We start from the raw sequence: 124,504 nt of genomic DNA, 5'->3' as shown, positions 1-124,504 counted from the left end.
CGTCACGCCATCTCTTAACGACCGGATAGGAGCTGCTCACATTAAAAACAACTTTATTTAAAAAGTAATTTTACACCTGATACAAACATTTAAAAGTCAAACAATACACAAGTTTAAAAGAAAAAAAAATATTTTTAAGAGTTTTTTAAGCATAGGGATGGTTAATATGTTTAGTGAAGTTGAAGTGTGACTACTTGAAAAGACCCCATTCCCTCTCCTACAGCCTGAGTGTCATCACGATCTTTCTTGTCTATTGGAGTATTGGGCATGACAATTGTTTTTTTGGTTTTTCGTATTAAACTGAATTCCAGGTTTTTCAAGATGTTAAATTGAATAACCTTGACATTATTGGTATTTTGGATATTAGTGATAAGTCTGGCACCAGGGCAATCTTCTGCTGTGCTGTGCAAGTTGACTGTTGTTTCCTGTGAAATATCAACTGGCATTTCCGTGTTGCGGTCAACTGTGTTAGAGGTCTGTGCAAGTTCAGGAGCTGTCTCTGTCTCCATTGAGGCCACTGTTGTTGTGCTAGTGACAGCAGTGTCCTGGCAAAACCTCATTTCTGCACCTGCCGACAGTAAGCATAGGGCAATGACATTATCTACAAAATTACACAGCCTTTGTACATGCTATGGAGTTTTACGTGTTTTGGAATTTTTACGTGTTTTGGGGTTTGTACGTGCTTTGTCTCTTGCAGGCACCATAAATATACTTTTATTTATTCACTCCACATAAAATACAATAAATAAATCATATAATACAAAAACCAACTATTTACATTTCAACTTTTAACTATTTAAATTTTCAGTTTTTTCCTTTTAACCCTTAGATGCACACATGGGGTCAAAAATGACCCCACGGGTTGTTATTCTTCAAAATCTTTAAAATGAAAAGTTGTAATATATTCATATTCCAGGTATTCCTCATAAAATATGTTTGTAACACGAAGCCATTTCTATTTTTATTTATTTTTTCATTAATTTAAAAAAATGCAGTTTTTGTATCACTACCTCACTCTTCCACAAGTGGGGTCAAAAATGACCCCAAGCAGTTCCTATGCAATCTGCTCCTCCCTCTTTTTAAACGAGGCAATAGGAGCTGCTCACATTAAAAACAACTTTATTTAAAAAGTAATTTTACACCTGATACAAACATTTTAAAAGTCAAACAATACACAAGTTTAAAAGAAAAAAAATATTTTTAAGAGTTTTTTAAGCATAGGGATGGTTAATATATTTAGAAAATTAATATATAATATTTGTCAAATAATTGTCACCCAAATCAACATCATAATAAAAATATAATTAAATGCCCACATAGACATTTTTCAGGGTCTTCTACGTGTGTTTCCCATGTTTGACCCAGCCAGGACCTACTATACGTTTCCACTTGGTTTTGCCCATATGGCTTTAATGTGAGAAACCCAAGTGGGTCCCATATATACTAAACATTCTTGAGCCCACGTAAAATATATGCCCATATTAACTTAACATAACTCATTTGGGGCCCACATAGACATGTTTTCAGGGTCTGACTTGCATTTGCCCATGTGCGACCCATATAGTTTGACCAGGTAGGCCCCATCTCAAAGCTGCTAAATCTGCCTACTTATCAGGTCTTATTTCGACCAATTGTCACAAGCCCCACGCTCTTTTTAAGATTTTTAACTCCGTGATTAATCCTCGTGCTCCAGCACACAAGGAAGTTGTGTGCTGGCTCTTTGTGAAAGTTTTTTAAGGTATTTTATTGAAAAAATCACTATTTTAAGAGCCCCGTTTTTATCGGTAGTTCCACATCAAGTTTCAGTTTCTAAATGCTCTGCTGTCTTTCAGCAGTTTGAGCCTGTGACTCTTTCTGATGTAAAGGAAATAATTGACCACTTAACAATCTCCAATTCCCCACATGATATTCTCCCTGCCTGTATTTTTAAGGAAGCCTTGAATACTATTGGGTCTTGTATTTTATTAATTTTGAATGCATCATTGTCTCCGGGCTGCGTACCGTCTGCCTTCAAGCATGCTGTTGTTCCACCCGTTATTAAGAAGACTAATCTCGACCCCAGTGTTCTTTCAAATTATAGACCAATTTCTAAGCTTCCCTTTATGTCAAAGATCCTGGAAAAAGTGGTCTGTAAACAACTTCAGACCTTCCTAGATTCCAATGGTATTTCTGAAAAATTCCAGTCGGGCTTCAAGCCTCGACATAGTACTGAGACAGCTTTGCTAAGAGTTTTTAATGATCTCCTTTTAACCACCGACTCAGGTTGCTCTGTGGTTCTAGTCTTACTGGATCTGACTTATGCGTTTGACACAGTAGATCATAACATTTTATTATCAAAGTTAGAGCAAGTAGTTGGCCTTAAGGGCACAGCTTTATCATGGTTTAAATCTTATCTTTCAGAGAGGTCACTCTCTATCACTATGGGGCAATATTCCTCCTCCTCGGCTCCTTTTCTCTGTGGTGTGCCCCAGGGGTCTGTTTTGGGCCCTATGCTATTATCTCTGTACATGTTGCCCTTGGGATCTATTTTCCAAAGATATAATATTTCTTTCCATTGTTATGCCAATGACATTCAAATTTATTTCCCTTTGAGTTTGAATGTCACAGATCCATTGCATACATTGTTTAATTGTCTTCATGATGTGAGAACCTGGCTATCTCAAAACTCTCTAATATTGAATGACAGTAAAACTGAAGTTATTGTCTTTGACAGCCATATTCCATTGAACCAACTAACTGTTACCCTTGGCCCACTTGCTAGCTACCTCTCCAACGTTGTAAGAGACCTTGGGGTACTCCTGGATAGCTCTTTCAAATTAGAGAAACAACACTGCCCCTAGCTATTTAACAGATCTTCTTCATTTGTATAATCCTATAAAAGCACTAAGATCTTCATACCAGATGCTCTTAATGCAACCTAAGTCTAGGTTGAAAACCAGAGGCGACCGTGCCTTTGCTATTGTAGCTCCTAGACTGTGGAACAACCTCCCTGTTGCCATTCGCTGTTCTGAGACTGTTCAGTCTTTTAAATCTCGTTTAAAGACCCATCTTTTTACTCTGGCTTTGATGTAAGATAGTTTGATTATCATTTGGTTGGTTTCTATGTTTGTCTCGTCTTGCGTTGTATTTGTCTTATTTTATTTTTATTTTATTTTATTTTATTATTTTTTTAATTTGTGAAGCACTTTGATCAAAACTGTTTTTTTTAAATGTGCTATATAAATAAATTTTGATCGATTGATCTGCGTCATCAGTACTAAAAAATATATACTGATTACCTAACTTTGCCCCACCTGGGGCCCACATAGACATGTTTTCAGGGTCTGACTTGCATTTGCCCATGTGCGACCCATATAGTTTGACCAGGTGGGCCCCACCTGTGTCATCAGTGCTAAAAAAATATATTGATTACCTCACTTTGCCCCATATGGGGCCCACATAGACATGTTTTCAGGGTCTGACTTGTATTTGCCCATGTGTGACCATTATAGTTTGACCAGGTGGGCCCCACCTGTGTCATCGATACTAAAACATATATTGATTACCTCACTTTGCCCCACCTGGGGCACACAACAACAGCCTATCCTTAAATGACTGTGTTTGCCCATGTCTATCCCAGGTGGAAAACCTAAGTGGGTCCTACATGTGTTTCTCATTTTGGACCAAGTTAAGTGTTTCCCATGTTTGACCCAGCTAGGACCTACTAAAAGTGCCCACTTGGGATTGCCCATATAGGTTTAATGTAAAAAACCCAAGTAGGCCCCATACAAAAAGCCCAGTTTGAGCCCATGCCCACATGGTACCCATCCAGCCCAAGCAAAAACCAGGTGGGGCCCATATATACATGTTGGCTGGGAAGACTATAGTGAGGGTCAAAAAGATGATAATGTTATTTAGAGCTATGTTCCTTACTGCCATTGGCAACATTTAGGAGATTATATACCAATATATGTGGATTCTAATATCACATATCCTGTCATCCTGTATCTCTGTGAGGTCAGAGGTCAAATTTACACATAAATCCCTCTTATCTGTGACCTACTCCTACGTAAAGTTTGTGTAATCAGAGTAAAACATCTGCCATATTTTAATACAATGGTTGCTACTAAAATGTTTGATTTTGAATAGAAGACAAACACACGTATTCAGTCTAGGCTGAAAATGTACACATTTGTGTGACAATGAAAACATGCAATATTCACAATATAATCTTTTTAGGACTTTATTAATGAATAAAAAAAATCAATTTGGAATGCCCAATAAGATCACAGGGCTCGCAAAATCGCCCATCGGGCTATATGATAACCCGACAGGCTGAGATAGATTCTGGTCGCCCGACCGGAGATATCGCTAGCTCCGGGACGATTTTGCGAGCCCTGAGTTGTGTATTAGTTGACAAAAATAAAAAATAAAACCCCAATAATCTGACAATTCCCTCTGAGCAAGCACTCGGCGACAGTGGGGAGGAAAAACTTTCTTTTAAAAGCAAGAAACCTCCAGCAGAACCAGGCTCAGTGAGGGACGGCCATCTGCCTCGACCGGTCGTGGGATTTTTAAAGTGACTCATTGGATGTGAAATAAATTAGCTTGTTTGAATCGTTTGTTGTTAGCCAATTTAAAGAGTCACTTTGATGTCAACTAATACACTTAAACTGTCCAAATAATTTTAAAGAAATATTTAGAGTCAATCCATCAGGATTGACTCTAAATATTAATTTTGTTTTGTGCGTGTGCGAATCCTACAGCTCGACCCACAGAGGAAAAGAAGTTTCCGATGAAAGGTTCACTTTCTAATATGGTTACAGCATGCTCTTTGAAGACCCTAATAATGAGCTCGTAAACATATCTGTGGTCTAATGCCATGAATGTCAGTATTACATCTGGGTCTTTCCACTTCTCTATGAGAGAATTGTACACCATATTACTGAGGAATATCACATGTACAGCGGGGATTGGAATCCTTTTGATTCGAGGCCAGACTTTACTGAACAGCTGTTTGGCGATGGTATCAGCTTTTTCAGAAGAGCAGGGTGAGTCTGCATTTTCGACAACTTGCTTCACCAAGTCCTCAATACACATTTCCGCAGAATACTTGTATTTTTGAACCTCTCCAGCTGCCCTAAGGGCTGGATTCTGCAACGATTCAATCAAGTGATTTTTAATTGTATGAACCGTCACCCTGCGCATTAAGGGGTTCCTGTCATTTAGTAACTTTAACAAAGGTTTTTCTTTGCAAAGTGTTTGGAGCTCTTGGTAAATGGCCTTATCGAGACCTTTTAATTTTTTTTCATCTACATACAGGTCTTTGATGTTGACATCAGACACCACGTTGTCAAAGAGCAGCTTGTGTAGTTTAGCTGAAGGTTTGTAGCGGGACGTTTCTTCAGCATGTGAGAGTACACCATGAATAAGTGCGCTCACATGCTCATTTTTGTCAGCATCGCAAGATCTGCCAGTAACTCCAGATGATGATTTTTCTCCCGGTATTGGAAACATAATATCTTTAAATTCGTTCAAAAGTGTCTGGGAGATATTGTCAGTTTCTGGTAGCTGGTCTTCATCGTCCTCTGTTTTTCCACACCATGCGAAAAACCTTGTAAGTAGGTTTCGCTTCTTTCGGAACAGGTGGTCTTTGAATATCGAAATCACCACTTGTTGGTACGGCGAAGCTACAGCCAACGCAATGATAACAAGGTTAGGTGTAATACCCAGTACCTTTGTAATGTCTTTGAAAATTGCCTTTTCAAGACTTTTGATCCTCTTTTTTTTTATATTTAGAGTTCCTTTTTTAAGTTGCGCCCACAGAGCTATGAAGAGACCCTGCTGAATCTCATCGGATGGCGACACATTTGCCTCTCTTGAGGCATGTGTGATTACTGCCTTTATGAGCTCTTTAACAAGCAACTGTTCCTCTGACAGTGGAGCTTCCACTGTCACATCATCACAAGGTGCAGAGGGCTGAGCCTCGCACACGTCACACTCCTTTGTGGAGTCCTTGGTGGGCTCAGGCACTGGTGCATCTTTTGGCCCCTCATGATTCAGTTGCTGGGTGCATGAATTGGGGCAACATGCACAGTGCTCCGATTTCTCCCCCAAGTTGACACCCTGCCCTTGGCCGAAACCACCCTCACAGTCCTTGATCATTGCCATGAGTTCCGTTAAGCCGATGTGAATCACGGATGATGTAATGCTGCCAAGTGACCGCATGGTGTTTTCATCTGGGCACCCTGTTTTCAGTGCACCCCACTGTTCGTCTGTCATAGTAATAAAGAAGTCCCTAATTTTGTCTTTTATAGTTTCCCTAATTTGACTGGAAGAATTCATGTTTATATTTTCAGGCGTTTTCTGTAAACTGTTGCGTTTGGCTGTGAAACACTAATGCTTCTTACTAAACTGAACTGGTAACTAACCCTGTATTTAGGGGGTTTGAGACGTCAAAGGATCAAAGGATCAAAGGCATTCTAGCGCTAAGCCCCGCCTACATCCTTGATGACGGCAACGTGCCGTTACCTAGCAACCGCTATACGCTGACGATCAACGACGATCCACAGTAGTGATGGTAAATTTGAGTCTTTTTACTGGATCGAGTTTTAATGAGTAACTCACCAAAGTGAATCGGTTTTGAGTCATTCGATTCACTGAGTCAGTTGACCAGGGAGTGAAAAAATGTACATTTTCACTCCAACTTAATTTGTTTGATTGAAAATGTAAATCCTACTGCTTAGATAATAATAATAATAATAATAATAATAAACTTTATTTATAAAGCACACTTAAAAACCAAGGGTATGCCAAGGTGCTTAACAAGTAAGATAGAGAATAGGAGGAGGATAATAGAAATAGGACCAAAGCAAGTACTAAGTATGCAAGCAGGTAGCTGTCACTGATACATAGGAAAGCAACAGGTACAGAGCAAACAAGAATTTAAATGAGCATAAAAGTGCATGATATAAAATCATAAAAGAAATATTAACTAGAGGGAAAGGCAAGATTGAATAAGTGGGTTTTTAGTCGTGAGAGATGAATGATTCTAAAAAAAAAACCCCAACTATTTTATAGAGCAAAAAGAGCAAAACATTTCTAAAATGAAGCAATTTCCTATCAAAATTGCTTAATAAACATTTATTTTGTTTATTTTTATTTTATTAGTATTTTCCTTAAATGTGTTAAATATATATTTTCTCATCTAAATGTCCACTGAAATGTGAGCCAGGGGGCGGTAATGCCCCTTAACATTGGTGGCCAACCAAGAAGAAGAAGCTGTGAGCCAGGAGGTAGGGGGTGAGTGATTCCTGAGTGATTCGCTTACGCTTACGATTCAGCACAGGAAGGGAGGGGGTGAGTAGCTCAAATGTGCTGTTAGCATGTTAGCACAGCGATGCTACTGTGAACCGAGGAGCTATTGTCTTGATGTGAGCTTCTACTCAGGGTTTTTTCTTCCAGTTCAGAGCAGAAATTTTTTTGTTAAGATACTGGATGTTGTGTTTTTCTCCACAATTTTAATTATAAGCTAGATATATTGCTGCTAACAGCAACAGGGATGAGTCAGTGAGTCAGTTGAGCTTATGAATCATGATTCATGAGTCAGTACAGTGATTCTCGAGTATTGAACGATTCGTTCATGATTCGTGCATCACTAATCCACAGTTGTTGTGATTCAGTGACAGTTGTGTGGTGGATGTCAAACATGTAGCCTACTAGTGCACTGCTTTAACCTACACCAAACACTTTTAAAATCCTCGGTTTAAAGTTAGAATGTCAAGCGACCCCCCCCACTGTGTTCTTATCGGGTTTTCGATGATGGCTGGAAAGCTATGCTAATGTAAATGTTTATGTAGCTTCACTGATTCACCTGTAGATACAGAATGGTCACATGTCTGTCTTTACATTACAGGTGATCACGCACGGTGAGTTTCAGCCAGCAAAGAGTCCATTAAATTTTTGTTGATAATTTAATTGAATCTTGTTTTTTTTATTAAAAAACATTCTCATTCCAAGTCTTTATAGCCTATAACAAACTTACACAACAGAAGCTGACCCAAACTCCTTTAAAGACAGCACATTTACTTTTCAGGTCTCTAAAAATCCACAGTATCAATACACAAGAAAACTGTGTTAACTAGTATATTACTGTGAGTTGTTAAAATTACAACATTGTTGTGTTGGTGTTCATGAAAATGTGTTCCGAACTTGGCAAATGTACGATGATTCAGCTCATAAATAATAACACACTGCTCTCCCCTACATAAGCTCCCTTTATAGGTTAAAAGTATCGGTATCTGCAATACTGCTCTTAATTTACTCGATAACAAAATTTGCAGGATGCACAGCACTGCTGCTGATGAGTAGCAAAATAACTGAATATGTCAGGAAATAGTTCACTAGATATATAAATAAGTAATTGAAATATACATTGACTTAGTTTAAAATGCTCTGTCTTTTTAAATAATTAATTACACATTTTTAATTAATTCTAGTTTTATTCCAGACCCCAATATACTGAGGGTGGGCTTGCACTCTGGGGTCCCCCAGTTGCTGCCCTATGTATTTGCATATTGATCTTAACTGCTTTCATAGAGAAACACCTTATAAAAAGCCTTATAATTTAACTTATAACTTTCTTACAAGTGTGGTGTGTATTGTCAACATAGGAATGTACCGCATTAGGATTTAATGCCGCATTTGACCTCCGACCTTTTGTTCTGACTTATCATACAGACTATAGTGAGGGTCAAAAAGATGATAATGTTATTTAGAGCTATGTTCCTTACTGCTATTGGCAACATTTAGGAGATTATATACCAATATATGTGGATTCTAATATCACATATCCTGTCATCCTGTATCTCTGTGAGGTCAGAGGTCAAATTTACAAATAAATACCTCTTATCTATAAACTACTCCTACATAAAGTTTGTGTAATCAGAGTAAAACATCTGCCATGTTTTAATACAATGGTTGCTACCAGGGCTGGACTGGGACAAAAAATCGGCCCGGCATTGACTAGAGACCGGCCCACCAAAAATGAGACGTCATTCAGGGGTAAAACCGCAAAGGATTCTGGGAACTTGTGGGAAGCGGTACTAGCGCATGCAGGCTTTCAATTGAACTCAGTAACACAGCGATAAAACGAAACACAAAAAATGGCAAGAAATTGTTGTATTATTAACTGCAATAGTTAATAATTGCAGTTAATAATACTGGCAGACAATCACTTTTTGTGCCAAAAAGTGATTGTCTGCCAAAAACTGATTTCCGGTATTTGCCAAAAAGTGATTGCTCGTATTTAAATTGCTATAAGTAACTTGTTGGGCTATAATATGTGAAACATATGTCAAATGCATCCTTCATGGATGACATGAAGTCATATTGAGCTACAAACAACATTAGTGTAACAAGGTAGAAGCCGCAATCAGTCTTTGGCAGTGACTTTTATATAACCTTTATTTATGCCGTTAAAAAAAAGTCTAATTAACATTAAAAATGTATTTTGTAAGAAGTAGTTGGACAGCAGAAATGGCTCAAATATTACAATAGTTCTGTAAAAATATTTAAAGTGGGGATAAAGGACCGGATTGGTTATAATATAAGTACAATAACACAGAGTTGTAAAGATACTTGAAAAAACAGATAATTTTTTAATTCCATATATAGCCCCTTTGTAAACGCTGTTCACCGAAGTCTATTTACCAACATAGATATTACACATAAAAAATACACGCAAACATTGGAAATCAGTTTTTGGCAGGCAATCACTTTTTGGCACAACACCTGTTGCATGACAGCCAGGGGAGGCCGACGGGTAAAGAGATCGGTTGTTATCGGATTACGTCGTGGAAATTGTTTAAGCCATGTTTCCGAAGTAACAAAGCCGATGGATGGCCTATAAAATTGCTAAACAAGGGGGAGGGTGCATCCGACCTCCTCGGCTGTAATTGGTCCAGCCCAGAGTTGCTCATGACCAATTGGCCAATCCAACACCTTTCATTCATAAAGTTTCCAAAAAAAAAAAAAAAAAGATCGGCCCATAAAAACAAAAAATCGCCAGCGGCCCACCGGGCAGATGCCCGGTATGCCCGATGGCCAGTCTAGCTGTGGTTGCTACTAAAATGTTTGATTTTGAATAGAAGACAAACACACGTGTTCAGTAGGTTGAAAATGTACACATTTGTGTGACAATGAAAACATGCAATATTCAAAATATAATCTTTTTAGGACTTTATTAATGAATAAAAAAAAATCTATTTGGAATGCCCAATAAGATCACAGGGCTCGCAAAATCGCCCGTCGGCTATATGATAACCCGACGGGCGGGGCTGAGATAGATTTTGGTCGCCCGACCGGAGATATCGCTAGATCCGGGACGATTTTGCGAGCCCTGAGTTGTGTATTAGTTGACAAAAAATAAATAAAACCCCAATAATATGACAATTCCCTCTGAGCAAGCACTCGGCGACAGTGGGGAGGAAAAACTTTCTTTTAAAAGCAAGAAACCTCCGGCAGAACCAGGCTCAGTGAGGGACGGCCATCTGCCTCGACCGGTCGTGGGATTTTTAAAGTTACTCATTGAATGTGAAATAAATTAGCTTGTTTGAATCGTTTGTTGTTAGCCAATTTAAAGAGTCACTTTGATGTCAACTAATACACTTAAACTGTCCAAATAAATTTAAAGAAATATTTAGAGTCAATCCATCAGGATTGACTCTAAATATTAATTTTGTTTTGTGCGTGTGCGAATCCTACAGCTCGACCCACAGAGGAAAAGAAGTTTCCGATGAAAGGTTCACTTTCTAATATGGTTACAGCATGCTCTTTGAAGACCCTAATAATGAGCTCGTAAACATATCTGTGGTCTAATGCCATGAATGTCAGTATTACATCTGGGTCTTTCCACTTCTCTATGAGAGAATTGTACACCATATTACTGAGGAATATCACATGTACAGCGGGGATTGGAATCCTTTTGATTCGAGGCCAGACTTTACTGAACAGCTGTTTGGCGATGGTATCAGCTTTTTCAGAAGAGCAGGGTGAGTCTGCATTTTCGACAACTTGCTTCACCAAGTCCTCAATACACATTTCTGCAGAATACTTGTATTTTTGAACCTCTCCAGCTGCCCTAAGGGCTGGATTCTGCAACGATTCGATCAAGTGATTTTTAATTGTATGAACCGTCACCCTGCGCATTAAGGGGTTCCTGTCATTCAGTAACTTTAACAAAGGTTTTTCTTTGCAAAGTGTTTGGAGCTCTTGGTAAATGGCCTTATCGAGACCTTTTAATTTTTTTTCATCTACATACAGGTCTTTGATGTTGACATCAGACACCACGTTATCAAAGAGCAGCTTGTGTAGTTTAGCTGAAGGTTTGTAGCGGGACGTTTTTTCAGCGTGTGAGAGTACACCATGAATAAGTGCGCTCACATACTCATTTTTGTCAGCATCGCAAGATCTGCCAGTAACTCCAGATGATGATTTTTCTCCCGGTATTGGAAACATAATATCTTTAAATTCGTTCAAAAGTGTCTGGGAGATATTGTCAGTTTCTGGTAGCTGTTCTTCATCGTCCTCTGTTTTTCCACACCATGCGAAAAACCTTGTAAGTAGGTTTCGCTTCTTTCGGAACAGGTGGTCTTTGAATATCGAAATCACCACTTGTTGGTACGGCGAAGCTACAGCCAACGCAATGATAACAAGGTTAGGTGTAATACCCAGTACCTTTGTAATGTCTTTGAAAATTGCCTTTTCAAGACTTTTGATCCTCTTTTTTTTAATATTTAGAGTTTTTTCTTTAAGTTTCGCCCACAGAGCTATGAAGAGACCCTGCTGAATCTCATCGGATGGCGACACATTTGCCTCTCTTGAGGCATGTGTGATTACTGCCTTTATGAGCTCTTTAACAAGCAACTGTTCCTCTGACAGTGGAGCTTCCACTGTCACATCATCACAAGGTGCAGAGGGCTGAGCCTCGCACAAGTCACACTCCTTTGTGGAGTCCTTGGTGGGCTCAGGCACTGGTGCATCTTTTGGCCCCTCATGATTCAGTTGCTGGGTGCATGAATTGGGGCAACATGCACAGTGCTCCGATTTCTCCCCCAAGTTGACACCCTTCCCTTGGCCGAAACCACCCTCACAGTCCTTGATCATTGCCATGAGTTCCGTTAAGCCGATGTGAATCACGGATGATGTAATGCTGCCAAGTGACCGCATGGTGTTTTCATCTGGGCACCCTGTTTTCAGTGCACCCCACTGTTCGTCTGTCATAGTAATAAAGAAGTCCCTAATTTTGTCTTTTATAGTTTCCCTAATTTGACTGGAAGAATTCATGTTTATATTTTCAGGCGTTTTCTGTAAACTGTTGCGTTTGGCTGTGAAACACTAATGCTTCTTACTAAACTGAACTGGTAACTAACCCTGTATTTAGGGGGTTTGAGACGTCAAAGGATCAAAGGATCAAAGGCATTCTAGCGCTAAGCCCCGCCTACATCCTTGATGACGGCAACGTGCCGTTACCTAGCAACCGCTATACGCTGACGATCAACGACGATCCACAGTAGTGATGGTAAATTTGAGTCTTTTTACTGAATCGAGTTTTAATGAGTAACTCACCAAAGTGAATCGGTTTTGAGTCATTCGATTCACTGAGTCAGTTGACCAGGGAGTGAAAAAATGTACATTTTCACTCAAACTTAATTTGTTTGATTGAAAATGTAAATCCTACTGCTTAGATAATAATAATAATAATAATAATAATAATAATAATAATAATAATAAACTTTATTTATAAAGCACACTTAAAAACCAAGGGTATGCCAAGGTGCTTAACAAGTAAGATAGAGAATAGGAGGAGGATAATAGAAATAGGACCAAAGCAAGTACTAAGTATGCAAGCAGGTAGCTGTCACTGATACATAGGAAAGCAACAGGTACAGAGCAAACAAGAATTTAAATGAGCATAAAAGTGCATGATATAAAATCATAAAAGAAATATTAACTAGAGGGAAAGGCAAGATTGAATAAGTGGGTTTTTAGTCGTGAGAGATGAATGATTCTAAAAAAAAAACCCCAACTATTTTATAGAGCAAAAAGAGCAAAACATTTCTAAAATGAAGCAATTTCCTATCAAAATTGCTTAATAAACATTTATTTTGTTTATTTTTATTTTATTAGTATTTTCCTTAAATGTGTTAAATATATATTTTCTCATCTAAATGTCCACTGAAATGTGAGCCAGGGGGCGGTAATGCCCCTTAACATTGGTGGCCAACCAAGAAGAAGAAGCTGTGAGCCAGGAGGTAGGGGGTGAGTGATTCCTGAGTGATTCGCTTACGCTTACGATTCAGCACAGGAAGGGAGGGGGTGAGTAGCTCAAATGTGCTGTTAGCATGTTAGCACAGCGATGCTACTGTGAACCGAGGAGCTATTGTCTTGATGTGAGCTTCTACTCAGGGTTTTTTCTTCCAGTTCAGAGCAGAAATTTTTTTGTTAAGATACTGGATGTTGTGTTTTTCTCCACAATTTTAATTATAAGCTAGATATATTGCTGCTAACAGCAACAGGGATGAGTCAGTGAGTCAGTTGAGCTTATGAATCATGATTCATGAGTCAGTACAGTGATTCTCGAGTATTGAACGATTCGTTCATGATTCGTGCATCACTAATCCACAGTTGTTGTGATTCAGTGACAGTTGTGTGGTGGATGTCAAACATGTAGCCTACTAGTGCACTGCTTTAACCTACACCAAACACTTTTAAAATCCTCGGTTTAAAGTTAGAATGTCAAGCGACCCCCCCCACTGTGTTCTTATCGGGTTTTCGATGATGGCTGGAAAGCTATGCTAATGTAAATGTTTATGTAGCTTCACTGATTCACCTGTAGATACAGAATGGTCACATGTCTGTCTTTACATTACAGGTGATCACGCACGGTGAGTTTCAGCCAGCAAAGAGTCCATTAAATTTTTGTTGATAATTTAATTGAATCTTGTTTTTTTTATTAAAAAACATTCTCATTCCAAGTCTTTATAGCCTATAACAAACTTACACAACAGAAGCTGACCCAAACTCCTTTAAAGACAGCACATTTACTTTTCAGGTCTCTAAAAATCCACAGTATCAATACACAAGAAAACTGTGTTAACTAGTATATTACTGTGAGTTGTTAAAATTACAACATTGTTGTGTTGGTGTTCATGAAAATGTGTTCCGAACTTGGCAAATGTACGATGATTCAGCTCATAAATAATAACACACTGCTCTCCCCTACATAAGCTCCCTTTATAGGTTAAAAGTATCGGTATCTGCAATACTGCTCTTAATTTACTCGATAACAAAATTTGCAGGATGCACAGCACTGCTGCTGATGAGTAGCAAAATAACTGAATATGTCAGGAAATAGTTCACTAGATATATAAATAAGTAATTGAAATATACATTGACTTAGTTTAAAATGCTCTGTCTTTTTAAATAATTAATTACACATTTTTAATTAATTCTAGTTTTATTCCAGACCCCAATATACTGAGGGTGGGCTTGCACTCTGGGGTCCCCCAGTTGCTGCCCTATGTATTTGCATATTGATCTTAACTGCTTTCATAGAGAAACACCTTATAAAAAGCCTTATAATTTAACTTATAACTTTCTTACAAGTGTGGTGTGTATTGTCAACATAGGAATGTACCGCATTAGGATTTAATGCCGCATTTGACCTCCGACCTTTTGTTCTGACTTATCATACAGACTATAGTGAGGGTCAAAAAGATGATAATGTTATTTAGAGCTATGTTCCTTACTGCTATTGGCAACATTTAGGAGATTATATACCAATATATGTGGATTCTAATATCACATATCCTGTCATCCTGTATCTCTGTGAGGTCAGAGGTCAAATTTACAAATAAATACCTCTTATCTATAAACTACTCCTACATAAAGTTTGTGTAATCAGAGTAAAACATCTGCCATGTTTTAATACAATGGTTGCTACCAGGGCTGGACTGGGACAAAAAATCGGCCCGGCATTGACTAGAGACCGGCCCACCAAAAATGAGACGTCATTCAGGGGTAAAACCGCAAAGGATTCTGGGAACTTGTGGGAAGCGGTACTAGCGCATGCAGGCTTTCAATTGAACTCAGTAACACAGCGATAAAACGAAACACAAAAAATGGCAAGAAATTGTTGTATTATTAACTGCAATAGTTAATAATTGCAGTTAATAATACTGGCAGACAATCACTTTTTGTGCCAAAAAGTGATTGTCTGCCAAAAACTGATTTCCGGTATTTGCCAAAAAGTGATTGCTCGTATTTAAATTGCTATAAGTAACTTGTTGGGCTATAATATGTGAAACATATGTCAAATGCATCCTTCATGGATGACATGAAGTCATATTGAGCTACAAACAACATTAGTGTAACAAGGTAGAAGCCGCAATCAGTCTTTGGCAGTGACTTTTATATAACCTTTATTTATGCCGTTAAAAAAAAGTCTAATTAACATTAAAAATGTATTTTGTAAGAAGTAGTTGGACAGCAGAAATGGCTCAAATATTACAATAGTTCTGTAAAAATATTTAAAGTGGGGATAAAGGACCGGATTGGTTATAATATAAGTACAATAACACAGAGTTGTAAAGATACTTGAAAAAACAGATAATTTTTTAATTCCATATATAGCCCCTTTGTAAACGCTGTTCACCGAAGTCTATTTACCAACATAGATATTACACATAAAAAATACACGCAAACATTGGAAATCAGTTTTTGGCAGGCAATCACTTTTTGGCACAACACCTGTTGCATGACAGCCAGGGGAGGCCGACGGGTAAAGAGATCGGTTGTTATCGGATTACGTCGTGGAAATTGTTTAAGCCATGTTTCCGAAGTAACAAAGCCGATGGATGGCCTATAAAATTGCTAAACAAGGGGGAGGGTGCATCCGACCTCCTCGGCTGTAATTGGTCCAGCCCAGAGTTGCTCATGACCAATTGGCCAATCCAACACCTTTCATTCATAAAGTTTCCAAAAAAAAAAAAAAAAAGATCGGCCCATAAAAACAAAAAATCGCCAGCGGCCCACCGGGCAGATGCCCGGTATGCCCGATGGCCAGTCTAGCTGTGGTTGCTACTAAAATGTTTGATTTTGAATAGAAGACAAACACACGTGTTCAGTAGGTTGAAAATGTACACATTTGTGTGACAATGAAAACATGCAATATTCAAAATATAATCTTTTTAGGACTTTATTAATGAATAAAAAAAAATCTATTTGGAATGCCCAATAAGATCACAGGGCTCGCAAAATCGCCCGTCGGCTATATGATAACCCGACGGGCGGGGCTGAGATAGATTTTGGTCGCCCGACCGGAGATATCGCTAGATCCGGGACGATTTTGCGAGCCCTGAGTTGTGTATTAGTTGACAAAAAATAAATAAAACCCCAATAATATGACAATTCCCTCTGAGCAAGCACTCGGCGACAGTGGGGAGGAAAAACTTTCTTTTAAAAGCAAGAAACCTCCGGCAGAACCAGGCTCAGTGAGGGACGGCCATCTGCCTCGACCGGTCGTGGGATTTTTAAAGTTACTCATTGAATGTGAAATAAATTAGCTTGTTTGAATCGTTTGTTGTTAGCCAATTTAAAGAGTCACTTTGATGTCAACTAATACACTTAAACTGTCCAAATAAATTTAAAGAAATATTTAGAGTCAATCCATCAGGATTGACTCTAAATATTAATTTTGTTTTGTGCGTGTGCGAATCCTACAGCTCGACCCACAGAGGAAAAGAAGTTTCCGATGAAAGGTTCACTTTCTAATATGGTTACAGCATGCTCTTTGAAGACCCTAATAATGAGCTCGTAAACATATCTGTGGTCTAATGCCATGAATGTCAGTATTACATCTGGGTCTTTCCACTTCTCTATGAGAGAATTGTACACCATATTACTGAGGAATATCACATGTACAGCGGGGATTGGAATCCTTTTGATTCGAGGCCAGACTTTACTGAACAGCTGTTTGGCGATGGTATCAGCTTTTTCAGAAGAGCAGGGTGAGTCTGCATTTTCGACAACTTGCTTCACCAAGTCCTCAATACACATTTCTGCAGAATACTTGTATTTTTGAACCTCTCCAGCTGCCCTAAGGGCTGGATTCTGCAACGATTCGATCAAGTGATTTTTAATTGTATGAACCGTCACCCTGCGCATTAAGGGGTTCCTGTCATTCAGTAACTTTAACAAAGGTTTTTCTTTGCAAAGTGTTTGGAGCTCTTGGTAAATGGCCTTATCGAGACCTTTTAATTTTTTTTCATCTACATACAGGTCTTTGATGTTGACATCAGACACCACGTTATCAAAGAGCAGCTTGTGTAGTTTAGCTGAAGGTTTGTAGCGGGACGTTTTTTCAGCGTGTGAGAGTACACCATGAATAAGTGCGCTCACATACTCATTTTTGTCAGCATCGCAAGATCTGCCAGTAACTCCAGATGATGATTTTTCTCCCGGTATTGGAAACATAATATCTTTAAATTCGTTCAAAAGTGTCTGGGAGATATTGTCAGTTTCTGGTAGCTGTTCTTCATCGTCCTCTGTTTTTCCACACCATGCGAAAAACCTTGTAAGTAGGTTTCGCTTCTTTCGGAACAGGTGGTCTTTGAATATCGAAATCACCACTTGTTGGTACGGCGAAGCTACAGCCAACGCAATGATAACAAGGTTAGGTGTAATACCCAGTACCTTTGTAATGTCTTTGAAAATTGCCTTTTCAAGACTTTTGATCCTCTTTTTTTTAATATTTAGAGTTTTTTCTTTAAGTTTCGCCCACAGAGCTATGAAGAGACCCTGCTGAATCTCATCGGATGGCGACACATTTGCCTCTCTTGAGGCATGTGTGATTACTGCCTTTATGAGCTCTTTAACAAGCAACTGTTCCTCTGACAGTGGAGCTTCCACTGTCACATCATCACAAGGTGCAGAGGGCTGAGCCTCGCACAAGTCACACTCCTTTGTGGAGTCCTTGGTGGGCTCAGGCACTGGTGCATCTTTTGGCCCCTCATGATTCAGTTGCTGGGTGCATGAATTGGGGCAACATGCACAGTGCTCCGATTTCTCCCCCAAGTTGACACCCTTCCCTTGGCCGAAACCACCCTCACAGTCCTTGATCATTGCCATGAGTTCCGTTAAGCCGATGTGAATCACGGATGATGTAATGCTGCCAAGTGACCGCATGGTGTTTTCATCTGGGCACCCTGTTTTCAGTGCACCCCACTGTTCGTCTGTCATAGTAATAAAGAAGTCCCTAATTTTGTCTTTTATAGTTTCCCTAATTTGACTGGAAGAATTCATGTTTATATTTTCAGGCGTTTTCTGTAAACTGTTGCGTTTGGCTGTGAAACACTAATGCTTCTTACTAAACTGAACTGGTAACTAACCCTGTATTTAGGGGGTTTGAGACGTCAAAGGATCAAAGGATCAAAGGCATTCTAGCGCTAAGCCCCGCCTACATCCTTGATGACGGCAACGTGCCGTTACCTAGCAACCGCTATACGCTGACGATCAACGACGATCCACAGTAGTGATGGTAAATTTGAGTCTTTTTACTGAATCGAGTTTTAATGAGTAACTCACCAAAGTGAATCGGTTTTGAGTCATTCGATTCACTGAGTCAGTTGACCAGGGAGTGAAAAAATGTACATTTTCACTCAAACTTAATTTGTTTGATTGAAAATGTAAATCCTACTGCTTAGATAATAATAATAATAATAATAATAATAATAATAATAATAATAATAAACTTTATTTATAAAGCACACTTAAAAACCAAGGGTATGCCAAGGTGCTTAACAAGTAAGATAGAGAATAGGAGGAGGATAATAGAAATAGGACCAAAGCAAGTACTAAGTATGCAAGCAGGTAGCTGTCACTGATACATAGGAAAGCAACAGGTACAGAGCAAACAAGAATTTAAATGAGCATAAAAGTGCATGATATAAAATCATAAAAGAAATATTAACTAGAGGGAAAGGCAAGATTGAATAAGTGGGTTTTTAGTCGTGAGAGATGAATGATTCTAAAAAAAAAACCCCAACTATTTTATAGAGCAAAAAGAGCAAAACATTTCTAAAATGAAGCAATTTCCTATCAAAATTGCTTAATAAACATTTATTTTGTTTATTTTTATTTTATTAGTATTTTCCTTAAATGTGTTAAATATATATTTTCTCATCTAAATGTCCACTGAAATGTGAGCCAGGGGGCGGTAATGCCCCTTAACATTGGTGGCCAACCAAGAAGAAGAAGCTGTGAGCCAGGAGGTAGGGGGTGAGTGATTCCTGAGTGATTCGCTTACGCTTACGATTCAGCACAGGAAGGGAGGGGGTGAGTAGCTCAAATGTGCTGTTAGCATGTTAGCACAGCGATGCTACTGTGAACCGAGGAGCTATTGTCTTGATGTGAGCTTCTACTCAGGGTTTTTTCTTCCAGTTCAGAGCAGAAATTTTTTTGTTAAGATACTGGATGTTGTGTTTTTCTCCACAATTTTAATTATAAGCTAGATATATTGCTGCTAACAGCAACAGGGATGAGTCAGTGAGTCAGTTGAGCTTATGAATCATGATTCATGAGTCAGTACAGTGATTCTCGAGTATTGAACGATTCGTTCATGATTCGTGCATCACTAATCCACAGTTGTTGTGATTCAGTGACAGTTGTGTGGTGGATGTCAAACATGTAGCCTACTAGTGCACTGCTTTAACCTACACCAAACACTTTTAAAATCCTCGGTTTAAAGTTAGAATGTCAAGCGACCCCCCCCACTGTGTTCTTATCGGGTTTTCGATGATGGCTGGAAAGCTATGCTAATGTAAATGTTTATGTAGCTTCACTGATTCACCTGTAGATACAGAATGGTCACATGTCTGTCTTTACATTACAGGTGATCACGCACGGTGAGTTTCAGCCAGCAAAGAGTCCATTAAATTTTTGTTGATAATTTAATTGAATCTTGTTTTTTTTATTAAAAAACATTCTCATTCCAAGTCTTTATAGCCTATAACAAACTTGCACAACAGAAGCTGACCCAAACTCCTTTAAAGACAGCACATTTACTTTTCAGGTCTCTAAAAATCCACAGTATCAATACACAAGAAAACTGTGTTAACTAGTATATTACTGTGAGTTGTTAAAATTACAACATTGTTGTGTTGGTGTTCATGAAAATGTGTTCCGAACTTGGCAAATGTACGATGATTCAGCTCATAAATAATAACACACTGCTCTCCCCTACATAAGCTCCCTTTATAGGTTAAAAGTATCGGTATCTGCAATACTGCTCTTAATTTACTCGATAACAAAATTTGCAGGATGCACAGCACTGCTGCTGATGAGTAGCAAAATAACTGAATATGTCAGGAAATAGTTCACTAGATATATAAATAAGTAATTAAAATATACATTGACTTAGTTTAAAATGCTCTGTCTTTTTAAATAATTAATTACACATTTTTAATTAATTCTAGTTTTATTCCAGACCCCAATATACTGAGGGTGGGCTTGCACTCTGGGGTCCCCCAGTTGCTGCCCTATGTATTTGCATATTGATCTTAACTGCTTTCATAGAGAAACACCTTATAAAAAGCCTTATAATTTAACTTATAACTTTCTTACAAGTGTGGTGTGTATTGTCAACATAGGAATGTACCGCATTAGGATTTAATGCCGCATTTGACCTCCGACCTTTTGTTCTGACTTATCATACAGACTATAGTGAGGGTCAAAAAGATGATAATGTTATTTAGAGCTATGTTCCTTACTGCTATTGGCAACATTTAGGAGATTATATACCAATATATGTGGATTCTAATATCACATATCCTGTCATCCTGTATCTCTGTGAGGTCAGAGGTCAAATTTACAAATAAATACCTCTTATCTATAAACTACTCCTACATAAAGTTTGTGTAATCAGAGTAAAACATCTGCCATGTTTTAATACAATGGTTGCTACCAGGGCTGGACTGGGACAAAAAATCGGCCCGGCATTGACTAGAGACCGGCCCACCAAAAATAAGACGTCATTCAGGGGTAAAACCGCAAAGGATTCTGGGAACTTGTGGGAAGCGGTACTAGCGCATGCAGGCTTTCAATTGAACTCAGTAACACAGCGATAAAACGAAACACAAAAAATGGCAAGAAATTGTTGTATTATTAACTGCAATAGTTAATAATTGCAGTTAATAATACTGGCAGACAATCACTTTTTGTGCCAAAAAGTGATTGTCTGCCAAAAACTGATTTCCGGTATTTGCCAAAAAGTGATTGCTCGTATTTAAATTGCTATAAGTAACTTGTTGGGCTATAATATGTGAAACATATGTCAAATGCATCCTTCATGGATGACATGAAGTCATATTGAGCTACAAACAACATTAGTGTAACAAGGTAGAAGCCGCAATCAGTCTTTGGCAGTGACTTTTATATAACCTTTATTTATGCCGTTAAAAAAAGTCTAATTAACATTAAAAATGTATTTTGTAAGAAGTAGTTGGACAGCAGAAATGGCTCAAATATTACAATAGTTCTGTAAAAATATTTAAAGTGGGGATAAAGGACCGGATTGGTTATAATATAAGTACAATAACACAGAGTTGTAAAGATACTTGAAAAAACAGATAATTTTTTAATTCCATATATAGCCCCTTTGTAAACGCTGTTCACCGAAGTCTATTTACCAACATAGATATTACACATAAAAAATACACGCAAACATTGGAAATCAGTTTTTGGCAGGCAATCACTTTTTGGCACAACACCTGTTGCATGACAGCCAGGGGAGGCCGACGGGTAAAGAGATCGGTTGTTATCGGATTACGTCGTGGAAATTGTTTAAGCCATGTTTCCGAAGTAACAAAGCCGATGGATGGCCTATAAAATTGCTAAACAAGGGGGAGGGTGCATCCGACCTCCTCGGCTGTAATTGGTCCAGCCCAGAGTTGCTCATGACCAATTGGCCAATCCAACACCTTTCATTCATAAAGTTTCCAAAACAAACAAAAAAAAAGATCGGCCAATAAAAACAAAAAATCACCAGCGGCCCACCGGGCAGATGCCCGGTATGCCCGATGGCCAGTCTAGCTGTGGTTGCTACTAAAATGTTTGATTTTGAATAGAAGACAAACACACGTGTTCAGTAGGTTGAAAATGTACACATTTGTGTGACAATGAAAACATGCAATATTCAAAATATAATCTTTTTAGGACTTTATTAATGAATAAAAAAAATCAATTTGGAATGCCCAATAAGATCACAGGGCTCGCAAAATCGCCCGTCGGCTATATGATAACCCGACGGGCGGGGCTGAGATAGATTTTGGTCGCCCGACCGGAGATATCGCTAGATCCGGGACGATTTTGCGAGCCCTGAGTTGTGTATTAGTTAACAAAAAATAAATAAAACCCCAATAATATGACAATTCCCTCTGAGCAAGCACTCGGCGACAGTGGGGAGGAAAAACTTTCTTTTAAAAGCAAGAAACCTCCGGCAGAACCAGGCTCAGTGAGGGACGGCCATCTGCCTCGACCGGTCGTGGGATTTTTAAAGTGACTCATTGGATGTGAAATAAATTAGCTTGTTTGAATCGTTTGTTGTTAGCCAATTTAAAGAGTCACTTTGATGTCAACTAATACACTTAAACTGTCCAAATAAATTTAAAGAAATATTTAGAGTCAATCCATCAGGATTGACTCTAAATATTAATTTTGTTTTGTGCGTGTGCGAATCCTACAGCTCGACCCACAGAGGAAAAGAAGTTTCCGATGAAAGGTTCACTTTCTAATATGGTTACAGCATGCTCTTTGAAGACCCTAATAATGAGCTCGTAAACATATCTGTGGTCTAATGCCATGAATGTCAGTATTACATCTGGGTCTTTCCACTTCTCTATGAGAGAATTGTACACCATATTACTGAGGAATATCACATGTACAGCGGGGATTGGAATCCTTTTGATTCGAGGCCAGACTTTACTGAACAGCTGTTTGGCGATGGTATCAGCTTTTTCAGAAGAGCAGGGTGAGTCTGCATTTTCGACAACTTGCTTCACCAAGTCCTCAATACACATTTCTGCAGAATACTTGTATTTTTGAACCTCTCCAGCTGCCCTAAGGGCTGGATTCTGCAACGATTCGATCAAGTGATTTTTAATTGTATGAACCGTCACCCTGCGCATTAAGGGGTTCCTGTCATTCAGTAACTTTAACAAAGGTTTTTCTTTGCAAAGTGTTTGGAGCTCTTGGTAAATGGCCTTATCGAGACCTTTTAATTTTTTTTCATCTACATACAGGTCTTTGATGTTGACATCAGACACCACGTTATCAAAGAGCAGCTTGTGTAGTTTAGCTGAAGGTTTGTAGCGGGACGTTTTTTCAGCGTGTGAGAGTACACCATGAATAAGTGCGCTCACATACTCATTTTTGTCAGCATCGCAAGATCTGCCAGTAACTCCAGATGATGATTTTTCTCCCGGTATTGGAAACATAATATCTTTAAATTCGTTCAAAAGTGTCTGGGAGATATTGTCAGTTTCTGGTAGCTGTTCTTCATCGTCCTCTGTTTTTCCACACCATGCGAAAAACCTTGTAAGTAGGTTTCGCTTCTTTCGGAACAGGTGGTCTTTGAATATCGAAATCACCACTTGTTGGTACGGCGAAGCTACAGCCAACGCAATGATAACAAGGTTAGGTGTAATACCCAGTACCTTTGTAATGTCTTTGAAAATTGCCTTTTCAAGACTTTTGATCCTCTTTTTTTTAATATTTAGAGTTTTTTCTTTAAGTTTCGCCCACAGAGCTATGAAGAGACCCTGCTGAATCTCATCGGATGGCGACACATTTGCCTCTCTTGAGGCATGTGTGATTACTGCCTTTATGAGCTCTTTAACAAGCAACTGTTCCTCTGACAGTGGAGCTTCCACTGTCACATCATCACAAGGTGCAGAGGGCTGAGCCTCGCACAAGTCACACTCCTTTGTGGAGTCCTTGGTGGGCTCAGGCACTGGTGCATCTTTTGGCCCCTCATGATTCAGTTGCTGGGTGCATGAATTGGGGCAACATGCACAGTGCTCCGATTTCTCCCCCAAGTTGACACCCTGCCCTTGGCCGAAACCACCCTCACAGTCCTTGATCATTGCCATGAGTTCCGTTAAGCCGATGTGAATCACGGATGATGTAATGCTGCCAAGTGACCGCATGGTGTTTTCATCTGGGCACCCTGTTTTCAGTGCACCCCACTGTTCGTCTGTCATAGTAATAAAGAAGTCCCTAATTTTGTCTTTTATAGTTTCCCTAATTTGACTGGAAGAATTCATGTTTATATTTTCAGGCGTTTTCTGTAAACTGTTGCGTTTGGCTGTGAAACACTAATGCTTCTTACTAAACTGAACTGGTAACTAACCCTGTATTTAGGGGGTTTGAGACGTCAAAGGATCAAAGGATCAAAGGCATTCTAGCGCTAAGCCCCGCCTACATCCTTGATGACGGCAACGTGCCGTTACCTAGCAACCGCTATACGCTGACGATCAACGACGATCCACAGTAGTGATGGTAAATTTGAGTCTTTTTACTGAATCGAGTTTTAATGAGTAACTCACCAAAGTGAATCGCTTTTGAGTCATTCGATTCACTGAGTCAGTTGACCAGGGAGTGAAAAAATGTACATTTTCACTCCAACTTAATTTGTTTGATTGAAAATGTAAATCCTACTGCTTAGATAATAATAATAATAATAATAATAATAAACTTTATTTATAAAGCACACTTAAAAACCAAGGGTATGCCAAGGTGCTTAACAAGTAAGATAGAGAATAGGAGGAGGATAATAGAAATAGGACCAAAGCAAGTACTAAGTATGCAAGCAGGTAGCTGTCACTGATACATAGGAAAGCAACAGGTACAGAGCAAACAAGAATTTAAATGAGCATAAAAGTGCATGATATAAAATCATAAAAGAAATATTAACTAGAGGGAAAGGCAAGATTGAATAAGTGGGTTTTTAGTCGTGAGAGATGAATGATTCTAAAAAAAAAAACCCCAACTATTTTATAGAGCAAAAAGAGCAAAACATTTCTAAAATGAAGCAATTTCCTATCAAAATTGCTTAATAAACATTTATTTTGTTTATTTTTATTTTATTAGTATTTTCCTTAAATGTGTTAAATATATATTTTCTCATCTAAATGTCCACTGAAATGTGAGCCAGGGGGCGGTAATGCCCCTTAACATTGGTGGCCAACCAAGAAGAAGAAGCTGTGAGCCAGGAGGTAGGGGGTGAGTGATTCCTGAGTGATTCGCTTACGCTTACGATTCAGCACAGGAAGGGAGGGGGTGAGTAGCTCAAATGTGCTGTTAGCATGTTAGCACAGCGATGCTACTGTGAACCGAGGAGCTATTGTCTTGATGTGAGCTTCTACTCAGGGTTTTTTCTTCCAGTTCAGAGCAGAAATTTTTTTGTTAAGATACTGGATGTTGTGTTTTTCTCCACAATTTTAATTATAAGCTAGATATATTGCTGCTAACAGCAACAGGGATGAGTCAGTGAGTCAGTTGAGCTTATGAATCATGATTCATGAGTCAGTACAGTGATTCTCGAGTATTGAACGATTCGTTCATGATTCGTGCATCACTAATCCACAGTTGTTGTGATTCAGTGACAGTTGTGTGGTGGATGTCAAACATGTAGCCTACTAGTGCACTGCTTTAACCTACACCAAACACTTTTAAAATCCTCGGTTTAAAGTTAGAATGTCAAGCGACCCCCCCCACTGTGTTCTTATCGGGTTTTCGATGATGGCTGGAAAGCTATGCTAATGTAAATGTTTATGTAGCTTCACTGATTCACCTGCAGATACAGAATGGTCACATGTCTGTCTTTACATTACAGGTGATCACGCACGGTGAGTTTCAGCCAGCAAAGAGTCCATTAAATTTTTGTTGATAATTTAATTGAATCTTGTTTTTTTTATTAAAAAACATTCTCATTCCAAGTCTTTATAGCCTATAACAAACTTACACAACAGAAGCTGACCCAAACTCCTTTAAAGACAGCACATTTACTTTTCAGGTCTCTAAAAATCCACAGTATCAATACACAAGAAAACTGTGTTAACTAGTATATTACTGTGAGTTGTTAAAATTACAACATTGTTGTGTTGGTGTTCATGAAAATGTGTTCCGAACTTGGCAAATGTACGATGATTCAGCTCATAAATAATAACACACTGCTCTCCCCTACATAAGCTCCCTTTATAGGTTAAAAGTATCGGTATCTGCAATACTGCTCTTAATTTACTCGATAACAAAATTTGCAGGATGCACAGCACTGCTGCTGATGAGTAGCAAAATAACTGAATATGTCAGGAAATAGTTCACTAGATATATAAATAAGTAATTGAAATATACATTGACTTAGTTTAAAATGCTCTGTCTTTTTAAATAATTAATTACACATTTTTAATTAATTCTAGTTTTATTCCAGACCCCAATATACTGAGGGTGGGCTTGCACTCTGGGGTCCCCCAGTTGCTGCCCTATGTATTTGCATATTGATCTTAACTGCTTTCATAGAGAAACACCTTATAAAAAGCCTTATAATTTAACTTATAACTTTCTTACAAGTGTGGTGTGTATTGTCAACATAGGAATGTACCGCATTAGGATTTAATGCCGCATTTGACCTCCGACCTTTTGTTCTGACTTATCATACAGACTATAGTGAGGGTCAAAAAGATGATAATGTTATTTAGAGCTATGTTCCTTACTGCTATTGGCAACATTTAGGAGATTATATACCAATATATGTGGATTCTAATATCACATATCCTGTCATCCTGTATCTCTGTGAGGTCAGAGGTCAAATTTACAAATAAATACCTCTTATCTATAAACTACTCCTACATAAAGTTTGTGTAATCAGAGTAAAACATCTGCCATGTTTTAATACAATGGTTGCTACCAGGGCTGGACTGGGACAAAAAATCGGCCCGGCATTGACTAGAGACCGGCCCACCAAAAATGAGACGTCATTCAGGGGTAAAACCGCAAAGGATTCTGGGAACTTGTGGGAAGCGGTACTAGCGCATGCAGGCTTTCAATTGAACTCAGTAACACAGCGATAAAACGAAACACAAAAAATGGCAAGAAATTGTTGTATTATTAACTGCAATAGTTAATAATTGCAGTTAATAATACTGGCAGACAATCACTTTTTGTGCCAAAAAGTGATTGTCTGCCAAAAACTGATTTCCGGTATTTGCCAAAAAGTGATTGCTCGTATTTAAATTGCTATAAGTAACTTGTTGGGCTATAATATGTGAAACATATGTCAAATGCATCCTTCATGGATGACATGAAGTCATATTGAGCTACAAACAACATTAGTGTAACAAGGTAGAAGCCGCAATCAGTCTTTGGCAGTGACTTTTATATAACCTTTATTTATGCCGTTAAAAAAAAGTCTAATTAACATTAAAAATGTATTTTGTAAGAAGTAGTTGGACAGCAGAAATGGCTCAAATATTACAATAGTTCTGTAAAAATATTTAAAGTGGGGATAAAGGACCGGATTGGTTATAATGTAAGTACAATAACACAGAGTTGTAAAGATACTTGAAAAAACAGATAATTTTTTAATTCCATATATAGCCCCTTTGTAAACGCTGTTCACCGAAGTCTATTTACCAACATAGATATTACACATAAAAAATACACGCAAACATTGGAAATCAGTTTTTGGCAGGCAATCACTTTTTGGCACAACACCTGTTGCATGACAGCCAGGGGAGGCCGATGGGTAAAGAGATCGGTTGTTATCGGATTACGTCGTGGAAATTGTTTAAGCCATGTTTCCGAAGTAACAAAGCCGATGGATGGCCTATAAAATTGCTAAACAAGGGGGAGGGTGCATCCGACCTCCTCGGCTGTAATTGGTCCAGCCCAGAGTTGCTCATGACCAATTGGCCAATCCAACACCTTTCATTCATAAAGTTTCCAAAAAAAAAAAAAAAAAAGATCGGCCCATAAAAACAAAAAATCGCCAGCGGCCCACCGGGCAGATGCCCGGTATGCCCGATGGCCAGTCTAGCTGTGGTTGCTACTAAAATGTTTGATTTTGAATAGAAGACAAACACACGTGTTCAGTAGGTTGAAAATGTACACATTTGTGTGACAATGAAAACATGCAATATTCAAAATATAATCTTTTTAGGACTTTATTAATGAATAAAAAAAAATCAATTTGGAATGCCCAATAAGATCACAGGGCTCGCAAAATCGCCCGTCGGCTATATGATAACCCGACGGGCGGGGCTGAGATAGATTTTGGTCGCCCGACCGGAGATATCGCTAGATCCGGGACGATTTTGCGAGCCCTGAGTTGTGTATTAGTTGACAAAAAATAAATAAAACCCCAATAATATGACAATTCCCTCTGAGCAAGCACTCGGCGACAGTGGGGAGGAAAAACTTTCTTTTAAAAGCAAGAAACCTCCGGCAGAACCAGGCTCAGTGAGGGACGGCCATCTGCCTCGACCGGTCGTGGGATTTTTAAAGTTACTCATTGAATGTGAAATAAATTAGCTTGTTTGAATCGTTTGTTGTTAGCCAATTTAAAGAGTCACTTTGATGTCAACTAATACACTTAAACTGTCCAAATAAATTTAAAGAAATATTTAGAGTCAATCCATCAGGATTGACTCTAAATATTAATTTTGTTTTGTGCGTGTGCGAATCCTACAGCTCGACCCACAGAGGAAAAGAACCTTCCGATGAAAGGTTCACTTTCTAATATGGTTACAGCATGCTCTTTGAAGACCCTAATAATGAGCTCGTAAACATATCTGTGGTCTAATGCCATGAATGTCAGTATTACATCTGGGTCTTTCCACTTCTCTATGAGAGAATTGTACACCATATTACTGAGGAATATCACATGTACAGCGGGGATTGGAATCCTTTTGATTCGAGGCCAGACTTTACTGAACAGCTGTTTGGCGATGGTATCAGCTTTTTCAGAAGAGCAGGGTGAGTCTGCATTTTCGACAACTTGCTTCACCAAGTCCTCAATACACATTTCTGCAGAATACTTGTATTTTTGAACCTCTCCAGCTGCCCTAAGGGCTGGATTCTGCAACGATTCGATCAAGTGATTTTTAATTGTATGAACCGTCACCCTGCGCATTAAGGGGTTCCTGTCATTCAGTAACTTTAACAAAGGTTTTTCTTTGCAAAGTGTTTGGAGCTCTTGGTAAATGGCCTTATCGAGACCTTTTAATTTTTTTTCATCTACATACAGGTCTTTGATGTTGACATCAGACACCACGTTATCAAAGAGCAGCTTGTGTAGTTTAGCTGAAGGTTTGTAGCGGGACGTTTTTTCAGCGTGTGAGAGTACACCATGAATAAGTGCGCTCACATACTCATTTTTGTCAGCATCGCAAGATCTGCCAGTAACTCCAGATGATGATTTTTCTCCCGGTATTGGAAACATAATATCTTTAAATTCGTTCAAAAGTGTCTGGGAGATATTGTCAGTTTCTGGTAGCTGTTCTTCATCGTCCTCTGTTTTTCCACACCATGCGAAAAACCTTGTAAGTAGGTTTCGCTTCTTTCGGAACAGGTGGTCTTTGAATATCGAAATCACCACTTGTTGGTACGGCGAAGCTACAGCCAACGCAATGATAACAAGGTTAGGTGTAATACCCAGTACCTTTGTAATGTCTTTGAAAATTGCCTTTTCAAGACTTTTGATCCTCTTTTTTTTAATATTTAGAGTTTTTTCTTTAAGTTTCGCCCACAGAGCTATGAAGAGACCCTGCTGAATCTCATCGGATGGCGACACATTTGCCTCTCTTGAGGCATGTGTGATTACTGCCTTTATGAGCTCTTTAACAAGCAACTGTTCCTCTGACAGTGGAGCTTCCACTGTCACATCATCACAAGGTGCAGAGGGCTGAGCCTCGCACAAGTCACACTCCTTTGTGGAGTCCTTGGTGGGCTCAGGCACTGGTGCATCTTTTGGCCCCTCATGATTCAGTTGCTGGGTGCATGAATTGGGGCAACATGCACAGTGCTCCGATTTCTCCCCCAAGTTGACACCCTGCCCTTGGCCGAAACCACCCTCACAGTCCTTGATCATTGCCATGAGTTCCGTTAAGCCGATGTGAATCACGGATGATGTAATGCTGCCAAGTGACCGCATGGTGTTTTCATCTGGGCACCCTGTTTTCAGTGCACCCCACTGTTCGTCTGTCATAGTAATAAAGAAGTCCCTAATTTTGTCTTTTATAGTTTCCCTAATTTGACTGGAAGAATTCATGTTTATATTTTCAGGCGTTTTCTGTAAACTGTTGCGTTTGGCTGTGAAACACTAATGCTTCTTACTAAACTGAACTGGTAACTAACCCTGTATTTAGGGGGTTTGAGACGTCAAAGGATCAAAGGATCAAAGGCATTCTAGCGCTAAGCCCCGCCTACATCCTTGATGACGGCAACGTGCCGTTACCTAGCAACCGCTATACGCTGACGATCAACGACGATCCACAGTAGTGATGGTAAATTTGAGTCTTTTTACTGAATCGAGTTTTAATGAGTAACTCACCAAAGTGAATCGCTTTTGAGTCATTCGATTCACTGAGTCAGTTGACCAGGGAGTGAAAAAATGTACATTTTCACTCAAACTTAATTTGTTTGATTGAAAATGTAAATCCTACTGCTTAGATAATAATAATAATAATAATAATAATAATAATAATAATAATAAACTTTATTTATAAAGCACACTTAAAAACCAAGGGTATGCCAAGGTGCTTAACAAGTAAGATAGAGAATAGGAGGAGGATAATAGAAATAGGACCAAAGCAAGTACTAAGTATGCAAGCAGGTAGCTGTCACTGATACATAGGAAAGCAACAGGTACAGAGCAAACAAGAATTTAAATGAGCATAAAAGTGCATGATATAAAATCATAAAAGAAATATTAACTAGAGGGAAAGGCAAGATTGAATAAGTGGGTTTTTAGTCGTGAGAGATGAATGATTCTAAAAAAAAAAACCCAACTATTTTATAGAGCAAAAAGAGCAAAACATTTCTAAAATGAAGCAATTTCCTATCAAAATTGCTTAATAAACATTTATTTTGTTTATTTTTATTTTATTAGTATTTTCCTTAAATGTGTTAAATATATATTTTCTCATCTAAATGTCCACTGAAATGTGAGCCAGGGGGCGGTAATGCCCCTTAACATTGGTGGCCAACCAAGAAGAAGAAGCTGTGAGCCAGGAGGTAGGGGGTGAGTGATTCCTGAGTGATTCGCTTACGCTTACGATTCAGCACAGGAAGGGAGGGGGTGAGTAGCTCAAATGTGCTGTTAGCATGTTAGCACAGCGATGCTACTGTGAACCGAGGAGCTATTGTCTTGATGTGAGCTTCTACTCAGGGTTTTTTCTTCCAGTTCAGAGCAGAAATTTTTTTGTTAAGATACTGGATGTTGTGTTTTTCTCCACAATTTTAATTATAAGCTAGATATATTGCTGCTAACAGCAACAGGGATGAGTCAGTGAGTCAGTTGAGCTTATGAATCATGATTCATGAGTCAGTACAGTGATTCTCGAGTATTGAACGATTCGTTCATGATTCGTGCATCACTAATCCACAGTTGTTGTGATTCAGTGACAGTTGTGTGGTGGATGTCAAACATGTAGCCTACTAGTGCACTGCTTTAACCTACACCAAACACTTTTAAAATCCTCGGTTTAAAGTTAGAATGTCAAGCGACCCCCCCACTGTGTTCTTATCGGGTTTTCGATGATGGCTGGAAAGCTATGCTAATGTAAATGTTTATGTAGCTTCACTGATTCACCTGCAGATACAGAATGGTCACATGTCTGTCTTTACATTACAGGTGATCACGCACGGTGAGTTTCAGCCAGCAAAGAGTCCATTAAATTTTTGTTGATAATTTAATTGAATCTTGTTTTTTTTATTAAAAAACATTCTCATTCCAAGTCTTTATAGCCTATAACAAACTTACACAACAGAAGCTGACCCAAACTCCTTTAAAGACAGCACATTTACTTTTCAGGTCTCTAAAAATCCACAGTATCAATACACAAGAAAACTGTGTTAACTAGTTTATTACCGTGAGTTGTTAAAATTACAACATTGTTGTGTTGGTGTTCATGAAAATGTGTTCCGAACTTGGCAAATGTACGATGATTCAGCTCATAAATAATAACACACTGCTCTCCCCTACATAAGCTCCCTTTATAGGTTAAAAGTATCGGTATCTGCAATACTGCTCTTAATTTACTCGATAACAAAATTTGCAGGATGCACAGCACTGCTGCTGATGAGTAGCAAAATAACTGAATATGTCAGGAAATAGTTCACTAGATATATAAATAAGTAATTAAAATATACATTGACTTAGTTTAAAATGCTCTGTCTTTTTAAATAATTAATTACACATTTTTAATTAATTCTAGTTTTATTCCAGACCCCAATATACTGAGGGTGGGCTTGCACTCTGGGGTCCCCCAGTTGCTGCCCTATGTATTTGCATATTGATCTTAACTGCTTTCATAGAGAAACACCTTATAAAAAGCCTTATAATTTAACTTATAACTTTCTTACAAGTGTGGTGTGTATTGTCAACATAGGAATGTACCGCATTAGGATTTAATGCCGCATTTGACCTCCGACCTTTTGCTCTGACTTATCATACAGAATATAGTGAGGGTCAAAAAGATGATAATGTTATTTAGAGCTATGTTCCTTACTGCTATTGGCAACATTTAGGAGATTATATACCAATATATGTGGATTCTAATATCACATATCCTGTCATCCTGTATCTCTGTGAGGTCAGAGGTCAAATTTACAAATAAATACCTCTTATCTATGAACTACTCCTACATAAAGTTTGTGTAATCAGAGTAAAACATCTGCCATGTTTTAATACAATGGTTGCTACTAAAATGTTTGATTTTGAATAGAAGACAAACACACGTGTTCAGTCTAGGCTGAAAATGTACACATTTGTGTGACAATGAAAACATGCAATATTCACAATATAATCTTTTTAGGACTTTATTAATGAATTTAAAAAAATCAATTTGGAATGCCCAATAAGATCACAGGGCTCACAAAATCGCCCGTCGGCTATATGATAACCCGACGGGCGGGGCTGAGATAGATTTTGGTCGCTCGACCGGAGATATCGCTAGCTCCGGGGCGATTTTGCGAGCCCTGAGTTGTGTATTAGTTGACAAAAAATAAATAAAACCCCAATAATATGACAATTCCCTCTGAGCAAGCACTTGGCGACAGTGAGGAGGAAAAACGTTCTTTTAAAAGCAAGAAACCTCCAGCAGAACCAGGCTCAGTGAGGGACGGCCATCTGCCTCGACCGGTCGTGGGATTTTTAAAGTGACTCATTGGATGTGAAATAAATTAGCTTGTTTGAATCGTTTGTTGTTAGCCAATTTAAAGAGTCACTTTGATGTCAACTAATACACTTAAACTGTCCAAATAAATTTAAAGAAACATTTAGAGTCAATCCTGATGGATTGACTCTAAATATTAATTTTGTTTTGTGCGTGTGCGAATCCTACAGCTCGACCCACAGAGGAAAAGAACCTTCCGATGAAAGGTTCACTTTCCAATATGGTTACAGCATGCTCTTTGAAGACCCTAATAATGAGCTCGTAAACATATCTGTGGTCTAATGCCATGAATGTCAGTATTACATCTGGGTCTTTCCACTTCTCTATGAGAGAATTGTACACCATATTACTGAGGAATATCACATGTACAGCGGGGATTGGAATCCTTTTGATTCGAGGCCAGACTTTACTGAACAGCTGTTTGGCGATGGTATCAGCTTTTTCAGAAGAGCAGGGTGAGTCTGCATTTTCGACAACTTGCTTCACCAAGTCCTCAATACACATTTCCGCAGAATACTTGTATTTTTGAACCTCTCCAGCTGCCCTAAGGGCTGGATTCTGCAACGATTCAATCAAGTGATTTTTAATTGTATGAACCATCACCCTGCGCATTAAGGGGTTCCTGTCATTCAGTAACTTTAACAAAGGTTTTTCTTTGCAAAGTGTTTGGAGCTCTTGGTAAATGGCCTTATCGAGACCTTTTAATTTTTTTTCATCTACATACAGGTCTTTGATGTTGACATCAGACACCACGTTATCAAAGAGCAGCTTGTGTAGTTTAGCTGAAGGTTTGTAGCGGGACGTTTTTTCAGCGTGTGAGAGTACACATATGAATAAGTGCGCTCACATACTCATTTTTGTCAGCATCGCAACATCTGCCAGTAACTCCAGATGATGATTTTTCTCCCGGTATTGGAAACATAATATCTAGCTGGTCTTCATCGTCCTCTGTTTTTCCACACCATGCAAAAAACCTTGTAAGAAGGTTTCGCTTTTTTCGGAACAGGTGGTCTTTGAATATCGAAATCACCACTTGTTGGTACGGCGAAGCTACAGCCAACGCAATGATAACAAGGTTAGGTGTAATACCCAGTACCTTTGTAATGTCTTTGAAAATTGCCTTTTCAAGACTTTTGATCCTCTTTTTTTTAATATTTAGAGTTTTTTCTTTAAGTTGCGCCCACAGAGCTATGAAGAGACCCTGCTGAATCTCATTGGATGGCGACACATTTGCCTCTCTTGAGGCATGTGTGATTACTGCCTTTATGAGCTCTTTAACAAGCAACTGTTCCTCTGACAGTGGAGCTTCCACTGTCACATCATCACAAGGTGCAGAGGGCTGAGCCTCGCCCACGTCACACTCCTTTGTGGAGTCCTTGGTGGGCTCAGGCACTGGTGCATCTTTTGGCCCCTCATGATTCAGTTGCTGGGTGCATGAATTGGGGCAACATGCACAGTGCTCCGATTTCTCCCCCAAGTTGACACCCTGCCCTTGGCCGAAACCACCCTCACAGTCCTTGATCATTGCCATGAGTTCCGTTAAGCCGATGTGAATCACGGATGATGTAATGCTGCCAAGTGACCGCATGGTGTTTTCATCTGGGCACCCTGTTTTCAGTGCACTCCACTGTTCGTCTGTCATAGTAATAAAGAAGTCCCTAATTTTGTCTTTTATAGTTTCCCTAATTTGACTGGAAGAATTCATGTTTATATTTTCAGGCGTTTTCTGTAAACTGTTGCGTTTGGCTGTGAAACACTAATGCTTCTTACTAAACTGAACGGGTAAATAACCCTGTATTTAAGGTTGTATTTAGGGGGTTTGAGACGTCAAAGGATCAAAGGCATTCTAGCGCTAAGCTCCGCCTACATCCTTGATGACGGCAACGTGCCGTTACCTAGCAACCGCAATAGGGCTTTGGAGTTGACGTCACGCCGCAATGCATTATGGGATCGCAGCGCCATTTTCGGGGTCTATGAATCAAAACAAACACACTGTTGTTACGACGACTACAAGAAAGATGCTTAAAAGCAGCTCAAAAGAGAATGGACTGTATAGAGACCGATTGCGTCCAGAGGTGAAGCGGCGGTACTTGCAGAAAATAGCGTGCATTGGAAATTTGGACCCATATGAAATACGGCCGTGGAGTAGAAACCCTGAAGACCAACCGCTATTGACGTAGCCTGACATATTTTCGTACCCTGTCTGTGGAGTCAGCTCGTACAAGTCGTCATTCAAACAAAGGTAAGTCAGCTCGAGTACTGCGTGTGAAATGCGTTTGAATTTCCCCCGAACATTCACATTAGTGCAGCATAAATTTGTTCATGAGGGGGAAATTACAGTGAGAACATGTGGAGGCTGTTAGAGGGATAACATAGTGAGTTCAGTGCATTGATGTGACATTGTCCTGAAGGATTTAGTTATTCTTTATGGTTAAAGAAATTGCACTAATTTATTCATATTTATTATAATACATTTTATTTTAATTTTATACATTGATTATTGACCTGCAGAATCTCCTTATCATATTAAGGGATTCATAATTGTCACTTTATGCTTTCTCCCTCTCTAAAGTGATTACATCCTTGCATTACATACTTTAGGTTCATTTTCTGCAGGCAGGTTTCTGACAGAGAACAGGCAGATTTACACTATAACATGCAGCGTTCTATAGATGGACACATAAAGAAATGAAAAATTACATGTATGTATGTCTGTGTGTGTTTCAGGTACTGCACTCTCAAAGACTGAATGAACCAGCATTGCAGTCATGGGTCACTGTGAGCATCACGGGGAAGGTTGAAGCCGCCCACTGCACCTGTAAGGCCGGAGTTGCGGAGACCTGCACCCATGTCCCTGCTCTTCTGTTTAATGTAGAAGCAACAGTGTTGATCTGTGGCACAAGGACTGTTACAGATGAACCTGCATACTGGGTTTTGCCATAAGATGGACTTCTCTTCAGCTGCCCAAAAAAAGGCTCTTGATCAAAACATAAACAGACCATCCGTAGTGACAGGTAAAAGGAGCCATCCTCAAAAAAGAAAAATCCCACCTGCTACTTTGGAGGAGTTGTCACTGCTTTTGGATACTTAGCAGGAACACAGTAAAGCTGTGGGTTGTCGGAATGACCCATAATGTTTTATCTAGGGGTCTAGATTTAAGCCTGTTTTGCACTGCCATGTAAATAATTTGCATTTACTGAATATGTACTGACTGAGTACCACTGTTCAAAAGTTGAATAAAGAAACAAACTAATTTGCCTCTTTTTTTTAAAATTTTTTTTTATTAAAACCACTTTATAGAACATCACATCTGTTACAGTGTAGAATCCATGTCATTTATAGTTTACAAATGACAAAATGTTTACACAAAATCATGACAATGTTTACATGATATCACCCACTACTAACATTACTTTATTTACTGTATCTTTTGAAAAAATACAGCAATTTTAAAAGCACAAGACTTTAGAATATTTAACAGGAGCAGGTTTCATTTTTCCCTGGTTTTATTATCACACTGTTCACCAAACGCAGCAAACCTTCACCATCTTATCCAGAAGGGTCACCTCTTCACCCTCACATGGAAGAAGTAATCTGATTGGCATGGTGGTATGTTTGAAGCAGGTCCCTTGTTTTGATCAAGAGCCTTTTTTTGGGCAGCTGAAGAGGAGAAGTCTATCTTATAGCCAACCACTGACTGTATCTTGGTCACATTTCCCAGCAAAACCCAGTATGCAGGTTCATCTGTAACAGTCCTTGTGCCACAGATCAACACTGTTGCTTCTACATTAAACAGAAGAGCAGGGACATGGGTGCAGGTCTCCACGACTCCGGCCTTACAGGTGCAGTGGGCGGCTTCAACCTTCCCCGTGATGCTCACAGTGACCCATGACTGCAATGCTGGTTCATTCAGTCTTTGAGAGTGCAGTACCTGAAACACACACAGACATACATACATGTAATTTTTCATTTCTTTATGTGTCCATCTATAGAACGCTGCATGTTATAGTGTAAATCTGCCTGTTCTCTGTCAGAAACCTGCCTGCAGAAAATGAACCTAAAGTATGTAATGCAAGGATGTAATCACTTTAGAGATGGAGAAAGCATAAAGTGACAATTATGAATCACTTAATATGATAAGGAGATTCTGCAGGTCATTAATGTATAAAATTAAAATAAAATGTATTTTTAGTGACACAAGATACAAATATGGAAGCAAGATGTATAATTAGAATTATTTATAAAAAATATGAATTAATTAGTGCAATTTCTTTAACCATAAAGAATAACTAAATCCTTCAGGACAATGTCACATCAATGTACTGAACTCACTATGTTATCCCTCTTAACAGCCTCCACATGTTCTCACTGTAATTTCCTCTCATGAATGAATTTATGCTGCACTAATGTGAATGTTTGTAAGGAAATCAGAGAAATATTTTACTGCTATTGTTCATGGTCATCATCATTATCATTGCATTAATAACATAATCTACAGCATTGATATTGTATTCAGATGTTTAAACATATTGGCACCCAATTAGCCTTTATTACAGGTGCAGTTATAACCACTTTAAACTGTTGAGTTAAATCTATAATCTTAAATGCTTTGGAATGGTTTTCATAATCTTAAATGTTTATATGTAGATTACATTGCATTATAAAAGAAAGGCCTAACTCTGAGTACGCTCTGTGCCAAAGTAGACAGGAAGCGCAGGCTTTTGCAGAGCGTGCTTGTGAAAGTGAAACTAAAGCAGAGTCTAAGTGTAAGTTACTTTGAGGAGCTGTTGGGAGGATGCTGTTTGAATAACCAGGTTATTCATTATTGTCTTTTATTAATTTATATCTTTTGATTAAGCTTTTAGTAGAGGTTCTTGATTAAAACATTTATTCAACATATTACAGATATAGTTTCAGTTTGGTTATTACACATAAGGATGAGCCTCTGGTCTGGTGGAAAGGTTACGAGGTTCAGCTGTTGAGGTGAGAGGTGAAACTGAGTGCATTTCAGGTTGACACATACACACCCACACACACAGTAGATAGACTCATTTATAGGTGAGAGGTTAATCATATTTTTCTTGTGCCTGCAAAAGAACAGTTTGTTGCAGAATGTGTGCCTGATGTTCCAGACGATAAGCGAGCGTCCGGCAGCGACAGGAAGACACCTGGCATGGAGACGAGGCGATGTTGCTTTTTCAAACTGTGTTAAAAGTCATTGTGGTTTTGAAACTTATGCATGTGATGACCCATGAGGGGGCGTCATAAACATTCCCTGATGGTATAAAAACAACTGATTGTGTATTGTTCGAGCAAGATCGATGCTGTCTGCGTACAGTGTTCATCTCCCACACGTGTGTTCATTAAAATCATTGTTTGACTCCACCCGGCCGGACCAGTGTTGTTATTTTGGAATTCCTCCTGTATCCCTCCTCAATATTTGAACCCTTAACATGGGCTCAGGCACTGGTGCATCTTTTGGCCCCTCATGATTCAGTTGCTGGGTGCATGAATTGGGGCAACATACACAGTGCTCCGATTTCTCCTCTAAGTTGACACCCTGCCCTTGGCCGAAACCACCCTCTCAGTCCTTGATCATTGCCATGAGTTCCGTCAAGCCGATGTGAATCACCGATGATGTAATGCTGCCAAGTGACCGCATGGTGTTTTCATGGGAGTTAGATTTATTACTAGTATTTTACACAGCATTCAGCTATAGTAACATGTTCTGCATTTTCCTACTTCACCATCTGATCTGAACAGCTGCACTCTCTTAATAAATTAATAACCAAACATTTCTCAGTAACCAATAACTAGATGGAACAGCACAGTATCTAAGAGAGAGATCAGACAGTGTTTGAGCTAAAGAAGCTGTGTGTTTCATTTGGGGGCTTTTTGCACACTGATCCACCACCGTTTTCCTATAGTACAACGCATATCTGGTAACATTACCGTAAACGTGACCAGTAGGTTCAGATCAGAAAACCGTTTCAGCTGCAGGCATCTACTGCTGTAATTTAAACAATCACCTCATACGCCTCATGTTTTACACCCCTATAAGGTGAACTTGCTACACTGCACATGAATATTACGTGACATGGCATGACTAGCTCATGTTCAAACATTTAAGATACTGTTCAGCCATTTTGTTTACTGGGTAGTGCATAATGGCCAAGTTACCTGAGTGGGAATCCAATAAAGCCAAAAAAAGAATAATATTTTTTTAAGATAAGATACATTTATTAGTCCCACAAGGGGAAATTTCATGTTAATCAATTACAAATACCTTATAGGAAAACCTAAGAAAAGGTTGCAGAAGTACAGAAAAAACTGCCGTGTACGTTATAGTATGTAAATTCAAAAACTGTAGAGAGAATGGCGCAATGAAAACAGAATAAGAAAAGATGAACTTTATTGAGTAGAATATAGGCAGTAAGAGTTTTGTAATTAACTTTTAATTATGTTTGCCAAAGACAATGACAGTAAATTAACCCAGTTCTACCTGCTAGCTAAAGATGTTATGCTTCTCCCCCTTAGGGACTAGTAAAAGCGCTATACAAATACAGGCCATTTACTATTTATACCGTTTATGATAACTATAGAAAGTTACTAAAATAATCATTGATGAAAACCTATCAAACGTTCAGTATTTAGCTTTGTCATAGTTTTCGATTCTTTGGTATCCTTTTGTCCTCCACGTTCTCAAACACCAGGGAGCGAAAAGGCCACAACTGACGAAAGACCGCGAAGACTAGACGCTAGGCAGTGTAATGTGCTCCTCCCTCTTTTTAAACGAGGCAATCCGGTTGTTAAGTCTGACGTCACTAGCCGTGTCTGGGCCTAAACTCCGCTTCAGGTCGATATATCAAACGATCACTATGGCATTACTGAGAGTTGAAAGACTGTCTAAAGTCTTTCATCTTTAATAAAATGATCAGTGTTCTGCGCTACCAGGTGTAACAATTGAGTTTAACATCCAGGCATCCATGAAAACGGAATTTATGAAATTTAACGGAGTTAGAAGTTAGCAGAAAGTTAGCTCGCTAGCTTCTATCTAAATACAATATAGCATGTCCTGACTGCGGGGTTTTGGAAACAAATTAAAACGTACAGCTCTGTTATCACTTCCAACATAAATGAAGACAGAAAACTAAACAGCAGTGACGTTTGTAGGGTTACTGAAGTTTGGCTAGCTGGTATATAATGATGTGCTACGTGACCGCTAGCGACACAGCTATGTTAGCATAATATAAACAAGCTAACTTTTTTTCCACTCGATAAAAGTTAACGTGAGTGTTCTTGGTGGTCAGGAACAAATGTATGGCAGGATGCTGTAAAAGGACCAAACTTCAGCCAGGAGAACAACTGAGATAATCCATCCACAATACGAGGTTAGTCATACTGCTGCATGGGCTGGGCTGTAGTTACTTCCTAAGGTTTTAAAAACTGAGCTTAAATAAATGATTAGCGGTAATAAAAGCCGAGGGAGGTCAACAGTGATCACTGACTGTTTTAGGAGCTTTTTGAGATTAAATAGAAGAAAATACATAACATTAAATATGTTAACAACACAAAAGCCATATTAAACGCAGACTACTTTAGGCCCGGAAGTAGGATTCGTCACGCCATCTCTTAACGACCGGATAGGAGCTGCTCACATTAAAAACAACTTTATTTAAAAAGTAATTTTACACCTGATACAAACATTTTAAAAGTCAAACAATACACAAGTTTAAAAGAAAAAAAAATATTTTTAAGAGTTTTTTAAGCATAGGGATGGTTAATATGTTTAGTGAAGTTGAAGTGTGACTACTTGAAAAGACCCCATTCCCTCTCCTACAGCCTGAGTGTCATCACGATCTTTCTTGTCTATTGGAGTATTGGGCATGACAATTGTTTTTTTGGTTTTTCGTATTAAACTGAATTCCAGGTTTTTCAAGATGTTAAATTGAATAACCTTGACATTATTGGTATTTTGGATATTAGTGATAAGTCTGGCACCAGGGCAATCTTCTGCTGTGCTGTGCAAGTTGACTGTTGTTTCCTGTGAAATATCAACTGGCATTTCCGTGTTGCGGTCAACTGTGTTAGAGGTCTGTGCAAGTTCAGGAGCTGTCTCTGTCTCCATTGAGGCCACTGTTGTTGTGCTAGTGACAGCAGTGTCCTGGCAAAACCTCATTTCTGCACCTGCCGACAGTAAGCATAGGGCAATGACATTATCTACAAAATTACACAGCCTTTGTACATGCTATGGAGTTTTTACGTGTTTTGGAATTTTTACGTGTTTTGGGGTTTGTACGTGCTTTGTCTCTTGCAGGCACCATAAATATACTTTTATTTATTCACTCCACATAAAATACAATAAATAAATCATATAATACAAAAACCAACTATTTACATTTCAACTTTTAACTATTTAAATTTTCAGTTTTTTCCTTTTAACCCTTAGATGCACACATGGGGTCAAAAATGACCCCACGGGTTGTTATTCTTCAAAATCTTTAAAATGAAAAGTTGTAATATATTCATATTCCAGGTATTCCTCATAAAATATGTTTGTAACACGAAGCCATTTCTATTTTTATTTATTTTTTCATTAATTTAAAAAAATGCAGTTTTTGTATCACTACCTCACTCTTCCACAAGTGGGGTCAAAAATGACCCCAAGCAGTTCCTATGCAATCTGCTCCTCCCTCTTTTTAAACGAGGCAATAGGAGCTGCTCACATTAAAAACAACTTTATTTAAAAAGTAATTTTACACCTGATACAAACATTTTAAAAGTCAAACAATACACAAGTTTAAAAGAAAAAAAATATTTTTAAGAGTTTTTTAAGCATAGGGATGGTTAATATATTTAGAAAATTAATATATAATATTTGTCAAATAATTGTCACCCAAATCAACATCATAATAAAAATATAATTAAATGCCCACATAGACATTTTTCAGGGTCTTCTACGTGTGTTTCCCATATTTGACCCAGCCAGAACCTACTATATATTTCCACTTGGTTTTGCCCATATGGCTTTCATGTAAACCCAAGTGGGTCCTAAACCCAAGTGGGTCCCATATATACTAAGCAATCTTGAGCCCACGTAAAATACATGCCCATATTAACTTAACATGCCCCACCTGGGGCCCACATAGACATGTTTTCAGGGTCTGACTTGCATTTGCCCATGTGCGACCCATATAGTTTGACCAGGTAGGCCCCATCTCAAAGCTGCTAAATCTGCCTACTTATCAGGTCTTATTTCGACCAATTGTCACAAGCCCCACGCTCTTTTTAAGATTTTTAACTCCGTGATTAATCCTCGTGCTCCAGCACACAAGGAAGTTGTGTGCTGGCTCTTTGTGAAAGTTTTTTAAGGTATTTTATTGAAAAAATCACTATTTTAAGAGCCCCGTTTTTATCGGTAGTTCCACATCAAGTTTCAGTTTCTAAATGCTCTGCTGTCTTTCAGCAGTTTGAGCCTGTGACTCTTTCTGATGTAAAGGAAATAATTGACCACTTAACAATCTCCAATTCCCCACATGATATTCTCCCTGCCTGTATTTTTAAGGAAGCCTTGAATACTATTGGGTCTTGTATTTTATTAATTTTGAATGCATCATTGTCTCCGGGCTGCGTACCGTCTGCCTTCAAGCATGCTGTTGTTCCACCCGTTATTAAGAAGACTAATCTCGACCCCAGTGTTCTTTCAAATTATAGACCAATTTCTAAGCTTCCCTTTATGTCAAAGATCCTGGAAAAAGTGGTCTGTAAACAACTTCAGACCTTCCTAGATTCCAATGGTATTTCTGAAAAATTCCAGTCGGGCTTCAAGCCTCGACATAGTACTGAGACAGCTTTGCTAAGAGTTTTTAATGATCTCCTTTTAACCACCGACTCAGGTTGCTCTGTGGTTCTAGTCTTACTGGATCTGACTTATGCGTTTGACACAGTAGATCATAACATTTTATTATCAAAGTTAGAGCAAGTAGTTGGCCTTAAGGGCACAGCTTTATCATGGTTTAAATCTTATCTTTCAGAGAGGTCACTCTCTATCACTATGGGGCAATATTCCTCCTCCTCGGCTCCTTTTCTCTGTGGTGTGCCCCAGGGGTCTGTTTTGGGCCCTATGCTATTATCTCTGTACATGTTGCCCTTGGGATCTATTTTCCAAAGATATAATATTTCTTTCCATTGTTATGCCAATGACATTCAAATTTATTTCCCTTTGAGTTTGAATGTCACAGATCCATTGCATACATTGTTTAATTGTCTTCATGATGTGAGAACCTGGCTATCTCAAAACTCTCTAATATTGAATGACAGTAAAACTGAAGTTATTGTCTTTGACAGCCATATTCCATTGAACCAACTAACTGTTACCCTTGGCCCACTTGCTAGCTACCTCTCCAACGTTGTAAGAGACCTTGGGGTACTCCTGGATAGCTCTTTCAAATTAGAGAAACAACACTGCCCCTAGCTATTTAACAGATCTTCTTCATTTGTATAATCCTATAAAAGCACTAAGATCTTCATACCAGATGCTCTTAATGCAACCTAAGTCTAGGTTGAAAACCAGAGGCGACCGTGCCTTTGCTATTGTAGCTCCTAGACTGTGGAACAACCTCCCTGTTGCCATTCGCTGTTCTGAGACTGTTCAGTCTTTTAAATCTCGTTTAAAGACCCATCTTTTTACTCTGGCTTTGATGTAAGATAGTTTGATTATCATTTGGTTGGTTTCTATGTTTGTCTCGTCTTGCGTTGTATTTGTCTTATTTTATTTTTATTTTATTTTATTTTATTATTTTTTTAATTTGTGAAGCACTTTGATCAAAACTGTTTTTTTTAAATGTGCTATATAAATAAATTTTGATCGATTGATCTGCGTCATCAGTACTAAAAAATATATACTGATTACCTAACTTTGCCCCACCTGGGGCCCACATAGACATGTTTTCAGGGTCTGACTTGCATTTGCCCATGTGCGACCCATATAGTTTGACCAGGTGGGCCCCACCTGTGTCATCAGTGCTAAAAAAATATATTGATTACCTCACTTTGCCCCATATGGGGCCCACATAGACATGTTTTCAGGGTCTGACTTGTATTTGCCCATGTGTGACCATTATAGTTTGACCAGGTGGGCCCCACCTGTGTCATCGATACTAAAACATATATTGATTACCTCACTTTGCCCCACCTGGGGCACACAACAACAGCCTATCCTTAAATGACTGTGTTTGCCCATGTCTATCCCAGGTGGAAAACCTAAGTGGGTCCTACATGTGTTTCTCATTTTGGACCAAGTTAAGTGTTTCCCATGTTTGACCCAGCTAGGACCTACTAAAAGTGCCCACTTGGGATTGCCCATATAGGTTTAATGTAAAAAACCCAAGTAGGCCCCATACAAAAAGCCCAGTTTGAGCCCATGCCCACATGGTACCCATCCAGCCCAAGCAAAAACCAGGTGGGGCCCATATATACATGTTGGCTGGGAAGACTATAGTGAGGGTCAAAAAGATGATAATGTTATTTAGAGCTATGTTCCTTACTGCCATTGGCAACATTTAGGAGATTATATACCAATATATGTGGATTCTAATATCACATATCCTGTCATCCTGTATCTCTGTGAGGTCAGAGGTCAAATTTACACATAAATCCCTCTTATCTGTGACCTACTCCTACGTAAAGTTTGTGTAATCAGAGTAAAACATCTGCCATATTTTAATACAATGGTTGCTACTAAAATGTTTGATTTTGAATAGAAGACAAACACACGTATTCAGTCTAGGCTGAAAATGTACACATTTGTGTGACAATGAAAACATGCAATATTCACAATATAATCTTTTTAGGACTTTATTAATGAATAAAAAAAATCAATTTGGAATGCCCAATAAGATCACAGGGCTCGCAAAATCGCCCATCGGGCTATATGATAACCCGACAGGCTGAGATAGATTCTGGTCGCCCGACCGGAGATATCGCTAGCTCCGGGACGATTTTGCGAGCCCTGAGTTGTGTATTAGTTGACAAAAATAAAAAATAAAACCCCAATAATCTGACAATTCCCTCTGAGCAAGCACTCGGCGACAGTGGGGAGGAAAAACTTTCTTTTAAAAGCAAGAAACCTCCAGCAGAACCAGGCTCAGTGAGGGACGGCCATCTGCCTCGACCGGTCGTGGGATTTTTAAAGTGACTCATTGGATGTGAAATAAATTAGCTTGTTTGAATCGTTTGTTGTTAGCCAATTTAAAGAGTCACTTTGATGTCAACTAATACACTTAAACTGTCCAAATAATTTTAAAGAAATATTTAGAGTCAATCCATCAGGATTGACTCTAAATATTAATTTTGTTTTGTGCGTGTGCGAATCCTACAGCTCGACCCACAGAGGAAAAGAAGTTTCCGATGAAAGGTTCACTTTCTAATATGGTTACAGCATGCTCTTTGAAGACCCTAATAATGAGCTCGTAAACATATCTGTGGTCTAATGCCATGAATGTCAGTATTACATCTGGGTCTTTCCACTTCTCTATGAGAGAATTGTACACCATATTACTGAGGAATATCACATGTACAGCGGGGATTGGAATCCTTTTGATTCGAGGCCAGACTTTACTGAACAGCTGTTTGGCGATGGTATCAGCTTTTTCAGAAGAGCAGGGTGAGTCTGCATTTTCGACAACTTGCTTCACCAAGTCCTCAATACACATTTCCGCAGAATACTTGTATTTTTGAACCTCTCCAGCTGCCCTAAGGGCTGGATTCTGCAACGATTCAATCAAGTGATTTTTAATTGTATGAACCGTCACCCTGCGCATTAAGGGGTTCCTGTCATTTAGTAACTTTAACAAAGGTTTTTCTTTGCAAAGTGTTTGGAGCTCTTGGTAAATGGCCTTATCGAGACCTTTTAATTTTTTTTCATCTACATACAGGTCTTTGATGTTGACATCAGACACCACGTTGTCAAAGAGCAGCTTGTGTAGTTTAGCTGAAGGTTTGTAGCGGGACGTTTTTTCAGCATGTGAGAGTACACCATGAATAAGTGCGCTCACATGCTCATTTTTGTCAGCATCGCAAGATCTGCCAGTAACTCCAGATGATGATTTTTCTCCCGGTATTGGAAACATAATATCTTTAAATTCGTTCAAAAGTGTCTGGGAGATATTGTCAGTTTCTGGTAGCTGGTCTTCATCGTCCTCTGTTTTTCCACACCATGCGAAAAACCTTGTAAGTAGGTTTCGCTTCTTTCGGAACAGGTGGTCTTTGAATATCGAAATCACCACTTGTTGGTACGGCGAAGCTACAGCCAACGCAATGATAACAAGGTTAGGTGTAATACCCAGTACCTTTGTAATGTCTTTGAAAATTGCCTTTTCAAGACTTTTGATCCTCTTTTTTTTAATATTTAGAGTTCCTTTTTTAAGTTGCGCCCACAGAGCTATGAAGAGACCCTGCTGAATCTCATCGGATGGCGACACATTTGCCTCTCTTGAGGCATGTGTGATTACTGCCTTTATGAGCTCTTTAACAAGCAACTGTTCCTCTGACAGTGGAGCTTCCACTGTCACATCATCACAAGGTGCAGAGGGCTGAGCCTCGCACACGTCACACTCCTTTGTGGAGTCCTTGGTGGGCTCAGGCACTGGTGCATCTTTTGGCCCCTCATGATTCAGTTGCTGGGTGCATGAATTGGGGCAACATGCACAGTGCTCCGATTTCTCCCCCAAGTTGACACCCTGCCCTTGGCCGAAACCACCCTCACAGTCCTTGATCATTGCCATGAGTTCCGTTAAGCCGATGTGAATCACGGATGATGTAATGCTGCCAAGTGACCGCATGGTGTTTTCATCTGGGCACCCTGTTTTCAGTGCACCCCACTGTTCGTCTGTCATAGTAATAAAGAAGTCCCTAATTTTGTCTTTTATAGTTTCCCTAATTTGACTGGAAGAATTCATGTTTATATTTTCAGGCGTTTTCTGTAAACTGTTGCGTTTGGCTGTGAAACACTGATGCTTCTTACTAAACTGAACGGGTAACTAACCCTGTATTTAAGGTTGTATTTAGGGGGTTTGAGACGTCAAAGGATCAAAGGATCAAAGGCATTCTAGCGCTAAGCCCCGCCTACATCCTTGATGACGGCAACGTGCCGTTACCTAGCAACCGCTATACGCTGACGATCAACGACGATCCACAGTTGTTGTGATTCAGTGAAAGTTGTGTGGTGGATGTCAAACATGTAGCCTACTGGTGCACTGCTTTAACCTACACCAAACACTTGTAAAATCCTCGGTTTAAAGTTAGAATGTCAAGCGCCCCCCCCCCCCCACTGTGTTCTTACCGGGTTTTCCATGATGGCTGGAAAGCTATGCTAATGTAAATGTTTATGTAGCTTCACTGATTCACCTGCAGATACAGAATGGTCACATGTCTGTCTTTACATTACAGGTGATCACGCACGTGAGTTTCAGCCAGCAAAGAGTCCATTAAATTTTTGTTGATAATTTAATTGAATCTTGTTTTTTTTTCTAATTGTTGTGTGATGATCTGAGGCTGTATTTACTCATTTTAAAACCAGATCACTGATACTAACTCCTGAGCTGAGTGTACGTTATCATGCGCCACAAATAAGGGTCATCTTTAGATTTAAAACAATCAACAAGAAGCTTCCACTGAATGCTACTTTCCTCTGTGTGACACTGAAATCATTAACACATACTAAATAAAAGAAAATTGAAAGTTACTCCCTCAAATTGGACCCTCCATACCCTGTGGGAAACTCACTTTCTTGGAATAACATTTAAAGGGGGGAAAAGTTGAGAGCAAATGTCCTTCTCTTGAACCTTCTTTCAGTCAGACAAGTGTTGCTTGGGCTTTTGTTTGCACAGGAGAGAATTAACAATGGAGCCAAAAACGAGCTAAAGAAGCACAAAAACTGCAGAAAGTGCGTATTGCTCCCGTGTCAAGTGAATCCAAACTACCTCTGTGTTTGAACAAATCCAGTTACACAGCTCAAGAAAATATAAAGTTACTGTAATGGAAGAAAAAGGCAGTAATTAATTTACAATATGTGTATCAGTAGCACTAAAAAGCTATTATATCAAAATGCAAAGGGAAAAACAGTCTAATGAGCTGCAGGGTGAACTAAAACTGAAACAATGAATGAAGCCTATCATTAGGAATACTGACTTTGTTGTAATGTCTGTTTGCTTTTTACAGCTTCGGTTCTTTTTTCACTCAGTAGGTGGCAGCAAACTGCAAACAATGGTTGCATTTTACACTCATCCGTTTTCATTAGAGGCAGAACCCAAAAGCACATCCAGGTTTAGGTCTACTGCTTGGTGCTACATGAAGGCTCAACAGACCAAAACTTACATACATTTACACCATGTCAGTGAACATCCATAACCAGACATGGATTAGCCTTCACCTAAACCTACTGATATGTTCACTGACTTTTTCTCTTAGTCTGGAAATGGACTTAATCAACCCATTACTCAATTGAACTGATTATCATGACCCTCACTAATATCCACTTAATAAGTTAAAAGTGATGTGCAAAACCCATCAGCCAAAGTAGTATAAATATTTTAACTTTTAGCAAACCCAGCAGGTTATTTAAGTGATTTCACATCATATTTTCAAACGGCTTGTCCATTTTTAATATATCCCACATAAGAGAAGAGCAGTCATGGAGTTGTTGCTCCTCATGATTTTTAACTAGTCAAGCTATTTAATATTTTTGTCCAGGCAGTCACTCAGAACCCATTTTTGTCATGTTTGAGTCACTTATAGCCACCACCTTCACCTCAGGAGGACGCTAACAAGTCGAATGACCTGATAGATGTTTGCTGAACATGGTGGTTAACATCAGCACCTACATTAAAACCAACACAAAGACCCTGTTTTGTGTGGGCTGCTTGATACCATGAAGGAAGACCTCTGAACATCTCAGTTTTTATACATCTTAATACATTCTCAATCATCCAGGTAAGTAAATCTCCAAAAGTTGATTCTGTTCATCTGGACGTAGCGTTTTCAGTGGGAGAAACTTTTCATCATTTATACAAGTGACTGCTTCGGTCTCAGCTGACTGCAGCTTTCCCCAGTCTTATACAGTACATTTGCAAAATGACTGAAACCAGCTCACTGAAGGAACAATGGGCTGGGAGGTCAGTTCCTTAATCTTAATCGGCGACAGTGGTGCTCATGGCTCAATGGCCATGAGTACCATTCACAGACAGTTGGGGAATGGCTGCAATCACAGCTTTGTAAGATGGTGAAAGATGTACCCTTAGGCCCCCTCCTCGATTCAGAGATGATCTTTCCTTTTTCACGTAAATGACCTCCTTGACTCTGCTTAAACCAGCGTTCCTCCCCATCCAGGATGTGTACATCCTCATCATTAAACAGTGTCCACTGCCCTGTAGGTGTAAATAGACTGCAGAGTCCTGGCCTGATGAGGTAACTCTTCTATTTATAAGATTGGGGAAACCTGCAGTCAGCTGAGACTGAAGAAGTCACTTGTATGAGTGACGAAACGTTTCTCCCACTGAAAACGATACGTCCAGATGAACAGAATCAACTTTTGGACAGTTTTTATACACAAACACACACACAAGCAAACAGTGTTTTATGTGCTGTCATCTGTACCGTTGCTTAAAATAGAAATGTTTAAAAATTCTATACAGATTCTGTGGCTGCGAAGCAAAAATAAACTCCCTCCAGGCAGAAGTGGCCATTTTTATATGTGGGGAGAAAAAAATAAGCGACTTCCAGAGAGTGCTGCCCGAGGACAAATTCAGACAAAAGCACCACTGTCAGTGACTCAAAATGGGACAGACAACACTTGGATTGTATGTCAGATTTACACAAATCCTCATAAGTATCAACAGGAGAGACGAATTCCAGTTTAACAAAATGTACGTGTTTAAATTAATCACCCCTGAGTGTTTCTCAGTTTTTAGTAGATGATGAATGCAGACACAGTAAACAAACTCTTACTGCAAAACAACCATTTTATTGCAATACACAGGATTTCTTTCTTCTGCTGCGCTCGCTGCCTACCAGGCACATCGACACGGAGGAGACAGGCTGGCACCAGAACACCACAGGTCTGCCCCGAGATGAGTGTGAAAATGTGATTATCATCGAGCCCACCTGGACTTCAGGTAGGCCGCACGCTTGTCCAGAGTTCACTTTGTCTTCAAGCCGTTTTAATTTAAAACATAAACTGAAGCCTACCCCAAGCTAAAAGAAGGCAGATTATGTTCTCAGATAAAGCAAGCAATGAGGTCGAAGCAGAGAAAGTACCTGCACAATACATTCACATAAATCAAAATGGAATTTCTTTGAGGACACAGAAACATCTGGGGAGTAAACAGCTGTTTCAATTCCTAATCACAGATTGTGCTCTCTGTTGTACACGTTTTTAGAAAGGCATAATTAACAAAAAAGGCTAGAGAGATGAAAGGATGCCAAGCTTATATCATGCCTCAGTCACATGGATCGTTTCTTAAATTCTGAAATTAAGTGGTCATCCAATAAAGATCTGGCACTTCATAAATTAAACTGATGAGAAGCTGTGTTCACCCCAGAAAGCTCCCAAAAATTTGGGCAAATGTCTGCTGTGAAGTTTTTAGCCAAACCAAATTGCAGGTCAGTTTTAAATCTGAAAATTGTGCAAGTATGCCAAACTCTAAACCGTTCTTGAGATGCAGAAATGTTTTCACACACACAAAAATTAGATGATTGTGCCTCCACACAAATTATACTTACAAATGCTTGTAACACAAACGATGAAAACAGTAACTGCAAAGTTGAAACCGAACTGTGTTACAGTTAAAGTGATAAGGTGACAGCTAACCATTCAGCTGACTCATTGGTGATTGTAATGATTGCAGGTTTCATTATAGAAGAATATCAAGGAGAAGACAGATTTCCCAGGCGTCAGGTGTGAACAACAACAATAACTGGGCTGCATTTAGGTGTACAGATCACATGACCATCAAAAGAGCAGTGTAGGAATGAGAGAAGATTAACAGGGGAGCACACAAAGAGGTTTATGGACACAAATTGGGAGAGGTGGCACGCTCAGCTGATCAGTAGAACACCACACTAGATTTTCCTCCAGGAGGGTTGAGGACCCTGTTGTGGGAGCGAGGCTTGGGTCCCAGGTGAGGCTCGTGGTTCTTCAGCGAAGTGTCATCAGGAAATGGGGAAGGTGTGGATTCAGGCTCCGAGGGTGCCGAGACAGCAGCAGCAATGGCAGCGGGTGGCTCTTCCTTGGCTGGTGCATCGGCTGGGGGTGCCGTTTCTTCTTTCGCCTCAGGCTGGATGGCTTTGGCTTCAGGAGCTTGAGGAACTAAAACAAACACGCTGACATGTGATATCAAATTGGACACAGCCAGCGTGACCCGACCCCCTGGTTTTTGCACTGTGTGTTGTGTGTAGTGTGATGGACACCACCATGTTGATTTTTTGGATCCAGAAGTGATGATCATTAGACGAGAGCATGGAGTACCAAATTATAATCTAAAGCCAGAAAGCTTGAGTTCATGTAAGACACCACAAGCCCTGCCGTTTTCAAGTCCAGTTCACTAACTAACAGAGGAGGGTTAAATCACATATTTGTTACATTTGAGATCTAAGTGAAACTAATAAGCGTTAAAAAAGAATTGCAGAGATGGAGGATAGTTTATTGAGACCATCACATATTTTTATTGTTTGCATGAAGCTATATGCAGTTAAGCAGTGGAAATGCACAGATGAGCACATAAATAGACTCAATTTATTTTTCTCTCTCATTAACTGAAGACTGATTAAAGGTTTAGGGTGTAAAACTTAGAAAACAGTACAATATGATTAAATCTGATCTGTCTGAACAGCAAGGCTTAGCAGAGGTAGTTTAATAGTATAATGAAAATAAATTATACACAAAGAACATGTACAGTACTCACCTGGTGATTCAGGTTCAGATCCCACACTTAGGTTGTCCTGTATTTAAAAAAACAAAACAAAACAGTAAAGATAAGGATGAAAGAAAAAAACTCCCACAGGTGTTCTTGTTTCACTGCACACAGTTAAAATTGAAATTAATAATGTTAATGAAGGTAAATCCTCTCAATCTGCCAAAAAAAAAAAAGAAAAAAAAGAAAGAAGAAGAAGAAATCAACACAAAGACGGTGACGTGCAAGCACAAACTCATTTCTTTTTAATGTCAGCTTGTCATTTAAAACCTCTCTAGATGGTTTATTGAAATGACAGATGAGTAAATGGGCATAAAAATGCATATCAAATGGACATAAGAACAGGACAAGAAAGTGCAATTATTACACATGACTGTGTACATTTCTTTAGTTTTAAAGGTCATAATGGTTATGTTTGCCACATTTTTTTTTTACTTTTGCAAATAATCTGAATGACCCTACAACTCAAAGGTTACCAATATCAGGACCTTTGTTGAGTCATTAAACAATGTGCTAAAGCTAGAGGTGGCTTCAGGCTTTTGTGCTGACTTAAACACACCTTTGCTGATTAGTAATCACAGACATCTACAATAACAGGCTGACATCAGCCAGGTTTACAGTCACTATCTATGCAAATTAGAGATCATCTCTGAGGTTACCATACCACTGGTCTCACTGGAGGCACAGACAGGTAGGTGTTAGGGTGGGGCTTAGTTAGTGTGTGTTTATTAGAGATTATTATTGAAGTGCTGCCTGTCGCAAACCTATGTATTCCTCACTAAAGAGACTTTTTTTTTGCACAGGCTTGGAATAAAAATGTTCTGCAACTCATAAAATACAAGTCAAAAAGTACCTTTGGCTTATTTGGGTGGCTTCGGCTTGGACTTTGGGCAGGTGCCGTGCCTTCAGGCCCAAATATGTTGCTGGTTGGTCCACCTGGTGGCATGGGTCTCTGTGGTTGAGCAGCAGGCTCAGGTTCACCAAATATTCCACTACTCTTTCCACCTACAAAAGATTAACAAACATACCTTATAGTGATGCAATCTTCTAAAATAATTCAGCAATGGTAAAAAAAATAAAAAAAATAATAATCTCTGTGTCCATTTCATAAAGAGTCACTCTTCTGTGCCAGATGCAGCACATACCCAGTTTAGTTTTGCGTACTGTGTGCACTTGCTAAATGGCAAGAATGTTCTGACCATTTCAGAGAAAAATATTTATGACCATCAGGGCAATCAAGTACCCTGAACTGTAAATAAACCCAGCTATACCAGAGTAATATGAACAGGTGTATTATGTGCAGCCAACACAGAGAACAGCCAACATGTTTACAGTGGAAATATAACATTGTAGTAATAGTTGTCACACTCTGAACATGGATTTGCAGAGACAGAAAAGCCAAAGCATCAGCCACCAGCAGGTTAATCTCACCTGGAGGATTGGAGCGTTTCGGTGCACTCTGGGCTTCCTCTGGTGGAGCAAAAACTTTAGAGGCCATCTTATTGGGTCTTTTTGATGCTGCAGAATCCTCTTCATAGCCACCAAACAGATTGCTGGAGCCACCTCCAGGAGGCTGCAACACCCTACAGATTAACATACAAGTTAAATAAACAGAATGCGGATTCATGTTTACCGTCTACTGTTACTGTCATGTCTTACATTCAAAGACTTGTAGGAAACGTTAAGTAACCGGGCTATAAATATGTTAGCTGGGCCAACTGAGCTAAATAACAGGTTACTTGATTATAGACCCGGGAATGGCGCCATATACGCATGGAAACCATTGTCTGCTATAGATTATATCAGACAGACGCTTTACTTTTTTTCGTTACTGAAAGTTTGATCAGTCTACTTAGGGGAGTTGATCCGGAAACTGGTGCTTTCGAGATTTAAAAAAAAGCACCCGAACCTCTTGCTTTAAGGAAAGTGTGACCATAACGCCTCTGTTGGCGGATACAAAGAAGAGCCTTCCGAGGAGCATTTCACACTTCCGCAGGCGCAGTAGACAACGCCTGAATGGCTAGCTCGAAAGCTATCATGACTAACAAGTTTGCTAACTCAAACCACTGCAGCTCCACTTAAGCGTCCACTGAGACATTTAAGCTTTCTGGGAGCACTGCGTGTTTGAGATATGCTTAAAGAAATTAGTGGAAGAAAAAAAAAACCCTACGAGGTTCTGACAGGCAACGTTATACTAAATTCTGGGCTGCTAACTGTCCGAGCTCCTGGCTGCAGTCGGAATAAAACATTACTGGCGGCTCTTATTCGCACATAACCAAGCCGCGCAGCTGTTGTCTTTACCTTGAACTCGGTTTCGAACCACTATCCAACCCTTGAAACATGTTGGTCGAAGTCATGGTGGCTGTTTTGACCCTTCAAGTTTCCAAAGACAACTTCTTCGTCAGTTTGCCAACTGGACGACGAGCGAGTTCCCCCTCTGCCTGCGCGTGCCCGGCTCAACTCCGTAGTGAAGAATTTCGAGCCCACCCAACTATGACACAGAGGAATATAACTGGTCCTCTGCCAAGCTGAGGTGCGTTCGTTTCAATGCACCCAGACTCCCATTACAAGTGAAAGACTTTGGAGAAGCAACTGTGCATTGTTCCCGGAACAGCACTGAGGTTATAGTTTTCTTATTTAAATATGATTTACACGGCTGTTTAATTATTGCAATAGGTTATACACATCTTCTACAAAAGCAGGAAAGTTTCGCCTTTTGAGTCTCAAAAACGCTTTAAACAGTAGTAGACATGGACTAATTTCCACGTGTGCGCTTGTTTTATTCTTAAACAGCTAAGTCTGAGATGATGATATCAACTCAAAACGTAGTGCTCAATACAGTTAATGTTTTGTTTCAGTTCTTCTTAGACATGTGGGGTTTTTTATACTCCAATACAAAATTCAAGCGCATCCTGAGTTCCGCCTACTGAATTGTTCGCCAAAATGTCAATCATTTTTTGGGCGGAACTTGTCTTACAGGACCAGAGATGTTAATTGCAGTGATAAACTATTGTTAAAACAAACAAACAAAAATTTAATAGCTAAACAAAAAGGTTAGATTATATATTACCCAGAGTCGCTTAAAATGTTTAGTGTACTAGTCGGTAAACTTGGCGAGGCGTGACAGGAAGAGAATGACAATTGGTCTTTCGTTGTTAACTCTTCCACTAACAGTTGGCGGAGGTTTCTGTCAATCAAATTTTAACCGCCGACCTCGTGTTTTTTTGGCCAATCACAGTCTTTGTTTTTGTATAGTAATGGGCGTGTCTGCGCGCGCTGACAACGGAGCAGCTGGAGCTGTCATCGGTAGCAAGCTGGAGGTCTACAGTCAGCTAGCAATGCTAAACTGTGTCTCGTTTGGGAATACTACCAGCAATCTTCTGCTTTAGGTAAGCTCAGTAATATTTACCAATTGTACAGAGTCCAAAACAACCTGTTTTGGACTCTGTACAAAATAGCCGTTATGCTAGGAGCAGTTTTATAACGTAAAATCTTGTTTGGCTTGTTATACTGTTAATGTTAGCTAGCCAACAACAGCAGCCATGCTGGACATAGTAGCGGGCTATCCACGGAAGAAATATTTGACTACATTTAATATATTTTGCTACATCTACTTACTAGCAACTGCTTGTAAACACCTCAAATTATTACACCACTGCACTTCCAAATACACGTGAAGCTTCCGATATAATATTATACTCGTGATGAGACTATTACAGCTGCTAAGTAGTTTTTAATGTAACACTGCTGTGGGACGCGAGTAATGTCATTTAGTGAAGTAAAAAGAGAACCGCGGTGTTTCAGTGTAAGTGTGTTCGAGTCAACTCAGATTGCACTGAAAGAATATGATAAAACAGAATAAGTGACAGCTATAGCTGTCCATCACTTGAAGTTTAAAGATCTAATTAAGCTCAATTGAAACATTAAATAGCTGAAGCAATTATCTAAGGCTTTCATAAATTATTAATTCGTCTCAATTTGTGCCAGAATTGCCTGATAATCAGCTGTATGCTGACACGAACTGAGAGATTTAAATGCTGTGTGGCAAAAGAAGACATTCGTGATGTTTCCCCATACTAAAGCTGCCCAGGTCTGATTTTTTTTTTTTTGTCGTCCTTAAGCACTGGACACCCCCTCTCCTGATTATTCAGCAAGCATAAAATTAAGTTGTGGAAAAACAGTAGGGCACATAGGATAAGAAACTCTGCAGTGTTTACACATTTTAACACAAGTGCAGCACGCCTTCTACTCCTCCAGCTCCTTCTACTCCTTCTACTCAACGTGTACTTAAAGCCACGTCCTGATTTTCCTCATGTACCATCGTCGTGTGTATTTATGAGGGGCTGTAGTATTGCTGGCAATTAATAACATTACCATGGCAAAGGTTTGGGCATAAAATGATTTCTTTTGCAGGCACAATTTCTGCTTCTGATGACGTAGTGTGAAGCGAAGTCCACTCACAGCTTAATAAAACTATCCCTGCTTATATCAATTCAAATGAGCTCAACCGACACGGGTTTTTTGTAAATTATTATCCATCAAAATGCAGTTAAATATCTCGTATTTGCGGCTGGTTTTGTGTCATTTATGTCTCGTTGCATGGAAAGCATTGAGTAATGTTGTTGCTGATAGAAGAGACAGTTGAACTGCGCAGAGAGTTCAGCTCAGTCGAATCAGGAGCAAGGAGAGGGCATAAAAGCGGAGCGATCGCTCTCGGCTTTATTATGCTCAATTTGACCACTAATTGCCAGTCTAACCGCTCGGACCCATGGTGAAGAGAAAGAAGACATCGTCTACTACAGAGGAGCACCAAAATGGGTAAAATTAGGTTTGAAATAAACACTTTATTTAGAGGTCGAAGGCACCGAGGGGGTTTTCGTTGTCGTTTCTGCAGGGCGCTAAACTGAAAAGCGGTCGCTTTTGAATTCAGTTTAAATTAAATCGTTATTATTGGCCATTAGAGCGGAAAGCTACTCGGAAAAGCATCGCTTCCAGTCTTCTAACTGCTTCAGCTGTTAAATCTAATTTATCTCAAGGCATGAAATGCATATATTTGGTGTTGTTTTGACGGGACTGAAGAGGGGATTTGAAACAAACAGCGGCGGCCATGTTGAGAGACAGTGAACGTCGTCTTTAGAAGTTAATTTTGCTCATCGCTTTGCTCCTAATGTGACAAATTTTGTGTAATTGTGTTGTGGCAGCATGACACCGGGCTCCAGGGAGGGGATCGGTGTCGATGGGAGGAGGAATCCGTCCAGAAAGCCCGACGGTTGCGACGAAGAGGAGAACGGAGAGCAGGCGAGCGAGGAGCGCAGTACAAAGGGAGAGGACGGAGTGGAAATTCTTAATCCATCAACCACGGGTCTCAGCTCCGGTTCAGCCCCGGTCCTTCCTGCTTCTGCTTCTGCTCCGAACCGAACCGGACCAGGCTCGACTCAGCCTCCTCAGACATCAGCTGAGCCCGGCCCTCCGGGCCCCGACCAGCATCATTTTCTCCGATCAAGCGTTCGACCTCCGAGCAAACGGATACGGAAGGATTCAATCGGCTCCTCCATCAATGGACATGGCGGGGCAAAATCGAAAGGTAAGTGAGTGACCAGCTCGGGAAAGAGTGTGTACAGGTGGGATCAGGAGAGATTGGGGGCTGCGCTGTCAGTTTTAGTTTTCTCTGTCGGTGCTTGCAGTGTGCTTGTCTGTGATGCCGTTGTGTTGCCGTGTATCCCCTGTGGGCCACTTGCTGGGTTGTTCTCTGGGTACATTTTTGGCTGCTCCAGCCCATGTTGCAACACCATCCTGTACACCACTTATGCGGGAAAAAAGAAGCAAAAAACAGGAGAGGCCAGAAGTTAGATTTTAATTAAGATGTCACTTGATTTTTGCAGTTTCTTGGAAACTGGCAGCAATAACAATAAAGGCACGGTGTTGTTATCAGCAGGAGGAATAAATCACAGGCTTAAAATGGACCTGATATCAGAACAGGAAAGGGACATTACTAAACAGGGTTGCTTACAGTTCTTCTCTTTTTTCTTATTATTTTCTTTTGGGACTATACAGGAAATTGGACAAGAATGGTATTGCAGTTTTCAGCCAATCATTTCATTGACCCACAGATTTAGCCTAGGCTACCTTTGTCCCCCCCCCCCCCCTACAACAAATACCAGTAAAGCAGAGGTTGTAATTTATTTGCCATTATTCAGTTTTGATTTTGCAAATAATCTGAATGAGCCTTTGTAGTAACTCAGAGGGTGACCGATATCAGGAACTTTCTAAACAATAAATCAAAGCTAGAGATGACTTAAGGCTTTCAGGATGACTTTTAAACACAATGAAGGATTCCCTTGTAGGCTACCAATCACTAATAGTATTGTATTTGCTAAGTGTGAGCTGGTTGGTGTCAGTTTATCTATGCAGACGAGGCATTACCTCCTGGGTTTCCACACTACCTGTCCCTCTGGAGGCACAGACAGCTTTGGGTGGGGCTGAGACTTAGTAAGGTGGTGGTGGTCTTTGAGTTTGTTAATGAGGCTATGCCACCCAGTAATCTGTGTGTTCCTCATTAAAAAGTGGAATTTATTTGGAAAAATATTTCAGTACATTATACATCTGTGATTTTAATTTGTACATTTTTCCTTTTAAAATTGCTTTGTCCACAAAACAGCAGCCATTGATCAGATCAGAAACAATATTATTTACTTGTGTATCCTTTGACAGGTATGACTGGTGGATTTTTGTTGTTTGAAACAGAAAAGCTCTGATTGTCTCAGAAACTATATTTAGATTGAGCACAAACGTTTGACCATCTGACCAAGAAAGCCTCACTTATTTTTATGTGATGCTATATCGGTGCACTTCTATTTTGAAGGCGACGCATCTAGGTTATTGTCTGTGAGCCAGTCACATGCTTGTGTTTGTAAATTAACACCTATTTGGGCTAAAAAAAATAATAAAAAAATAAAGAAAAAAGTGCTTAATGTAGCACAGTACTGCAACAGCAACTCTCTGGGTGCTCCTGCTAATGTCTCATGGCGTTGTGCGCAGTGCTGGGCCAGAAAACTTGGCCAGTGGAGCCCACCATGAGTTGGTTTTGGAACTGTGTAATGTAGACCTGACCATAGGGACTGATTGCTTTTCCTGTCTCCTTGCCAGAGCTTAACCACAGAGAGGGAAGCTCTGCAGGTTCTGTGCGCTGTAATGGCAGTGGGTGGCTTTGTGTGCATGTATTTTAACATCTTGCAAATCACACACCTCAGATCAACCTTTTTTTGTTATGACATACAAAACAGCCAGGGTGGTGAGCTGATATTTAAGTTGTGCCTTTCCTCTGAATGTTTCTGTGTTAAAACAGGGGCAGAGAATGGCTCCTCTTCCCAGGGTGTGGTGGGACAGACCGGGCCTGTGGTCAGCTCCACGGGGGGAGTATCCAAGACCTCCAAGGGCCAAGGGTCTACAGAGAAGGAAGAACAAGCTGGTAACCAGAAAAGAGCCCGTCGGCAGTGGGAATCCTGGAGCGCCGAGGACAAAAACAGCTTTTTTGAGGGTCTTTATGAGGTAAAGCTTGCAACAACCTTTTACCAAGTTAAAAGTTTACCATGTTTTGACGTCGTAGATTCACAACTGCCCTCCTTTGTTCCCAGCACGGGAAGGATTTTGAGGCCATCCAGAACAACATTGCAATGAAGTACAAGAAGAGAGGCAAGCCAGCAAATATGGTGAAGAACAAGGAACAGGTCCGCCACTTTTACTACCGAACTTGGCACAAGATCTCCAAACACATCGACTTCGCTAACGGTGAGTTGCTTTTTTTTTCTCTTTTTTTTGTTAAACACAGAAAACATGTGGAACACGTGGGGTGAATAAATGAATTCACCTTGGAATTTTTGATCCCCAAATATGAAGTTTGTACACTGTAATGACTTTATCGAATGACACCTCATAAAAATGTGTACAATTCATACAACAAGGTGATCTCTTAGGCTGATCTTAATTGGTTTATTTTAGGTTTGTGTTTAGTTGTTTCAGTTATGCTACTTACTGCAGACACTGTGAATGAGAAGTAAAGAAGAGATACTGTCAAACAGCCACATATATTATTATTTTTTCTTACAACAGAACTCACACTGACATTTTGGTTTTTTAGCAAGCAAAACATATGTTAAAGAAGCTCACCAGATAAGCTGGAGCTCTTTTCCCCTACAAAAAGCACCCAGTGTTACTCTTATGTTATCTTTATGTAGCACGCACAGGCCTCCACCAGTGTTGTGACTTGTGCTTCCTTTCCTTCTCAGTGTACTCCAGGGTGTTAAAGAAATCTTCTCAAGAACTGTACGGCCTCATCTGCTACGCCGAGCTTCGCAAAAAAGTTGGAGGATGTAAGTGAGGCCTGTGAAAGCACTTGGATGCAGCGTAGACTGCGTGTGTTTTGCTGTTTGTTCTGCTGGTTGTGGACACAGGGGATGTGATTAAACTCCAGATGATCCCTGTGGCTCGGGGCAGTTGCCCCTGAGGAGCATGTCTTAACTAGCTGTCTTGTGTTTTGTCTTTGACAGTGATGGATGATAAGAATGTGGCAAAGCTGAACGAACTCATCCAGCAAGGGTAAGTCTGTGGCAGAAGCTTTGGTTAGTGGGTTTACATGCACACATCTGGGATTGTGATACGTTAAACTGATGCACGAGATCACATTTGGAAAGATGCAGATTAGCACTTTGCTAGTATGAAAAACAAATCTGAGGGCTGAGTTGACAGTATGTAGTCAGATGCTTTCTCTGTGGCACGGCAAGGTTTAGAGCTTACAACATATTTGAATAAAGATTCTTCTGTTCCACCAGGGCCACCACCGTGCGCTCTAAGGGGAGGAACCTGCGGATCAAAGCTCCAATGTGCAGAGCGTTGAAGAAACTTTGTGATCCAGATGGTGAGTATGAGCCTGCAGAAACCCTGCACACGCGTTACAGAACAAGAACTGAAAACCTCACCGATGGTGAGACTGGGGGGTTCACGGGGGCGGGGCTTTTACAAAAACCATGGCATCAAGTGGGCTGGTGGTGTTTCCATGGTAACTTTGGGTGCAAAGTGAGGAGGATGAAGGAGATGACTGTTCTGACCAGCTGTCATCAACCCCTCTGCTCAATAACACCCACTCATCACACTTACTGAAAATATTTGCTTTAATCAAGAGTAGAAAAAGACTGTCTCTTGTCATTGTTGTATGTAAATCTGTGAATGGATCCCACTGAGATTGATGACTGCCTTTTCATTTTGTCGTGGTTGATTAAGTGAGAGAGCATAGAGGGCTTTTCATATAGTGGCTGAATCTGTAATTTTGTGTCCTGCAGGAGTGAGTGATGAAGAGGACCAGAAGCCGGTGCGTCTGCCCTTGAAGGTGGCAGTGGAGCTCCAGCCACGCAGTAACCACTCCTGGGCCCGAGTTCAGAGTCTTGCCCACAACCCTCGCCTCAGGTCTGACATGGATAAGAACCACAATATATTTTCAAAAGCATAACATCCAAGAGTCAGAGAGATGTCATACCTTCATTATTTAATTCATTTTCTATTATTATTTTATTTATTTATTTTATTAGTTCAAGCCATGGCGATGCAACAAAGCCTGAGCTAATTTAAGAACCTCTTCTTGGCTTCAGACTGCTTATTTCAGTTTGATGGTTTGCATGTTTTCCACCGTTTTCTGGGTCAGCTCTTGAGAAATGAAAGTAATGAAATGTCTGTGTTTTGTTTGTGTTTTTGTTTTTTTTGTGCAAATTAAATATGTGTGTATATTTTTTTTAAGTTAACTTGTGAAATTTGAAAAGTGTAAACTCCCTCAGACATGATGCTGTTCAAAGTTTAAACTCTATTTCTTTCATTTTTAATTTTTGTTCTCAGTTCAGTTTTCAGTTAGTGTTCAGACTGGGTTTGCTTCTTTTGAGGTTCGTTTCGTTTTTACTGGTTTCAGTGTTAGGGTTTTTTTTTAATTTTATTATTATTATGATAATAAGGGGTTATTTATCATGGGTAGGTTGAAGAAGGGTAAAGACTTTGTGAAAATGGCTGAATTACAGCAATGTCAGTATGCATTTGTTTGCAAATGTGACAAAACAAATATATACATTAATGAAATATACATTAATGAAAATTTCTGTTTTATTTTAGTTATTTTTGGAGCACGTAGTTGGCGTTTTGATTTTTCCCACACAGGATTATTTTGGTTTTAGAAAACTATTAAATTTGATCCACAGTAGTCTAAGTGTAAAATGTAGAAGTAGTTTAGGTCAGACGTATTAGACCTGGTAGTGTTGTATTTTGCAAAGTTGACATCAAGTGTTTTTTTTCTGTTTTCTCAGGATGGTGGTGGAGCTCCACAGGAAAGTCTCCAGCCTCATAGAGTATTTGAAACAGAAGTGGGCTTATCATGACCAGCGGATTGTATCCTTTTTTAAAAAAACATTACAGTGCAATATGTATGCAAAACTCTTCAGAGTGTTTTTCATTCCTAGTGTACATATTAGAAATGTACTGCTCTAACATGCTGCTTTCTGGGGCATATACCAGCTTGTGTCGAATATAAACTGGTCCTTAACTTTGAAAACTCAGCTTAAGAGTCTCATGGAGAGAGAGGCTCTAGAAGGCAACCAGACCAGCACAGCCTCTCCCAGCATAACTCAGAAGGAAGAACTTTTTCTTTTTCCAGCTGAGAGCTGCACATTGACTGCACTGCCTGGGGTGGCACGTGTGGTTCACTCCAAAGCCTCCTGCACTGTCCATTGGATCGAGAGTGGCAAGAGCCGGCCTAATGCCAAGGAGTTGCCAGCTGCCCAGATCCTGGGCATCCATGCAGCTCCACAACCTCGAACTGGCAGCAAATCTGGGCGGGGAAGCGCTGCTGTTGCTGGTGCTTCACTGACTATTACGGGTGATGCTCGTCGAACTGAAACCCCCAACCCTGATCCATCAGCAGACAGTTCTGCAAAGGTAGAGGAGAAGAGACTTCAGTCCCCTTGTGTCCCAGTTTCCTCTCAGCAGACTGTCAGAGAAGAGGGAGATGGGATGGGATCTTCTGATCCAGGAAAGGCCTGCACTGGCGTTGAGGTCAGTGGTGGTTTAGCCATGACCAGAAGCACGGACAGGTCATGTAGTGGTGCCGATGGCTCCGCTGAGCAGTACAAAGAGGAGCAGAGCACCAGCGCGTCTTCCTCGGAGGCAAACCAGCCTCCTTCAGTCAAACCTCCAGTGACTGGCTCAGACGAAGCCGCGTCGCAAGCTTCCCCACCACCGACCAAAGAACGGGTCGTTGAGCAAATCAGAGAGGAAGGCTGGAGCGCCCGTGACGCAGAGAACGTCACCTTGGCCGAGCTGTACCTGATGTTTGGGAAGCCAGGCAAGCTGCAGCTGGAGTACGAGTGGCAGCCGGTCACAGCTCCACCCAGCAACTCAGAAGAGGGACAAGCCTCAGTGCAGCCAAAGCCCGACAGGACAAATCGAGTTTTGCGCTGCTTACTCAAGCTGGTTTCCACTGAAGTCAACCCCAAACCTCTGGTAAGTTTTCCCTTTTCTGTCTTCCAAGATTGTGGCCTGGTGTGTTGTTTAAATTACAAGTTGAAAAGATGAAAAATGTGTAATTATCAGTGGCATTAAGGCTTAAAATTAAACATTTTTAAGACGCAGCAGTGTGAAGAGTTTATATTCAGTACAAAGCCAGCTGATAAAAAACATGTTACTGGTTATGTACTATGAACACCACTGTTTTTTTTTGTTTTTTTTTTTGTCTTTTTCAATGAAAGTGCTATTTCGAGATAGGAGCATATCATGTGCCTTTTCCTTCAGGCTCCAGAGCTGTGCTCCACAGCCACATCACCCCTCAAGACCTATCAGGAGGAGCAAAACCAGGTCCTCACACCTCCGGCGAAGGGTCCTGTTGCAGGCGCCCGTAGCCCCAGCTGTGGGCGACCGCAGGCGTCTTTGCGCATGCCCAAGTTGCAGCTGCCAAGTGCTGGAGGTATTTATGTCTCTTTCCTGCAGGCTTTTGTGATAAAGTCATTTTTGTACTTATAGTGCTGTAGTTATTAAACAGCGAGAAGTAATTATGCAGCACTGATGCTTCCTCTTTAGAAGTTGTTTTCAAATAGCTGCCTTTCCTGATGTGGCACCACATCTGTTTCAATCCTGTTCAGGTGGGCGCAACCTACCCCGCTCTCTGCTGGGTTCTACTGCAGTTGGCGAATCAGAAAGCAGCGTGTTCGCAGTACCCACCACGCTGCCACCCAACAGCTCACGGCACAACCGAATGTTCTCCCCTAACAAAGAGGCAGAGCTAGCCTTCAGACAGCAGCTCGACTCGATCAGTGTAAGCCAAAATAATGCATCATTTTTTGTTTTGTTTATGCCAATTGTACAAAGACATAATTGATGTATTAACGAGCATTAATATGTGTTTTCTTTTCTTTTCTTTTTCTCACAGATGCAGTCAGATCTTTTCCTTTCTAGACAGAGAAAACCTCGGAACAGACAACTTCGCAAACCACTTGTAGTTCAGGTGAGAGCAGGATCATTATCCATTCATCAGTTCTGCGCTTGGTTGGGTGGAAGGCGGGTTTTCCTAAGTGTGTTTTTGTTTGGCCACTTCTTTCTCGTTCACAGCGAACACTGCTGCCCAGAACTACAGGAGACACTCCTCAACACGTCTGCTCCTTCTCCATCCTCTCCAACTCCTCTGCCACAGGTACTCCTCAGATGACAGGACAGAACGATAGAATATGTCGTCAGCTGAGACTGGAAATGTTTAGGGCGTAGTTTTACAGTATGCATTAATGAAATCACAGCTAAAAACGACTTGTCTGCTCTCTCACTTCCTGTTTCTTCCTTCAGGAACTGGATCTTTCCGGCCGATCCATCCCCGACTAGCTCCTTCCTCTCGCTCTGTCCAAACTAAAACGACCCCAGCAACATCCAGCTCTGTGGCGGCCAGCCAGCTCTCTAGTATGGACTTCTTCTGTTATCTACTACATTTTTCTGTTTTATTGAAATATTGATAAACTCTACACCAAATATACTGCAAAAAAATTACATATTGTTGTTTTTATGGGGTCAACAACTTGGGAATTTCTGTAAAATACCACAAGCACTTAAATTAACCTACATATTAATCATCCTATTTACTTTTAACCTCTGTAAAGGACTTCTACCACACCAGCAACCGGATCCTTGGGAAAAATTTGTCCTTCTTTTTGAAACTTTGCTTTTATAAAATTGCTTAAAAACATATTTAAGGTCCAAGTTGTATTTGTGTAAGATTCCTGTGTCAAAATCTAGAACTCTGAGAAGATCAGTGACAGACAGTATTTCTGTGCAGATGACAGAAGCAAAAACATTTTTCCAGAAGACCTTGGACCATCCCGTTTTTTTGTTTTTTTTTCCTTCCTGCTCTGCTCTTCACATGCTGTTGCTGTTAATGCTTATCAGGAGCGATATGACAAATCTCTCGCTTGCCTGAACTGTTAATACTTTCAGGTGCCATTGACCTGGCAGCTAAGTCTGCAGGCATCATCCCAGGCAGTCCCTGTCGGGAGGTGGATTCTTCCACTGTGGATAACAGTGCTCTTCTCCCCACCACTCCCATTGCTGATGCTGAGCCAGACTCTCAACTCCACCAGCAAAATGTTCCAGAGGTCAGAGACACACACACACACACAAAGACCAGAAGCCTCCTTCATTTGATGTCTCCTCCTTGCCTTTGGCATTAGAATAAATGATATTGCCCATTACCATCTTGGAGTGTTACATTTAAAACTGTCAGGTTTTGATTTATCTTACTTTAATGAAAGTTATTGCTCACTCTAATGATTTTCTGTTTATCTGTGCGGTGTAGGCCAGGTTTTGCATAATGTTTTTCTTTTTACTGTGCATCTGTCGTACAAGACTTCACAAATGTTTTAGTAATTTTTATAGGTTTTATTTGTAGACATTATTCTTGCATACAGTTGTCATATTCATGATCACCTTTTCCATACAGTGTCTGTTTATTTGTCTGTTACGGTTTAAAAACAAGCTGCTCCAAACAGTTTGCCCTGATGGGATTAATAAAGCTGTTTGTATCGCCATCAGGGCGTTTCCTTGCTCACAGTGGGCCTTTGTGAGGGAACACTTGGCTTAGTTAAAGGCAGCGAGTCTGCGTAACCTCATTTGTTTTCCAGTCGTAGCTGATCACCATTTGATAAAGAAAATTGTCAGCTATGCTTGAATAAATGGTTTAAAAAAAAAAAAAAAAAGTGATGTGCTAAGTTAAATCGCTCTTTCCATAGAATGGCGTACCACCTCCGTCTCCTGGAGTCACCGGCGGGGGAGACTCACTCCTCTCTCCACCGAGCGTTGCCTCGCTCCTTGATATCTCCCTCCCAGGCCCTCCTGAAGAGGCTCTAACCCCCGGAGAACCTCAAACGCAGATCAGCGACTCCATCATCGAGCTTGCCATCAACTCCACACATTACGGTGCGTGCACGTGCAGACGTCTTACCCGAGCCATATTGACAGGAAACTGCTAAATAAAGCTTATTGATGTTTGTTTAGTGAAATGAAAAGTGAGAGTAGGTTAGAAAGGTTTTGTAATTACCACTGAGGTCAGCTTTGTGGCTCCACAGCATTAATTCCTCTGCAGGTTGTGGAAAAGAGTGCATGTTGACATCCAAGCAGCTAAACATCTGAGCCTGCTGAGTTTAATCGCTGATGTCTCATTTCTGTTTGCCTGCTGCACTGCAGGTGAGGAGGCTGCTCTCTCTCCAGCCAAGCTGGGCAACAGCGACGGCTCCAAACTGCTGGCCTCGTCTCCCTCGCTCAGCCCATCCAGAGGCTGGATCCCTTCACCCAGCCACGACCCTCAGTGGTACCCCAGCGACTCGTCTGACTCCACACTGGGATGCCTCCTTTGTAAGAGTTTTGTTTTTTTGCTTCCTTTCTCAAGAGTGTGTCAGAAGTTAAATTTTAGGCCAAGAAAGACAGAATATTAAGTGGATGTATTTTTATCATTACTTCCCACTAAAAATGCTGCATACAGCAGCACGTACAGTCAACATTTACAAAGATTTGTTTGTCAAATCCCCAATATTACTGACACAGCTGTATGATGAAAGGCCATTTACTCAGTCTTTTGCTCTTATTTTCCTTGCAGCCAGCATGGTCTCTCCTGATAAGGGCAGACGGACCACCCTAACCCCCACTGGCCCCTCCAGCGGCACAGCTCTACTCGGTCCTAGCCTCCTGGACTGCAATTCTCATGATTCCTTTCAATCCCGTGGCCTTCCTGATGTGGCAGAGGTAAGTAAATGTTTGTTTATTAAATGAAAGAAAGTTGTGACTGAGAAGCAACACTTGCCACAAACACAACACAGTCCTCTGAATCTTAGTAACCAACATGTTATATGTTATTAATTAATCTCTAAAATGTAAATGTAAAAACATCACTTCCCATTTTAAAAATAACCTGCATTTATATCCACTCTGAAAATGTGATCCTTATCCCCTTTTGGATCTGTCCTGCTGTGCAAGTGGACTCTGACCCAGAGCCGGTTGTGTTAGGGACCACATGGTACCTTTTTGGATAGATCAGATTCTGGGCTGATCCACCGATTTTTAATGAAAAACTTGTTGAGTCATACTCTGAGATTCAGACACCATACCTTTTAAAATGCTGACAGCATTTAATATCTGAATCTCAGTCTGTGAACACGTTTCCATTTTTAGTGCTCTCTCTCGCTCTCTTGCGTGCTTTGATAGCGACTTTATGAAGAAATGAATCGGGAGTGTCAGTTAGCTGGTTCAGGTGTGGCAGGAGGGGCTGAGGCAGAGAGAAACTCTAAGTTTGTTAAAGAAAACCTGCCAGTGAGCAGGTTTAGTTCAGATTCTGTTAAGTGACTCATCTCAGGGTTAACAAACGCAGACTTGTTAGCTTAAACCTGTTTCCTGGGATGGGGCCCAAACCTGCCTGGGAGGTGAATAGAGCCCGGTGACTGTTGCCTCCTGTGTTTGGACTAACACATCTGCTTTTTCAGTAAATAATTTAATTTCATTGACAGATATGACCTAAAGCATGAAACTGTTCAAGGGATGTCTGGAAAAATCTTGTTTTTAGGTTTGTTTTTTTTCCTTCTTGGATTTGCCCTTGTTGTCAGTCTGAAAGCTCTTTGGTGTTGCTTGCAGATGGATTCTCAGCTTGCTTGTATGATGAGTGAGAGCAGCATAGACTACATCGCTCGCTTCAATGATCTCGCTCAGGAGCTCGCCGTGACTGAGCCCTCCATTCCACCTCCCTGAGGAAGACTCCACCAAGCCATGGTCATCTGTACCTCTAATCTACAGCCAGTTCCAGGCATTTCCACAGTTCCAGGAGAGAGAGACACAAATTGCTGGGCCCACACTTGGAAGCAGTGACTACTGCTAGAAATTCAAAACTGATTTGCAGCCAGCAGCTGCAAATTACCCCAACTTTTACCACGTCTGGTTCTCAGACCTGTCGATAAGCAGGCCGGTCCTAAAAAGAGACCAAGGCAGAACTTTGAGAGCATCATGTTGTTGGTGACAAGAGGTACTGTAAGTGAGGAGAGGAGAGGTTTCCTCTCTGTCTCCCTGTTTGGAGAAAGAAGACTGGGGAGAAAGGCCAACCCCATCCCCCCTCAAAGCCATCCATGGCCTGTATGTAAAAGTGCAATAATAGGTGGTCAACCGTGACCATTGTTCAAAAGCGAGTTGCGTTGGTTTCACTGAACTGTTCTCTAAGGAACAATTCCCTTTAAATACAAACACTTTAGATAAAACAAATGAGTTTACAAAAATACAACCTCATGTACAGGAAAATACTATGCCATATCCGAACAAAATATCTGCAGCGATCTTTCATGTCTCTTCCTGCTCTCGGTGTGTGAGTGCATGAATGTATCTGTGTGTGCGTGTGTATTAAAGGCTGTAAGGCTGACCGCTCAAAATGTGCAGTTCAGATCATCAGCTGGTGGCAAACAGCCACTGGACTGTGATTTTTATTAAAAGTAATGTCGGTGAGAAAGAGATGCTTGGCATAGTTCAGTAGCAAAAGTGGAACAAAACAAAGTGGTGCGTAGAAGTTCATTTTTCCTGTTGGCCTCCTTTTTTTTCCTCATCTCTTATGAGTTCAGGTGTTACAGATTGTGTTGTAGTCATGCGTGTTTGGAATCGGGTTCATTTCTCAAACCCACATTTAAAAAAAACAAACAAAAAAAACAAATAAAAAATGGCAGCTTGTTGGTTGACTCCACTTCGGTAGCTCTACAGATGCTGAAAATGTTATTGGAATTATTTTATTGTTGCATTCATTTCTCATTAGTTTTATTGTGTGCAGAGATGCAAGTTCAAATATTGGATTTTGTTGCATAAACAGGAATACTTTTAGATATTTAAGCCCTCTTCACACGTGTGGTATTTGGAGACTGAATCAATGTTATAAAGAGTCTGTGCTGACAGTGCTTATAGCCACAAACAGCATAACGTGCGTAATGTACTGTTCTTCATGGTTGTTGCGTCTGAATGAAAGCCTTGAGGAATGTTCACATTAAAACGTTTCCTTTGACTCGGCGCTTTCCCCGCTCCTCATTCGCAAGCTGCAATAGGAAGAATTTCCCTCCTGGATTGTAGATGTGAGCGTAAATTGCAGAGGAAGGTTTTAATGAAGGGAGATGAACATCTCAAAAAGATGCACGTGAGCGGCAGCACTCTGATGCGTGCCTGTCTGTTAACATACATTCAGGCTTGCGCCGTTTTTAAAGGTGACCTATCCAGACCTGAAGCTGCCAGATCAACAGCAAGAAGGGCGTGTCTTTGTTTACTTTTGCTGTCGTTTTGAATAACGCTGACACAACAGGTGGGCGTTCTCTTGCCGCCGCCATCGATTACAAGGAAATCTAACAATGGAGCTCATTTACTTTCCTTAGCTCTGTTGCTTTCTTGCCGTCCTAATTAATTCAAACAAATGAGCTGTCTGCAGCCACACATTCATTTTGTTTGACAAACTAGAATTATGAATATCCTGGGTACTATTGAGAGTTCCCAATAGAAATACACTCCATAAGAGCGAGCGGTTAATTTAATGAAACACTAAAGCCATAGTTGACTCCATTTATTTTAATTTTTGTTTTTTATTATATGCCCCCAAATTACTTTCCCTCTGACTAGTGGATGCTAACAAAACACTATGACTAAAGTAAGAGTGGCTCTTACATGTTACAGAAGCAGACATCATTTCTCTGAATTTTTCATGCAGTGCACATGCAGTGTGCAGTAGACTCATTGCCTTCACATTTAATTTGATCAACCAGCATCATCTCTATGCAGCTGTGTGAACCCGTTTGGTGTAAACTGTTAGACCTCTTTGTCATTCCACAAACGAGATTGTAAGACTCTCTAACAAATGTAAGCGCTCCTGTGGTGTTAATTTGAGAACAACATTTGGAAACGCTTGATCTTGTCACACTAGATGATTCTTAAGGAATCCTATTGAAGGATGTATTTGTACAAATGGAAATTCCAGTATTCACTGCGCTTTTGTAACATAATGTAAATCATTATTTGGACTATTTATTGTTAATATTTCTGAGACAAGTGTTTTTTCTGTTTAATTTAAGGTGACATCCACGGAAGGAGGAAAAAAAATACTGTTTTCAGTTTGTAAAAGGTGTTTTATTCTGTGTATAAAGATAGTTATAAAAACCTGCCTGTTTTCTTGTATTCACTGTGTGTGTGTGTGTGGGGGGGGGGAATACACAGCAGTTCATATGCAAGCTTGTACAAAGTTCGGTCTTTGGCCTTGGGCTCGTTTCTGACAGGTTTGTCAGCTTTTCCAGAGATGGATGAGTGGTTTATCCGCAGACTCCACACTGAATTCCTCACTGCTCCCAATAAAAGTACAATCATGCTCCAATCCAGACGACATTTTAAAGTGACAAAGAATATTAGCCGGAAACAAAAACTCAACTGCACGTACGTGTGCTGAAGTGACTCATTTTCAGTGATGTGCTCTGCATACTGCATGGAAAATATGACCCAGAAACATGTCGGGTGCTGCACCATTTTTCAATGAGAAATTGTTGGCAAACGTTGACTTTGTAACCACAGTAGATATTTTAAAGGAGAGTAAGTGACACAGTTGTGGGTAAACATTCTGCCACACATCAGACATGATCCCTTTACCACAGTTTGGTTTATTTAAGTTGTTCTGTTTGCATCAGGAGTCCCCGAATTATGGAGTTCACAAAACCATCTCTTCTCACCAGCCTGCAAAATGTGATACTGCAGGCTTTTGCCAACAATTTTTTGTTGTCGTTTTTGGGTGGGAAGGGTAAAAGTTTTTCAGACATGACAGACAATATCAACATGTAAATTAGACATTAAACCCACTCGATATCTGTCCCAGATGTTATAAAACACATTTCCTCCAAAGTCTTGCTTATTTCAGGTCCTAGACCTCACCAGCTCTAACGTCACTCATCCTTAGGTTTTTGCTCCTTGCGAGCGCGCGAGGACATGAGCTTGAAGAAAAGTGCAGGCCAGAGTGTGCGGAGGTAGATGGCAGCGATGGGCAGAGGGCCGGCCAAAACCACGTCTTTACTTCGCTGATGAACAGCCTTTAGGACTTCCCACGCCACGTCCCTGGGGTCCCAGCCCGTAGCTGTAGTTGTGTCCAATACTGAGCGGTAGTTGCAAACACCAGAGACATGTTGCATCATTGATACAAGAAAGTACAGATAACTTCAATTAATTCAACTTACTTTTATTTATATAGTACCAAATCACAACAGCAGTTGCCTCAAGGTGCTTTTTAATGTAAGGTAAGAAAGACCCTACAATAACTTATTACTGGGGTTCTGTTGCTTCTTACTTTTATTATTTAGTTATAAAAATCCCTTTGGCTTGTAGTCTTTTCCTTATGTAGTCAAAAAAAAAAATCAGTAAGAAAACACAAAATCCCAGCTGGCATCAAAGATCCACACACATTCCAACACCACCTTAACAACTATGAGATTTATCACCTGTTACCAGCTGACTCTTAAAAATGCTGCTTTTGCTACTGGTACTCTTTTGTTCCATCCTCTACCAATCCTCTCACTGCCTCACCTCCATACTTGGATCCATCTCCTGTGACAGCGTTGACCGACAGGTTGGTTCGGATGTACCCGGGGCTGATCACAGTCACTGGGATCCCGTAGCGCTCTATCTCTGCCCGCAAGCAGTCGAAGTAGGCCTGGGTGGCGTGCTTGGAGGCAGCATCTGACCAGCATGAGACAAATCAGAGTCTTGCTTTAGTTACCCTCCTCCTGCTGGCAAACTCATGTTGTGTTTGTTTGCATTAATCAAAGACGACTTACAGGCTGACCGGTAAGGAATGGCTATCTTCCCCTGGACGCTGCTAATCACTACAATATGGCCGCTGCGCCGGCGAACCATGGAAGGCAGGAGAGCTGTGGAGAGAGGAAAGAAATGAAAGAGAAAGGGCTGACTCATATTCATGATAATCTTCACCTAAATCTCTACATAAATGACTTATTAACTTCACATTTAGCTCGGCTCTTTCAACCACAAGCCAAAATAAATGAAAACATCCCGTACGCTGAAACCAACAAGATTACACAAACCTTGTGTAAGAGCAACGGGCCCAAAGTAATTTGTCTCCATAACATCCCGCTGAACTGAAATGTGAGTCTCTAGTATATTGCCACGGTAACTGATTCCAGCATTATTAATGAGGATGTCCACTTGTCCATAACATTTCAGGATCTCTTCTGCAGCTCTCTCCACCGTGTCCGTTTTAGCCAGGTCGAAGACAACAGTACAGGGAGTGTGAGTCTGGTGGATAACCAAAGCAAAACAAAACACTAATAGCAACTCTTTACATATGGATCCTTACAGGGTAAGCTATAGTTCAGACAGACCAGACTTTATTGTGTTACTCCTTTGTGTGTATATACATACCGGTTTCTGTGTGTTTGCTGAACTCGCTGTTAGTTCTTGGACCACCTGCTGCAGGCGAGCTGCGTCACGTCCACACAGCACAAGCCGTGCACCTGCAGCGTGGAAGACCCGCGCACACTCTACAATGCAAAATTCTCATTGTAGATTACCGAGCATAAACCAGGGGTGGGTAATTCATTTTCCCAAGAGGCCACAGGAGAAACTGGAACTGCTGCAGAGAGCCACACCAGTAAGCTGAACTCAAATCTGCTCAGTATCTCTTTATAAAGTGCTCCTGGTAAGAATTAAAACTGAAATAAGCATAGAAGAAAACTGCTAACATTTTTATCATGATATAATAAACATTCCACAAAACAATTGTGCACAAAATGTCCATATTTGTGCAAAATTTAAAATACTTATTTTAAAATAAGTGCTATTGCTATTTTTAATTATTTTTTCTTGCTCAGCTACAGGAATCTAGTCCGTCTTAAGTTCTACAAGAGCATCCAGTGAATCAACAGTGCAACAAACTGAAGTTAACGGTTTTAGTTACAACACCAACAGCATGGGTCACTGACTTGCACAACACCTTCTGCTGTACGATTCAGCAAAAAAAACAACCCCAATTTCACTTCTGGCTTTATTTCAGTCACTTTATCTTGCATCTGCTTTAAAAGTCCCACATTTTTCCCTGTCAGATTTTGACAGGTGTAAGTTGTTTGCAAACAAACAAACTTTGGTAGTCCCTTTTACTGAGCCTGTGGCTGCTAAACTCTTTTCGTTGTCCCATGTACAAAATTCATTAACAGGGCTGGGTCATCACAACTGTCATCCACAGCCATCAAGCACTCTTTGATAAACTCCTCAGAGGATGGCTTGTTTGAAATCACAACGCTGGTCTTGCCTGCTCCATCCCCGGATGTGTGAAGCTTAGTGAAAAGTCCTGTTGCTTTTCGCAGATTTGCTAGCAACAGTCCAGCTCTTAGTCAATTTCTTGTATTTCTCTCTCTGTTTAGTATCACAAAGGGGATTCAATCTGTAATCCTTAAACAGAGCAATCTGCTCTCCACAAACTAAACACATGGCTTTACCTCTGACTTCAGTAATTAAATATTTAGAAGTCTACGTCCTGTTAAAAACTCTACGTCCTGTTAAAAACTCTACGTCCTGTTAAAAACTCTACGTCCTGTTAAAAACTCTACACTCCGCATCGATCTTTCCTGTTTTTAAAGGTCAGCTGACATCTGACTAGAAACTCTCAGAAACAAATGATCAGGCACACTTACAGAGGAGCTGCATTCGCTCACAAACATGTGTTTGTAAAGTAAAAAAAAAAAAAATAGCATTCGTGTTCAAAATATAAGTGACAAATTTGTAATGTGGTTTCCTACAAAAATCAGGAATCCACTCTCTGACCAGGAATTTATCAAAGAGTGTTTGGTGTCTGAAATGGGACAAAATGATTCATGTATATGTATATATGTTTAAATCCTAATTTCCCATTGATCGCACGCAGACCGGTCCGAGACAACCAACGGGCAGTACAATGTCCAGATCTGATAAAGAACTGCAACTACATGTTGGCATCTGCACAACAACACTGAAGCATGAGATTGCACATTATCTAAATAAAAGCCTACTAGCACTAAAGCAGTATGGTTTAGAGAGTTTGCACATGTAAGCTGAAATGAATGAATGGAGGCTGACCTTTCCCGAGTCCAGAGCTGGCCCCAGTTATGACCACCACAGCACCTTGGACTGAAGCCCTTTTTCTGAGACGTACAAGTATCCGGTACAACAATACGACTCCCAAACCGGTTAAAACCACCGGTAGCATTCCTCCTCCCATCACACGCTCCATTATTTGGCAATTACCAGCTACCTGCAGGTAAAAAAATAAACAGTAAATACCTTATAAGAAATTACTTACTGTACCTTTAAAGTCCATCTGAATGCAACTACCAGCATGACAACAATAAACACACATACAGCCAAAAAGGGGGAAAATTAAATGGTATTTCGTTGTAATGAGAACAGCAGGAGTTATGGATCTTCCTTTATCTTCTTAACCACTTAAGCCCCACCTGCTAGCAACAACCAATAACTTGATATCACCAGACTTCGGACAACCTTATTAAACAAATGTTAACTAAATATATGCATCACTTAGAACATTAATATTCGCATGGTTAAAAAGTACAGTTCAGTATGCCAGGTGAACACCTTGCACAAGCACACACTGGGTTTAGCACTAGCTTGTTCTGCGCAGGCAGTGTCAAAATAACGGCTACTGAGGCTAAAGCTAAGAACAGCTAGCATCTCTAGCAAATACTACCAAGTGTTGGTTTGTAGTTCCGTTTTTTACAGGTCTCACCTGAGCTGTCCTGCTGAGCAGAGCAGCAGTAATGTGTCAATGAAGAATAGGTCCTCCTCTTCTTTTAGCTGATCTTCTTCCTTCTGTTTTGTCTTTATTGACGGTTAGAAAAACAGCTTTTGGTCGCTTTAGCGCCACCGTCTGATCTGGAGTGTGCACTTAACAAAATGCGCTCTTTCAAATGATTAACAAAAAAGTAAATAAGCTATTATTTCTCGCAAAACTCATAATTTGATAATTTGCTATATTAATGCTTTAATATTTAGAGGTCTTTTTAAACCACTAGTGCCTATTTAATCTGCTGCTTATCTTCTTCATCGCTACATGATCCATTAGAAGTGTCCTCTACATCTCATTTCAGTTTTTCTTTTTAATTATTTAAAAATTCTTAGTTTTAGTTTGCTTTATTTTTATTATTTATTACAAAATGTAGGGTATTTGTCAGGGACATATTCTTCATAAGTTCAGAATGGAAATTGCATTACAAACACAGGAAGTTGACTCAGAGTCATGCAGACATCCTGAGTGTGAATAAATACAGCTGAGGTCAGACGTTTACAGGGACTCACTATGGACTTTAATTTCATGATCTCTTTGAATTGTCCTGGGTGAAATGATTGTACAGCATACATTTTTAATTTCTATAAAATAAACAAAAATTAGGTAAACAAGTTTGAATTGGTTTTGAACTTTCTCTAATCCATGGTTACACAAGGTCAAACGTATGTACCTCTAGTTCAAATTTGTGCTTTATAAATATAATTATAAACGATTTTAATGTAACGTTTTTTTCAAGGGATGATTATACAGCGTACATCTTTAATGACTTTTAAAAAAAGTCTTTTTGGATTTTCTCTAATCCACACAGGGTCAAAAGTATATATAGGCCCAAATATATACATACACCCCCAGTAATATTTGGTTAAATGTCCTTTAGTAAGTTGCACTTCAACCAGATGCTTTTTGTAGCTATTGATGCTACCACCCTGGTTAACACTGTTACTAAGTTTTAAAGACTCAACATTACTGCCCTGAACTTACCTCTTGTCATTGTGGCCAAACAGGTCAATCTTTGTCTCGTCTGACCATAAAACTCTGATTTATAAATCAAATCAAGGTCGTGTGACTTCTGATGTAGATGTAAGTTCCGGCCACATTTGAGACCTATCAACACATTTCCCAAGGATACCAAGAATACACCGTTGTGTGGATTGTGATCTGGACTTTCAGAATCAAAATAGTTTATTGATCCCTTGGGGCAATTGTGTAGAAAGCATGATTTTTGCAAGAATTAGTTTCCAACCTGTGTGGTTTTGTAAAGAGGGACTATAACTGTTTTGTTTTTTAAAATAATGTCTAATAGGATTCTTTTTTGTTATACTTGTTGATGCAGACAGGTTAAGAAGCAGTTTATTAGATTTAGTAGATTTAATTAAATCTTTCCCTGCAGGTCTTCTATGGGTGGAGCCTCTAACCTGTTTGTGAGTCAGTTTTCAGTGTCGCTGTTTAAATCTTTTCCCGTGGGTGCTGGGTGAGCCCTCATCTAACCCCAATAAATGCAGAAAATCTTTGACTGAAAAACTGCTTCTTAACCTGTCTGCACCTTCAAGTGTGTTATCAGTTTATCAGTTTATATTGTTACTAAACTTTTTTCCCTTTAGACTTGGCTCATGTGATCAGGTAGAGGATCATTAGGGGCTCCATTGTTCCTCTTGGGGGGGGGAATCCCACAGGGCTTAAATCTGGGATTCTCCACCAAATGGTGGAGAATCCCAGATTTAAGCCCTAAACTTAAAACCCTAGAACTGAAGACATTTCTCGGATGAGAGGTGAAACATCTTCAAGCAACTTAAAGAAGTCCAGACGCTTTTCTTTCCAAGCTCCTTAGACTACGATGACCTGATTGAGAACCTTCACAGACATCTTAAGTATGCAAGCTGCTGTTGGAAGCCACTGGTACCAGTATCAGGTCAGCTGACAAATAATTAGCCTGCTCTGGTCACAAACCTGCAAACTAATGAGGTTGTCTCAGACCACTTGCCTGCTGTCTCCTCATTTCATTTCTAGCCCTTCCAACAAGTTATAGAAATTTAGGTTCAAACTAGCTGAGCAGGTTAAGGGCTATGATTTGGAAATGGTTATTGTTTTTCCAGACACAAGAGCGAAAACACATCAAGGCTGAGTGTGAAAAGTCTGTATGAATAAGAACCTTGCTAACCGACTCTCCCTGACCTTCCAAGCATTTAGGTCTCAGTCGTCTGAGGCATTTTCATCCACTCTGTACAACACTTAAAAAACAAAACAAAAACAAAAAGAACACCACAATTTAGCAAAGCACCACCCTGACATTTGGAAAAACAAGCAATTTTAGGATAACTTCATTAGGTACGGCAGTGTAACTGCTCATTAACGCAAATATTTAATATCCAAAGACATGGCAGCAACTTTAGGGATGGAGACGTGCTCAACACAACCTGTTGAAGTTCAAACTGAGCATCAGAATTGGGGAGAAAGGTGATTTACTTACTCTGAATATGGCATAACTGTTGGTTCCAGATGGTCTGAGTATTTCAGAAACTGCTGATCTATGCAGATTATTCCACATAACCATCTCTAGGGTTTACAGAGAACAGTCTGAAAAGGAGAAATGGCTTGTTGTGGTCAGAGAATGGCCATTCTGCTTCCAACTGATAGGAGGGCATCAGTAACTGAAATAACCACTTGTTACAACCAAGCTATGCAGAAGAGCATCTCTGGCTACATGTTGAAACTTGAAGCAGATGCATTACAGCAGCAGAAGACCACTCTGGTCTGCTAAGAACAGAAAACTGAGGCTAAAGTTCACACAGGTCCAATAAACTGGACAACAGATTGGAGAAATGTTGATGCTATAAATCATGGATTCATCGTGCCCTATATTAACAATTCAGCCTGCTGGTGGTGGTGTAATGGTGTGAGGGTTATTTTTTTTGGACACACTTTGGGGTTTTCTTAGTGAGCATTATCTAAATGCCACAGCTTACCTGCTGTTGAGCATGTACGTCCCTTGAAGCTTTTTCATTTTCTGATGGCTGCTTCCAGCACGACTAACAGTTCATTTCACAAAGCTCAAATCAAATCATCTCAAACTGGTTTCTTAAACATGAGAATAAGTTATTTGTTCTCAAATGACCTCTTCAGTGACTAGATCTCAATCCAATAGAGCACATTTGAGATATGGTGGAGCAGGAGATGCTTTTGATGGAAGTGGAACCAACAAATATTCAGCAACCGTGTTATCAGATCAATATTAGAAACAAACTAAAGAAATTTATATTCTGAAAAGCTTCCAAATTTACTTTTTGTCTCCAGAAAATTTAAGTACAGAGGTACATCATTATTAAACAGTTTAACATAAAATCTCCTTTAACATACTGTCACTTAATATTTAACTGCCTTATGCAGTTACAACTTCTGCTTCACTTCATGTTATTTTTTTTATTATAGGATAAATAGACAGATGGCAAATTTAAAAAATGCACACAGCAAGCTACTTTATTAAGTGCCACTTATTAAGGTTTTGGGCCACCATGTGCCACCAGAGGAGCCTCAATCCACCTTATACCTGAGTCTTAAGCTCTCTGAAACTCTACAGGTGGGAATACCTTTAGAGTTTATGTTTGCAACATTAACTGTTTCCAAAACAAAAAAGTTCCTTTATATGACTTTCTGGTGTGTCAGTTCTGTGTCCGTCCAAAATGTCATTGTTGAAATGTGTTGAAAGGTGGTGACTGCAAAAGGAACAACATACAATCATTTCCATCCTCCTGACGTTATTTGGAAACTGGAAATCTTTCATCAGTAGGACAGTAGGGTGATCACTCACAAAAACTTCGTATTGATTTACAGTGATCGGTATTTCTAAGGAACCCAAACGGTGACAACACACATAAACTTGGCTTCGTTTTATCTGTTGACTCAAACAGTCTTAATTTTGTCTTTTAATTATTTAATGTAGACACTACTGGTCAAAAGTTTTAGAGTACCCCAGTTCTTCTAGTTTATTAACTGACATTCAAGCAGTTCAAGTCCACATGAATAGCTTGAAATGGTATAAAGGTAAATGGTGACCTGCCAGAGGTTCTACAGCAATCAAAGTTGATTAAGACTTGAAAGTTGGTTTCTACAGGTGTCCCAACTTTTGATTACTGACAACCTCCCGAGTCTACATAAAAGTAGTGTTGGAACACACTGTGGCATCATACACTTGTGAGCATTATTTAAACAGTATTGCATTAAAGAAAGTAACTTTTTGACCAGAAAAAGGGTGAGGAAAAAGGCAATTAACAATAGAAGAGACAAACCATCATAATATAAAAGTGTAGGTTTTTCCTTCAGAGAAATTGTGAAGAAAGGCAATGTATCAGGGATTACAGTCTCTTTTACTATCAAAAGGCACTGAGGGAAACTGACAGGAAGAGGTCTGCAGAACCCAAAGCCACAACAAAATCAGAAGGCAAGACAGACTCAACAGCTAGAGTGATAGGTGGCTCACGGGACCACAGCTTAATAGTAAGCAAGTCTCAGTTTCGACTGTAAAAAGCAGACTTTGAGATACAGGATTGACAGGTCAACTTGCAGCAAAGCAGCCATAGCTTTGACGTCAGAATAAGAAAAAAAAAAAAAAGCCTTCCCTGGGCCATGAAACACCACCAATGGACCACTGAAGACTTTCAAAATTTGAAATCTTCCGTTCATCATTCAGGATTTTTTTATGCCATTGAAAAGGCGAAAAGAAGGTTCCTCAGTGTGTGACATCAAATGTCAAACATGGTAGAGGAAGTGTGATGTTCTGGGGCTGTTTTGTTGGATCCAGGGTGAATGACTAGTACAGATTGAGACTAGTACAGAACCAACAGCTACAACGAGATTCTGAATCAACATGCAGAATCTTGGTATGTACCAAGTTGGTCAGGGGTTCATCCAACAGCAAGATAATGACTCAAAACATACGTCCAAGGTATGGCAGACTTACCTTAGGAAAAAAACAGAACAAGATGGTAAGCTTGGGGAAAAAAATAGGGTTGCTGGTTTGTTTTATTTTAAGTTAACTGGTCAGAAGAATAAAAGGAAAGCAACACGTAAATGCCACACATTTGTGGGAACTTCTAAAACAGGGTTGGGAAGAACTTTCAGAAGAATATTTGATTTCCATTGTAGAGGAAACTGCCACAAGCTGTTACATCTGCCAAAGGTGGATGCTTTGATGAATCAAAGGTTTAGGAAACATTTTGATTTATAAATGATTTCTGATATTTTCTTTAAAAAAAAAAATTCAATTGTTTATTTGTTTTCATTCAAGAGTACAATGACACATTATACTGCCTGAATTTCAATAAAAACAGGAAAAGGTGTTCTAAAATTTTTGACCAGTAGTGTACATAATTAGTGTGCTAATTCACACTAGTTTTTGTTTTAAAAAAAAAAAAAAGAAAAGAAAAAGATATTGATCCCCATTATTAATATGATAAGACCTTACTTGCACTCGTTCAAATCAAACATGAACAAGACACAATCTCAAAGAAGTTGGATCTACTTGCTCCTTCCAGGACATCGTGTTGAATCCATTTAATGTAAAAAGCAAAATAAAATACAGAAAAGTGAGTTTGAAATATCCTAATGTTTAATGAAATTGTGATGTGCTGATCAGCAAGAAAGGGGTACAGTAAAACTACGAGGAAAATAGGGAAAGAACTTGGTACACAAAACATGTCTGTCCATTGTCATTCCAATACACCTCTGTCCGGAGGAACTGCTGCCATACCCTTGTGCGCTAGCTTGTTGTGTGTCAAGGATGGAGAAAGTGGGGGAAGAGGGTGCGAGTGTACTACAGAGATAAGTGTGCAGTTGTCACATAGAAGTAAAGGAAATGTAAAAGGGGGAAAAAAACAATTCCTTCTAGTTTTAACTATATCCCTCTGATCAAAGTTCAAAAAAGAGGCACCCACCACATGTGGAGCTGACTGCTGGACTTGATTGTGACTTCTTTTTCTTTACATGGGGGGTGGGTAGGTTCTATTTTTTTGTTTTTTTTTGTTTCGGTTTTCCTTTTTTTTCTGTTGGTTCTTAAGTCCTCTTCAGAGTGCACTCATACCACATAGAGTTCGTAGATCTTCTTGGCGCAATACGCCAGGGCAGCCAGTGCTATCGTATTATGGAGTCTCTTTCTGTGGATGTCATCCCTGCGTACCAATACCACGGGCGTTGAGGAGGTCAGTGTATGCAGGGGCAGCCGCGAGAGTTTTTGGCTGTCGTATTCCACCTGGTACTTGCAGCAGGGGTCAAACTGCCACGAAATCCCATAGAGGGCGGCACAGGCCACGCTGAGGGCGCCAGCGGGCAACGCCACATAGCGCAAGTACTCGACAGGCAGCGAAAGTGGCGTCAGGAGGCAAGCAGCACCTGACAACACGGCTGTCTTGTGCAGGCAGTTGCCAACAGTAATCCAACGGGCCGTCTCGTCTCCGATCCGCGTGGGCTCGATAACAATGTATTTATACTGGGCCTCCAGCGCTTGCTCCAGCTCATACTCAAACTGGTCCTGTGCATTCTCCCCATTGTAGATCTCGTGCACGATGTAGCAGTCTGACGCCGCCATCACACCCCTGTGCAGAAACACAGGAACAGGCAGGCAACAGTGAGTGTAAGAACAGATGACATTAAACACACTTTAATTAAATGAAGACTGTATTTCCCCTTTTCCTGCCTGCTGAAATGTCCACTCTATCACCATTTAACAAACATAAAAGGGAAGGATATTTCTCTAACCAATAACCAGAGGCTCATTCAGCCACTTCTAACACCGTTTTAAGTCGATAACAGGAGTGTAAGCGTGGTCATGTCTATATAGCCCGCAACTGTTCTGACTGGTCCATCAAGTATGGTTGATTCTTTCAGTGCTTTTCCAGCTCAGTAACTGAATGCATTTTTGCAGGACTAATAATCAGAAACCTCAATATAAGCACACAAAGGTGGCAGGCAGATTCCTGGAGGGAGATTGCTGAGAGAACATACAGAAAAAACCTTTCGGGACCAATATAATTGCCTTTGAAATCAACTGACCACAGCAAAGGAGGAAAATAAGTCTCAGAACGTTATTTGTTTCTATCATGGCTGCCTTTGCATCTAAAACTCCAGGACACAATTGCACAGAAGGTGTTGGCAACAGCGTTGGCCACCTACATAGGCAACATTGTAAGCTTTACAAAGATTCACTGCAGAACTCTAAATCGGATGTTGGAGTAAGAATGAGAGCGAGACCATGTGGCTAAAAGCAGTCGTATGTGTGGTTACGCTTTTAGAAATTCCACGCAGACAACACAAAATTCACAGACAGCCATGGGAACACCTTTAATCCAATGACATACAACATATATCTATCTGACAGCTGAAAACTGGATTCAGCAGACCTGCAGCTAACTTTAGCACATTTGTACCCAATGCATAAGATGTTGAATGCGATTATCTTTTTCTAGTAATTAATTAGACAGCTGGACAAACTGTTGTCAGAGAAACCGTACTTTTATTCACTGTTTTGGTTGATGTTTTAGTCGGGACTTTTACACCGACGGCACTAAAGTTTCACCACGTTAAACTGACTAATCCTATGACAGTGAGATTAGGTGAGGTGTGCGAAATGTTGTGAATAAATAACAAAATGTTTCAATCAAAAGTGTGGACATTTTTTGTACGTGAAAGTCTTGAATTTATGATTTCAAAAGAAGTTAAAGACCAAAAATAAAAAACCCACCACCCAACTGTTGTAATTAGGGATCATAACATCATAATGGTGTCCCAACAGCACACAGATCTTAACATGTGTATGACTACATTTAAAAACATAAGACTTGGGGAAGCTGCTTTCCATAAAGTCCCAATTAACCAATGCTAAAAGTACCAAATGGTCACAATATAAGGCCTTCGTTTAGACCAACAAACAAACCTTAAAACACTAAACACTATGCTTCTCATACCAGAGGTGTGAAGTTTCATGACATATTAAGATACTAGGGAAAATCGACTGAGCCTCACGGAGCAAGGGGAAAGTTGTACTTCAGTTAGGTGCAATAGAAAACTCGCTTGACTGGCAGAAAGTTGGAGGACCGGCCAGCTAAGTTACTGAGCGAGCAGGTCGACAAACGAGGCGGTCAACACTCCGAGCCGAGCCAATACCGTGAGGCACATCGACAGTCAAATACAGCACTGCCGTTTGCCCCAACGAGCGGCAAAACCAAACTTTTCCCAGTCAATCACTTGCTGTGAAATAATCAAAACATCACATGAGCTGCTCGTTAGCGACAGCTAGCCGTGTGCGTTAGCCCGCTAACATGAGCTAACCCTGGGTTAAAAAAATCCAGACTTCTCCCGTTGACATTTAACTCTGAATCCCAAACGGGAAGCACGTTCGGAACCTGACAAGTAGTGTCATCGACCAAACGATACTTCATATTAAAACACGTTCTTTTAATGGCCAAGATGTGGAGTAACTGACCTCTCCCTGCTTACTGGGACACCGCGCCTCCTTCCCAGCGACGCCATGTTGGAGATACAACTGTGATTGCGGTTGACGTAAGACAGCGCCCAGTATTCTGGGAATTGTAGTGTGTAAAAAAAATACAGTTTCTGTTCGACTCACCAGTTGAACTCGAATGCGGACTACTATTCCCATGATGCTGTTCGGACAGAGTACCTGCCTTTACGTATTTTATAATGGTACATAGAAGTTGGGGAGGTCAGAGCACATTCTGAAAAGATTTAACAAACTGAATCAAGGTATGTTTATTTAAATTTGGCGAGCCATGAAGTTAGCACAGCAAAACTAAGCAGCAAAAATACCGGCTCCATTTAAATATTTAAACCCATAATAATCCAGACTGACTACATGCATAGTCAGGTCTGTTATAATATATGACACATTGTTCCGTCATCTCGTTTTGTAATAGGATTTATGTGGAGACCTTTGGGTACTCACCCATAATGTGTCCTCGCGTGCTCTGGCTGTGTTCGTGCGCGCTGCCTGTCCGCGTGCTGTAACCTGACGCGCGCTGGCTGTCACAAGTATAATGGCTACGTTCAGGAATGTGAGATGGTTGGGAACAAATGCTGTGCCAGCACGAATCACATCAACCAAGGCTATTGACAGCGGTAGCTTTCCAATGATATTTAAGTCTGGTAATTTTAAGAATTTAGTGAGGAATTGTCTATTCCGATAAGGACTGTAGGCTATTTAAAGGTGCATTTTGATTTTTTGATTATTATTATTTTATTTTTTTTTAGCTTAAAACACCTGTAGACATGTTAAATAAATTAATGGATTTATCAATTTAAAAGAAGTCAAGAGAAAGAAAGTAGTTCCAGCCACACAGTTTGAGTTATTAGCAAGTACCATGCTTTTTCAGTGTACCAATTACCTTTTTTGAATATATTTTTTAAATTAAATGTATTAGGTCAGTGACACCAACACTACCAGGAATAAACCATCAACTTGAAGCTGTGAAACAGGACTTCTCAAACCAGTGGATATGTCTAACTTTTACACAGTCCACGAGTTTTAACTTGTTAGCAATGGAGAGCATTTATATCTAATAACTTCAATTTGCCACTGGATGGCGCCAATATATACATATATACGTACAGATATTTGTCATCAGTAATCTAGAACATGAATCCACTCCATCACTAGCTGTGACGTGTGGGACTGATAAAGATATTCAGTGGAGGGTAAAAATTCCACCTTTTCTTTAATTTTAAGTCTTACACTATTACTTTTACACTGTTCATCTACATGTTAGAAGATCAAGTATTTAAAAAAAAAATACAGCAGTCCTCATTCTGTATTTTGAAACTATTCTGCTACCTTGATTTTCTACATTTACTCTAATTGAATAATAAGCGAAAGCCCATACCATTAACCCTCTGGTTTGCCAGTGTAAAAATAGTTTAGCTTAAGTATTGAAGGAGTTTGCATGCTGAAACTATTAACAGCACAAGACGAACTGCATTGTAGATAATTATTATCAGTGTATGACCACCGTAGTGATGACTGCACAGTGGTTATAAAAAGTATATTGTACAATGATCACGTTTTCTCCATAAATAATCACAAATGTTCCTCTGTTTCTGCCAACATACATAAAGCATTAGTCATCTGATGTGTATTTGATTTATTTATGCATTTATTGACAGCAAGTACAGAAAAAAAAAGTCCAAATCACAAAACACTGTAATACAGATTGGATTTTGATGCCTCTGTGAGAGCCACTCGCTCAAATGAAACATTTGCTTCCTTCCAAGGAAACACGCAAATTTAGACAAAACACATACACAGAATGAAATAATACCTCGAATACCTTGGCCTATCCTTAGGTGTGTTGCACCTAAAGGGAAGTTTAACAAAAGGGAAATTCCTGCAATTAACTCAAGGTGAGCTCAGCAGAAAGAATCTGCACTGTCCTGCCAGAGTGTGCCGAGTTACCTGAGTTATCTTTTTCTCCTCAACACTTAAGATTGTCAACAGCAAAACCTCCTGAAGAGTACAAAAAAAACAAGGGGGGTGGGGAGGGTTATTTTACTTTTTAACAGAGATCTTTATCATTTTGATATCAGCTGGGCAGAGAAGCCTTGTGGGCAAGAGGAAATATGGATCAAATAACAAAACAGCCACAGCCACCCAGTGCAATTCCTCAATGACAGGACAATGGGCCGTCTGACACCACATAAATGTGAATGCCCTGAAAAGAACAGTGCTGTTTTTGTTGCTGGTTCGAACAGAGACATCTATACATACACACACTGATGTATCACACCACACCAGGCCCCCGTTTATCAGCAATGTCTGTAACATTTAATGTACGATGGAAACAGCAAGAGTTATCTTGAGGCTCAGTCAGATATCGTCACTGTTTTCTACACCTTTGATCGCTCGGTGAATTGATATATGACTGTTTGTTATGTGGAGGAGGAATGAAAGTAGATGGAGTGATGTTTAAAACAAGGCTCTCTGAGGAGGAATATTGGTAAAATTCAGATTTGGCTTTCCCACTTTGTCACTTACAAAACAAATTTATACTTGTGTTGTTGTTTTTAAGCCTTTTTGCATACACAACCTTCTACACTAGCATATCAGTTCTAAGAAACTGAATTTCTAAAAACTTGAGAAGAAGGGGTTAAATTGAATTATTTGCAAAGAATAAGAAAAAATGAAAAAGAGAGGTTGCAATTTACATAAAACAAAAAAGACACGAGTATTTGAGCATCAGTGGAGTCATCAAAGACAAAAACATCAGGGGTGGTCACCTCGTAGTGCTGCTCATGACCAGTGAGTCCAGTTGAGGACAGAAATCTGCAACACACTGTAACATTTGACTCAAATCTGCTCTTTCAGTGTTGGGTCCTGGAAGTTTCTGTCTGAGGTAACAGGCTTCACCTTTGGTTGCTTTGTTTGTACAAGTCGTGATAGGCTGATTCCCCTCCTGCCTGTGGCGAGTGTGTATCCTCATGTTTATGCAGAGAGCTGTCTTATCAGTCGATCAAAACGGTCAACTCACAGGCGTCTATGGTCCGAGATTCAGCTATTTCTCTGGATTCAGTCACTGTTGTGTTTAACCATGCCTAGAAGATCCTTTGTCGCGTGTTCTCCTGTAACTCCAAAGCATGCCGCCACGCAGTATTTCTCTCCTTGGAGTCCATTTTGCCACCTTCCTTCGCTGCCATGCAGGATCATTGATAAATATGTTCAAAGTATTGAGGCTGAGGATTCTCTTTCACGAATTTCTGAATGTACCAGCAGGTCAGGTGAGCTTTCAGGTCCTCTTCCACCACAAAATCCATGGCTGCCTGCAATGACATGGTGCATAACAGCTCACATCAAAATCATCTGGCCTTTCCTAGGACAACAATTTAAGTGAAAACATATTCGATTCTCACTGTACCAGCTTCATATACCGGCCACTTTGTATGGTACACTTTTTAGCTGCTCATAAATGCAAATATCTAATCAGCTAATCACATGGCAGAACCTCAAAAAGGAATGTAAACATGATCAAGGAAACCTCCTGAAATTCAAACCATGCATAAGAATAGAGGAGAAAGGTTGATTTAAGAGACTTGGAATGTTCCTGGTGTCATATTAGCTGATGTGAGATTTTCAAAAACAAGCTGATCTACAGGGATTTTCCAACACAGCCATCTTATGGGTTTACAGAGAATGGCAATAATCTAAGAGAAACTGGCTTGTGAGGAGAATGCACAGACTGTTTTAAGCTGATTAGAAGACAATAGTTACAACTTAGATAACCAGTAATTAAAACTCAAGTATGAAGAAGACCGTCTCAGAATTAAGACCATGTCAAACCTTGAAGGAGAAGCGTTACAGCAGCAGAAGACCCCACTACGTGCCACTCCTATCAGATAAGAACAGGAAACTGAAGCTACTATTTGCACAGGCTCACAAAATTGGACAACAGAAGATTAGTAAAACATTGATGGTCTGATGAGAGTCTTAAGCTCTGATGTGACATTCAGAAGGTAGGGTCAGAATTTAGTGTAAACAATATGAAAGAATGGCTCCACCCTGCTTTACGTCAACAATTCAGCCTGATGGTGGTTTAATGGTGTGGAGGATATTTTCTCTGCACACTTTTGGCACCTTAATACCAACTGAGCATTGCCAGAGCCTACCTAAGCATTGTTTCGTGAACAAACGCAAAATCTGGGTTTAAAAAATTACTTTGGCAAGGTGTTTGGCGATTCCTCTCCCTCTGTAAGCATCTGGAACTTCGGTGTGCTGCAGGTCCACCGTCTTTTTCCCAACATACTCGTACAGAAGAACCGCACGATCATGGGATCCTAAGAACAAACACAAATATTATCTCTGGCAGAGGTTGGTCTTCACCTCAACTATTGCTAGATTTACTGATTATCGGAAAAAATATGACCCCCCCCCCAAAAAAAACAAACAAACAACAGAAACCTGCCACCCTGCTTGTGCACACTACAAGTTTCATCCCACAATTACTTCAACGTTTCAGCATTTTAAAGCTGACTCTAAGCGCCCCAGTTACATTATTAAGGTGTGGTAGCAGATTTTAATTTGCATGTAGCGCTGCAACATGGCTGCTGAGAAAGACGAGGCACGAGTGGCCAGGTGCAGGCATGCCCTTGTGGAGGAAGGGTCGTGTTGCTGGGTGAAGAAAAGATAAAGATCTCCATTCAGCACAACAATGGCATCCACCATTTTCCTCTTAACAGCTGACCCACAACTGACCAGGACAAACACGACTACTGACACACTTAAAACAGTAATATTAGTGTGTCGTAAAGGATTAATATCTACTAAAACGAAGAAGACTGTGTAAAACTTTAAAATATGTTTAAAGCACTTGAACTGAACGCTTGAAAGGAAGTAGCACAGCACATTTGGAGGCCTGGCAGATAAAATGGTTACTCTGGAAAACTGAAATGGTGTTTGAATCTTAATATAACCGTCGGGGAAGGTATTTTGCTACAAATGAGTTTTACTTGGAAGATTAATACTGGAATTTGTGTATTTGGGATTGTGTGCTTTTCAAATTTGTGTGCTTGGTTTGAGGTCTGGAGGCCAAATACTTTGGTCTCACCTAAAAGAAAGAAAAGTAAAGCACCGGTAATGGTGGTAAAGTCAGAAGACAGGCTCCGTCTATATGTGAGCAGCCATCTGTGTCTGAAATGGCAGCTGTAGGTATCAATAAAGGAGCGACGACGACGTTAGCAAGAGCGAAAGCTAACACTAGCATCAGCTGGCACGCTAATGTTTACATGTTGAACTCACCATTCAGCCTTATGACAAACTGCCGACGTTTCTTATCGTGTTCCACCAGGATTGGAGAGTTGTTTGCATCAAAGGCATTAGTCTGTGCCGCCTGTGCCATAGTAGCGCCGTTAAAAAGTCACAACAATGACTGCTACGCTACCCTACGGGATTGCTAACTAGAAATGGCTACAAAAGCAAAACACTTCATCCAACGAAATCAGCTGTGAGGTCACGTGACGCGCGGCCAATCGCAGGCGTCGTCTTTAGAGAGGCGAAAACAGAGCGGGTTTGTAAGATAACTCCCCTCGAGATCATAAACTCTAAACGCCTGCTGAGAAACGATAAAACCAACCGTCTGACTCCGAACGCAAACGTTTCACATGCTGCATTCACGTGACGTGGGATCATAAACAATTATGTCCGTTAAAGACCTTTTCTGCTCATTTTGTATTTTTTTACAATCCCTGTGAATTATTATATCTTTGCTACTTTTTTTCTTTATTATTATTTTAAAATAAACTTTAAGAGAATTGAAATGTAAGTTTTGTTGTTTAATTCTGGTAGGAATAGGTATAGTATAAAGTCTCTAAATACAATTGCTATAAAATATATTGATTTGTTCATCCGTCAATTTAAACTGATAAATGATCGGCCCTGTCCCTAACATCTTCATCTGTCACACCAGCCCTCTGCATGTCCTCATTCATGGATGAGGTCTCTGAGGTATTTTCTTTTCCTCCTGCCTGTCAGCCCCATTTGCACTATCCCTCCTCTGCACATGTCCAAAACAGCTCAGCCTTGCCTCTCTAACTTTGTGTCCAAACCACTCGGCCTGAGCCGTCTCTCTCATATACTCATTTCTAATCCTGTTCATCTTGTCCCTCCGAGTCAGTGCCAACATCTCTAAACCACACATCATAGCTACACTAATACCTTAAATCACCCCTGACACTTGTCTTCACCCACTCCGCCTTGGCCTGCACTCTCTTCTTCACCTTTCTTATGCACTGTCTATTGCTTTGGATGCCTGGTCACAGGTATTTAAGCTCATCCACCTTCACCACCTCTGCTCCCTCCAGCTTCACTATTACACCTGTCTACCTATCAGTCACACACGCATTCTGTCTTGCTTCTACTGACTTTCATTTCTCTTCTCTCCAGTGCAGAGAAAATAGGTTTGTAAAAGTGTGTTGGAATTGCATATTCAATATCATATATATTATACTGTTGTGGTTGTAGCTCCTAAACTTGATTGGAACAGCCTTTCTCAGGTCAGCTGCATCTGTGATTTGTGTTAAACAGCTGCTGAAATTCTAAAGTGTGCATGTAAGAGCTTGTGTTTCACAATCTGTTTGTACACTCATCCTAAATGTGTGATTTTATGCAAACTGTGAAGCGCGAGCTGTTTTTAAAAAAGTGCCGTACAAATAAAGATATTATTATTATAATTGTATCACAGTTACACCTTTCCCCTTGTACGACTAATTTATGGCACTTTAGCTTTCATTTCATGGTGTGATATTTTAAAATGTGATATGTTTATTAACAGATATAGAATTTGTCTTTAAGAGGGAAATGGCACATTTGCACACAAGAAGGGATTTTTATCCAGACAAGTGTTTGTGTCTGAGAAATTGCTCTTGATAGCTCAGGTCAGGTCATAGCTCAGGGATTCGCAGTGGCAGGCGCGTCTTCAGCACATCAAGCGTACAGTCAGCGGACGATAACCCAGGACACAAACTGAGCTTGTGTGTTTTTCTCCACTATACCCTTGTGCCCATGTGAGAGGAATACTTGACAGACATCAGGAGTAGGCTATAAGGACAATGTAAGTCAATACATTAACTTCACTAAAAGGACTGTGTAGTAATCCAGTTAAGCTGTTGACCTAATCCTGCAAAACTCTAATGGAGTTTGCCAACTCGCTGTGGGATTACGTGTGCGTGTGCATGTGATGTGTTTCTCTGGGACTCTGTGGTACAGACCTGTATGTGATTTGCTCTCTCTCTCTCTCTCGTGATCTTGCGAGAGTAAAACAGAGCTCACATCTACCAGACAGATCACAATGTGAGCCAAAAGTTCTTGCGTTTCGTTAGTCTCTGTCAGGGTGTTAACCTTGGATGACTGAAAATGATGTCCAAGACGCCAAGGTAGGTACCTATTTATTTATTTATTACATTAAAACAAGTCGATATGAAGACAGGTATAAACTAAATGTACCTTATACAACAGTTCTTCTAATTTTTGGCTTTTTTTCTCAGTTAAAGTAAAAACTTTAGCAGATTGTTACATCGTTATGCTTGTTAACCTCATAGTCTTTCATGAATCAAACCTAGTTTGATGTTTGCTGTTTACTTGGCATGTGAGCCTCATCGTTATGTTTTCATGAATAAAAGTATCTGCGCAGGTTATCATTTTGACCAGCAGCAGTCATCACTGGCTGTGTGCTGTTGGGTTTATTTCACAAGCTCTCTTATAAGTAAAATATAATATCAATGCAGCTGTTGTGAAACTAGTAATATGAAAAAGAAAGGTAGTATCTTTATCTTTGTAACCAAATAAAACAATAACATTAAATAAGTGTTTCGGGAAAGTTCAGGTTGTCTGTTGCCAGGATTTATGTGAAGCTGCCTTAATCTTATCTATCGCAGGTGGCAGGAGACCCCGATGAACACTAAGACCAACAATCCCACACAGAAGAAAGGGGGAAAGGTAAGTGCAGGTTTAAAACTCTCAGTAAGATCATTTAGTGTTGCTTTTATAGATGTAATTAGGGGGATTATTATATGTTAAAATATGTTTACAGATTATAATAAAGTTATTTTCAAACATCTAAATATTGTAATTTAGGTTTGACAGGACACTGGTCTCATCCTTTTTAAACCCTTCCTAACATACCTTAGATCAGGGGTAGCAAGCCTTAGGCCTGGAGGCTAGAAGTGTCCCGGCAAATACTCAAATCCAGTCCACTGGATGTTTTTGGAAAATGTAAAGGAGCACATAAATTAATGAAATTGCAGAAAAGGTCCTGTTTTTTCACTATCTACAATATAATTTTAAATGTGTTCACAGTAAAATAAATAAATCTAATAAGAAATTTTCTGTGAATTACCAAAATGTTTTGTTTTAAAATTACAGGGTTGTCTTGACAACAAGCTAGCAGAATGTTTTCTGTAATTTTAACATTTATTTCTTACAATTTAAGCCTAGAGAGTCGTGCTAACAGATGTATTTCATTAACTACAGCAACATTTCTTTATCATGTAAAAAAACGAGCCGTTCTGTTGCAAGTGCACCTCTTTTTTGTTTTATTTAGATAAAATGTGAAGTTTAACTACTTTACACTGATGGAAAGGGGTGTTTCACTGGGAGGTGTGGGCTGTATGTGGGCCACAATGTAAAATGAGTTTGACATTAAACCGCACTGCCAAGCTTTTAGTGAAAGAATGTGCTGTGTTATGCTCACAAACAAAACAAAACAAGTATTTCCTTTTATGATTTGTATTGATCATCTGCGGCAGATACGCATTACAGTTGAAACAGCACCGCTTTCTTTAGTCTCAGACTGTGTAACCATGGACAGTTCCCTCAGACTGAGTGCATGTTTTTTGTTTTTTGTGAGGTTTTCACGCATTTGATTTTGATTTACGTAGCCATTAATGGCTAAAGATCAACATGGTGCAGTTAAAACCTGCACATATCGCCAAGTCAGGACTTAGTCGAGCATCTTCTAATTGATTTCTCTGTCGTGAGATCCAGCCGCAGATTCATTACCTCTGCAGTTAGTGAGGGTGCATCTACTGAGACTGGAATAGATTTGCTGGCTCTCCGAGTGTGCACAAGCGCTCAAGTGTGATTAAGTTTACAGCTTGTGTGTGTGTGTGTGTGTTCATGGTTGCAGTGTCGTCAGATGGTTCTTAAGCAAATTAAGAGCTCCGATCAGGATTAAATGGTGCTCTTCATTGTGTGTGTCAAAGACGGGAAGTTAGGATGGGAGGGTGAACATGAGATATAAGTGAAAAACATGCAGAACTTCATCATTTTGTGATTGAGTTCTCCTCACACAACCACTGAGGCTCTGTTTTCTCTCTCTATCACTTACGTAGGACCTCACATCACTACCAGCACCTGGAGGGAAGCAGGCTGGCAGCAGTGTGTCTAAAGCCGGTGTCAGCAGCGGACGGAGCAGCAGCCTGGGCAGAGGCAGCAACTTGACTGCAGCTGTTAGTAAAGTTGGCGGGAGTTTGAAAAGAGGCAGCCTCAGCCACCCGGGCTCTGCTGGCCACCCGATTGCCAGACAAGCATCCCACACAGCCAGAGCAGGTCCCCGCCTCTGCAGCAGCCGAAGCTTTTCATCCCTCCACACCACCTCCCTTTCTGCTGTTCCCTTCATGAGAAGCAGCCGCTCTCTCAACAGGCTTGACCAGAAATCTGCCGGAGAAGGTAACTCCACGCATGTTTCATCTTTGTGTCTAGTTTTCTAGTTTTAAAATAAATATTAAGACTATCCATTAAGGCTAACTTCCTAAATAGTTCTCTTAATCTAAAGATGAAGAAGTTGCTGATTTAGAAAGAAAATAATGATAAATACACTCAAAAGGACTCACAGATTGTTTTTTATCTTCACTGCTGCCTTTATGTCAGAGTCAGACGGTGCATTAGGGAAGTCACAAGCTAAGAAAGGACAAGCCTCTGGGAAGAAGACTCTGAACTCTAGTCGGTTGTCTTCCTCTTTGGAGAAAATCAGGTTTGGTTAAATTCGTTTAAAACGCTTCTTCTCTGAAATGCTGCTGTTTTTCTAATGAAAAATAAATGTTACATATGGTCTGCAGTCAGTATGTTCCTGTTTTGTCCATCTGCTTTTATGTTTTTAATCAGAGGTAGCAAAGAGCCATGCCATGGAAATAATGCTGACAGAATGAAAACAAGCAGCTCCCCGCATCTAGCAGAGCCTTCCTCCTCTTTGGTTTCCACCAGTGCACAACACCATCACTGCATCAAAGCAAAGAAACTGGTACTGTTAATTTTAAGATCTTATTTATGTATATATGACAGTTTTCTGTTTAAATCTTAACACGCTCATGCTGCAGCTGATGAGCTACAGACCATTCTGTAAATGTCTTATGATAGTGGGTTGAAAATCACTCCACATAAAGGCAAACCCAAGAATTTAAATATCCATATTTATATATTTAGACAGTAGGAATGGTCCTGCCTGGAGTTATTCAGGTTATTAAATCTGTGCCACAGGCATCTGTCATTGGCTTTGTACTATTCACTATTTTTGAGAAAGGACAACACCTTTATTACACTACAACTCCTATTACTGCCCTTAAATGTGGGCGATCGTGGCTCAAGAGTTTGCAGTTCGTCTTGTAATTGGAAGGTTGCCGGTTCGAGCCCCGGCTCCGACAGTCTCAGTCGTTGTGTTCTTGGACCGTTTACCATTTAAATGAGCAGTTACTGCATAAAACAAAACTGACAATAAAGGGCAAGCATTAGTGCATGGGCTGGGTAGCAAGAATCCAGGTTGTTATTTGCTTCCTTCTTGATTTTTTAAAATACATTTGTAATACTTTTATGTTTCAGATCATTTAACAAATTTTAATATTAGTCAAAGATAAGTCGAGGAAATATGAAATGCAGTTTTTAAGTGATGATCTTTTATTTCGAGGAAAACTTGTTTGATATTAAACATTAAAGTGTGACAAATATGCAAAAACCCAAATTTATCACAGCCCTGTAAGTTTTCTAGAAAAATAACAAAGTCATCCAACATTTTAAGTAAAGATACTGGTGACACTGCAGTGGGAAACCGTTTTAAGCCAAAAAATCCTTAAAGGTTCGGTGATAAAAACTGTGTCCACTTTCACAGACCACAGACGGGGTGTACACGCTGTGTGCAATGACTGCTGGGATGAAACGGAACTGGGTCCACGCAGTGTTCAAGAACGTGCGGCCCAGTTTTACACATGACAACACAAGGTAGACTTTTTTAAAAGATAAGTGCTGCATCATTGTAATGCTGCATTATATTAATATATATTCTAGTGGGTATGGAATGATTTTTGGAAGGTTTATGATAGTCTAAATGCTTATAAGCAAGCTTAGTAGATGAATTTACTTAAATTGTACTCACAGCTCTCGTTCAGAGCCGGAGACTCAGCAGCTGCAAGAACATGGAATCAGCAACCAGAGAGAAGTTTCACATCAGCAGCAGGAAAAAGAGGACTCCAAAGTGCAGGTAGAAAGAGTGCAGAGCTCAGTCAATGGAAACGCTTCATTGTCTCTTCTCCCTGGGTCACCTGGTGCTCCAGCTCCTACTGATTCTCCATCCCAGGTGGAGGAGGAGGGCACAGCTGCTCACCAATGCTCGTTTCTTAGTGGAACCACACAAACTGGTGAGCCATTAAACTAACTCAGACTTAGGTAACTTATTCAATGATCTGCTGTGAAATCTAAAATCATATATAGTTATACTGACACATGCCATAAATATGAATCTAACAGAATATATGTTAACATATTATATATATACTTTTTTAAAAAAAAGAAACACGTGCTCTTCTGTGCAAAGGGTGGGAAGAATGCCAAAGTCTCAGCTCAGTGGTGCTGCCAAAGGACGTGGTGAATGACAGTTTGAACATGCAGACTGCAAGTGAACATCAGACTAAACAGAGTCTCCAGAGGGAAGACCAGCAGGGAAACAGCACCTGTGATTGCACAAAAGTTGAGGAAACTCTGGCATGTGAGCAGCAAACTGGGCAACTTGTCAAAGAGGTGAGATTGTATTTGCATTTCCACCACAATAACAAGAACACACATGATATATTTTCTTATGCATCAAACCAAAAAGCAGAGTCCAACTTATATAGGTACAAAAGTCTGATCTGTGGTCTGCATTTTTAGGAAACATCAATACAGATATCTTTAATCTACTAAAGAAAAATCGAATGAATCAGTCGAATAAATGAACACATCCAGTTTATTACTCTTTTTTTAATCAGCTGGAACAAACTCAGAGGGAACTGTCTCGACTCCAGCAGTTAAACAGGAATCTGCAGGACGAGCTGCAAAGAGAGAAAGAGATCCATTCAAGGGACTGCTTTGGCGCACAGGTATAATGCATGAGACTCCTTAACTCTTCTATTTAAATCTAGATGATATCAATTTTCTCCCAGAATCCACACGAGAGTCAGCTCACCACAGCTGACTCCGTGCACAAGGACAGACTGTTGAATATAACAATAATTCCAAACTGTAACAAGAGCAAGAGTAGAGCTTCACTGTCTGCTTTCAAGGCAACAACGCAGCAAGACTAACCCACTGCTGCTTCCTTATGAAGCTGCCCAAAGAAGCTCATCAGAGCAGGTGCGTGATTGTCACCAGGTGTGTGAGCCTGAAGGCGGGAATTGCGTCTGGTCCCAACAATGCAGAATGCGGAAAGGCCAGCACACACACACACACACACACACACAAAGAAAGACGGAGAATGGAGACAGACATGGGTACATGACCCGGGACACAACTGGGTTACAGGATATTGAAGGGAAGCACAGAAGATGAAACTAAACTCACAGAAACTAGAACAAAGAACATAAACAGCAGACTGAAGCTCAAACACAAAACTTATCATAACCTAGAAAACAACATATTCAGACAGACATCGTTATATTACACTTTCAAAAACGCAAGTCCAGAAGTCCAGAACAAAACTCAAAATCTGACTCAGGGACCGTGACTTTCCTTCAGAGAGCATATTGAGCACTTGAAAAAAGGGAAGGTTAGGCTGAGTTTGAAATAGGGCCTGTCTTAATGTATCTGTTAAGAAAACACATGTACAAGCTGCTTTTTTAAATGTGCTTGATTACAGTCAAATAATTTACATGCAGGCAGCATCTTCTGTAAAATATGTCAATCCAAACGTGCTGAGCTGTGTGCTGTGCTGACTGTTCATGAATAATGCAACAGCCGAAAGTAGCTTTTTACTTGTTGATTTCCTTTCATACTGGTGTGGATTCTTTGGCAGGTCTCCTTTAAAAAAAAGTTAAGTAAAGATTAAATTAAAATAAATAAACAAATAATAAATAACTAAATAAATAGTGATTTCCCTCTTTGTTGGAACAAAACCAGGGAAGTTTAGCAGTTAACCATCAGCCATGAAGTTTTCTCCTAATCAAAACTTTTTGTCTTGTAGAATAACACCAGCTCATCTTCACAGCAATCTTTGGCTCTACAGCAACTGCAGAAGATAAATCAGGACCTTCGCTTTGAGCTGGAAGCACAAAAGAGAAGTCAGGGGGAAGCCAGAGAGGCAGAACTACGGCGAAGAGTAGATCTCTTAGCCCAGCAAGCTCAGCTGCTGGTTACGGGTGACGCCACTGCACTCGCACAAGCCCATATCGAGCAAGATCGCCAGAGGTTTGAGGAGCGGCAGGTGGAGTGGGAGCGCTGTGTGGCCTCGCTGAAGTCCCAGCTGAACATCAGCGAGGAGCAGAGGAGGGAGTCCGAGTCTCGCTTGACACAGCTTCAGCAGGAATTAGTTAGCTACCAAAACCTTCAGCTGGAGGCTGAGAAGCTGCGGAAAAATCTTGATGAGGTGTCAGCAAAGCTTCATAACTATGAAGAGACTCAGGCTCAAAAAGATGCTCGGCTACAGAAGCACCTCATGCTTCTTCAAGCAAGTCAGGAGAGGGAGCGACGGAGCTTGATGGCAAGCCTAGCGCAGGCTGAGCAGCATTCAGAACACCTCCAGGAGAAACTGGACAGGTCTGAGCAGCAGGTGGAGAGCCTCACTAAGACCCAGACGTGGACGAGAGAAATCGAGGTGGCACAACGGCAGCTTCAGGAAGAGCTGGCACGTACAATATCTGCCATACAGCGACTCCAGGACGAAAGGGAGCAACTCGATCGTCGCTGCCTTGAGCTGCAGGATCAGTTAGCAGAGGCAGACAGGGAGGTGGGCAAGCTGCAGGAGCGCTTGAAAACAGAAGAAACGCACTACTACAACCTGGAGCACACGTATGAGAGAGTCTGTGAGGAACTGCAGGTGGCACTGGGAAAACTGCAGCAAAGGGAGTCTGATACACAGGACATAAGAGAAGGATATGAGAGACAACTTGATAGGAAGGAGCAAGAGCTGAGTGAAGTTTTGCTAAAGATGGAAGTCTTGGGTAACAGCTTGGAGGAGACGGAAGTGAAACTGAATGAGGTGCTGAGAGCATGCACCTGTGCCTCTTCTCAGCTGCAGGATAACTCAGCAGAGACTATTCAGCATAACAAGAGGCAACAGCAAGCAGCACAGCATATCACTGTGGAAAAGGATATAGACAGTTACCAGTTGTCTAACAGGTCCAATATTGCAGATGTCAGCCTGATGAATTCTAAAGAACCTGCAGAAAATGGCACACAATCACTGGATGAATCATATCAGTACCTCATCACTGCAGGAGATGACCCAGAGCGCTTTATGTCTGTAATCCAGCTGCTTGAAACCAAGCTTTATGTAACGGAGGAGAAGTTAAGAGACATCACACAAAGGCTGGAGGAACACCAGAGTCACATCAGCTGCCGGGACCCCCAGCTTTGCTCCCAGCTGACCCAGAGTCGAGCGACTACCCAGCACCTCAGTCTACTTCTTCACAATCAGGCCAAGAAGAGCCAGTGCTTTGCCCAAGAGACAGAGAATCGCTGCAGGATGCTAGTCGGCAGGTTTCAGGTGGCTCAGAACATCATACAGGCCTGCAGAGAGAGACTTCAAGCTAGTCCCCTCGATATTCCAGACTTGGAGAAACAGCTGGCTACGGTCGCTGCCTGTCTTCAGCAAGGAGAGAAAGATGCAGTGAAACACCAGCATGAATCATATAATGTCAGCAAAGGAGAGGGCAAGATCCTCAATGAAGAGAAATCAGCCGGGGCTAAGAGTAACATGAGTAAATCGACTAATACTTGGTCCTCTTTGGATGAGGGGGGAAGTGTTGAGAGGTGCTTAATGAGGGAAATATTCGTAGTAGAAAAAATCGTGTCTGTCCTTCAGAGCCAACATGGTCAGATAATCTCAATATCAAGAAACGATGAGGGGGATGTGGCACAAAGGTACAAAAACACAATCGCTCGAAGAATAGCGTTAAAAGCACAAGAAAGGATGCGATCTGAGAGAACAGGGTGTGACAGCGATGAACTTTTAGAAAGTTTAATCTGTACAGTTTGTGCTGAAGAGGAGCTAATTTATGCTGCCTTAAAAATTCATCAACAATACGAGGGTGTGACTCCAGTAAACAGCAAAGACGCTGAGGATCGAATGACGGGTCTGGCAGATATCAGCCCCTCGGAGTTGGCTTCTTATGAGGAGAGACTGCAGGAAGATGCCAGGGGCTTGGAAGAACCAGAAGAAGAGGACCAATCAGATGACAAAAAAATGGAGGGAAAGAAAAAGCCAGACTGGTTAGAGAGACTAATATCCCGGCTGCAGAGAAGGGCTACATTTTTACACCAGCTCTGCCTGGTGAACTCTGGTGACAGCAGACCTGTCGGTGGTGATGGCATGGAGCATAGAGGGAAGGAAGCTGCTGCCTTTGACTTAAAATGTATGCTGGACCAGGCAAAGTTAATTTATTTGTCAGAACGGATGTACATGGATTTAAAGCAGGAGTTTCAAATTAACGTGAACAAACTGGAAGAGCAGCGCAACGATGTAATAGAGGAGCAGGAGGCCTTAAATGACACAATATGCCAGCTTCAAGAAGACAACGGCACGCTGAGAAAAGAACTGGAGCTGGCTGAAAAGAAGATAATATCAGTAGAGACCGGGAACCATAAACTCCTAGAAGACATACAGAAGATTGAGGATTATCATGCAGAACGAGTGGAAAAACTGGAAGGCGAGTTTCAGGAGAAGATAAAGGAACTGCAGCAGATCCACGAAGAGGAGATGAAGCACTTACATGGCTACTACACCAAGGCCTGTGTTTCCAGAGAGAATCAGAGCAAATCCCGCACAGAGGCACCTCTTTTCATCCCAAATACATCTTGTCTACCAGAGCAGAGTGTGATGGAGCGGGAAACAGAGGAGGACTTTGGGATCCAAATGAATTACAAGAAAGATCTGGAAAACATTCAGGTAACCAAGACTTTGCATCACGTGAGATAATTTGTCTTAAAGTATGTATTTTTAAAAATCATTTTACAAATTTATTTTTCTCTATCAAGTTCAAATTCTACTTTCATCACTTTATTCATTACTTTACTCACTTGAAGCCTTAAATCAATTAGGGTTACATCAGAATTAGCAAGGCTACAATGTAACTATGGAACAAACACTATTCCTAAAAGTAAAAATACAATCACTCAATCAGCCACAACTGTAAAACCACCTGCTTGATATTGTGCAGGTTTCCCTCCTCCTGGGAAATCAGCACTGACTTCTGCCTTCCCCTAGCCAGAGCCTCAATTCATGCTTACCTATTAGAAATGCTGTTACTGATACTGATTTTACCTGTTGCTGGTTTCAGTATTATGACTGCTGGTGTAGATTTCACTACTATTTACATATATAATAATCAGCCACTTTGTTAGTACCCCAGGCTGGTACAGAGTTGGGCATGCTTTTGCCTTCAGACCTGCCTTATATCATGGCACAGATTCACAGTGATGTAAATTTAGTCCCCATTGATGTGATAGCATCACACATTTCCTGCAGATTTGTCGGCTTTACATCCATGACACGAATCTCCTGCTTCACCAAATCCCAAAGGTGCTCTGCTGGATTGAGATGTGGCGATTGTGGAGGCCATTTGAGTACAGTTAACTCATTGTTATGTTTAAGAAAGCCGTTTTGAGTGTATATAGACTATACCAAGCACAAAAGTTATTTTTGGCTGCTCTCTTATTCACAAAGGTCGTCGCAGCAGCTACCTCCCCCTCCTCACACACCACCCGATGGATTTGGGTATCCTCCTAAAATTGAACCTAAATGTGAAAACCGTGACACCGCAGAGCCACTCATATCGCACAACAACTACCTTTAAATATCATTATAGGCTTCCTGTGAACAGGAGTTGACTGCTGTGGAGGAAATGCACAGGGATCTGATAGAAGACTTGCAGCAGCAGCATCAGAAGGAGGTGGCTGAACTTCTGAAGGAGAAAGAGCAGCTCCTGCAGGAGGAGACAGCCGCGACAATGGCAGGCAAGCAAGAAAACATGGAACATAAATGCACTGTTGTCAAAACATTTTTATTGCTAAGTTGTGTTTAATACGGGGACATTTGTGGGAAAATCACTGTGCAGTTACTCTTCACGGGGCATTCGTTCAGTAATTTGATTAATTAGTTGTAAGAATGTTATATTCGAGTTATGCCTGATGTGAATAATTCCACCAAGGCAGTACTGAAAGTAAGTTCTGCTTCTCGACAGCTATTGTGGCAATGAGGAGAGCTCACAAACTGGAGCTAGAGAAAAGCAGACAGTCCCAGCGCATCATGGAAAGTGATGACGTCACGCAGCTCCACGGCGAATACGAGTGAGTGAGCTGAGAGGTGTTGTACTGTATTTGTACTTGTTACCTGTACTTCATATCGTGAGCAGGTAACAGTGTTAATGGTATGAAATGTTTCTAGAACTGCAGGTTAGTTAGTGCTATTTTTTCTCGCTGTGTGCAACATCATTTTCATTTAAAAAGATTGTAAATCTGTGGGATGCATATATACAGATGTGAAAGTTACAAAAATAACAGCCTTTTTCATTGCTGTTTTAACTTTTCATTTATTCATGAGACAGACTGACTAAAATGCATGTATGATATATACAAACACACATATAAGGCTTTTTGTTGAATGACTCATCTCTCAGTTTCCCTTTGGGGCTTCCTGTGCAGATCCATTAATGTTGTTTGCATGAATATTTGGTGGTATAATCTGTCAAAAGACATACTTTTGTCTTATTTTGAGTTTGATAAGGCTTTAATAGGCTGCACCAGAATAAAGTCTGAACTGGGATGGCAGTTTTAATTAAAAATGACATTAATGAGAGTGGTCACCATTGGAAATCTATTAAACACAGATGGCAAATGACAAATACACATTCTTTTATAATAGCTGTTTTAAAACACAATCTTTACTTGCAATAAGATTCATGAATTAATAAACCAGCGCAGATCATGGAGGAAGAGACAACTGCTTGCTTTCCTGTTCGTCATCATCTGTGCTTTGCTTTGTCATCAAAGGAAGGAGATCCAGTTATTGCAGAAGGAGCTGGAGATGCTGTCGGTTCAGCACACCGAGAAATGCCTGGAAAACTCTCAGCTCAGAGAGGAACTGCAAGATGAGAGAAAATCAATGATGCAGTGCCAAAAAGAAAACCAGGAACTCAAAAAGAAACAGGTAAACAGATTTCAATAGTCCAGTTCCTTATCTGCTCATCTCATTTATATTTAATATAGTTAGTTATATAGTTAAGTAAGACGGAAATTATAGACTGTGTGTGTGTGTTGATTCGATTAATCTATGTTACAGGTGATTCTGAGGGCGAGGGAGGCAGAAATTCAGTTTCTCAGACAGGAATCTCATTCTCTCAGAGAAGAGTTGAAGATTGCTCAGATGGTAGTAATTTTAATTTTTTATTTTTTTTAACTTTGTTAGACTAGACTTTTGTTATATGTCAAATTTTATGTCATGCTTTATATTTACTTATTTACTGGAATTAGTGGATAAATATAACAGCAGCACCCCCCCCCCCCAAAAAAAAAAAAACAAAAAAAAACCAAACAACAACACAACCAAGTAATCCACATCAACCACGTTTAATTTACAATTTAACTTAATATCCTGTATGTAGTAATATATATAACCTAATCCGAAGTGTGTGTGTGTGTGTGTGTGTGTGTGTGTGTGTGTGTGTGTGTGTGTGTGTGTGTGTGTGTGTGTGTGTGTCACACAGGACAAAATATATGCTGAGAATAGGCTCAAGACCCCCTATACAAACAGCCAAGGTGAACCCCACCAACATGTCAATAGGCTTGGTGAAGATTTTAAGTTCTCCACCTGGTCTCCAAGAAGAGTCACTGCAGGGCCAAGCCACGGTGAGACACGTTTCACAATGTGAACACCATAAAATTAAATAATCTAAAGTGTGTGGCATTCATACAAAGTGTGCTGCCTCAGTGTGAAGCCTGATGTCATTTATCAGCACATGGGTAATAAAGTTAAACTCTGTTTTGTCTTTCCTCTTTCCCCCCCTCAGATGACTCTGAGGGAAAGACAAACACTGCTACTTTTCCAAAGAAATCATCCCTCATGCGACAAATAAGAGCAGGTAGATCAAAGGTAAAAGCTGATGCGTCTTGAGTTTGACCAGAAAGCAAAAGTATCCATTTTTAAAATCTTTAAAAAGTAGATTCTACTGTTGCAATCTTGTCTACAAACACTTTAAAAAAGCACACTTACAGATTCCTCTTAATAATTCCATAGAAATTAAGAAGGTAAGTAGCAGTCAGAAGCTGCTAATCAAATGCACTTGATTAATTGATCATCAGCAAGAGTGAGCAACTCCACGTAATCAGAATTTGTCTCAGTTTGCTGGTCTGCAGGATTCAGGTGCGTTATAGCACAATGCCACAATCTTCCCAGGAGTGGACGTCCAGCGTGGACTCCTGGCAGCTCAGCTTAGGTTTGCAAAGATGTAGCTAAACAAACCACAAGACTTTTGGGACACCAAAATTGAGATGTTTGGCCGTAATGCAGAGCACCAGAAAACCAAACAGAGCATATAATCGTAAACACCTCATACCAACTGCCAGCACGGTGAAGGAGGGATGAGGAGTTTGGCATCTTGCACTCATTGATTCTACCATGAACTATTCTAAGGTGAAATGTAAGGCCATCTCTCTGGCAACTAATGTTTGGCTCAAACTGGGTCCCGTAACTGGACAATGATCTGAGGCACAGCAGGAGATCCAAACCTCAACTTGGTCAAAAAGCCGTGGAGACAAATTAAGAAAAAGCTGTGCATAAAAAATACTCCCCCTCAAAAAACCTCAATGAACTGAGGCAATGTTGTAGAGAAGAGTGGGCTAAAATTGCTCCACAACGACGTGAGAGACTGATAAAGTCATGAGACTGATTACTTCAAGTTATTGCCACTAAAGATGGTTCAAGTAGTTAAATGAAGAGGTGTAGTCAGGTTTTTTTTATAGGGGTGCACTTTCTTTATCACATGACTACAACTTTTGCCCTCTATCATGACAAAAGACATTTAACAGATAAGATTTCTTATTGAAATCATTTTTGTGCATCTCTTCATTCCTCAGAGTTTAAAGGAGGGCCTTTCTGTCCAAGAAAGGATGAAGCTGTTCGAGTCATTCTGATCCAGAGAAGATGACCAGCTGACATCTGCACTTCAGAGCTTTTCAGAAATCTGTTTTATTATAACCTTTTCGTGTGTTGAATGATCAGAACAGGACACTAGAGGGCGCAACAAACACAGGTCATTTTACACATGCATTCAGTGCATTACACAGAGGTTTTGTAACTTATAGACAAACTGTATTTTTATTGAAACACAGCTCACATAAGCGTTTTGGATCACTTGTATTTGACATTATAGGCCACATAACACAACATTTACCCTTCCAGCAGAGGAAATACATTCCTGAAAGAGAAGAGATGCTACTGTACTTTTATTACTTTCTGAACCTTCATATTTATTCGAAACAGCTGCTTTATGACTTGAAATAAATGAGCTTTCAAGTAAAACAAGGTTGGTCAAAAATAATGTGGATCTCTGTTTTCTTATTTTTTTAAACAACCATTAACTAAAGTCAGTGTTTCTGTGCTTGTTTTGATTTTTCCTACAAACAAAATAACACTGACTGGATTTCACACAATGTACACAATCTTACGCTTTCAGGAAGAAAAAAGGGCTTTAAAATCATAATTACCTTCCAAAAGGAAGAAAAACAGTTTAGAATAGGGTAATATCATTTAACATAATCTCTGGTGATGAAAGGAGGAAAGGGAAGCATGGTTTCCTTTGTATGATCTGTTAAACAGTACACCAAAGCACAGTGTTTACACCTTACTATAATTTGTTGCTTATATATTGCTTAGATCTTATGTGTCTCCTTGTCTATCTGACTTACCTTTTGTGACAGCGACACATCATCTATTTTTGTGTCTCGCTGTGTTATGACAGCTGAACTAAAACTATGAGTCACTTATAATCAGTGAATTTGTTGATTTTATCAGTGATTTATTAAATTGTTTGATCAATCAGGAAAAAAAAAGAAAATGATGGCCTTAAACAGACAAATTAAAACAAGTGGAGAGCAGTAAAGATTTACTTATATTTAACTGATGTACAGTACAGCCCAATTTTTTTTAATTTTTTTTTAAAAAGCAAGAAAATTGTGTAAAATGTGATTAAAAACAGATTGCAGAGATTCTCTGTTTTCCCAAAAAAATTAATTAAAATTTTGGTTGGTCTGACCACAGAAACGTTTTGCACTTTGCCTCAGTTTGTTTTAAATGAGCCTCAGCTCAGAGAAGACTGCAGTGTTTCTGCATCATGTACAAATATGGCCTCTTCTTTGCATGATTTCAATGACAAAATCAAACCTGTTTTTTATAGAGTGCTCTCGAAATCCAAAGCATCTAATATTGATTTTCAGCCTTGTCCTTTATGTACAGAGATTTCTCCAGATTCTCTGAATATTTTCATGATATGTGCTGTACTGATGATGACATATTCAAAGTCACTGTAATCTTACATTGACACACATTATTCCAAAAGTGTTCCATAATTTGTAGATGTAGGTTTTTTTTGCAGTTTAATGAAACTCTGCCTCTCTTAAGACGGTCTTTTTTATACCCAATCACTAATTTAACCTAATGATCCTCAAACTTCCTCATACTGCTGAATTTTTTTTTTACCACCACTTAATTTTCCAGCCGATTTTCCCAGTCCTGTCACAACATTTTAGAGACGTGTTATTACCATCAAATTAAAAATTACTCACTTAAACATTTAAACGTCTAATGTTTTTATGAGATTTCATTGCATTATGTTTTTATTTACGTTCTTACACACAGTGTCCAAACCTAAACAGAAACCATTACAGGCATCTGACCTCAGCATGTAAAATGTGACTCTAGTGATCTTATAATGTTACCTGGAAACTGCCCCTTGAGGACAAATGAAGCAAAAAAATAAAGTTAACTGAACTCATTTTACATTGAGACCCATATACAGACCACTTTAAACTTAAGTGGACTGGATGAGTGAAATTCCACTTCCTGTCAGTGAAAAGACATTTAACTACATATTCAATAAATTATGATGTCCTAATATAAGGCAAGGCAAGGCAAGGCAATTTTATTTGTATAGCACACTTTCAGCACAAGGCAATTCAAGGTGCTTATAATATAAGATAAAGAAGTATAATTTCAACAGCATGTCTCAGTTTTTCCGTATGATAAATGTTTGAAACACAGAAAACACTCTGGTAGCTCAATGGCCAGACTCTTCCATATTTATAAAACAAAGTTTTAGTTGATTGATGTTTTTTTTTTTCTAAGCAAAATTTAGTATACAATGAAAAAAAGGAACTTTTCTGTCATTTAATTGTTTATCTGTTGATTAACTATTTCGATGTAGTGTGAATGACTGAGGGGAAGCTAAGTATCAGGAGGAAAAGCTGTAAAACTTGTAAAAATAAATTTAAAAGTCCAAAAATTTATGCCCTCCTTTATATTTTCAAATTGAAGTCTTTGCTGGGCTACCTCTGCCGGGCGTCTGCTATAAGTCTGGATCAGGCAACATAGCATACATTACTCCAGAACAAAAAAAAATCTTTCCAAAGCATAAAAAAGTTGACTAGATTTTATGTTTATGCAGAAATGTTCATTTAACTACTCACAGGACATCCCGTGCGTAGATATAGCCGAGCTGTCAGGGTTACAGGATGAAGCCAGGGTGTCTGGTCACCAAAAACCTGCTGCTGCACAGCTCAGGATCAAACTGTGTGTCTCTTCCAAGGTAGAAACAGTCTTCTAATTACTTCTAAAATAACTGTCTTACTAAACAGACTTGGTTCATATTACTCAAACACAGCTCAGATAGCTCCCGAAGATTTATGTATGCTAAAATGTATTTATTAATTAATTTGTGTAATCAGCAGAGCATTTATAAGTGCTTTTTAAAACATGTTTTTAAGCTTTATTTTTGGGAAACACTGACCCACATCTCCAGAGATCAAATGTCTGTCTATGTCACAGCTCTCAGTGCTTTTGCAGAGCACATAACTTTGAAGGTACCCTGTTCTTTGGAGTCGCATTTCCAAAAAGGAACATCGCACCTCATTAAAACCCAACACCCATCTTTCCTTCCCAGCCTGTGAAACTCCAGTCATGGTAGTTGACACTTTGACATACCAAAGCTGATTCTTTGTGTTATGCATCATGGATGTAATTTGTAAGCTGGTGTGTGAAAATCTATGTTCGTTTTATTTTTGGACACAAAGTAAAATTTTGTATCCTAAGGTGACAAATATGCTGTCTTACTGAAAAGTTAAGTATTTGCTGCAAATCTCATGCGGCATTTCAGCAAGTGCTGTTGGCAAAACTGATGGAATTGAATGCAGAAAAGTACCATCAGTTAAACATTAACTGAATTTCTTTGTAATTTAAGCATTTTATTCCAGATCTTAATGCCCCATTTCTTTTTGTATCAGCAGGGTGACAGAGTTCCTGGTATATATATATATTTTTGAGTTTATATTGCTGCATTAATTAAAGCTCGTAAAGTAGATAATTCACGACAGTCCTCTAAATACTTCTACATCTACTCAATTTTCTTCTTTCGGCTGCCAAAGCAGATGATCTCCATGTTCTCCATCACTGTGGTCATCCTCTTTTCCTCCTGCTCTTTTCCTCTCCACGTGTCCAAACCACCTCGGCTTTGCCCCTCGAACTTTGTCTCCAAAGGGCTGAACCTGAGCTGTCCCTCTGATGCATTCATTCCCAATCTTCTCCATCCTCATCATTCAGAACAATTACTAGACACCCAGTGTCAACCAAGAACTGAATTTAAATACAAAACCTGTTTAGAAATCATTCTTCATGGCAATAAAACCATTACCATGTACTTTTTAAAATGATCCTCTCTTTAAATAACTATGTAAAATGTATTCAAATTGCTACATCAGAGTAATAGTGACTGGAAAACATAAAGTTTCCTCACTGTATTTGTGTGTATGTGTTTTCATGTGCACCTGCAGGGTTTGTTCTTAGTCCTGCCCCACAAACTCACCAGGCCCTCATGACTGATCAGCAACTGGTGAAGAAACACCAGTACACAGGTGCACCTGCTCGAGCTGTAAAAATAAGTGGCCCATTTAGCCATGCAAAGATCAATTACCGCAACTGGCTCAGAGACCTGCACAGTCCGCTTCTCCAGTGATACACTTCAGTGCTGCTGATGGGACCACGGCTTTGATTATTTGTGCGACAGGAGCCCAAGTTTGTGTTCTCAAATCGGCACAGAGCTGCGCAAACTTCATTCCCACTTTGATTTGAACCACACTGTTATAAAATCAGGTCTAGAGGCGTGTGACCTACATGCAACTTAACTCAAACTCGTCAGTGTTTCCATGACAATGGATAAATCCTTCTTTGTTCACCTGAGAATATCAGCCTTGGGACCAGGGATGGTGATGCGGCTGATGGGTGTTTGTGCTGTAAGGAAAATATACCAACAACAAACTAAACAAGTTTGGTTCATGAGATCTGTTTGTGATCTGACAGACCAGACCGTGGTTTATTTATTTATTTATTTATTTTATATCTAATGACTGATGGAAATAATGTGATTTTAAAAAAGTCCACACTCTTTCATTATTCACTTGTATAAGGCAGAATAAGGGAAACAAAGATTTAATTAGGCTTTTGACTGAGTACAGTAAAGAGTGACCTGGATTCAACCTCCAGTGTGGAGCTATCATTGCCTCTATGTGTTACTGGAACTGAGAGTGCTTTATTATTATGTTCATTATGCAGGTCTGAAGCATATTCACTAACTGGAACGGGGAGGTTGGAGAACAGCTACTTTCATGCATCATGCATCTTGTGTATGTTCAGCTTTTTGTTTCTGTCGGTTGGATGAACAACGCCTCTCTTCCCCACTCACGAACAGTTTGTGTTGGCTGCCAACAGATATTTTGTACTGCATCTCATCCTTCATGTTTGTTCTCTCTCTTCCTTGATCACTGCTGCATGAAACAAGCTTGTCTTGGAGCTTTGCAAAGTTTACACCCTAACTACTCTGACTTTGTTTCTCCCTGCTGTTTTTAACAAGGAGCACAATACAAGCTACCACCAGTACAGCAGTATAGAGTATTGCTGGGTTATTGCTGCGTAACAGCAGTAATAGTTTTGTTTAACGGAGCTTTGAGTAAAAACCGTGTGCCCTTATCCACACAGGGATAACCACAACATGGTGAAACACCTGAAATGAAAGTGTAGTGTGCTGATCAGCAATGAGCTGAGAATCTTAAAGGTGATCAAACACTTGTATGTTTATCAGTGCAGTCGAGCCTGGCCCACTTTATCCTGCTGCAGAGAAGGGCCCTTTAAATAACTCGCTGGGTATGAAGTATAGGCCGGGCACTGGACACACTTTGTCCTGATAGCACACTCCACATCCCCATCTGGGGCCGCCATCCCCTAACTGAACCCATAACCTATTTACAGGTCTGACATCATAGTAAGACTTCATAGTGTACATGTACAGTAATAATTAAGAGCACTTAGAGAGCTAAGATCTGTAGTGCTTGTGTTTGTCTGTAGTCTGGCCAATTCTTCATGAATGTTGTTTTTTTGCATGCATTATCTTGTATGCGAGGCAGTGAATCACATGCAAGATGCTTGCATCCAAAACAGATCCAGTGGGACTAACACTCACAAAGGTCAAATATTATTTCCTATTATATTTAGAAAACTGATACCGAAGCCATCTCGCCTTAGCTTCCTTGCAGGCCATCATAGTGGCTTGTTGCACATAAACCTTCCACCGATCCCGCTGCTCTGTGACGTTCTCCAGTGAACCTAGGTTAGGCTAGCAGTGGAAAGATAATCCTGTTTTTGTCTTGTTTGAGAATTGCAAAGTGCTGGACAGCTACACACAGCTTGTAGATAACCCATGTTCAGTCCAACCATGCAATTTTTAACACACACACACGTAAATTGTGTTTAAATACATTACAATCACAATATTTGTCTTTTTTTTTTTATGCTTGTACAAGCGCAAGTTTACCCCTGTGTTGCATCATCTTCCCTTTCAGTAGCAGTCTGCAAATTTTGTAGAACTTGGAGGAGCAGCTGCTGCGGTTTTGGAAGCCAAATGTTTTGCAGTTCTTGCATGTAATAAGATTTCAGCTGCCCAGCAGAGATGGGCTTCCTTTGCTCTGTTTTCTTTCATAATCTCTAAATGTTTTCACTTGCTCACTTCTGTGGACTACAGGCAGACTGCTGAGCCTTTCCCCCCACAGAGCCACACATTTTGTAATATGTGAAAATTCCAGTTTAGCAAATAAGTGAGGCCTTACCTGAAAAGATACCCTCTGGAAGACAGCATATGTTGCTCTAAGATTTGCATATATTCAGTAATTAGACGTTCACATAGGTGCAGGCTATCACTGCCTTGGGCACTAATGCACCCCTCATAACATGCTGGCTTTTAACCTGTAACCTCCACAGACTCCTCCTACAGAGGATGCAGCGACCAGAATTACCAGAATTTCAGATTTTCATTAGTCAGACCATAAGAGGTCATGCAGTCATGAAAGTCAGTGCTGCTTTTCAGGTTTCTCTGATTCTTTTAATGGCATAGAAAATGTAGCACAGAAAATTTCCAGAAGTTGATTGATTTTATTTTAAAGCCATCCAAATCATCTAAACCATTTGTCAGTCTGAACATCAGATATTCTTTTTTTGAACTATAAATATACCTTAAATGATTTGAAGACCAGTCTATTTTTATTTAGAACTTAGACAGTCAATTGAATTTTTTCTAGATATGTTTATGCAAGCATGGTTGTGCTGTGGTTAGCAGTGCTGCTGGTTAGCAGTCCTGGCTTTGCTGGTTCAAACCCAGTCTGTGTGGCATCTGCGTGATCTCCTGGTGTCTGCATGGGTTCACTCCAGTTACTCCAGTTTTCTCCCACAATCACAACACCAGTCGTGTGAAGGCATTTTATACTGTAAGATAACAACCTTGCAAACTCACATGACTCATCAAGCAGCATTTCAAAATGCTGCTTTGTCTAATCATGGTTACACACCTTTAAAAACATTGATATTCCTGTTGGCATTAGCGGTTTGAGTTCAGTTGCTAAGTAATGAATGAATCACCCAAACACACTGAATTCAAATGGTAACTATTGTAAGAAATTTGCAACATAGTCTCATTTCAACTTTGTAGGCATGCTGATACCATCCATAGGTATAACTGCTTTAAGCTTCAAGTGCAACCTTTAACAACTTCTCAGTGGCCTTGCGATGTACAAGACGCTGACAGACGTCCTCATTCACTCAGGCACGCACACAAAATTCAGAAACTGCCTACATGGTCTCTTCAAAGTCCAGCATATTCAACAAGAGCTGCTCTACTTTCTCACTGAGTAAAAATGGAGACCACCCACTCTGTGATCTGCTAGATTCTAGTTAGAAAATAGGGTATACATATGAAGTATAATCTATATTTGGAAATAAGAAGTTTACTCATGCAGAAACAGAGTGGTGTGTTCTTTAGGCGATTCTGCCAAAGTATAATCAAATACATTGTCATAAAAAAAAAAACACAACCCAAAGAAACCAGTGTGTCCCCCATCAGTCTGTGGTACACAACAGCCCTGAATAAACCAGTCGGTTCTTTCAACGCCGCTGATGATCACCTGACTGTCAACACTTTGTAGGGGAAGCGCATGTAGTCTCCAAATGCCAAGTATCTACAGTGACACTGTGGAAGGGAGGGGGAGGACTGGAGCTGAGCAGTGAGCAATAGTTCACTAGATGTGGGATACAGAGTGGGATCTGCAGCACAACGAGATCAGATAGCAGATATACTCAGAAAGTGTGAGACACGTGGAAGAAGAGAGACTGTCGACTCTCCCAAGACTCTAAAATAAGCTGTGAAGAATTGACTTTTTTGATTGGACTGGACTCAACAGGCCACGTGACCACTACATTCATTTGATTTGGGATGGCTGTCATCAAGGTGCCGTTCTGTTTTTGAAGATCACAATTACAACTTCCCTGCTTCACGAAAACCATTTTGTTATTTCTGGTCTGTTCCCGATCAACTGGATATCAATCCGGGGTTGACCCTGGAGTATTTTAGAGCACGAGTGATTGCTCTCCTCATTCAGTGGAGAAAGAGATGAAGACACTCTGTGGCTATTTACTTTTCTACCTCAGGAGGATAGAAGAGGAGAAGAACTGAAGGAAGCCAAACATGAAGCAGCTTGGCTAAAAAGCTTGGAGATTTGGAAGAAAAGGAAAGTTGGAAATCAGCGTTTTCTTGCGAATAAGGTAAGCCGCTTGCCTCTTGCCAGTTTCTGCTGTGATAAATGCCAGCAGATAAAAGGACTCATCGCTGCTCCTGAGTTAAGATCACAGCCCAGCAGGCAGAGTGTGGCTCCCGAGAGAGCCAAGGAGCAGTCGCACAAATAATTAGATATTAATATCCTTGGACACTCAACATCCTGCTTCCTAGCAACTAGACCTTCGAGAAACACTCACTCACAGGGGAAAAATGGTCAGATTTGTTATTATAAGTGTCATCCTTGATCCTGAACTTTAAGCTCTAACAAATACATCCCTTCTTGACTTCTGTGTGGTCTGTTATGTACTGGGTATTAATGTCTAACTATCCATGGTGTGGTCAGCTTCTATTTTTAACTTTTGTTTTTTAATGCATCTTTTAGACCCTTATCCTATTTATCACCTGACTAGCCTCCTGTAATGTTCTCAGACATACCAAAGAGAGTCCAAACAACATAATGCATGATAAAAAATATCTGAAAGTAAGCAGGACACAGCTTGTGCAAACCTGTAGTTGAGGTGTTTTCCACTGAATCTCTCCTGTTTCCAGGGCAGTGATGTGACTGCCTCCTGTTTAAGGGCTCTTTGAATTCAGATTATTTAAGGTACATCAGACCAGAATGCAGCCACATCATTCAAATCAGTGGAAACCAAAAAATAAAATAAAATAAGTAATAATAATAATAATAATAATAATAATAATAATAATAATAATAATATTTCCTAGATGTTTCTAGAAGTCTCTCTACTCAACAATTTTGGCACTTACGTGGGCAGTTATTTTAAAGCAATACTTTAAAATAACTTTACCTTCAGTAGTCACCAGGACATTGGAAAAGCACAATCAAATGCATAATCATCATTTCAATTTAAAGTTAGCTGACTCTGACAGCAAAAAGAGATTTAAAAACATCTTTTACCTCCGTGGAATTTATATTTCTAACATCATCTTTTATGTCACATAAGTTTGCATTCAGGGTACCATTTTTCTCTGATCATGGCTCACACAACACAGTAACACATTTTTGTATATTAACGTGAAAAACGAAACAATCACCAAGTCAGCAAGGTGATGTTAGCATTTAGCTCCAAGCCCTGCCTTGCATAGCCGAGTCTTGAGTTTAATAAAATTGTGCCGGTGGTATAGTCTTAAAATTACATCATGATATGGCAAGAATATTTACAATAACAATATTTCTGACAATAGAAAAACATGATGGTTGCAGCCTTCTTTTCCAATGAGCTACTTTCGATAGATTTAGGCAGCAGCAGTAGCATTATATAGTGTACTAGTAGTAAAACATCATAAATCAAATGTAAGCATAAAAGTAGCCTAGGTGGTGTTTCCCCATGAAATTTAAAGTAAAGGTGTAAAATAACTGTTTAACACTTTGTCGCACAAGAATGAAAAATATTTTCTACCTGGGATGTTGAATCTTGGGTCGAGGTTTTTGACCAGCTGCCTAAACTCCTGCTTTTCCATTGTGTCACCGTTTGCTCTTCCTGTCACATGGAAAGCAGCTAGCATTGCTGGGTTGAGTTGTTTGTTTACATTTGGGTCCCACGTCACCAGCTGCTAGAATCTCGTCCTTCACAACCTGGTTGCACTCGACAGCACATTTTTTAGCATCGAGTGGTGAAACGAGTTTGTTATTTCCATCTTGACTAAAAACAATTTTCTTTTTCTGCTTACTTTACAAAGCACAGACACGTCCGGGCTTGTTGCATTGTTGTTCACACTGGGGAGTGTAAACTAATGACACAGCTATAACAATAATGTCGCAATGTAACATTTTAATATCACGTAAAACCTTACACCAGTATTATTGCAAACAATTTGATGTGACACAGACCTAATCGCAGGTGCAGCTACGTTTTAGCCACATGTAAAAGAAGCGCAGAGGCTTTTACCTTTTCAGTGTGCTCTCAAAACATGCATTTTAATAGGTGGTTTTTTTTATACACATATATATTTTTGTGTTTTTTAGCCTTTACAGGACAGTAGGCAAGAGATAAGAAAACTAGAACAAAGAAAATGTGGTTAACAGCGCCGGAGCAAATTCAAACCCAGGCCTCAACATTAGCTTTACTGTATATGAGTTACCTGCTCTAACCAGTAACCTATTTCAGATACCTCAGAACTTGAAGTTAAAACTCAGGAGTGACGTCACTCACGAGTTAGCACGTTCCAGAAAAAGTGAGGGAAAACAGGATTTGTTTTGGTTTTTAACTAAGCCATTCAGTTATCACTAGCAATACAGTATAATACTTATTTTTTGTGCACACATTCATGGATAAAGCCTGATCAGTGCTCTGTGTATGGCTTATTTAGTGAGTGAAAAATGCACAACAGTAGCAGAAGAGATGCTACTGGCTACGTTCAGTGCCGCCATCTTGGCTTGCTAATTCGGGGTATTTTGGTCTGTTCCGACTCTCCGAGTGGGAAATCCGAGTTGAGGAGGTGTTCCATAAAAAAATTAAATCTGGGATTTCAGAATTTCCGACTTCTAAATAATTGAGGAACTACAACATGTTGGCCATTATTAAAAACAAGATGTCAGCTGCAGATTTGGCCAGAGCGTGCGCGCCCTGTTTCAAAACAACAGAGAATTTTTTTAAAAATCTACCAGTCTGCAAATTTTCATGCTCTCTTCAGGGGTTTTTTTAACTAATCAAACAAAACTTTGCACAAATGTTGTCAAACATACAGCGATTATTCATATCTATCTATCTTCTATTATAATCATTCCACTATAAATCCTTACTTTGTATATATTATGTTCATTTTATCATCCCCCTGTGAATGCTGTGTTGTGTTCTCCATTTCCGTTTGCTTCAAGTGTCCAGTTAAATGTACATCGCCCGAATGTAAATTAACAGTCACCAAAATTTGTGTCCACAGCAGAATTTTGTTTAAGTCAGCACCAAATACGGAATGAAAACTCTCTACAGTTATTATATTTTGGGAAAAACATTTCAAAAAACAAGGTTTGGGTAGATCATTCCAACACATTTACTCATTTTGTTGAAAATAAATTTTTATATGCACCTTTGCATGCATTTTGCGCAACTGAATGTGTAATACATTTAAGAAAATAAGAGAGCAAAGATTATTTTTAACACTGAATCACAGTAGGTTGAAGGGTTTTTCGTTGGTTGGGAAGGAGGTGCAATGTCATACAAAAGCTTTGTAAAACTTTGCTTTGAAAATCTACTTTCTGCATGCTGTAAAACATTATTACTTAGTACACATGTGAAAAAAGGGTTTACTCCACATAAAGTGCACCTTTTTCAGAAAGAAAAATCCCATTAAGTGCCTGAAGTGATGCCATTGATTTCTGCCATCAAACCATTTCTATCTCCATGACACCCGCTGTTCTGCCCCATCTTTTTCAGCCCATATTACTTTTCAGTTCAGCCTCACAAGGGAATCACACAGCCTCATCACTGTACTCCAGTGACTCTAATAGTTTTGCCAGCTGGAAGAAACAGAAGACACGTCACATAAAATGGCAGGGCATTGGATTAGCTGGCTATTTCTGTACCTTGTTGAACAGCGAAACATTCATTGTATATGCCGCAGAATTTCTGACAGAAGAGGTGGAATGAAAGCAAAGCAGAGTTGTTGTTTTTTTAATTGGATGCCATTAAAAATCTTTTATCTATTAAATGTCTGTTTTATTTTACTTCAGCAACATATAAGCAACTTAAAAAAAAACCCTGAAGATGATCATTTTAGCTACGTGGAGAGCTGAACCGAAATCAGCAGTGACACATTTATAAGTGTAGATGTGCTTTGGTGGAGAAAGAAATGTAATATCTGTAATGTGGATGGCAGAAGACATCAAAATGAAAAGAGAAAAATTAATTCAATCATGCCAAAGGTACTTCAGGAAGGGGAAATTGAAGTAGAAAAGAGCATCATTTTCACTGGGCTTGACTAATGAATCTGATACACAATGCTGATAACCATGTGACCTTCTGATGCTGTATGATTATCTCAATCTTTGCTTAAATGAAGGTAAATACAATTCTCTTTGTTTCCCTATTATTTGATGTTGTGTATTAATATTCTGCCTGTGTTTCCTTTACAGTGACCTTCACAGTGCTGGGCACTTTCATTGAGCCTGGTCAGTTTTGTATGAGCCAGGCTGATAGCGTGAAGCCCTGTGGCTGTGCACCACTGAGGCATGAGTGTGGGAAGAGCCCACCACCACCACCACAGCTTCTTGTCCTGTGAAGAAGAAGGCTTTAGACTGAGCACTATGCCTGCTGTGGGCAGTTTTGGCAATGGAAAGATCCACACACGACGCAAACAGCACAGCCGGTTTGTCGGCAAGACCGGCCAATGCAACATCCATTTCACAAACATGGATGAGAAGTCACAGCGGTACATATCTGACATTTTCACTACTTGCGTGGACATCCGCTGGCGATACATGTTCCTGCTGTTCAGCTTGGTGTTTGTGGTGTCCTGGTTAATGTTTGGCTTTGCGTTCTGGGTCATTGGCCTGCTCCACGGTGACATGGACAATCAAGGAAGGGACGAGAGTTTTGTTCCTTGTGTCATGAACGTACACACCTTTGTGGCTGCCTTCCTGTTCTCCGTTGAGACCCAAACAACCATTGGGTACGGAGCTCGCTTTGTCACAGAGGAATGCCCAGCAGCTGTCTTCATGGTGGTCTTTCAGTCTATTATGGGGTGCATCATTGATGCCTTTATGATTGGCGCCATCATGGCAAAGATGGCAAGGCCCAAAAAGCGTGCACAGACGCTACTTTTCAGCCACAATGCAGTAATCGCTATGCGCGATGGGAAGCTGTGCCTCATGTTCAGATGTGCAAACCTAAGGAAGAGCCACATCGTGGAAGCTCACGTGAGAGCCCAGCTGGTGAAGCCCCGCTACACAGAGGAAGGCGAGTACATCCCCCTGGATCAGCTCGACATGAACGTCGGATACGACAAAGGCACGGACCGCCTGTTTCTGGTTGCCCCGCTCACCGTCATACACGAAATTGATGAAGAAAGTCCACTCTTTGGCATCAGCAAACAAGATCTCGAAGCAGCCGACTTTGAGATAGTAATTATACTTGAAGGGCTGGTGGAGGCCACAGCCATGACGACGCAAGCACGCAGCTCGTACCTTCCCTCGGAGATCCTGTGGGGTCACCGCTTTGAGCCCGTCATTTTCGAGGAGAAGAACCAGTACCGGATAGATTACGCCTACTTTCACAAAACATTCGAAGTACCATCCACCCCCAGGTGCAGCGCCAAAGACATGGAAGAGAGAAAATTCCCAACATCTGGCGCCAACTCTTTCTGCTATGAGAATGAGCTGGCCTTCATCAGCAGGGATGAGGAGGACGAGGGAGACATGGAGAAAGAGCAGGACAGAGAGTGTCCATCTGAGTTAGTGAATGAGTCGTCATTTACCGAACACGAAACGCCCTCTCGTAGAGAATCTGAGATTTAACCTTTGATGCTTGTTTTGAGCATCGCCACATGAAGTGACCTATGACTGTCATCCTGCTGATATGAGGACACCGCTGAGGCAGGTGGAGGACCAGCAGTACAGAGTAGTGAAGCTTGTCCGTGGACGTTTCAGGCTCTCCAGAGATGACCACTGAGTTTTATGAAAAACAGCTGTCATGTTACAATTGCAGAAGTTCCTAGTAATAAAATGCATGACAATAGCATAGTTTTGTATAAATATTTTGAGAAATGTTTCCCAGTCATGGCGGGACTATCTGTAGGTTCCTCAAATTTGCAGCGACATGTGCAGTGAACTTGACTAAACTTGAAGTTATCGTTTAGGAAACTAAACCTGGAGAATACTTCTCCGAGCTCAACTGATAAAAACTAAAGTGCAAATCAAAAGTGGATGAGAGACAGATTTTCATTCTAAGCAAACTTAACACTTCTTTGAATGACAACAATATTAAATGCTCTTTATTAAACACCGTTAGCAACCGACTTGGCTGGTTGGCACAAATGCAGTTATGAGCGCAAGAAACGGTAGAGTTATACATATTTCTATCACAAAGGGGAAACAAATGATGTCACATCATTTGTAAATTTTGTATATAGCAGGGAAAACTATTCATCTCTGTTTACTTCAGCCAGTGACAAATGTTGGATCTTAAATTTACATTTGAATTACTTGCAGTTTACTAGAAACTCAGTGGCATTACGAGTAGGAGTGAGACAAACTATGGATAAGGCAATATCTTGTATAGCTCTCCTGTACAGCTTGTTACATTGCTGGAAATTATGATAATCTTGGAGCTCCAAACTGATTCCCCTGCTAGTTTGATTTACCCGGGACACCAAGTCATGACACTTCATAATGTGTATTAAATTAAATTTATTGCAAGAAGCTTACACAGAGAAATGGAACGCAAATGAGTGGGATAATTAAATGAATTTAGAAATGTTTATAAAATCGATCATTCTTGTTATGTACTATATATTACAATACTGACACATAGAAACAAACTAACACCACATTACAGTGAATAAACACATGATTACTTTTCCCTTTTTGGTTGTTTTCCTTTTTGCACAGAACTGTTTTACCATGTATTAAGTATTCCAAGTATGCTGTAACCTGATATCACTTGTTTTCATTGCTAATATACCACTGAAGAACTAGTTTGCTCACTTCTGTTGGTAACTATTACTATCATTGTCAAACTTTCCACTGGTACTGCACACATTATGCAGTTTACTCTCATAATAGAAGCTCCAAACAAAGGCTCCTTAATTAGAGACAGTTCCTGATAAACAGGATCAGCTTTTCCAGGTTGGGACTATCGGTTTTGTCTGGCTAATGATTTTATCTGCTCTGCCTAGCTGCTTAATCAAGGTATTGTTAGTTTCGCGATCTGGCTGAAAAGGCTGTGTCCAGCTGGCTTTGTGAAGTCTTTAAAACAAGAAAAGGGTTCTTAAATATAGAAATTCTTGTGACTATCATGATACAAAGACTAAGGCTAAAAGCCTCAAGCCCAAAACGTGCACTCTCACAAGTTGCAGAACCAGTGCATAAAACCTTCTAATAAAGAAAGTGCATTGATCTTGTACATAAATAGGTATTTGTAACACACAAATTGTAGGGTCTGAGCAAAAGCCATCTATGAGAAAAAAGATCACTTCAGGGAATTATTAGACAAACACTTAAATCAGAAGGAAACAATCCCAGCTACAGTATTTTGTGCTTAAAAGTTGGGGGGGGGGGGGGGGGGGGGGGGGATAGAGTCCAACTTGCAAAATGGATACAAAACACAGTCCTGAATACTTGAAAGCTCCTAAAAACATTTTGCCTATCACCCGAAAGGCTTCTTCAGTTTTAAAACAAGTGGTATCTAACCCCTAGTATGACTGTGCCCTTGGTAGTGGTCCTGTGGGAAGTATTAATCACGTGACAAGAGCCAAGGTGTGAAAAAAGGCATGAAACTTCATCTCCCGCTATCATGTGAGCTGCCTTGATAAATGCTCAAAGATGAATCAGTTCATCTGGAAGTTTTCACTTGGCATCTCATAACTCATCCAAGTGAATTCTCATTTCTTACCTGACTGCAGATTTCTCAGATTTTATAAACAAATAATTTTCATAATAACCAAATGTAGCTCCATTGTCACGACCACTGATCACTGGCCATGACTGTAAATTTAAAGAGAGTTGATTGTTGAGAGGACAAACATCTTCACAAACCTTAAAAAATCCAGTTGCCTTCTTTTTAAGCATTCAAGATCATGACCTGGATTACTGACACGCAGTTCAAAGCCAGCTGGATTCAGCGGTTATCCTGCTAGATCAACAACCACCCCATCCTCAGCAAGTCAGAGAAACCGATACGCAGCATTGTTTGCTATGTGGAGTATAAGTAGACTAGAGTGGAAGCACAATCAAATATACCTGCCTTCAATTAACCCAACAAAAGCACAGTTGTTGCCTCATAGCAATTGTAAAAACACACAGACCCACAAATCCACTCCAAAATCAGTGCCGATGCCCCACAACAACTGTGGAGGTAGATTATAGTGCAGAACAGCCCATGTCCCCTATCACAGATTTCACTCCTCCATATAACTATGATAAGAAAAAGTAGAAGTTCTTTTGTTGAGGAAACGTGGCTTAGCTTATAAACTACGACCAAGACAGAGATTATATTTTTATTAGTGGGCCTTTTGTATCCTCCACTGATTAAAAATGCAGCGAAAAGGCTTTTACAATCAGTATTACAGTAAATGTTGCAACTATAGCTTGGCTGGTGATGAAACTAGACCATGGAAAATGAACCACAGATATGCTAACATTAGCTTACAATGGGTTTGATCTGAGCACGTCCTTTATTATCTTCTGCTAAACCAGTGACTCCACAAAAAAGAGAATTTCTTTGGATGTTTGAACCCTGTAATAATGGAAAGTAAGCATGTTTGCTAGGTATATCTAGATAACTTCACCTGGTGTTACTACCAAGGTCAGCAATGTTTCAGACATGCTTTGCTCACTTACAGCCCCTGAGCTACGATTGTACATTTCGCAGTTTGAGTCAGAACTCTCATTGGAAATAAATCTGTCCGTTCCTCTCAGAGGCAACAGACTATGAAAATAAAAATAAAACCGCCCACTTTTCTCCTTATAAATGTTATCCTGCAAATCAAAATGTCAACTTGAGCTGTGTGGATGTGAAAAAATATATTTAGAAATAAGCAAAGACTAATAAGATCTAACGACTCACTGTTAAAAAAAAAAACAAAAAACAAAACTTGAAAGTTAATTTTGGAACGACCCATTGGCAACAGAAGAGTCTAATTAAAGTCATCTGAAATGAAGCACTGTGCCATATGTGACCCATGGGACACAGAGTGGGCTAATACTGTGGCACATCTGAGCCCTTTATGAGGACAAATCCAAAAGGGGATGCCTGACACAACAACTATGTTTATATAAAGTCTGTTGATTCATAGACTCTCAGATCAGAGGGGATTTTCAGAAGATATGTCATATTTCTTTCTGCAAAACAGGTATTTAGAGTGAAATCAGAACATTTTAACATTCACAATCAGTGCAAACTAATCAAATCTTGTGCAAGATTCCTTGAACTGTTTATTCATTGAGATTAATGAATGTGAAAAAAAAAGCTAAGCAAAGCAAAGTGACCCTGAGCGTCCTAGTTTTACTCTGACCTGCTCATCTGGTGGAAGACTACATGCAGGGCTAAAAAAAAGACATGATAACATCCACTGAACAGATGCACTTTATTAATTTTTGTTCTGCTATTTAATCTCTTTTTAACAGTCTGATGCTTTTCCTGAGGAGGGAATATTGTCTTAATCTTCCTTTTCGTCTTAATAAGAATAATAGGTCAGACTGTGTTTTATCTCAGGAGAGACAAATTAGTTTCCCCTCCATATTCATCAAACTAAAAACTCCATGTGGGTTAACTTAGGCGCCTAACTGCCATTTCAGCACATTTCAACACATTTTTATATCTCTATATATTGCTGACTCGCGCTGAAACTATCAGAATAGGTTTGCTCTAGAAAACAAATGTTGGTTCAAATGCAACAAGAGTTTGATCAAAGAGTTTTTCCATGTAAAACAGCAAAAAGTTTAATACATCTGTCAGTGTATTGTAAATACATTTTTTGCTTCTGATCTGTCAGGCTGAATGCTCATAATTATAGACAGAGAGATATATACACTCACTAGCCAGCTGCCCAGCTCTCTTAATCAAATGTCTCATCAGCCAATCACATTGCAGCCACTGGGGAAGAAAAGTGATTTGAATGACTTTGAACATAGCACGGTTGTTGATGCTGGTATGAGTCTTTCAGAAACTGCTCATCTACTGAGATCCCACACAACAGAAGAAAATATTCAATGAGTTCCCTGAAAAAACGCTCTATTGATGGCAGCGGTCAGAAGAGAATGGCCAGACTGCTTCAAGGAAAGCATCATATAATCATTTGTTACATCCAAAGTATGCAGAAGAGCATCTCCAAATGCAAAACACGTGAAACCTTATAGCAGATGGGCTACAGCAGCACAACGCCAGACTAGGTGCCGCTCCTGTCAGCTAAGAACAGGAAACTGAGGCTACAGATTGCACAGACTCACCACAATTAGACAGTGGAAGATTGGAAAAAGGTTATCTGGTCTTGTAATGTCAGAATCTGGCATGAACAGCATGAAAGCATGGATCCATCCTGCCTTGTTTGAACCATTCAATCAGGTGTTGATGGTCTAATGTTTCGGGTGATCTTCTGGTGGCAGGTGAACACATTGTGTAGGCTACCTAATAAAATGGGGGGTGAGTGTAAGTTGGCACACGGTTTTATAAAAGTAAGGGATCGGAATTTTTAGTGTCTTGACAAATAAATAAACTGGAAATACTCTTTTTGCCTAAAGGATTGAAATGACATCTAATGAACTGAACATCTCTGACCTCATTTTGCTCTTTTCCACTAAATGCATTTGAAGCCACACTTTTATTGTTTCCTTGCAGAGTTTCGTTTGTTGTGCGAGACAACACCTTAAAAGTGGGAGATGCACTAAAAAAAAGAAGAAAAAAGAAAGACTCCTCCTCTCATTACCACAATAAAATCTGTCTGATAAAGCCAAGCTTTCCTTCTTTTCTGCCCTTTGTGGTAGTCAGACACTAAGGACATGAATAATCCTACAATAAGCATCTGATGAGTGCGTATGGTGTAGCGTGACTGAGGAAAGTAAGTGAGCCGTTTGATAAGCAGAAAGGAATGGACTTTGATTTATGGCTGTGATTTGGTTTGAGGGTATCTGGTTGGGGTCACAGGTTTCTTCTTTCGCTCTTATGCAACCAATCAGTCACGTCTTTGCATACACACACGCAAGACTTGGCAGTTCTTTTGGATTTCGCTGCCCTGTAACCTTGAGCACTTGTAGAGGGATCACATGCACATATATTCACACCACAGAAATCTAATGTGGAGCCTTCGTCACCGTTCCTGCTGTAGTTTAACAGGTTATTTTCACTCTCTTTAGCTCTCTTTCACAGTCACATAAAGTCTCCACTGATAGGAAACACTCCAAATTTGGTTAAAATGTGCAAATATTTTATTGCCCCTATGTGCTGGTGGTACCTCTGTCTAATTGTAATTCTACCCAGATCTAGTTTTACTCAATTACCAGCTAATGTGACCTGGCATATCAGGAGTCAAAGTGAGGCTGTGAGAAATATTAAACTCGTGGCAAACTGTTCTGTATTTAATTACATTTGACTTTCATGCTATTAGTGCCAAATGAAAGCACA

General features: G+C 40.0%; 7 protein-coding genes across 11 annotated transcripts; 3 read left to right on the top strand and 4 right to left on the bottom strand.

The window, feature by feature from the left end:
* Positions 1-50,488: 50,488 nt before the first annotated feature.
* Positions 50,489-54,945, bottom strand: jpt2 (Jupiter microtubule associated homolog 2). Its single transcript, XM_085156138.1, has 5 exons — positions 54,758-54,945; positions 53,888-54,039; positions 53,310-53,461; positions 52,448-52,484; positions 50,489-51,852 (listed from the first exon to the last, which is right to left on the bottom strand). Exons 1-5 carry the CDS (start codon positions 54,811-54,813, stop codon positions 51,590-51,592), a joined length of 660 nt encoding a protein of 219 aa, XP_085012264.1. The 5' UTR covers positions 54,814-54,945; the 3' UTR covers positions 50,489-51,589.
* A 765-nt stretch (positions 54,946-55,710) lies between these two features.
* On the top strand, positions 55,711-69,423 carry cramp1 (cramped chromatin regulator 1). Of its 2 annotated transcripts, none has more exons than XM_085156108.1 (20): positions 55,711-55,845; positions 57,658-58,040; positions 59,802-60,004; positions 60,091-60,244; positions 60,742-60,825; positions 61,003-61,051; positions 61,285-61,370; positions 61,792-61,915; positions 62,797-62,878; positions 63,047-63,988; positions 64,277-64,448; positions 64,624-64,796; positions 64,911-64,985; positions 65,090-65,171; positions 65,318-65,428; positions 65,960-66,117; positions 66,751-66,937; positions 67,205-67,372; positions 67,614-67,759; positions 68,642-69,423. In XM_085156108.1, the coding sequence occupies exons 2-20, from the start codon at positions 57,659-57,661 to the stop codon at positions 68,753-68,755; spliced, it is 3,492 nt and encodes a 1,163-aa protein (XP_085012234.1). In that variant the 5' UTR covers positions 55,711-55,845; position 57,658; the 3' UTR covers positions 68,756-69,423. The 2 variants fall into 2 exon arrangements, with proteins under 2 accessions (XP_085012234.1, XP_085012233.1); XM_085156107.1 differs by lacking the exon at positions 55,711-55,845 and adding an exon at positions 55,900-57,274.
* A 48-nt stretch (positions 69,424-69,471) lies between these two features.
* Positions 69,472-75,956, bottom strand: dhrs7b (dehydrogenase/reductase (SDR family) member 7B). The gene is made up of 7 exons (XM_085156131.1): positions 75,792-75,956; positions 75,125-75,299; positions 73,436-73,554; positions 73,099-73,309; positions 72,832-72,924; positions 72,581-72,733; positions 69,472-72,152 (listed from the first exon to the last, which is right to left on the bottom strand). The coding sequence occupies exons 2-7, from the start codon at positions 75,276-75,278 to the stop codon at positions 71,947-71,949; spliced, it is 936 nt and encodes a 311-aa protein (XP_085012257.1). The 5' UTR covers positions 75,279-75,299; positions 75,792-75,956; the 3' UTR covers positions 69,472-71,946.
* A 5,475-nt stretch (positions 75,957-81,431) lies between these two features.
* Positions 81,432-84,933, bottom strand: tmem11 (transmembrane protein 11). 4 transcript variants are annotated; one of them, XM_085156142.1, is made up of 2 exons: positions 84,802-84,933; positions 81,432-82,435 (listed from the first exon to the last, which is right to left on the bottom strand). In XM_085156142.1, the coding sequence occupies exon 2, from the start codon at positions 82,426-82,428 to the stop codon at positions 81,919-81,921; it is 510 nt and encodes a 169-aa protein (XP_085012268.1). In that variant the 5' UTR covers positions 82,429-82,435; positions 84,802-84,933; the 3' UTR covers positions 81,432-81,918. The 4 variants fall into 4 exon arrangements, with proteins under 4 accessions (XP_085012268.1, XP_085012269.1, XP_085012267.1 ...); XM_085156143.1 differs by lacking the exon at positions 84,802-84,933 and adding an exon at positions 84,466-84,589; XM_085156141.1 differs by lacking the exon at positions 84,802-84,933 and adding an exon at positions 84,322-84,456.
* Positions 84,934-86,164: 1,231 nt separating this feature from the next.
* Positions 86,165-89,957, bottom strand: natd1 (protein NATD1). Its single transcript, XM_085156146.1, has 3 exons — positions 89,638-89,957; positions 88,558-88,676; positions 86,165-87,665 (listed from the first exon to the last, which is right to left on the bottom strand). Exons 1-3 carry the CDS (start codon positions 89,735-89,737, stop codon positions 87,549-87,551), a joined length of 336 nt encoding a protein of 111 aa, XP_085012272.1. The 5' UTR covers positions 89,738-89,957; the 3' UTR covers positions 86,165-87,548.
* A 1,327-nt stretch (positions 89,958-91,284) lies between these two features.
* On the top strand, positions 91,285-105,370 carry LOC146520308 (uncharacterized). The gene is made up of 18 exons (XM_085156106.1): positions 91,285-91,447; positions 91,649-91,769; positions 92,271-92,331; positions 93,726-94,062; positions 94,264-94,366; positions 94,498-94,633; positions 95,495-95,604; positions 95,761-96,020; positions 96,197-96,399; positions 96,627-96,737; positions 97,817-100,738; positions 101,658-101,805; positions 102,033-102,138; positions 102,841-102,997; positions 103,130-103,216; positions 103,554-103,695; positions 103,857-103,939; positions 104,923-105,370. Exons 2-18 carry the CDS (start codon positions 91,750-91,752, stop codon positions 104,977-104,979), a joined length of 5,043 nt encoding a protein of 1,680 aa, XP_085012232.1. The 5' UTR covers positions 91,285-91,447; positions 91,649-91,749; the 3' UTR covers positions 104,980-105,370.
* Positions 105,371-112,619: 7,249 nt separating this feature from the next.
* Positions 112,620-120,496, top strand: kcnj12b (potassium inwardly rectifying channel subfamily J member 12b). Its single transcript, XM_085156126.1, has 2 exons — positions 112,620-113,197; positions 117,304-120,496. Exon 2 carries the CDS (start codon positions 117,400-117,402, stop codon positions 118,681-118,683), a length of 1,284 nt encoding a protein of 427 aa, XP_085012252.1. The 5' UTR covers positions 112,620-113,197; positions 117,304-117,399; the 3' UTR covers positions 118,684-120,496.
* The last annotated feature ends 4,008 nt before the right edge of the window (positions 120,497-124,504 follow it).

This window comes from Neolamprologus multifasciatus, chromosome 4 (assembly GCF_963576455.1).
Source record: "Neolamprologus multifasciatus chromosome 4, fNeoMul1.2, whole genome shotgun sequence".
NCBI lineage: Eukaryota > Metazoa > Chordata > Actinopteri > Cichliformes > Cichlidae > Neolamprologus > Neolamprologus multifasciatus.
Note: the sequence above shows the minus strand (reverse complement) of the source record. Positions and strands in the feature narration are given on the sequence as shown.

Excerpts from the sequence above, each read along its gene's own strand:
- LOC146520308 (XM_085156106.1), top strand. The coding sequence starts at position 91,750 with ATGATGTCCAAGACGCCAAG. Across the intron at positions 94,063-94,263 it reads CCAGAAATCTGCCGGAGAAG|AGTCAGACGGTGCATTAGGG; the intron begins GTAACTCCACGC and ends CCTTTATGTCAG. Across the intron at positions 103,940-104,922 it reads TAAGAGCAGGTAGATCAAAG|AGTTTAAAGGAGGGCCTTTC; the intron begins GTAAAAGCTGAT and ends TTCATTCCTCAG.
- natd1 (XM_085156146.1), bottom strand. The coding sequence starts at position 89,737 with ATGGCACAGGCGGCACAGACTAATGCCTTTGATGCAAACAACTCTCCA. Across the intron at positions 88,677-89,637 it reads GTTTGTCATAAGGCTGAATG|GATCCCATGATCGTGCGGTT; the intron begins GTGAGTTCAACA and ends GTTTGTTCTTAG. Across the intron at positions 87,666-88,557 it reads TCGCCAAACACCTTGCCAAA|GCAGCCATGGATTTTGTGGT; the intron begins GTAATTTTTTAA and ends ATGTCATTGCAG.
- dhrs7b (XM_085156131.1), bottom strand. The coding sequence starts at position 75,278 with ATGGAGCGTGTGATGGGAGGAGGAATGCTACCGGTGGTTTTAACCGGT. Across the intron at positions 73,310-73,435 it reads CAGCAAACACACAGAAACCG|ACTCACACTCCCTGTACTGT; the intron begins GTATGTATATAC and ends GTTATCCACCAG. Across the intron at positions 72,925-73,098 it reads GCCCGTTGCTCTTACACAAG|CTCTCCTGCCTTCCATGGTT; the intron begins GTTTGTGTAATC and ends CTCTCTCCACAG.
- tmem11 (XM_085156141.1), bottom strand. The coding sequence starts at position 84,368 with ATGGCGTCGCTGGGAAGGAGGCGCGGTGTCCCAGTAAGCAGGGAGAG. Across the intron at positions 82,436-84,321 it reads GTCCCAGTAAGCAGGGAGAG|GGGTGTGATGGCGGCGTCAG; the intron begins GTCAGTTACTCC and ends GTTTCTGCACAG.
- jpt2 (XM_085156138.1), bottom strand. The coding sequence starts at position 54,813 with ATGACTTCGACCAACATGTTTCAAGGGTTGGATAGTGGTTCGAAACCG. Across the intron at positions 54,040-54,757 it reads GGTTCGAAACCGAGTTCAAG|GGTGTTGCAGCCTCCTGGAG; the intron begins GTAAAGACAACA and ends GTTAATCTGTAG. Across the intron at positions 52,485-53,309 it reads GCCACCCAAATAAGCCAAAG|GACAACCTAAGTGTGGGATC; the intron begins GTACTTTTTGAC and ends TTTTAAATACAG.
- kcnj12b (XM_085156126.1), top strand. The coding sequence starts at position 117,400 with ATGAGTGTGGGAAGAGCCCACCACCACCACCACAGCTTCTTGTCCTGT.
- cramp1 (XM_085156107.1), top strand. The coding sequence starts at position 57,225 with ATGGTGAAGAGAAAGAAGACATCGTCTACTACAGAGGAGCACCAAAAT. Across the intron at positions 60,826-61,002 it reads TCGCAAAAAAGTTGGAGGAT|TGATGGATGATAAGAATGTG; the intron begins GTAAGTGAGGCC and ends TGTCTTTGACAG. Across the intron at positions 65,172-65,317 it reads CTCCAACTCCTCTGCCACAG|GAACTGGATCTTTCCGGCCG; the intron begins GTACTCCTCAGA and ends TTCTTCCTTCAG.